Source organism: Aristolochia californica, unplaced genomic scaffold (genome assembly GCF_029961685.1).
Source record: "Aristolochia californica isolate CCGP_79_NKW_82.1479 unplaced genomic scaffold, dmAriCali1.0.hap1 SCAF_15, whole genome shotgun sequence".
Classification (NCBI taxonomy): Eukaryota; Viridiplantae; Streptophyta; class Magnoliopsida; order Piperales; family Aristolochiaceae; genus Aristolochia; species Aristolochia californica.
The window spans coordinates 5,120,312-5,264,490 of NW_027181826.1; the positions used below are offsets into that span (position 1 = coordinate 5,120,312).

Genomic DNA, 144,179 nt, shown 5'->3' on the forward strand with positions numbered 1-144,179 from the left:
TTGGTCCCTCGCCATGGATCTAGTAACTCAGCGAAATACTTTTTTAACTTAGGTAAATCGTATCCCCTGTTTTTGCCGTGAAATACCTTGTTTCGCCGTGAAGGGACCCTGTTTCGCCGTGACGGAAGAAGAGTTCTTCTTCCCGGACAGGGTTCGATTCTCTTCCTTCGTCTTCCGTTTTCGGTTCCGTGAATGAAGCAAGCCTCTTGCCGTCACGATGAGCAGCAATTCCTCCGCCCTCGTCGCGGCTGAAGAAGGGGTTCACGCAACCCTTCTTCCTCCTTAGTTCCGTGAAACACCAGGTTTCTCTCCACCCCGTCAGGTAGAGATTTCCGATTCTCTTCCCTTCTCAACCTTCCCAACCCACTCACACAAGCTCTAACGCCGAAGGAAAGGTTCACGCCCAAAATCCCAGAAGTGGGAGCTCGAGGAGAACCTAGATTAACCTAATGTACTCTAGTTTAAGCTAAATCCGAACTTAGGTTTTATTTCTCCATTATTACCCCTTAAATAGGGTAATTAACATCAACATAGGTTAGGGTTAAAAAACCCAATTCTACCCCTACCTTTAAGCCTTATTACAAATCAATAAAATTCGAAATTAAAAGCAACATAAATAATAAAAGTAAAGTAGATGACTCAGTATTATTGAGTCCATAACATATTACTCCCAGATAATATAATGCCATCTACATAAGCCAAAAGTACCATAATTCCAAAGGACCTCTTCATCACAAACAAGAAGTTATGACAATTACTCCTCTAGAACCCCATCGATACTGTAACCTGGCTGAATTTTTCAAACCAAACACGTGGGCTCTACTTCAGTCCATAAATCGCCTTCTTGAGTCTGCATACTTTATGTGTTACCCCATGAGTAACATATCCTAGAGGTTACTCCATATATACCTCTTCTTCCAAATCACCATATAAGAAGACTTTTTGAATGACCAATTGACATAGGGATCACCCTTGATTCACTACAACTGAGAGCAAAATACATATAGACGACAAATGAGCAACAAGCGAAAAGTTTCAAATATATTAATACCAAAGGTTTGAGTATACCCCTTTCGCACTTTATACCCCTCAATATAACCGTCTGCATTATACTTGATAGTATAAACCCAGCGACAACCAACAACTTTGGCCCCAAATTTTTATGGAGTCAGATAAGGAACAAAAAAGAATCAAACTGAAATAACGGATGTCGTGTACTTTTACCTTTCCTGACACTCTTTTTGAGTGCAATAGGAAGATATAGATCATTACCTCTAGGATCTTGAGACGAAGTAGAGTCATGGTCGAGTGAGAGAGTTGGTGGTGATAATTTTTTCTGGAGTTTATATACTTGTAATGGTTTCTCGATAGTGACAGCTTGTGATGGTCCAATAGGCTCATCAACTGGTACCGGTTCAGGTGAGACAACATGATTAAAAGGTAAAAACACAAAGGAAAATAATGGTGCATCCTCAAAGAAAGTAACATTAGCATATACAAATATTTTTCTAGTGGATGAGCAAAAATATTTGTACCTCTTCTGGTACGAGAGTACCCTAAAAATATACACTTAACTTAGTTTTCAGGGAGATAACTTATCCTTGGACGACCTAGATACATGAGCAAAACAAACACAATCAAATATGCGGGGAGAAGTAGAAAATAATGGCACATATGGTAAAAGAATCTGCATAGGAATTTTTCTTCTAACACTGACGAGGGCATTTTATGAACCAAGGAATAAGTTGTAAGAACAACATCACCCAATAAGACTTGGGCACATGCATATGAATCATCATTGTCCTAGCTACTTCCAGTAAATGGTGATTCTTACGTTCAACGACGTCATTTTGATAAGGGGTAAAGACACACTATATCTGATGAATAATTTCTTGTTCTTGACAAAATAGCTAGAGTTTATGACTCATGAACTCGATGCTACTATCAGTATGCTAGATACTAAACAATGCAGCAAACTGATTTTTATTTCATTGAAGAAAAGTTTGAATATATCGAAGGCCTCATATTTTTCCTTAATAAGGTAAATCCAACTACACCTACTAAAATCATTGATAAAGGAAATAAAATACTTATGACCAAACTAACTAGTCACATGACAAGGACCCCAGACATCTAAGTGTACCATCTCAAAATAGATGGCTGGTTTTATGAGACGAGACTGGAAATGAAATTCTGTGATGTTTGCCCAATTGGCACCACTTGCATTGAAAAGAAGAACTCGAAGGAAGGTCTTGAAAGACTTGAGTCAATTTTACTGTAGACGGATGACTTAGCCGCAAGTACCACTGTAGAAGAGAATCTACAATATGTAATGACTGAATATTATAATGTTGATGGTTCTCCAGGTAGTATAGCCCATCTATCTCACAACAGGAACCAATCGTCTTCCTCATCGTTAGATCCTTAAAAACACAATGAGTAGGATAAACCGTGAGAGAACAATTGACTTGACTAGCTGACTAACTGACAACAAATTTAGAGGAAACTTGGGAATAAAAAGAGCTGATTGAGGAGACAAAAAGGAAGCAAGAGTAACATTTCCTACTCCTTGAACAAGAGAGGTAGAACTATCTGCAAGATTAACATGTTTGACAACTCTTTTAAATCGCAAAACAATGACAACATACCTGACATGTGTTTAGAGGTTCCTTAATCAAGAACCCGGGATGGTGTCGAGTAAACATAATAAGTTTTCATACTTGAGTCAACATTGGTAGAACTAGGAACTGGGATGGAAGCATGACCTATAGATGCCAAGGTCGAGCCAACAGAGATCTGGACTATGCCCTGAGCAATTTCTTATTGTTGTTGTATCAATTGTTGCATTTCATCTGGAGCACTTGGTGTAACCGACATAGAAGAATCTAAACTCCCACTTCCACTATCAGGAGTTATAGAATTAGCCCATTCAGGCTTCCCAAACTTTACCCAATATTTGTCAGAATAATGGTTATTTCTACCACAATGAACACACTTCTTTTCTGATTTACCATCACCACATCCTCTATCTCTACCTCCAGAGGAATCTGTAGGGGCAGATGTAGTATTGGAAGCTTTAAGAGCAGTGCCTTCCATTATCTTAACTCCTTTACTTGTTCCAGGTACAATAGCCTTCTCAACCCTCATAATCCAATTAAAAGTTGTAGAGAGAATAGGAATTCATCTGAAGCTAACACCTAGGCTTTAATTAGCATCTAATTCAGCACCTTAACCATCTAGTTTTTTTGCAACAACTAGTTGATTTTGTTGTTTTCTCAACTCATTCTCATCCATAGTAAACAAATGATATACATTGACCTCCTGCCATATGCCAAGAAATGCACTATAATATTCTGTAACAGTCCGATTTCCTCTTTTCAACCCAAAAAAGTTAGTATACAACTCATAAACTCTCTCTTGCATATAAAGATTCTAGAGATAGTCACATAGCTTTTGCTATCTCACAATTCATCACTTGATTTCTAAGAGTAGAATCAATACTATTGGCAACCTAGGTCAAAACTAGATTGTCCTTTGCCTCCCAATTATCATCTGGAGGCACGGGGGGATCATCTCATATAAATTTTAACTTCTTTCTACCCTTAAGATATATTTTGACTGACTTGGCCCAATTAAGATAATTAGACCCAACTTCAACTTTTTTGAAGTAATCATGATGGTATCTTTTTCACCAAACCCAAAATTTTCTCTAACCGGGGTATACAATTCTCCTATCTCATCCATATTTTTTATATATGATCACACAATAACCAATTTAAGCTTCCATACAATTTTTCGATTTATCACCAAGGTGGGCCCCACTCACAAAATTAGGGTTAGAGAGTAGAAATAGGATATGCGCACTTCAACAATCCAAGAATCAACAATTCATAGCTATTTCAACCAATATCATGCAAAAGTAGTAGCAATTAGGGCTGACAAATTGATGATGCAAGCATCCAACATTGGATTGGGTGGTGTAGATCTCAAAAAAACAATTAGAGCAATCAAAATGTAGAGAATCCTTCAATAATTCATAAAAAAATAGTAACCCTAAGGTTATGGCAGAGAAAGGGAGAAAAAAACTTAACTTTGATGAATTAGCATAAAAAACCTGTAGTTTTTTTTCTTCCAGCAGGTTGTCCTCTTAAAAAATGGCAAGAATCTGCAGTAGAGTGCTCCTAACAACGATCTATTGCTCTAATACTATGTAAAAATCAAGATTTGGTTGAAGGAAGAGGAGAAAATTTAAAAAAAAGGACAAAAATAGAAAAGGAGCTTTCTAAAGAAACCGAATGGTATCCTTGGGAACTGTGTATGAATTCTCAGACTCCTTAAATAAGTGTTTTGAGTTATAAATTATAAAAATACCCTTATATAATTAATAAACATTAATATCCTTATATCTCCCTAACTACACATCCTATGTACATGAAGATTTAACCACTAATATAATTTAATATGCGGAAAAATATTATATAAATAAAATTAACCACTGAAATGGTAAAATAACAAAAATACACCTGGAGGGTAAAATGACCAAAAAACCCTTGAATGGAGTAATTTCCCTGAAACGGATATCTTTCTCAAAGCTTTCTCCCGTCTACTAAAGCAATGTGATCAGCTATATGTTATGCATCTTCAAAGGGTCTGACAATCGAGAGATCCATTAACAAAAAATCCATGTACATGACTGATTGGGTGTGTATAATAGATTTCAAACATGTAATTAACCATTCGGTAGGAATTGCAAAGGTTCATTGACGAGATCAACCTCATTGTTCATATCGACAGTACAGTTATTGGTTAAAGAAAAAACTGTACTCATATAGGAAAAGAAAATTTGCCCTATTCCCCAACCCAATAGTGCTTTCTTTTGTAGAGAAAAGGAAAAGTAGAAGAATTTCTCAGTAAACCCAACCTTTCATTCCAATTATCCCCACAATAAGTTCTTCTGTTACTAAATAATCCATCCGTTCATCTCTCAACAGTTTTTTTTTATTGAACTGGCTTAGTACATGTTCTAAATTCCATGATGCAATTTCATCCTTCCATTGGATCTTATTGAAGAAATTATCACACATGAAAAAATGAATAAAAAAATCTTGAGTTTATTAGTTGAAAAAAAGGGTTATTAACATGGATAGTCATTTTAACTTGAATTTTAAGCCATTTATAACGGTTATGAACGTTTCGAGCCATTTCCAGCCAAAAGATCATCTACAAATCATTTTGAACTATCTTTCCATAATAGTGTAAAACCAACAACTAGTAGTTGTACAATTTGTTCCTCCTTGTTTGGTTTGCTGGTGGGTGGTGATGCAAGATGTTTCAACCAAGCTTGGTGCTTGATGACATATAAAGAAGACATTTACAGAGGGACAAAATTTAATGGAAGTGTCAGTTAAGAAACTAAAGGCTATGGGCATCAAGTTTCTCTTAAGCCATCTATTCTAAAGTAATCCTTCTTTTAAATGTCTAAAACATTTTCTAATCCCAGCCGCAATTTCTTGGTTTCTACCCAACCCTTTTGCCCACTTTTCCCTGCTTTAATCTTACTTTTTTACTTCTCTACTGTCTCTTTGGATTGTAATTCTCCTTCAGAGAAAGAGGAGGAAGATGACAAATGAGACACCAAATACACCAGACAGTAAATGACAGATGAAATGATTGAAATTTATTCATTCAAAGCAATGTCTAATAAACAAGAAAGACAACATGTTCCCTGTTCGGTGAATCCATTAAAGAGGCATTTGACAATTGAACTAATGCCAACTCCACCCATCATTCTCATCCATCTTAGGTTTGATTTTTGAGGATAATTGTAGCAGAATTTAGAACCGTAGTGAGGTGGAAAGCACTCTTAAAAAGCCAAAGGCGGGTAAAAAGAAGTAAACTAGTGTTGTTTCACCTAAACTGATGTGATATGACTCCCATTGTTTTCTTTATAGGAAACCTAACCTACCCAAACTATAGGCAATGGCTGGTCTTTTGTTTGTTTTACTGTATGGCTTGAGACACAAGGGAAAAGTGATGATCTCCATTCAATTCAAATGCTCCTCTCTCTGGGCTCTCCCTCCCTTCATGTTTAAATCCACAAGGGATAAGGAAAAGTGTCCTATTCCTACCCTCTCCCTCATTTACTAAATTTGCCTGACTGCCCTTGGAAGGAGTTAAGGTGCTTTTGATAAGTTTGAAATAGAAAAATATCATTTGGGACTGGGTAAAAACCACCATGAACATGATGAACATTTTTCCAATGAAAAAAAGTCGAAGGATGTGAACTAAAAGCCAATCTCAGTAGGCAAGGTTTATGATGACTTTAACTTTAAGGAGTTTGGATTTTCTGAGTCTATAGCTAGTCCTAACGGTCAATGAACCGTCTCATAGTGCGAATGTGTCTTATTCTCCCTCTCCGAAGACAAGGAAAGCAAACTGATCTCAATAATGGAAGTTTTAAGAGTTGTGCAGTTTAGTTGTAAATGAAGTAAGAATCAGGCATCAGTATATAAACTACCGACCGCCAATTATCTATAAAGCATTATATTAGCGATTTAACTCAGTTGGGATTGCAAAAGGTTAAGTCGTTACCCATTTTGTATTAGTACAAGAATTTGAGATGGGTTGGCAAGTATATTATACAAGAGGGTTTTTTTTAGGTTTTAAAAAAGGATGTTGATGTGGTGATACATTGGATAGATTAAATGTCCCTATAATCTAATTAGGTTTTGGTGATTAGAGGGGATGACTGAACATTGGATTTGCCAGTCTTATACAATTTGGTGCCAAGCACTGGTTATTCATCCGGAAAGAAGAAGAAAATTGGAACTTCTCTCAAGTCTTACCAAACTTCTACCTGTGAAAACTTATACATTACTTGATTTGTTGCAATTCCTTTGCCCGATAACAGGGCTTAACGAATTCAAATTACAAGAAACCTGGTTAACGAATCCTTTGCCAGAAATGATTGGGAGACGATTTGTAGGACCCTAGCGAGTCCCCTTCGTTTCTCCTATTTATAATCTATTAATCTTCACCATGCGCCGCTTGGTCTTGCCGTCTCCCACCGTCAAACTCCCCGTTTCTTCCTTCTTCGTCCTCCTCTTAAAACCCTAAACGGTGTAGCACTGCCTGCTCGGTTGAGGTAAGAATCTGGGGGTGGTCATGGAAGGGGGAAGGAAGTCTAGGAGCAGGAAGAACAAACAGAGGGTGTCCTATGATTTGCTGCCGTGTGATGCACCTTCTTGCTTCTTCTGCACCATGAAAGAATCTGACCCATCTTTGAGGAGAGCCCGGATTGCGAAGTGCTTTCAGGAGATGCCCCGTAGGGACGAGGAGGAACATGTTCTGGTGTTGAGTGGATTGTGGAACATCGCCATGACCCAGCCGGATGATCCCGAGTTTCCCACTCTGGGTATATTTGGATGCATGGGTAAGCTGATTCTGAGAGGTGTTAACGACAAAGATTGGATTGGTAGAGATCAGAACGTGTATATTCCTTACTATGCTGCACATATCATTGGTTCCTATACCATAAACAAGGTGGAGTTCGCCGAGAAGGCGGTGGAGGCCGGCGTAGTTCCGCCGCTGATGGAGCTTTTAAGAGGAAAATTGAGCTGGGTCGAGCAGCGAGTTGCAGTTCGAGCACTCAGCCATCTGGCGAGTTACGACCCAACGATGAGATCGATGTTCGAATATGAGAAGGAGATTGTAGAATTGTGTACGCAGTTGGCCACGACATGCCTAAATGTGGTTTACAGTAGGTTCGTAGGTGTCAGGGATCCGAAGAAGAGATTGAAGTATCAGTGCGATCTGCTGACCAGAGGGCTGGGAGGAGCGGAGATGGAGAACAGGAAGGCGGAGGAATGGGCCAGCCAGCTCCAATGCTGGTCCCTCTATACACTCAACTGCTTCGCTTCAAAAGAGAGGTCCTTAAATTTGATTTGCAGAGAAGGGTTTCTGAAGGATTTGTGTAAGATGTGGGGAGGGCTGATAAACGATACTTCTCCAGCTGGAGTCGGCCTTTTGAGGATTCTTTGTTACAGTAAAGAAGGGAGGAAATGTGTTGCAGACTGTAAGGAAGTTGTAAGGAGTCTCTGCAACCTCTCCAGGTCTTCCGATGATTGGCAATACGTGGGCATTGATTCCCTTCTTCTCCTCATACAAGACCCAGTTGCCAGGTTCAAGGTAATGGAGCTTGCTGCCGCGGTTCTTGCAGATCTGGTGGAGCTTAGAGACCTCAGAGGGAGAAAAAATATAGGAGATGCGATAACTAGAGCTCTTCTGCTAGATTACACTGACAGAAAATCTAAGTCTAAAATGTGCAAAGAAGTGGAAGAAGCATTGGAGGTGGTGAGGGATATCAAGGTTGGAAGGAGGAAAAAAGAGAAGGAAATGTCCAAGCAAGATTTACAGGAAAGGAGGGTGTTGGTATGCTTCAAGAAACAGAAAGGAAACGAGAGGTTCTGGTGCGGAGACGTGGAAGTAGCAGTGGTGTACTACTCTGAAGCTCTGGATTTGTGTCCCCTGAAGATGACAAAGGAGAGAATTGTCCTGTACAGCAATAGAGCCCAGTGTCATTTGTTTCTCAAAGATGCCGCGGCAGCCATAAGCGACACCACTCGAGCTCTCTGTCTATCCAGTCCGCCGAATTCTCACGAGAAGAGCCTGTGGAGAAGATCGCAAGCGTATGATATGATGGGGTTGGCGAAGGAGAGCTTGATGGACTGCATTATGTTTGTTAATGGGCGATTTTTGTCGAAGGGGATGAAGCAAATTAAAGTGCCTTACTACGCGGCTCGAATGCTCAATAAACAGATGAACGCTACTTGGCTTTTTGCAGCGGCGTTGTCCCAGAAATCATCCGGCAAAGAGATTGAAGATGAGAACAATGAAAGCTGTACTAGAACAGAAAAAGAGATGGCAATGGCGATGAAGAAGACGGCCAGTAAGTTCCCAAACTCGCCATGAATCCTCCATTTTCGTCTCTAATATAATACCCTTAAACTTTTTCAATTCAATCAACTCAAAGAAACCCAGAAATGTAACTTCTCAGAAGATCAAATTCATATCCCAAAGACTAATCAAACTTCTACTAAATCGGCATTCCTATGCCTATAATTTTCAAATTCAACCATCGCTTAAAAGTGTCAAACTTTTGCTCAACTTTTTCAAGTGAATTTAGGCTAACATGAGGCCATATCCAATGACTGAGTTAGTGGAAGCCCATGCAGATTTCAAAACCGCCTCTTCTTTCTCACTGTATTCTATTGTTTTGCAAACCTTTCAGGCTTCTGCTCCGTTCTCGAAGAGTTCTCGTCCAGTAAAGGGAAGAGAAGAGCGGAGACCCCCAGCAGGAGAAAGAATTAAACCAGGCGTTCTTCAGCCATAAAAACAACAGGGCAAACATCGACATGCCGCAGTCACGATATTCAAACTGGGCAAAGGATGAGGAGGATGGTATTTTAAAATCTTCCGTACCCCATTACTCATTGCAAGTGCGCTTCCATGTAAAAATTTTGATATTGGAAAGAAGAACAGATTTCGGGGGAATTTGATTCGATTCTTTAACGGGGGTGTTTTGTGGAAATCGTGGATTATGTTCTGGCAGGCCAGGCAGAAGAGAAGCCTCTCCTTAAAAGCTTGGCAGGACCACCTATATGTATTCTCTTAAGTGAACAAAAGGCTGTAATCTTCAAAAGGGATGGTGGAAAAGCTTAAACTACAGTCGAAAAGTAAGCGGGGTTTCGTACTGTTTCCTCGCTAGAACCCTGAGCTTCTTACTATGCTTGGAAAGCCACAAATAGTTTGTTTTTTCTTCCACTTGGGTCTTCTCTATTTAGGGAGACTGATAATATATTGCTCAGATCGCCCACCAAGAAATGCACCTTTCCTGTACCAGTACACGTTTCAGTGGACTGTAGAGTTCCAGACGCTGAGAAGAAAGACAGCTGGGGGAAGGTGAGAGTGAAAAATCATGGAATTAGATTGTCCAGATCTTCTCTACTTATCCCTTTAATTTTTTTACGTTTGTTGGTAGTTGATTACGTGTTTGTTACCTTTCTCTTTGTTTTGGTCCAAGTTATGGGTAAGAGGTCCCCCTTACCAATGAACTGGGTTCTTGAGAAAGCCTTTTGTGTCAGCATTACCCAAAGCAATCTCAAAAGTTCAAAATGACAAAGGTTTGGATCTTTATATTGTTCGATTTATACACTGATGTTTTTTTAACTTTTTCTTTCACTTGGCCAAGTGAGGATGGGACAACTTTCTATTTTTCTTTCTTCTTCTTTTCTTCTTCTTCTTCTTCTTCTCTTCTTCATCTTTGGGGGTAATTTTTGGCCTCTATCATTCTACCTCTCGTGAGTATCAACCTTGTCCTCAAGGTTGAAAGTCGAAGAATCATAAAAGGAATCACCCTTGATTGATCAATCACGCTTTATATTTATTGCTTGTGCACTTTATGGTAAATCAATCATTAGTAGATAGTGATTGATCATTCCAGTGCCAGTTTACTAAGTGTGATTTCATAGCATGATTAATTTCGATCCTAAGTGATTCTAACATGTTTAAAACTTAGATATACATCGGTGAAACATGTTATGAATGCAAGTTGTCCTAAAAGGCCAAAAACTTCTATCATACCTTAAGTTTGAAGAGTTGGGCTGCTCTCTTACATAGATTGAGTTCTTGAGATTATATGGACTTCTTAAACTCTAATCTTCAATTCTTCACTTCTTCTGTTGTGGCTGCTTCTTCAAAATGACTTTGACAAACATGTGAAGCTTGAGGTCTTGAGATACTTTTTGTCAACTCTTTACATAGACCTTAATTTTTGTGTCTCTTGAAGAAAATGCATCTGAAATGTTAAACTTATAATTGTTAGATCAATTAATTTTTGTTATCATCAAAATCTAGATGAGAGTCAACTATCGGTCAACATAGGTGCACTTGGTCCTGCTACCATGATAATGAACTTTTATATATCTTACTTGTACTTCTAAATGAGTACCACCAATTGCAACCTCATAAACACAAAAATATCACTAATATTTAGGATTTCTCTTCATGTAAACTGAGATTTCATCAAATGATAAATCAAGTTTGATATTTTTTTGTGACCATGATACAATTGCCATAATACAATATAGAGATGATGTCTTATCGTCTCTCTAGACTGTTGAAACCATCATGGGACTACCCTATTTCTTTTATTATGGGAGATTACTATTGTGAAAAAGGTAATTGTTTTCTTAGCCAATAGGCCCCTAGTGTCTTTCAACGAACCTCTATGCTTAAATATTTTTAAAAACTTATATAAACATTTCAATGAACTTGCAAGATATCAATGCATGTTGCCTAGTGCCCCTTCAATTTTCGTAGTGCATGGTAACTACAATGCCCAGTTTGCCTCGGGTGTTGGAAAACGCAACTGAGCCCCACCTCGCCATGCTTGCACCGAGGTTGATTTCTCAATGTCATCTTTGCACCATAGCCCCACCTCGAAACCCCATTCTGACCCTAGCCCACAATAGCCCACCATCACCTTGCCCTACCTCGTGTCATGTAGTTGTAAACACTTAAAATCATATATAAGATAAGAAAATAATAAGATAAAAATATTCAATTAAAATGACTACCTTGCTATCACTCCATCAAAACCTTTTGTAACTTGGAAAAATGCTAACATTTAAAAATAATTACATTATTACCAATAAAAGTATGTCATTAATCCAAAAAGATTTTTTTGTCAAATCAAGTAGTTCATCTGACAAATCATATAGTTCTAATTTTCAACCAGATATATAATGTTGAAGTTTGCAAGAGAGTATTGGGAGATATAGGGTTCACAAAATTTTCTCCCCTTTTTATAACTTAAGCAATAATTAAAAATTAAATTCATGTCCCCACGACCCATAAACTCTAGGAATCTATTTACTATAAGAAAAATATTTTCCAAGAAATTTAAAAACTAAATTAACTCAAGATAATCACTTCTAATATTCTCCCTCAAGTTGGAACATATAGCTTTAGTGTGTCACAAAATATCTTAGAGATTCCCACTCTGATCATAAGAAAAAAAAATCAAAAATTGATCTTCAACACAAGATCCTAAGAATCTATGTCTTGTCATTGCATTTTGGGTTCTATATGGCCTTTGGATTTTAAACTTACTCCTGTCAGATAATTCTTATACTTAACTACATCAACACTTGTACTATTCTCTTTTACTCACTCAAGCTGGAGAATAGTTGTCAATAGTTCCTGTCTTGAACATAATAGAAATTCTATTGACATTCATATTCTTCAATGTCCCCTTAAATAGCTGACCACCCTGAGATCTCCAAAAAGATAAAATAGGCATAAAAAATATTAGTGAAGAGAACGACTCTAACAACCCTAATTGGAGGGCAGAATCCAAGGAAAAAGGTAGAAGAAATATGGGTTACACATAAAAAATCAAAATCAACTGTATCAAATATAAATACTAATTGCTAAGTAGAAAAGCCAGTCACTCAAGGATGACAATAGAAAATTCTTTAAGAAGAAAATATCTATATATAGTAAAATAAGAAGACCAACACAATTAAAAGGATTGACATGATCAATTATTAAAACATGAGCAATTTTCACAAGGTAAAGTTCGAACCACATACACTAGTTATTAACAAAAATAGGGAGTTCTAAAATAAAATAAAATGAATTGATCTATTGAAAGAGACAAAGTCGACCTTCCAACATTGAGATGGCATGGGTGATAGTTAGAAACACGATTACCCAAAAGAACATATAAAACTTATGGGAAAACAATAAGAAACATCAATAACAGAAGCACCACAATAAAAAAACCATTAAAACTTATAAAAATTGACCACATAACCAATTGAATATTGACCGTGCAATTGACTAAAAATCAACCACCAATTTGGAAGATTTGACCAACACACCACAAAATTGATCAGATTGCACCGCTACTTCAAAGTCCTTTGTCTACATGACTGCCTAAAACACAAATCATCTTTGTTGTTTTATTTGCTAAAGTGCCTCACTCTCTTCTCCTATTAGATTAAGGTCTCAAGATCCTTCTTTAACCCTAATTTTGACGATAACAAATCAAGAAAATTAATCATGGTATGTAAGTTTAAATTTTTGAGAATTCAAAAGGTAATTTTTGTTGGATTTAGGATCACTTTTCCAATATTCCGAGCAAGAGAAGAGAGAAAGAAGAAGAAGAAAAGGGGAAGAAAGCTCTCAAGTAGAGTGAAGAGAAGAAGAGAAGAAAGATGTGCACCATGCAAACAGAGAGAGATTTACTCAAGAAAGAATTGTAGAACTTGATTAATTCCGAATTACAACACTTCTATTTATAGTAGAAGAAGTGATAGAGTCCATATACAATTAACCTTTAAGTCTCCTAATTACATTCCAACTCTAACTCTCTAAGATAAGTCTATCAAGAAAAGATAACACAATCTACTAGTGGTCTAATATAACTTGAATTGTAACTCTTCTTCAATCACGTGGACATAAGAGAGGAGGCTGACTCATGGTCTTATCTTTGTGGGTCCCACATGATCTTCCAGCTCATATTGATAAGATATCAGCTCGTGGTATCTTTGTGGGTCCCACATGATCTTCCAGCTCATATTGATAAGATATCAGCTCGTGGTATCTTTGTGGGTCCCACATGATCTTCCAGCTCATATTGATAAGATACCAACTCGTGGTATCTTTGTGGGTCCCACTTGATCTCCATGTCTTCGAACTTATTCCAACTTGTGCCTCTTATCTCTTAACTCGTGCTAGCTTGGGTGAGGACTCTTCTTGGCATCCCACGTCCTCATGGTGGGTCCCACCAACTCGTGAACCATGGTGGGTCCCACATTGTAACATTTTCCCTCAATCTGGGGATGAGAAAATATCATAGATGCCCAACTTGCTACAGATGGTAGACATAATCTTGTGAGTGACCGGCTTGGTGAGAGTATCTGCAACTTGACTTTGTGATGATATATGCTTTAGAGATAAAAGACCCGCTTGGAACTTTTCTCGTATAAAATGGCAGTCCACTTCAATATGCTTTGTTCTTTCATAGAAGACTGGATTCGATGTAATGTGTATTGCTATTTGATTATCACAAAGTAGATCCAACTGATCTTCTTTGTAAAATCCCAATGTAGTGAGAAGAGATCTTATCCATAGGAGTTCACTAACAATGTGTGTCATGGCTTGTATTCTGCTTCTGCACTAGATCGTGCTACTATATTTTGCTTCTTGCTTCTCCACGTAACCAAATTCTCTCCATCCATCATACAAAATCCCGAAGTAGATTTCCTGTCATCCGGGGATCCTGCTTAGCCTACATCTGAGAATCCTTCGATGTTGAAGTGACCATGATTTTTATAGAGAAACCCTTTAAGATATCGTAATATCCTTTCAAGTGTTCACCAATGACTAAGTTATGGTTTGTGCATGTATTGACTCACTACACTTACTGCATATGATATATTCGACCTTGTTACACACAAATAAATAAGTCTTCCCACTAGTCTCTGATATTTTTCGATATCTACATCTTCTCCAGTACCTGCATATAATTTTGTATTTGAGTACATAGGAGTGTCTACTGGTTTGTATCCTAGCAATCATGTCTCCTCGAGTAGATCAAGGGTATAATTCTTTTAGGATAGCACAATCCCATGTCTGGATTGTAATACTTTAATACCCAGAAAATATTTGAGTAGTCCAATATCCTTTGTCTTGAATTCAACATATATTTTTTCTTTTATTTCCTAGATTCCCTCAGAGTCACTCCCAGTTAATATGATATCATCAACATATACTACCAAAATTACCTTACATCTAGATGTGTTTTTAATAAAACTGAGTGATCTTCAGAGTATCTGTAAAATCCTGCCAGTATGAGGGTTTGACTAAATTTCTCAAACCATGCATGAGGGGACTATTTTAGACGATACAATGATTATTTTAGTTGACGTACTGACTCCCCCTCAACCACATACTCAGGTGGTTGTTGCATATAAATTTTTTCTCCGATGTTCCCATTTAGAAAGACATTTTTCACATCAAGTTGATATACCTGCCAAAGATAATAACACACGTACCGAGTTTATTTTTGCCACTAGAGAGAAGGTTTCTTCATAATCAATTCCATAACATTGTGTATAGCCTTTAGCCATGAGTGAGCCTTCAGCCCATCCGGATTGTGTTTCATAGTAAACACCCATATGCAACCGATGAGTTTCTTATTTGATGGAAGTAGGACTAGAGCTCATGTCTGATTTTCATAAAGTGTCAGCATTTCTTCATCCATTGTTGTCTTCCACCTTGGATGTTTGAGAGCGTCCTGCTAGGACTGTGGTACAGATGTAGAAGAAATAGTAGAGTGAGATTGATAACATGTAGGGACATACGATGATGAGACACAAAATTTGATATGGGATGAGATAAAGAGAGTATGGTGCATGATCCGGGTTCTTTTCTTTGTACAATAGGATGAGTATCATATTGTGGGCCAAAAACAACTAGAGAAGATGGTACCTTAGTGGGATCCGCAAACTCAATAGGTGTGGTGTTAGCCAGTGTTTCTGGGGGTTGAGAAGTTTCCAAAGCATGGGGCACAATCGGTTGAGGAGAACCAGGTACTGAAGATAAACCTGGAGGAACATTATCAGAATAGTATGGAGAGTCTTAAAAAATTGTGACATCCCTGGACACAAGTAAACACTGAAGAGTGGGATTATAACAAATATAACCCATTTGTGTACGAGAGTATCCTACAAAGATACACTTGATAGATTTAGGATCAAGTTTACTGTGTTTTGGGGATGAAATATGGACAAAACACCCGAAGACTTTCAAGGGCAGTGAAAACGGATCATCGTTTGGTAACAATATAGAGTAAGGAGATTTATTACCAAGAATGGAAGATGGTAGACAATTTATAAGAAAGCATGTGGTAAGGACTGCATGAGGCCAATAAAAGTATGAAATTTTTATGGCATATAATAAACCTCGAGCTACCACAAGAATATGACAATTTTTTCATTCGGCTACACCATTTTTTTGAGGAGTATAAGCACATGATGTTTGATGGATAATGCCATTTTCTTAATAAAAAGAGTCAAGGTCTTTGGAAATGTATTCTTTGGCACTATCAGACTGAAGTTTTTTTTTTTTTTTGGACCAAATTGAGTGAGTACCATAGCATGAAAAGATTTAAAAATCAATGGTATATCACAACGCTCCTTAAATAGAAACAACCAAGTGGTACAAGTGAAGTCGTCAATAAATATAATAAAATACCTGATTTGAGAAATATTTGAGAAGCTCAAGGGTCCCCAAACATCGGTATGAATTAATGAAAATGGAGTAATACTTTTGACTTCTGGATGAGGTGAGTATGTACTCCTTTGATGTTAACTCAGTTGACAAACTTCACAATTAAACTCTAACCTGACTTTAAGAGTAAGAAACATATAATGAAGAGAATGTGCAGATGGATGTCCCAACCGGTTTTGTCATAGCCTTGTCTCATTTTCACTGGTGGAAATGGTATTTATTTTTGGCACATCTAGGTAGTATAGCCCCCCTTGTTCATGGCCACCACCAATCAACTACTTCATTATAAGATCCTGAAAGACACACGAAGTGGGTGAGAAGGTGATAGAGCAATTAAAATACTTTGTCAGCTGACTAACAGATAACAAATTCAAAGGGAAGGTAGGAACAAATAGAATATCAGTGAGCGGAAGTGATGGTGTAATGGAAGTGGATCATTTCTCTTGAACCATGGTTTGAGAACCGTCAACTATGGTAACAAACTTATGTGAAAGACACGAAGATACAAAATGTAATAAATGTTTGTTACCTGTAAGATGCTCGAAGGTTTCTGAATCAATTATCCAAGATGAAGATGAGGTAGATAACATAACTGAAGCAGTGGTGGCAGTGGTATTTAATGAGAAACTTTGAGAAGAACCCATCATTTTCTGAAATAACTCATATTCTTCATCAATAAAATTTTGCTTTTAAGTTGATTTTGTGGGTTGATCCTCCTTTGTATCACCTACTAAGGCTTGATTAGCCTTTGTTATGTCTGAGTTGTCGTTGGCATTATACCATATTTCTCCATAGTGACCATTTTTTCCACAGTAACTTCCTTCCTCGTAATAGCATGAATTAATAGTGTGGCCATATCTCCCACAATGAATGCATTTTTTCCATATTTTTTCCATGCTTTTGATTAGCCAACTAATCACAATGGTATCATTTTTTATCCATTTGTTATAAAAAATATCTTCTTCATCAATAAGTGGTCCACGGTTGGTGAGATGACCAGTAGGTCCTTTGTTATAAGAAACCCCAGAACCAATGTGGACCAATTCATAAAATTTGATACCCTTCATAAAGGTATTGTGGTAATTCTGAGTATACCACTTTGCTACTCATATTATCTTTAGCCATAATAGGCACTTCAATGAAAATAATTCTCCAAAAAAATTCTAATCAAAATATCCTAGTAGTATTCTTCAAACAACTTGGTGCATGGAGAACCTTAACATTGACGCTAAATTATTATTCTGATTTTTTTCCTTAATAAATCCCACTCATAAGAGGCTCAATATCAATCTTCTACATCAGGGGACTCTTGTTCCCACAAATTTTTTTTTTCAACAACCGGATCATGGACTGGTCTCGATTAACAGAAATTCCAAACAGACAAAACTATTTTGGTAGCTTCTTCTAGATCGAGAGGCATTCATACCCACAATCTCATAAGATGAAAAAAATCCACATACTCATATTTAAATCATCTTATAAATTCAGAAACCAGTAACATGAAGTAATAAAAAAATTAAGAACTTATCTCACGGTTTGTGATTTTTCCTCACAAAGAGCCTTCTATGAGTGGTGTTGATAATATCTTCTTAGAGCATTCCTTTTGACGTGGGGATCTTAAATTTAATGCTCTAATACCATGTTGTATTTAGGATCCTGTTTCTAATATTCCGACCAAGAGAAGAGAGAAAGAAGAAGAAGAAAAGAGGAAGAAAACTCTCGGGTAGAGAGAAGAGAAGAAGAGAAGAAAGGTGTGAGCCAAGCAAAGAGAGAGAGATTTACTCTAGAAAGAATTGTAGAAATTGATTAATTCCCAATTAAAACACCTCTATTTATAGTAGAAAAAATGATAAAGTCCATATACAATTAACCTTTAAGTCTCCTAATTATATTCCAACTCTTAACTCTCTAAGATAAGTCTATCAAGAAAAGATAACACACTCTACTAGAGGTCTACTATAACTTGAACTCTAACTTTTCTCCAATAACGTAGACATAAGAGAGGAGGCTGGCTCATGGTCTTATCTTTGTGGGCTCCACATGATCTTCCGGCTCATATTGATAAGATTACCTTTTCGTTGTATCTCTGTGGGTCCCACTTGATCTTCAAGTCTTCTAACTTATTCCAGTTTGTGTCTCTTATCTCTTAACTCATGCTAGCTTGGGTGAGGACTCTTCTTGGCATCCCACATCCTCATGGTGGGTCCCACCAGCTCGTGAACCATAGTGGGTTCCACATTGTAACAATTTTTTAACAAAGAGAAATAAAGTTGATTAGACAAAACTACTTTAGGACTGAGCTTTGTTACTGGAATGAAGATTATCGAATGATTACACTTGTGAAGTAGTCAAATAGATTAAAAAAAATGCAGTCAATTGGTAGAAACATAAGTTTTTTTTGGAATTTTCTTCAGTCAACTTTAAAACTGTTGGTTACATTCACAAATCGTCTTTGAAAAGTAATTGACCACACCAAAAGCTGTTGACATCATATAAAATAGAGTGCTTCAAAATTTCAAAGAAATCAACCACATGGCATGCAATTGACTTCTCCAATTAAAAGGAAATCAACGTCAGTTGACTAATATAATAGTCGACTACAAGTGGCAAAAATTTCAAATCTTTCAATCTTGTGACCTTTGATACAGACTATGTAGGTCTTTGAAATTGGTAAACGGCCTTCCATTGTAATCAACAACAAAACTCAAATGTTTTACAATTTTTTCATATTTTTTAAGCATGGTTTTAAATAATTTTTTAAATGACAAAATATATCTTTGAGGATAACAACTAGCTTTCTGAACATTGGGAAAACATCTATTTAAATTATTTTGTGTCCTAAAGAGAAGCTTAACAAATTGGTACAATGATTTTGGATATTCACAAGTTCCCCTACATAATTTGAACTCCATCGCCTCTTCAAAGCTTGCAAAAGAAAGTCTAAGTCTAATTTGATTTGTCTTTGTTGAGTTTTTGTAAAAGAGAAATACTTTACTAACTTGTTTTAATTTGAGTACAATGAATCTCTATTTATAATAGAGGAAATAAGTAGAATTAAATTACAATTAAACTATCCATGTCAAACACTAAAAGATAAGCCCTAAAATAATTAAATAATTGAACATAAATAGAAGACTAACATAACTAAAACACCTTTAATTAAGACTCTTTTGTGAGATCTCCTTCCATGAAACTTGTCATAGACTCTACCATATTAATTCTAGTTTTTTGAGACTTCTTGTTATTAGAGTCATGTTAGACTCTTCCATACTTGCTCTTCAACACTCCCTATCAAGTTGAAAATTATAATTTCAGCTTGCAATAAAATTATTATTGGTCTTCAATCTTCGTTGGCTAAAAATCATTTTATAGATGTAAAATCTTTATCTTTTGTTCTCCCCCTTTCTTGAACATTTTGGTCACGTAAAAATTACCACAACATGTGAAATAAAGTACCTCTTTTTTGTATTTCTTATTTTACTTCTCCCCCTAAAGTTGGGGATAAAAAAGACACAAAAACCTAACTTGGAGAAAACACAATATGGGAGAAGAAAAATACTCCTAGCCATACGACAAAGCTCTATAGACCAGTCAAAATAGTCATAATCTAAAACACATTCTGCCCAATTTTAAATGTGGAAAAATAGCCCAACTATAAGGCACAAGAAATAGACTACTCACTTTTTAAGGATAACTCAAATACAAATCACCACTTAGGTGAAAAACAAAAAGACTTAACTCAAGTTGGATGTTGAGCACACTCCTATACTTTAAGATAGTGGGTCTAGGCATTGCTCCGAAGTGATGAAAACACAATATGATACACTAGAAAAATACTAAAGGAAAACAACTTTAACCAGAAGGAGGCAACTATGCACCACTCATACTTCCAAACGAACCTAGAATATGACATTCCTCTTTTCGTTTTTAGAAAAAAAAATCAGGGAGACTATAACAATAAAACTATAAACAAAACAAACAAGTTGGACTCAGTATGACCTCAAATAAATTTTTTGGGGGTGACCATAATTTTTAGAGATGAAAATGTGGAAGATACACTCCTAAGTAACAAAAAACGTAAAATTTGAAAGCAACAACGAAGCAGAATATTGCATACCTTGATCGAGTACATGTTAAGTCTAACCAAAACTCTCTGATTAGAAGAGAAACTTGGCTTAAAAAAAAGGATTCTAGGAGACAAGGAAATTCATTTTACGTCAATGCACTGAGAGATCATAGGAGAGAGAAAGGAAAATGAGAGCTTTTCGATAGAACTGACCTTTGGTATGTTTGATATTGATCTCTCTCAAAATATAACTCAGAATCACAAAAGGTTTGTTGGTTAAGAAACTAGACTCAAAGAGTTTTAATTTGATATCCAATTTAACATAAAGATATTTGTTCACTTGATTTGCTTCATTTTATAGCATGACTATTACCGACTTCAATAAAAATATCTCCTTCCATATTGATCCGATTGACATGAAAGTTGATCTTTATGAAGCTAGGCTTAGATATATTTAATTCAAGTATAATATTTCTTCATAAAACATAATTATTTTGTGAGAAAGAATCTGATAGATTTTGAACTTTGCACTCTTGTCGAATGAGTACTTTTTTCTTTGCCCAACATGAGCATTGACTCTTTCGATATTGATATCTCACTCTAGAAAATTCAGATTGAGAATTACTTTGATGATTTAGGAAATAGACTTATAGATATTTCTTTGATATCTAATTATCCATATATATTCTCATTCTTGATAGCATAAAATGCCTCGAAAGATAAATCTTTCTGCTACTACTTGAACCTCTCTTGGAGTCTGACCTTTGCCGCTTCAAATATCGATTTCTCTTTTGAGAAAACTCCAATCACCAAATTTACATTTGTCCCAATTACACCCAAAGTCAAATAATAAAAGATAAGTCCTAGAAAAATTAAACAACTGAACATAAATAAAAAACTAACATAACTAAAACTCCTTTAACTGAGGGTCTTTGTGAGACCTCCTTCTAGGAGACTCGACTTAAACTCCATCATATTAATTATGGCTTTATGTGACTTCTTGTTTTGAGAGTCATGTAAGACTCTTCTATACCTACTCTTCAACACTTCTCCTCAAACTAGAGTTTATAACTTCATCTTGCAATGAAAAGGATTTTTAGTCTTCAATTTTCATCAACTAATTTTTTTCATAGATGTAAAATCTTCATCTTATGTTCTCCCCCTTTCTTGAATATTTGATCACATAAAAATTACAACATGTGGAACAAAATACCTCTTTATTGTACTTCTTCTTCTACTTCTCACCCCCCCCCCCCTCGATTTGGGGATGAAAAAGACAGAGAGACCTAGACCACAATATAGGAGAAAAAAATTACTCCTAGTCGTATAACAAAGCTCCATACACTAGTCAAAATGGTCATAGACTCAAACACACTCCACTCACTTTCAAAGGCAGAACAATGGCCCAATTATAGGTCACAAGAAAGAGACTACCCACTTTTTAAGGTAGCTCAAACATAAATTGAGTGAAGAACAAAAAGATTTAACTCAAACTAAATGTTTGGCACACTCCTATTCTTATAGGTAGTGGGTCTAAGCATTACTCCAAAGCGATAAAAACACTAGATGATAAACTGAAGAAATACTAGTGGAAAATATATTTAACTAAAAGGAGGCAACTATGTAACACTCATACTTCTAAATGAACCTAGAGTGTGACCTTCTTCTTCTTTTTTAAGAAAAAAATAGGGGAGATTGTAACAGTAGAGTTTTAATCTTAACAAACAAGTTGGACCAAATATGACTTTGAAGAAATTTCTGGGGGGTGAGCATAATTTTTGGAGATGACAATGTGGAGGATACACAACTATGTAACAAAAACGTAAAACCTAAAAAAAGATCAAAGCAAGATATTGAATATTGTTAAGCACCTAGCCAATACTACCCAAAAGACCGGCCTGTCAGGAGCTAAAGATGTAGGTACTTAACCCAGGACCATAACATCACTCCCACACTTGCGAGAGCCGATGTCCACGACGACACTCTTGCGACGGCCTACTTGAGCGATGACCCACTCTAGTGATGTCCCGTTGGTGTTGGAACACACTCAGATCACTCCTTCCACTTATAGCGGTGGCCCATAGGTGCGGGAACACACTCTGGTTGCCCCCTCCGCAAAGTGCTCCCTCCGGGATTCGAACTCGCGATGTAGCGCTAGCTCTAATATCAAATGTTAAACACCTAGCCAATACTACCCAAAAGACCAGCTTGTCAGGAGCGGAAAACATAGGTACTTAACCCAAGACCATAACATCACACTCACGCTCGCGAGAGCCGACGTCCGCGGTGGCCCACTTGCGACGGCCTACTCTAGCGACGACCCATGGTGCGGGAACACACTCAAGTCGCCCCTTCCGTAGATAGCGGTGGCCTATTGGTGCGGGAAGTACACTTTGGTCGCCCCTTCCGCTAGGTCGCCACCTCCGCAGTCACCCCCTCCGAGATTCGAACTCACGACGTAGTGCTAGTTCTGATACCAAATGTTATGCACCTAGCCAATACTACCCAAAAGATCGACCTGTTAGGAGCGGAAGACATAGGTACATAACCCAGGACCATAACAAATACCTTGAACGAGCACCTCATGAAGTGATTAAGTCTAACCAAAACTCTTTGATTAGGAGAAAATTTTGGCTAAAAAAATTAGAATTCTTGGAGAAAACGAAACTCAATTTACGTAATTCCATGGAGAGATAATAGGAGAGAAAAAAAATGAAAAAAGAGAATTTTTTTACAGAATAGACCTATGGTACTTCAGATATTGATATATCTCAAAATATATGTCAAAATCACAAACTGATTATTAGTCAAGAAACTAGACTCAAAGAGCTTTAATTTAATAATCAATTTAACATAAATATTCTTGAATTTTTTAGCACCACTTGATTTTCTTTATTTTGTAGCATGACCCTTGCCAACTTCAATGTGAATATCTCCTTCCGTATAGATCGGATTGACATGAAATTTGATCTTTATGAAGCTTGGCTTTGATATCTTTCATGCAAGTGTAATGTTTCTTAATAGATTGTACTTTTTTGTGATAAAGAATATGATAAATTTCAGACTCAGTACTATTACTGAATGAGTACCCTTTCTTCTTTAGATTACTTGACCATTGATTCTTCTAATATTAATATATCCCTCCAAAAAAATCAGATTGAGAATTGGTTTGATGAGTTAGAAAATAGACTTACAAATCTTTCTTTTGACATACAGTTCTCCATATAAATTCTCGTTCTTAATGGCCTAAAATGCCTCAAAAGATAAAGTTTTCTGTAGCTACTCATACCTTACTTTTCTACTACAAATATCGATTTCTCTTTGTTAAAAACTTTGATTGCTAAATTAATTTTTGAGTTAAAAAGTAAACTCAAATATCTTTGCGTCAATATATAATTTTGTAATACAAAAACCTCATTATGGAGGTGGAAATGCCTAAAACATCATAGATATTGGGACAAAAAAGGAAGAGAAAATGTAAACATTAAAATCAAAGAAAAAATGTAATTCAAAAAAATTTCTTAAAAAAAAATGTTATAAAAACTAACTCAATGAATCGGTCGATCAATTTCAATCAGATTAATCGCCAGTTGAATTGGAATGATATCATTTTGATATCATAAAAAAAACATTTAAACAAATTAATCAAGAGGGGCAAAGACCCCCTTTCTAGTGGCAACAAGGGAGAACAAGGTTCATCCTCTATGATGTGTCAAGATTATTTGCAACGATTATCCAAGTTGGTTTTGTGATAAATTTTGCAACAAATTAGAAACCTGTAATTTTTTAAGTGTCATGGATTGTCCAATCGCAACCTAACCGCTTCTTATTTGAGCGAATTAGAGATAAATCCGTGCGGACATACATTAGCCGTTGGATCGGAGGGCGGTGGGCTCGGTCTTGTGATCCGATGGATGGTAAGTTCAGAAGATATAAGATTAGGGTTTTATCCAAATGGTCGGGGCTATATAAAAGCGAAGAGGCCGACTTTCCCGTCTGCGGGTGCAGTTGGGGTGCCCTCCCTTATTCTCTCTTTCATTTGCTGTGTTCTTGCATAGGATCTCTCTTGTCTATCGCCCTCTCCTCGCTACCTCTATATCCCAACTAAAAAACACAAAAATTCGAATATCTGAAAACCAAAATACCACAACAATTTTGTCTGTCTTTCTGTCTGTCTGTCTGTCTATCTATCAGAGTCGGATACCCTATTCGTAGTTTCTTTGATTGTCTTCCCTAGGGTTTCAGTTCTTGTAATAACAAGAGGAGAGTGAAGAAAAAGAAAAACAGAAAAAGAAATTTAGGGTAAGGGGTGTCTGGGATGGCGACGCAGGTTCAAGTACAGCCGCAGACTACGCTTCCGGCCGGAGGTGGAACGGCGGCGCCGGCTGTCGGTGGCTCTGGCAACAGCCAGTTCGGTACGACTTCCCTCTACGTGGGAGATTTGGAAGGGAACGTCACGGATTCGCAGCTTTATGATCTGTTCAGCCAGCTTGGACAGGTCGTCTCTGTCCGTGTGTGTGTGGATCTCAGCACTCGCCGCTCTTTGGGTTACGCTTATGTTAACTACAACAATCCTCAAGATGGTAGTGACTCTTTCCATTGTTTTAGATTGTGCGTGATTATGTTGGCCCTATTTTATTATCTGTGGTTAAACTTTAGGGGCTTCTTTGAGTAGTGCTCTAGTTGAAAGTTTATAGTGCTTCAACGTACGTGACTTACTCTAATGAACTTGTACACAGCTTTTCGAGCTTCTGTTGGGCTAACTTATATTTTCTTCAACAGTATTTTGCATTGATGTATTTGTAACTTCATTTATTTTCGATTGATAATGTTGTGCTTAATTCTTCTCTATGTTATGGAGGGATCTTCCTTGTGTGTTTTTTTAACTTATAAAGGGGTTAGCAACTCTACTCTGTTCTTTGGATGAAAATATTGGAAATATTCCGCAAAATTATGCAATAATTGGAAAGGATTTGATGTGCCATGGTTGGTGTATTAAAGGCATCTAGAACTTTCTGGTATTTTGTTCCTTACTCATGAAGCTATTACATCAAATATGGTGTATGCACTAGTGTAGTTTTATGCATCAGCTGGCTTGAAGTTAATCTTTAGAAGACCAATTTATTAAGAAACTTTACAACCATCAATTGAAAGATTCTTCATCTTGGTTTCCTTGTCCTCTAAAAGACACTGCAACTTGGTTTTGTTATTGTCTAAAAGGCCCTGCATCTTGATTGCCTTGTCCTGAGATGGAAGTTGTTGGTGGTAGGAATAGACACTACCACTGTTACTGCGATCATTAACTTGAAGATCTTCTGTCTTTTTTATGAGGCATTTTGAGGAAATGATCACCTGGTAATATTTCCTTCAGTTACTTCACTTTTTCAGGATATATTAATTGTTAGTGTTTTATTTTAAATTTTGATTACACACTCGCACTACACCCTTTTATACTGGTGTGACTTGAGCCAAGACCTCATATTAGAATACCCCTTCTTCCCATCATGGTTTTGCAACATAGGATTGGACCCAACTTGGTGGCTCCAAATCCTGAGGCAGATCAGGTCGATCCTCATTACTGAGTTGCCTATAGAATTTCTACTGGACGATTTGTGATGAAATATTATTAAAAAATTAAGTTGGTTACCTGTTAGTGAAGGAGGGAAATGAAGGTTTTATCTGTCAACGAAGGGTGGTGGAGGACTGCCGACAGAAAGACAATTAAGTCTGTAGGAGATCTTGGGATGGCGGCGTAGGAGGAAATCTTGGGCAGTTTTATAGTTCCACCATTGCGATGGTTTTATATTGGGGAGCGATCTGCATGACAAGTTGGGTGTGCGAACTATGACTCACCCCGGCTCTGGTCCCAACCTGCCCGCTTCTTGTAATCCAGGGTAGGTTGGATATTTGGGGCAATTCTCCCCCAAGGAACCTACCCGTCTACCCTGAAATCCGGTTCGATTTGCATGCAAAACCATGTTCCTTATGTGGGCATTGAAAAGAAGGCCTAATCCAAAATTAATCTTTACTATTTAACACAAGTAAACAAGTGAATCTGGTAGCCACATAGTTTTTTTTTTTTTTTTTTTAAGTAAACGTTTTCCATTCTGAAGTTTGAACCAGAGTTGGCTCAGAGCCAGTCCCTATAAAGGGTCAGATCTTATTTAGATTTGTTTGAGTATATAAGTATGATACAATCACGTGCCATGAAAATGAAAAAAATGAAATCTCAACTATGGTGCTTTATCCTTTTAACTAACTGATTTGGATGTCTGTTACCGAATTTGCTGCACCTTCTGACATTCTCGAGCGGTGTCATCCTTGAGAATAGATGAACATTCTGTCATCCTTGAGCATAATGAACATTCTGTCATCCTTGAGCATAGATGAACATTCTGTCATCTTTGAGCATACATGAACATTCTGTCATCCTTGCCTTTCTTCTGGGGTTTGGTTCACAGTGACCTGGTTCATAACTGGTTCAAGCATTCAACTATGACTTCTGAAAAGAGAAATTAAGCCCTTCTATGTCAATTAAATTACTGGATGTAATTAGACTCTTAGTGCATATGAAATTAATACCGAAACTCTACAGCACTGATGGTCTATTACCTATTTTCAGTGCACCTGGGTAATATGCATGACATAATCGTTCTAGCAGATGTTATTATTTTTGCCTTTATTTATTGGTTGTAATTTCTTTATCTTTTTATAATAGCTTTCTTGAACACATGATATACCTTTGGCTCTTACATGTATTTTTACTTTCTTCTATAATAATCTGATTCTGCTTTCATGATAAATGCATTTGATGAAAGTTTTTAACTGTACCTAGAAGGGGTCAGTTAATGTTTATCTCTCTTGGTTTTCAATATGAAATGTGTTCTCAATAGCACGACAAGTATGTATGTGCCTTGACAGAATCCTTTGTACTGATACTATTGCTAATAACATCCTTCATATACTTGTTTGACCTCCCATCCTATTAAACACCTCCCTTTCCTGGTCTTCTTGAGTTTCCATTACTATTCTGCATGCTTGGATACCTAAAACAATTTTGAATTTTTACTGTCGGGTATAATTTGTATGGCAGCTGCAAGGGCACTTGAAGTGCTGAACTTCACCCCTCTTAATGCGAAGCCTATTCGCATTATGTACTCTCACCGTGACCCTAGCATCAGAAAAAGTGGGACTGCCAATATTTTCATCAAGGTTTACCTACTCTTTCTCTATCAATCCCTCTCTGTCTTTCTTCTTTTTAGTTATTTCTTTAGTCTTTAACAGCCCATCACAGTCTCAAAATAATAATGATACTACTACTACTACTACTACTACCACTACTACTACTACTACTACTAATAATAATAATAATAATAATCTCAATTTTCTGTCTGACAAATTCTTGATCTACCTATTCTTACAGAATTTGGACAAAGCAATTGACAACAAAGCGCTTCATGACACGTTTTCTGCATTTGGTAACATTCTATCTTGTAAGATTGCTACAGATCCCTCTGGTCAGTCTAAGGGTTATGGATTTGTTCAGTTTGACAATGAGGAGTCTGCCCAGATTGCCATAGACAAGCTTAATGGGATGCTCCTGAATGATAAGCAAGTTTTTGTTGGTCCATTCGTTCGTAAACAGGAGCGAGAGACTTCTGCAAACAAGACAAAATTTAATAATGTTTATGTCAAGAATCTGTCAGAATCAACTACTGATGACGATTTGAAGAAAATATTTGGCGAGTATGGAAACATTACAAGTGCTGTAGTAATGAGAGAAGGAGATGGGAAATCCAAATGTTTTGGATTTGTTAACTTTGAGAATGCAGAAGATGCTGCTCTAGCTGTTGAGGAGCTTAATGGGAAAAAAATTGATGACAAAGAGTGGTATGTTGGGAAGGCCCAGAAGAAATCAGAAAGGGAGATGGAATTGAAGGGACGGTTTGAGCAGAATAATAAGGAAACTGTAGACAAGTACCAAGGGGTGAACCTGTACTTGAAGAACCTGGATGACAGCATAGATGATGAGAAGCTGAAAGAATTGTTTTCTGAGTTTGGTATAATTACTTCATGCAAGGTGCAGAGTCTTCCAGCTTTAGTTGTATCAGATGGGCTGGAATATATAACATACCATAATTTTTACAGTGATTAATTTTGACAGGTTATGCGGGATCCAAGTGGCATAAGTCGCGGTTCGGGCTTTGTTGCTTTCTCGACTCCTGAGGAAGCATCTCGAGCAGTAAGTTAGCTATTTCTGTGCAATTAGTTGCTTTCTCATACTTAAGACATTCAGAGTTCCCTTTCTCATCAACTTAAAGTGACTGTACAGCTGGCAGAAATGAATGGGAAAATTGTTGTCAACAAGCCACTATATGTGGCACTTGCACAGCGTAAAGAAGATAGGAGAGCTAGATTGCAGGTAACTTCCATTAACTAGTCTCTGTTTTTTTTTATGTGACAAACGAGTTTCCTAAATGTCATTTCCCATATTCTTCAATCATTAAAATTTTGGTCTTTTCTTCTTTGGCAGTTAAAAATTGTGATTGCATGAACTCTAGTCTATTGTATTAGTTGCTGGTTTTGAAGTGGTGTAATTTTCTCTATCAATTCCATTTTCTTGCAAAAATGCTAATTGACAGGATATATATCTTCTTTATCTCATTAATTTCTTTAGAGCTATTTCTGTGCTTATTTGTACCTTTATCATTTGACTAGGCACAATTCTTCCAAATGAGGCCAGTTGCAATGCCACCTACAGTTGCTGCTCGTGTTCCATTTTATCCCCCGGGTGCTCCAGGTTTGGGACAGCAACTATTTTATGGCCAAGGTCCTCCCGCCCTCATCCCCACTCAGGTAAAGCTTTTTCAAATTTATGAAGATCTTGGTAGGCTGCTCGGCTGTGATTTCTGTATTACAGTGACTATAATATCCACAGATTTTGTTAATGTTTTAATGATTTAAAAACTGATGTTTGTTTATGGTGTTTCTACCACTCTGCTCCATTTGTTTCTTGTGATCTTGTTTAAGCATTCTGGGAATCTTCTCCACTTGATGTATTTTTCTTGCATCATTTATCTACTTCATTGGTCTCTTTTTTTGGTTAATTATGTTGTTTAGAGTATCCAAGTCTTAACTCCTTGCCAGCTTAAAATTGCTATTTCATTTTATGCTTCTTAAGCATATAATTTTGAACAGTTCTAGAAATGTCTTATCTGGCTGGATCCACTTTGGTATATGCATTCTCAAGTTTATAAACTTCTAGAAGTATTTTTAGAAAGATCATGGATGGTTCTATTAATTGCTTATGCAGTCCTGAAAGTTTAGGTATAGAAATTATATCCAAGTTGTTGGCTTGCAAAAGTTGTTGTTCGATATATATGGTTATTAATTCATTTCAGTAGCCTTGCTAGAAGTGGATGAGACATGCTTTTAATAGAGTCAACAATGCCAGATGCGCATACATGTGAATGAAATAAAATTCTTAAAAAAAAGGAATGAAGTAAACTGTACAAATATCCTCGTAGTTTCTATATTGGTTCCTGTATTTGGGTTTCGAAATAATGCTGCTCTGTTGGCTTCTTACATGGTAATTAACTCTCTCTCACTTTGACAGCCTGGGTTTGGTTACCAGCAACAACTTGTGCCTGGGATGAGACCTGGTGGGGCTCCAATGCCAAATTTCCTCGTGCCAATGGTCCAACAAGGTCAGCAAGGCCAACGCCCTGGGAGGCGTGCTGGTGGAGGACCTGTGCAGCAAAACCAGCAACCTATCCCACTCATGCAGCAACAGGTGTGCTGTTTTAAATTAGGAGACCACAAGGAGACCACACAATATGTTTGTCTGGAATGACTGACAATTATGCCCTGCATGTCATCCATTAAAGTTTTATGATACATTCATGTTATCCACTTTGATACTTGTGATTCTCCTTTGGTTCTGAATATACTATATGTTCTTTAGCAGCCTATGGTGCCAAGGGGAAGAGTCTTTCGCTTTCCACATGGGCGGAACATGTCCGATGTCCCCATGCCTGCTGGTGGCATGCTTTCTGTTCCATATGACATGGGGGGTGTGCCATTACGTGAAGCACCCATTTCACAGTCCGTCCCAATTGGTGCTTTGGCTTCAGCTCTTGCTAATGCCTCTCCAGATCAGCAGAGAACTGTGAGTGGATGAAGATCCTTGCTTCTCTCAACTTGTCATGTAGTTGACTGCCAGGGTTCATGACCCTAATAAACTATTTCCTGATGTGAGCTTGTGCAGATGCTGGGAGAAAGTCTCTACCCACTGGTGGAGCAGATTGAACATGATGCTGCAGCTAAAGTGACGGGTATGCTACTAGAAATGGATCAAACAGAGGTTTTGCACCTCTTGGAATCGCCAGAGGCTTTGAAGGCAAAAGTGGCAGAAGCCATGGAGGTCCTGAGGAACGTTGCTCTGCAGCAGCAGCAGCAGCAGCAAGGGGTTGCTCCCTCTGATCAATTGGCAGGTCTATCGCTGAGTGATAATCTTGTTTCTTGAGTGTGCAACTGGCAACTCTGATCAACATATCTAGGTGCTCTCGCTTATTGTTTCCTGTTTTGGAGTTTTTTAGTTCTGTGAACCATTGTAGTTTGGATTTGATTGATTGAGACAAATTATGGTGATAGTTTGTGTGGCTTGCGGTTAGTCACAGTTCCTACTGAGGGGTTCTTATACAGGAATGATTGGAACGAGTTTATTTTGATGTTGGATGTTAAATGATATCATGTCAGCTTGTTTACTCTGTTGCGCCAATCTTTCGTTGGTTGGTTGGTTGCATCAAGTGTTTAAAAGCAAGTGGACGGGAAGCTCTTATAATAAAAGAAAATTAGACTTAAATTGATTGGGTTTTATGTGCGAGCTGGTAAATTATTCAATAGATAGGCAAGTGAGAATGCATGTGGTGGATTTTATCGTTGGATGTACAGGTTGAAAAGTTGATCTTACTATTGGATTTTTTTTTTTTTTAAAACTAATATTACAATCAATCTATACGTCAAAATTTACAAAGATAAAGCTACATTTTCAAGACATTTAAATTATGTATTTGGAAATACTTAGGTAGATTTTTCTTTTAAAAAAATAATTCCTTGCTCATGTTCTGTTCATATGGCAATGATTGTACTTGAAGAAAATTTGAAGGGATAATAAAATAAAACAAATCTGTCTTCTCATTTGGTTGTTAAGATGTATTCGAATTCATGTTAGATGAGCACATCTGAAACAATAAAAATAAATAAAAAATGAAGATAATCATGTGCTTATAATTTGTCGTTATCAATGCTTACATTACAGTCGCTCATTGAATCATTATCTCTCAGACTTTTTTCTCAATCTCATCAGTCATCCTGCATTCATGTATTACTCTCGAAGACAAAGAAAACTTGTGAGTATTCCTATGTTTTTCATGCGGATTAATAAGGATTTTGCATTAACAGGGTTGTTCCAATATCATCATCATCATCTTTCTTCGTCTAAATAGACTGTAAAACTCCATCAAAACGACTCATTTTTTGTCTCCTTTGTTTTTCAATCTTTGCCCATCTGTACATGCCTTCGGAAACATCAGAAGCTAGAGTATCCAGTTCTCTTTGTTGAAGTAGCACACACCCGTTTTCGAAGAAAAAACTCAAATTTGAGCCAAAGCTTGATTTCTAGTATGAAACACGTTACTCTTATCTTAAATCAAAATTACTTTTCTCTGTCTGGCATTATGTTTAGTTCTTCAAGACTGAATGATTGCTGTCCCCTTCTCTGTCATTTCAAGAGTTTTTGCTCATAGCTGTTACCAGTTCGAATGCACACACCATGAAAGTTACAGAACCAACTTCACTCATATGTTATGAAAGTTTAAATTACTTGAGCAAACGCTTGTTTTTCATATTTAATCAAACTTGTAGACAATACTAGTAGTAATTTTTCATTCAAATTTAAGCCAAGATTATTTTTTTTTCTCTTATTTTTCTGAGTTAATGCTTTGTATTTCAGTGATTCTGCAACTACCAGTGTTTCTCCTACCTCCCCTGCACAGTGAAGACTAGGCCACACAAGAAAAAAAGCAGAACCACTTTATCACAAGCCAAATGCCTTCCACTTTAACCATTGATCAGTGCCAAAATTGCAAGTCCAAAGCTCAAAAACTAGAAAAGAAAAAAGGCTACTCACTGCAAATCTCTTTATGATCGATATCTTGGTGTATGGGACCTCACTGCCTAAAAAACCAAACAAAGCACAGTAGCCCACTAGAAACTGAAGCTTTGTTAATAGGAAAGAAACAAAACAAGAGCATGATTGTAATCATTCTGTTGAGGGATGATAAATTGATAATCCATAGTAAAGTTGGGTAATGTGGGATGATTCAATAGGTGAAGGGTTTACTGATTGAATTGGTTAAAGCCACCCCACAGCAGAAAAGCTTGGATGGAATGGTGAGAGACAAGTGCATAGCCCAAAAGTTTTGACTTCTTTCTTAGGAACTCAACTATGATAGATGATACGAAAGAATCATCTTTTCTATGTCTTCTTCCCCTAATCTAAAAGTATCCCAGAATTAGTGGGTGTCATCAGTCTTGTCTAATGAAAATTTTAAAAACTGTGAAGCTTTAGGAGAAGTGAAAGTGAGTAACAGAGGGAATGTCACTTGCTAATACTGGAGAAAAAGCATTTCTAGAAGCTAACCTTTATTATGCCTTCAAAACATTGGTTTTTTTACAAAGAAAGCTTCTACAGATTTACATTACTGATGTACAGATGAGTGACCCTGAAAAAAGGGAATATTTCCTATCACTGCTCCTTACAAAGATGAAGAGGGTTTCTTCAAAGATGACAAATCCACTTCTGATCCAAAATAAAGATCATTATTTATTATACTGAATAGATGACTTCCAGCTTCATCTTCATCCACAAAGTGGGAAACCCTAAAAAAGAGATCAATTATTATCATTTTCATCTCTTTAACCATTTCTGATCAGAATTTGTAAGCTCCTTGGAAAGGAACGTTAGTTATTTGATTAAGAGTATTGAAATCTTAGACCTGTTCTAAGCAAAAGCTAAAATTCGTTATCTTTGAACACATGGGAACTCGTGGAATTTTCTGAGTAAAATATAAAAAACTCAAGAAACCTAACATCCCTCGGATCAAAAGTGCTAATTTTATATTTTTCATGAGAGTTATGGTAAGTTTATCTATTATGCTTTGAAACTTGTATAATTCGAATTAAGTAGAGGATTAAATGATTAGATCGGCTCCATCTCAGACACAACAAGTTTGAAACTACTTAAATGGATGATCCTGTTTCTTTTTTTCTTTTTTTATGGTAGACGCGTCTTGGAAAATCTCAGAGAGGCTTTAGCTTATTATATTTTTTTCATAATGGAATTATGGCTGTGTACCGTTACATAATAGCCGTTATAAGATAACTATATGACATCATAAACCTCTAAATCTGTCAAGCAAATCTTCATTTCATGTGGGAACCTAGTCCGCATTGCTAGCTGTGATCTTGTCTGATTTTCTTCTTGACTTTTTTCAATCCGCATATTGTGAAAGGGAGAAGACAAAATCCTTTTCTTCGAGAGCAAATATAAGGAACACCCATTCACATTCTGTGCCGCTTTTTTCAATTTCAGGAGCTGTATATGGCTCCAGAAACTTTTTTAATTGAAGAATATGGATGGCAAGAGCTGCAGAAATAAAGTTTGTTCTTGACATGAACTGAAGTTACAGAGAGATCATTCAGCTGTTAATGCTCGGATTCAGCCTCTGAAGATGCTTCTCCTACTACCATTCCATCTAAAAGCTTCATTTTGAAAAATTAAATTATACAAGGAAAGCGAAAGGAGACCAAATAAAGAATCCAATGCATGGAATTCATCGTGCCTTTTATATAAAGCTCCGGCATTGGGAAAGAGCCACATTGAACTTGATAGTCAAGGAGAGAGAGAGGGAACAGCCTCTACCTTTCTCTCTCTTCTTGAACTGTAAGAAGCTGTAAGAAGTGACAGAGGGGCCTGCTCATCTTCCTTCTGGATGCAAAGGGAAAAGCTCAAGAGTCTTATCTCCCTCATGATGATCTGCAGTGTTGAATCCATCGCATAATCTGCTCTCTTCTTCAAAGCTTTGAACGCTCCAACTCCTGCATTTTCTCTTGTAGTAACTTTCTTCTTCCTTCACTACTCCATCCTATGAAACATAAAAAACAAGGCCAAGTCTTGAGCTCATCCATTTGGAGAAATTTAACCAGTGAGAATCAGTGAAACAATTATAAGTACATCACTTACTTCAGGCTCTTTAGGCATAATGCCAACCGACAGAGTTCGTGTGAGGCAGCTGCGCTTCTGCTTCTGCCTCTCCCTTGCTTTGTGATTCTGAAACCAATAGAAGACATTCTTCCCTTCAATCTTCCCATACTTGCTGAGCTGCACAGTAATTTGCTCAATCTGTTGCGCGTTCGGCGTTCGCATGCCGCTGCGGTATAGCATCTCAAGGATCCCAATCTGCTCCTGGGTAGGGTTCCATCTCGTGCCCCCGGACTGCACTTCAGCCTGTGTTTTCACAAGGTAACTTAATTGCCGAACTCTTCAAAATTCATTCAAAAACTCAGCAAATAATGCTACTTTCTTGAACAAAAATAAGCTTCTATAATCATGGAAAGAGCAGAGACTGTGCTCAGTGGCGTTCTTTGTAATATTGGAAGAACTATTATTTCAAAATATCAAGGACGCCCAAACCTACTGCACCTGTAATAGTGCTAATTGTGCAATACAGCTCAAAAGTCCACCATTAAAGTTGATCATAGTAAGCCTTGTCACTCTCTGAATTTATAAAATAAACACCATACTATTGTTTTAACTTATCATATCCTAATACATTGGTAGGAAATTGTAATTCACGCAGAGTCTACCTGAGAAGCAGTAGCTTCTTTTCTGTCACAAGCACCACCCGAGGCGCTCCGCGGTCCACTCTCAGGCTTGATGAAGCTCTTGAGATCCAAAGCGGCAACGGTGTGACCATTGCTGCCGAGTTTTGGAGCAAGAGGACGGAGACGCTTGCAGCCGAGCGAAAGAGACGGCTCGTGCTCCCAAAGGTCTACTCTTGCAAACTGGTGCACCTTCATGGCTACCTTACCATGAGGAGGAGGAAGAAGGTTAGGTTTGGAAGATGGTAAGTGAAGGTGCATTAGTGGTGTATATATAGGCAGTGTGTTAGGGAGGAAGACGAGGGTGGGAGGGAAAACTCTCTCTCCGTCGCTCTCTCTCGCTCTCTCTGTCAGTCGCTGTTTCTCTTACTACCCAAGTCCTTCCTAGCGTGCACAAAAGAGACCAAATGATGAGGTTCGGTTGACTTAAGGAGGTAAAAAAAGAAAAAGAGATTTTGGGGTTGAATTGGATGACACGAACAAAAATATTCTCATGTTGGGGTGTCATATCAGTCGCATCTCTTGCTTTCATGATAAGGCGTTCTTGCTTTTTCGGTGGCCTCTCTCTTTCCTTTTCCCCCCTCTAAAGCCAAGTGAAGCCAATGACTAAAGATTCCTACCCCAATCCCTATGCCTGCAAATGCATGAGTTGTGACTGTAATCCAATCCTCCAAACAGGCCTATGTGTGGATCATTTCCAAGATTTTCTCTCCTGAATGCCGTCTCTTTTCTTTCTTATTTTGTTTTTCCTCACTCTCTTTCTTGCAGCAAAGAGAGAGAGCGGAGAGAATGAGGGACCCATCTCTGATTTTTTTAAGTTTTTTGGAGCATAAACCAGGCCTATGTGTGGATCATTTCCAAGATTTTCTCTTCTGAATGCCGTCTCTTTTCTTTCTTATTGTGTGTTCTTCTTCCTCACTCTCTTTCTCGCAGCAAAGAGGGGGGAGAGGAGAGAATGAGGAGGGACCCATCTCTTCTTTTTTAAAATTTTTGGAACCTAAACTATGTAAAAAAGAAGAAGAAGGTTATCTCGTTAGAATAAAATCATTTAAAGTGCTTATCTAAAACATCATTATATTCTTCCTAATTCCCTTTTTATGCAGCCAGTTCCTCATTAGACCCATTAATATAACTTCATCAACTGCTTCAATGGGAGATGATTATATCATTTTCTTCTCCTCTCTCTCTTTTTTTCTTCTCTTTGTTAGATTTGATCTGATCTCTTGACGAATACTGGCAAGATTAACAAGGGTTTTAATGAAGGATTCAGAAAAGAATGCATTGACAGTGATCTTTTGGGGTAGAAGGAGCAAAACAGAAAATGTCCCGGCAAGATCTGCATCCTTTCAAAAGCAAATCCACTATTCCAATTAGGTGGAGTCTTACCGAATGACAGATTATCAAGTCTGCAAATCACAGCGTTTTACCACCTTTCACCACTTCATCAATTATTACTGCAAAAATAGTATGAGCTAATCAACTTTGCAGTACTTCCATTTTCTCCTCCGCAGACCAAGTCAAATTTACTACGAGGAAGACTTCATCTTACCCTACAAATAAGACGATACGCAGTAGAGATTATATACCAGTAGAACCTTTCTGAAACTCCATATCGGCCACTTCAATATCTGTTCTTAGGAGTTGAATAACTCGATTGTGGGTGTTCTGGATCGAAATACTCTCAACAACCAAGATTGCTTAAAAGATGAAAGCTGTAGGAATCTCTAAAACGTGATGATGGTGGTTCAAGGAAAGAACATATCACCAAATGCAAAGGGTGTTTAACCAGGATAATTGACGGGGTGAAGATAATGAAAAATAAGATTTTTTTTTTTTTTTTTACCACAAATGGTCTGGTCAAAGTGAAAAGGGGTTGGGGAATGAGAGTGGAGGCCAGACAGTGGAAGAAGCGGTGGGAACTCATGATTAAGCATCCCAACACCATCATGTGCACGTGTAGGTGGACCAGACCCCTTTGGTGATGCTTAGTGTTGGTGTGTTGCTCCTTTTCAAGGAGAAACAAAGACCACACGGGCTGGAAGGAAGAAGAAGATGAAAGAAAAGAAAGGAGGAAAGAAAGGGGGATACTGAGTCCAGTATTTTCTGGGCTTTTAGGATCCCAAAGGAGAACTGTTGTTAAAGGAGGGACTGGGGAAGCAATTGAGTGTTGTGATGAGTGCCCTAACCGTACTACACACGTAGGGTAATGGGTCCCAGATGGAGAATTTTGTGAAAGAAACATTCAGGTTTGACCAATCCATTTCTGAAATCTAGTCGTCTTCCTCTGCCTTTGGCTGCAAATGGTTGCTTTCTAATTCCTGGCAGACCACTTCAGAGAAGCCAATGACTGGCATGTCTTATGTCTTTTCCTACGTTTTAGATTTTATTCATTTATCTGTTTGAGGTCGGCTCCACCAGCAATCTTACATCCACTACTGGAAAACCTTCTCTTTGCAAGATCTATCTATCTCTGTAGAGACTGCATTTGCAAGATCCAAAATGAAAAATAATAGATTCATAAACTGAATTTGCATCGAGTAAACAAGCTGCTTCATATTAAAGATACTAGATTCATAAACTGCCTCATACTAACCTCAGGAATCCCTTTCTCCATATGGCATTCATAGGGGTTCTTCCATGTCTAATAGATAAGAATACTTATCTAAATTGGCATCAGCAGAGTTACATAAGCCTGAAATTAGTCAAGGGATTTAACATCTTTGCTATCTTTTCGACTGATGATACAAACCCTAATTACCTTTCTTTTGTACTATTTCAAATATTTTAGTTTTTTTTTTTTAAAAACCTGAAAAGGTGAAAAGATCTAAGTTCAACCAAGTTTGACCGCCAGTTGATCTAGATTATGCTATATTTAAAGATAATTATTTTAAAATTTGATCACGAAACTTTTCTCTTAATTGCTGTTTTGCATCTCTATACTTTCTAAGACGGGGGACTGCTACCCACCATTGACAGCAAGCATGAGCTCCTCCCTATTGGTGTCGAATGAATAAATATGGTACCAAGGCAGGTTTCATAGGGAACCCGCCCTTCCCTACGTATATTTTCTGCACGGGACAAGTACGGGGTGAACCCCAAATCCTTGCATGGGTTCAGAGCAAGGACGAGTTTTTCCATTTCCACTATGCAAAACATCCACCTTCATATAATATATGTCATACATTTTTAATGATTAAAATAGTTATATAACTAAATACATTTTTAATACTATTGAAGAGAAGATATGAAAGACTCTTACATGACTCTCATATATAGTCAAAATTAATATGGTGGAGTTTTACAGGAGTCTCACATAAGGAGGTTTCACAGAAAAGTTTCAGTTTAAAGGTGTTTTAGTTATGTTAGTCTTCTATTTATGTTGAGTTATTTAAATATACTAGGTATTGTCTTTAAGTGTAATTAAGACAAGGGTACTTTAATTATAATTGGACTCTATTACTTTTCTTTATTATAAATAGGGGTTCATGTACTCATATTACAACAAGTCAATGAAGTTTTTCTCTTTTCTAGAAATTCAACATGGTATCGGAATAGGTTCTATGAGCTGACTCAGTCAACCCACAGAGATAATGTGATCTTTTTCTGATCTATCATCTCTAGTAGTTTAGGTTCGTGTTCTATTTTTTTTCTCTTTCTATCCATGTACCCATTGTTTTCTTGGTGTTTGCAACTCCATATTGATTTTTTATGTTGAAAATTATATATTGACGAAAATATATTCGAGTCTACTTTCTAGCACAAAAATAGATTTAGGAAATCGAAGTTTTCTACAAAAATAAATTAATATTTGAAATAACAAAAGTCAGACCGCAAGAGAGCTTTGAGTAGTAGCTAAAAACTTCAACATTCAAGTAATCTTATACCTTCAAGAACGAGACTTTAAAGGGAAAATTATATATCCAAAGAAATATATGTAAGTTTATTTTCTTACCTATTTAACCAATTTTCAATCTGAGTTTTCTAAAGAGAGATATTGATCATGTAAGAGTCAATGGTCACGCTAGCTACAGAATAAAGAGTATTTAGTTTTGTTAGATTATATATTCTAAAATCTATCAAATTATTTATCTTAAAATAAGAATATTTTATGAAGAGAAGTTATACTTTAATGAAAGATATTGAAATCTAGTTTCAAAAGGAGAAAATTTCATGTCAATCTGATCTATATTTAAGGAGATATTCACATTGGAGTTGTCAAGGGTCAAGATATAGAATGAAGGTAATGAAGAAGTCAAAAGATTCAAGAAAGAATATTTTTATGTCAAATTAGATATTATCATAAGTATCAAAGGTCGGTTTTGCCGAAAATCTTTTATTTTTCTCTATTATCTCTACAGGCATTGACTTGATTTGTGTTTCCTGTTTCTTCTAAAATCCGAGTTTTTTAGCCAAATTTGTCTTCTAATCAAAGAGGTTTGGTCCAACTTAATCACTTTATGATATGTTCATTCAAGATATACATTATCTTGCATCAATGTTGTTTTCAAGTTTTTTTTTTACTTGGTTGTGTATCTTCTCCACATAGTTAACTCTAAAAAATTATAATCACCCTCATAAAATTATAGTTGGTCAAGTTTATTAAGTTCTACCATTATAATCTCCCCTAATTTTTCCGAAAAAAAAAGGTATATTGCATAATCGCCTCCTTCTGGTTAAAATTGTTTTCTTCATTTTATCATATTTTGTTTTTATCGCTTTTTTGGCAAATCAATTAAATTTTATACTTTCTCCAAATCTTTTACCCATGTTACTGAATAAAGGAATGAATTTGATTGAAATCAATTCAATTGACAGATCCAAATTGAGTTTTATAACACTGGATGGATTTTGTAGTTTATGGGTGCCTTTTTGTTTCAACTCCTTTGCCATCCTCTACATTCCGTTAAATTACACTCACCCCCACGTAACTTTCTTCCTTAGAAAAAAAAATACAGTTTGGAAATGGCTGCTTCCATTTGATCCCCACTGACTTCTGTCAAAAGTCGTATATGGTAATTCCAAACGCAGCACTTTACTGACTCGTGAGCCGAGCCTCAAAGGACTTTCCGACACCCATCCCAAGCAATCCAATTGGTATGAAAATTGAGCCAGACATTCAGGGGTTTCTTTTATGCATCTTCAGGCCCTCCCTATGTATTCTCCACTCCTTTTGAATCTCACCATTTCTTCTTTCCTCTATCCCCTCTTCTTTTCTGGTTTCTCATCTACTTTAATGGATGAAGACCCAAGAAGAGGAACATGTAAAGAACAGACTTTCTTTGGAGATCGATCATCGTTCTTTTATTCCCCAAAGAATGAGCTGCTAAGATTCAATTCTGTTTGCCCTGAAGAAGCAGACACTTGTTTTCCATCCCAAAATAAGGACAAGAAAAACAGAAGACAAAACAGGCCATCTGTTCAGAGTACAGAATTTTGGTTCCTCTACAACTAAAGAATTCTCACTAGTCCCAGCAGGAACCAAGTATTGAAGGATAAATACGAATAGTTTTATCAGAAGAAAAATCAACAACAGAAAAGGCCTATCTCAACCTAACCAATATATACACCCATCCGGGGCTTGATCGCCTCAGAATTTTCTCCCTACATTCTGAAGTCCAAGACACAGACATTGTTGTTGGAAAAGGACGCCGCAATTTTGTCACCTTCTTTGTTCCAGCAAACTTCAAAAATACCACCACTTCCTCGGTATGTCTTCACAACCTTAAAATCTTTCATTGACCAGATATGGATGCTCTTATCTAGTGAACCACTTGCCAGATACTCCCCATTCGGGCTAAATGCAAGAGAATATACCGGCATTCTGGATGTCCGCCACAAAATTGTACAAGTTAGTTTCAAAGATCTAAGTAAATTCTGCTCATAGAGTAGGCCACATTGTCCTCAATAAAATTAAAACATTGACAAGGTATAGAAGCACCTGTGACTGTTCAAGCTGTAGAGCAGGTGCCCCAGCTCCACATCCCATAGCTTGATTTTCGAGTCAAATGATGCACTGGAAAGGTGTCAAAAGTTCCAGTACACCAGGTACTTGGACCCATTAAATTGAAAATACTGAAAAACTTAAAATGAAAGGCTTGGCAACTAGTCCCTACCTGGCTAGCACTAACGGTTGGTTTGGATTGGCTGTGGATGGGCCAGTAGGGCTCCATCTAATAGTGTATATTTCCTGCAGCAAATTCACTACCACGTTCAGTAATCCACATAGAGCAATAATGAAAAACCAATAACATAGCGAAGATAAGGAATGACCTTGGTATGTCCCTTCAAATCATGCACACATTTGTCCTGCTTCATACTCCAAATCTGGTACGCATTGAATAGATTATCAATATTATAATATGACGACATTAAAATGTGTAGCATCAAAATGGAAGGTTCAATTGGTACTCACGACAACAGATATTTCGGTCCAGTATGTAGTTTAATATAAATCATGGTGTAACCTGCAAAAGTGGAAACCACATTTTAGCACCATATTCATGGTAGCAACTGATTGAAAACATGTAGCTGTAGAAACTTTATATATACTTTCCAATCTCCAGTTGGAAATTGCAGCATTTTTACAGCTACGATCTTTCTCAGACAGATGTTCCACTGAATGCAGGCTAAAATGTCATGATTTTACTTTCAATTTATAAGGTCTCCACTTTGCATGTTAATCCAGATTTCCCAAAAAAACACATTAGATACCATTAATGAATAAGAATAAAGTGTGTGTACTGCATGATCAACTAGTTACAAGCTAATGGTACAACCCCCTGCTCGCATGAGACAACATGTTCTCTACACCCTTTTAAAAACCATGAAAACTATAAAGATACCCTTCCCTATTTCAATCAGTTCACTTGAACCAAGACAGAAAAACAAAAAGAATCCGTAAGTTAGCAACTAGACCTTCCTAACATGGACAATAGGAGACACATTTTCAGTATCAAGCTGGTCATTTGGCAATTGAATGCACATAATTCTGGTTTTGGTTTTAAATGTTGGGCTTGTTGTACGATTCCCTTATCAAATGCACAGGTTCACATTTTAAATGTGAGGACCTATAGAAGTTAACATAATGATTTTAATTGTTTTGATTTTTCTAGGAAGGTTAGTCTATACATGCTGTTCTGTAATCAGAAACCTTTTGTTTTCATGCAATAGTCCCATTACAGTAGCAGGTATGACAACGATATGGAAATATAAAAAATATAAGAAAACCACCAGAAAACATGTGCTAAGCAGTGTGAGAAGAAATTTTCAACCTTTGCGGTTTGATCATCAGAACAAGAGGCCAACAACAAACCCCTTGGGTCCCATTTGATAGCATTAACTTCACCCTGGAAAAAATATAAACATTGCTTTTAGTCAAACATAAAAGAATCAAGAAATCTTAGAAAGAAACTTCCAAAGCAATTCATCGGCTTAATTATAACATCTTTTCTGAACATTGATACAGAAGGATAACAACATGAAGTTGAAAAGCTGCAACTTTTTCAAGTGACCAAGGAAAATAAAGAGGAAAAGAAACAAGAAGAGTTATCATCATATCTTATCAGGATTGCAGCCACCACTACCACCACACTAAAACCTCTTTATCTCAGCTATGTCAACTTAGCCAAAAAGGAAGATCAGTAATAGAAAATGTTGCCGTAAAGCGACATGACGAACATAACCATAGGGAGAGGAAGCTATGCTCATCAAAAGAAGACTGATTATAAAGGCATTAGCTGAGTCATTTGCTATTTCCATTTTGAACATCGAAGGGCATCACCAGACCAATACAGCTTTATGTCAGCTTTGTTGCCTTCGGCAAAAAGGAAGAAGATAGTAATACAAAACATGCAGCTAAACCGCATTATGAACATAACCATATGGGAGAGGAGAGTGATCACTAAGGCATTGGTCTAGTTATTTGCTACTTCATTTGTGCACATCTATAAAATGTTCAAGCAGCTAGAATAGGTCTTCAATTTCTCTGAGATTCACTAAACCACCAAAATTCTGCACCTTGTTCCCTTTCCCTAGTCTGTGAAATGAACCCAAGATGCAATCATCAATAATAGAAAATCAACTTCTTTGCATCATTGATCCCTAGATGACCAACGGGTAAGGTTCTAAATTTGAAATATGGGCCAGTCTGCTATTAATCAGGCATTTAGCACTAATGATCATTGAGCCAGAAAGCTGTGCGACCTTTGAATCAGTAGTTGAGGACCAACATATGTTCTGTATCACCATTCAGTTCTCATATTCAGGTCGTTACTAATGTTCAGAATCTCAGAATCACCAAGTCACAGGAATCATGAATTCCTACCTAAATGTTTTAAGTAATTAATCCATAGTTCAGTTTCTATCAATAGGCACGCTATAGAACCGAGTTCCTACCTAAATGTTTAATTAACTGAGTTCAGTTTCTATGAATAGGCAAAATAGGCAATGGAATAGAACCTTATTTTTTGAAATGAGGAAACTCTAACCAGCCAACCCAATCACTACATTTTCTGTCTTGTGCTCATAAATCCAACTATTCTGTCAACAAGTGGTTCTGGTGGTTTGTAAAGCCAATTTATAAAAATGCAATTCTGAAAATTAATTACCATAGTTTCCTTCTAAGATGTGTAAGTGCTTCAAATCTTGAAAGAAATATATGCATCAAACACAACAGGTAGGGTAAAAGGTGAACTAAGTCTGTAATAAACAGTGAAATATAGGACAATGGATCTCACAAAATAATGTCTGATTGTACCAACCTCGTGCCCAGAAAAAGTCTTAATAGGACGGTTCTCTCCAATCTTGCAGACATATATCTTATGGTCAGTAGAACAGGTTGCAAAAGAAACATTGTTTCTCCAGTCAACATCTAGTGTTGGTGCTGAAGAAAAGGTACAGGTAGCAGGAAAAGAAAATAAGTAAACCTGATATTAACAGAAAAGAAATCATTCTATGACCAGAGAGAAAGTTATACCTGAATGAAACTCAAATTGTTGCTTCGATTCACCTGTTTTCACATCCCATACTATTGCAGTTTTATCCACGCTCCCACTCAGAAGAAAATCACCTTTCTTGTTCCATTTCAGAGAGAAAACAGGTCCTTTATGTTTGCTTAAAGTATTCCTTAGTATTCCTGATCAGAAGCATACCGACATGGACTTATATGTATGAGACAACCAGGGGAAACACATCACAGAATAAGTAATTTGAGGGACATTTTGCGAGCAATATCTTCTATCTAGGGGGTAAGTAGACAATGTAGAGCTCTACATACGAAAATAACAAAGAAATCTTCAAGCTACCCCCCAATCTTGATTCCATCAAAGAAAATGAAAATAAACCAGTAGATAGGTGTCTTTTCAACACAAACCAGGGGTCAGTTGGCAACAGAACATGCAAAAAGTGCAGGTAGAAGTTTCCAGAGAAAAAGTCTTCATGCTGTATTCTACTTTTTGCCAGAGAAAGAATGAATATGAATTGAGGAAAGAAGAGAATGTCCATGGATAAAAATCCAGTTTTATTCATTTCACACACACACAAAAATAAAAAACTCTGTTTTACTTCTTGTTATCTGTCTTACATTTTGAGTGTGAGAGGAGTCTTATGTGAAATAGTTAAATATGTCTCAAGGTGATTTAGAGAAAAAGAGCGTAGTGCACAAGATGAGTTGTTTGTACTTCTGCTGCTTCCCCTTTTCCAAGACATTTCTCAAAAGTGATTGGACCCACAGATGCTGGTCCAGAAGATGAATAAATATCAGTGTTCACCAGATATCTGTTAAATAAATTAGCTTGCATACACTTTTTAAGTTCTTATTCATGACTATAGTTTTTGTTATATTTAACAAATTCATGGTTTATAGTAATACACATATGGGACTCATAGATGCCAACTCAAACCTTATCAGGTGCTTTTCCCAAAAAAAGAAAAAGAAAAAGAAAGAAAAACAACATTTCTGATGCAATCTCTGCTTCTTCATCAAACCACTCAAATTTCAACTTTATGTGGTGACAAAAAAAAAAATATTGCTCTAATTCATGCCAAAAAATCACTAGACCTCAACTTCTATCCAAACTGTCGCCTTTCTAGAAACCTACTGAATGTGCACCAGTTCCTCATTGCCTGATAATTCAGTTAGATCCCGAACACCATCCCCATGGACCCACTCCCACAAAACAAGCTATAATTTGTTTGTAATCTGATCAGAGTAATTTATCTTTTTTCCAAAAAAATAGTAAATTCAATTGTGATAGGCAAATATGGATTGAACTCACAAAATTTGATGAGAACAGAACTTACCATCTTTACTCCATATCCTTGCCTGTCCATCATAAGATCCAGTCGCAAGTAGTGTCCCTTCACCCTGTAACACCACAGATATTAGAGCAAAAAAAGACACAAAGATGGCACCTGGTGACATTTAGAAAGGGGACTTAAGACAAAACTCATTCATAATCATTTCTAACTTGATATACTGAGCCAATGGCTCAGTTAACTGACAGGTCCATTTTCCAGGTACAGTTTCCACTTTACAGAGTCAAAGACTCACCAGAAGATGTTCAAACATCGACCAAACTCTTATACAACATAACCAGAAGCTTTGATCATGTTATTGTTGAACTCACATTCCAGTCAAGAGTAGTAACATCTTTGCTTTTCTCACTTGCAGTGCCCTCATAATGTTTCAAAACCAGTGCTTTTGGAGGTTCATTCTGCATGCCAGAGCTACAAGGTCCATCTAGAATTGTCCAAATTCGAGCCGTAGAATCCCCAGATCTTCAAGATGGAAAACAAAAATACGAAATAGATAATCCGAAGAGATATAAACCATTTAGCTGAGGAATAAAAAAAAATGCAGCAACATCAGAAGCGGTAATTACATTGTAAAAGTACTAACAACTACTGTGATACCCAAAAAAATTCCCATTGTAAAACACTAACGTCAAATATGGTTATTATATAACCTCAACAGATAATATTAAACTGAAGGACCACCAACAATTTTGTAAAACCAGCACATAAAATAGAATTTTTTTTCAAAACTATACTGAAGATTCACTGGCCATTTGGTAAAACTAGCTCATCAAGTAGAAGATCTATCTATAAAAATCAAGACTTCACAACTATAAAATATAAGACATTACAGCAAAGACTGCAACAGTTCTATCATGTAAGCCTATCATCTTCCTATTGAAAGAAGAAATCAAATAAGACAAGAAAGAAGAGAGAAAGGGAGGGAGAGAATCAAAGTGTGTTGAATGGCACCCAATAGGAGCCGAGTTCCATCCCCTCTTCCTTTTATTTCTCTTAAGTGACTTGAAGTCTAATTACATAAACTATCCCTTGAGACATAAACCTCTATGACTCACTATCCACACATCCAATAACATTAAATCTGAACTATAGACTTCTCAGGCTAAACCAACCTTGCTGACACTTTTACAGACTTATAGAGAGAATGTAAAATGCCTAAAATAGCCCTACTTGACATTTAATACCCCCCTCAAGCTGGAGCATATAAATCTAGAAGCCCCAGCCTGTTATAAAATATCCCAAACTCACATTTACTCAAAGCTTTCATACAGGGTAACAACTTTGTCCATTATAAACTTATCATACTAAACCAATCTTGCTGACACTATTACAGACTTATGCAAATAATATGAAATGACTAAAATACCCCTGCTTGATATTTCACTCCCACCTTCAAGGTGGATCATTTATGTCTAGAAGCCCCAACTTGTTACAAAATATTCCAACTCACGTTCACCCATCTTGGGTAAAGATGTCTCCAAGTTGGTCACCAGACTGAACATAAGGGGTAACAATTTTCTCCCTCATTATAGCATCTCAGATGAAGTGGCAATCAACCTCTATGTTTGCAATGAAAATTGTCAGGTTATCACAGTATATGGTCATAGATTTTGCAACATATAAGTTCATGATAGAATCCAACTTTGTAATAAGAGTAGTACGACACATAGGTTAATTTATAACATGTAAGGAGAGAGATAAAAGTGTCAATTTTGAAAAGTTAGGAGGGAAAAATTGGAAATTCAAGGGGGGCCAGCCTCCAAGGGTATTTTTGTCATTTTCTAATTCAAAAAGTCAATCAAAGAATAGTCCTAATTTGGAAAGTCATGTTTAGGGTAAATTTAGTTTCCTTTTAGGAATATCTTAGTTTCCTATTTTTTATGTAGTTTCTATTTGATGTAATTTCTAAAGTTAGAAAAGTCATAAGAGTCCTAGTCAAGGTGTTATTTAAGTCATATTCAAACGAAGAGTTTCTTATTTATTTTTCTTGTCTCTCTCTCTCTCTCTCTCCCCTTCTCGGAGTTCAACCTTATTCCTTGAAAGAAGTTTTAACATGTTTGGAAGAATCTGCCTCTTCTAAACAACCTAGTTCTCTCAACGAATTACAACGAGAGATCAAAGAAATCAAGTAAGAACTAAAACAATTAAAATCCTTATATAAAAGGCTTGAAAAACAATTAGGTAAAAAACTTGATGAAACTTTTCTTAATCAAATCGCTAAGGTCACTCATCAAAAGTGGAATACTAAAATCAACTTGGCGATTGATCAAGATTATGTCATACTAAATTTGACAGCTTTAATTGATAGTGGAGCAGATTTAAACTGCATCCAAGAAGGGTTAATTCCAACCCAATACTTTGAGAAAACAACTCAAACATTAGCCAATGCTAATGGTCAAAAAATGAAAATTAAATATAAACTTAATAATGCTTCTATTTGCACTAATGATCAGTGCATAACAACCAATTTCTTATTGGTTAAAAATATGAGTCAACAGGTCATATTAGGAGCCCCATTCCTGGAAAAAATAATGCCTATCAAAGGCATTGATAACCAAGGAATTCTTGGTGAAATCAATCACAAACCAATTCATTTCTCTTTCAAATCTCCACCAAAAGTAAGTTTTATTAATGAGATTGCAGAATTGAGTCAACAGGTCATATTAGGAGCCCCATTCCTGGAAAAAATAATGCCTATCAAAGGCATTGATAACCAAGGAATTCTTGGTGAAATCAATCACAAACCAATTCATTTCTCTTTCAAATCTCCACCAAAAGTAAGTTTTATTAATGAGATTGCAGAATTGAGAAATCAAATGAATCTCCTTTATAAGGAAATATTGTTCTTAAACATAGAACAACAACTAGAATCTCCATGAATCAAAGAGAAAATTAATTCTCTACACACAATTGTAGTGATATTCCCTACAACCTTTTGGGATAGGAATAACTATATTGTTTCTTTACTCTACATTGAACGGTTCAATGAAAGAACCATACCGACTAAAGCACGACCTAGTCAAATGAAACATGCACATTTAGATTATGCAAAAAAGAAATCCAAAATATATTGGACAAAAAATTAATCAGAAAATCCTACTCCCCATGGAGTTGTACTGCATTTTATGTCGATAAAAATGCAGAAAAGGAAAGAGGTGTTTCTCGCCTAGTGGTTAATTATAAACCACTCAATGATTTTTTAAAATGGATAAGATATCCAATTCCTAATAAAAAAGATTTGTTGGATAGATTATTTTCAGCAAAAATCTTTTCAAAATTCGATCTTAAATCTGGATATTGGCAAATTCAAATCGCAGAATAGGATACGTATAAAATTGCTTTTACTGTTCCTTTTAGACATTTTGAATGGAATGTCATGCCATTTGGTTTGAAGAATGCCCCTTCAGAATTCCTGAATATCACGAATGATATTTTCTCCAATTATTCTGAATTTACAATTGTTTATATTGATGATATTTTAGTTATTCAGAGTCAATTGATGCTCATTTTAAGCATTTAAATGTTTTCAAACATGTTATTAGAAAACATTGGTTAGTAATTTCTGCCCTCAAAATGAAACTTTTTCAGACCTCAATTAGATTTTAGGGTCATAATATTCACAAGGAAAAAATCATCCCAATTGACAGGAGCATTGAATTTGCTTCCAAATTTCCAGATGAAATCCAGGAGAAAACCCTACTCCAACGATTCCTTGGAAGTCTTAATTATATTGTAGATTATTATCCCAATATTGCTCAAGATTCTACAATCCTATATAACAGACTTAGAAAGAAACCTGAGCCTTGGACTGATAAACACTCCAAAGCAGTTCAATTAATCAAATCCAAAGTTAGACAACTTCCATGTCTTAACTTAGCCAATCCTTCATATCCGTAGATTGTCGAAACTGATGCCTCCCACAAAGGTTATGGTGGCATTTTAAAACAAATTAATCCAGTTAGTAAAAAGAAGAACTTGTTTGTTTTACTTCTGGAACTTGGAAGAATGCACAAATAAATTACTCTACAATCAAACAAGAAACTCTTGCAATTATTAAATGCATCTCCAAATTTCAAGATGATTTATTGAATAAAAAATTCTTGCTTAGAGTAGATTGTTCTGCAGCAAAATCATTTCTCAAAAAGGATGTAAAAAATCTTGCATCCAAACAAATCTTTGCAAGAGGGCAAGCGGAATTAGCGCCTTTGATTTTGATATTGAACATATCAAGGGAGAATTAAACTCCTTACCTGATTTCTTAACCCATGAATTTTTGCAGGGTAATTTAAATCCGATTTGAAAACTCCTGGACCCTGTTGGAAGCTTTCAACTCTTCCATCCCGGTCTGGTGGGAAGAACTGAATCATCACTCAAATCCTGGTTGGAATCTTGCCCTTAAATTAAAAGCTCTGAAGTTGAAGATTCGATCGTGGTCTATGTCCTACCGCGCTTCTTGGAAGGATTTAGTTCGTCGCCGTATATTGGAGCTCGATCTACTCGAAGAACAAAGGTCCATTTCTTCCCTTGAGTTAAATCTTAGATGTCAATTAAATTTTGAGCTCTCTTGTCTGCTTTGTTGCGAAACTATCCATTGGAAACAACGGGCAAGATTCCGTTGGATGGCCGAGGGGGATGAAAATACGAAGTTTTTCAATGCTATAGCCTCGGCTAGGAGGAGGGTTAACCGTATCACTTCCCTCTGTCATGGAGACCAAGTGATTACAGATAGCCCCTCCATCTCTAACATCTTTGTGAAGTTTTTCTCAGAGTTGTATTCCGAAGAGCGTTTCAACCGATTGAAGTTGCCTCAACTCGACTACTCGAGGATCTCCTTGTTTGAGGCAACAGATCTGGAAAAGCTCTTCAGGAATGAAGAAATTGAACTGGCAGTGATGAGGCTCCCGAAGGACAAAGCGCCTGGACCGGACGGGTTTAATGGTGAGTTTTATCATAAGTTTTGGGATACCATTAAACCGGAAGTTTACGAATTTGTCCGAAATTTCCACCAAGTCGGCATCACTCACAAGGCAGTTGGAGCTTTTTTTATTACCCTAATCCCAAAAAAAACTGCTGCCACTCTTCCCCAAGATTTTAGACCTATCAACCTCACCACAAGCTACTATAAAATCATTGCCCGTTATCTAGTTAACCGCCTCCGGCCCCACCTCTACAAAATTATTAGCCCCTGCCAAAGTGCACATTTATCAAAGAGAAACATTCTAGACTCTGCCATGGCTGCCCATGAGCTTCTTGACACCTTCAAAAAATCGAGCAGACCAAGATTCGTTCTTAAAATTGATTTTGAGAAGGCCTTTGACCGATTAAACTTGAAACTAATTGATTACTTGTTCGATAGAATGGGTTTCAGGACGCGGTGAAAATTTTGGATGTGAAGCTGTATCTCCTCCCCATATTTTTTTGTTTTAGTAAATGGGACTCCTTGCGGTTATTTCAAAGCCACGAGAGGAATAAGACAAGGGGACCCTCTGTCCTCTTTCCTATTCACTCTCTTGGGGGAGCATCTTGCTTCTATGGTCAAATTTGCCAAAAGAACCGGCTGGCTCAATCCTATCTCAACAGATTTTGGCCAAGATATTCTTTACTGCAATATGCTGATGATACTATTTTTTTCAGAGCAAGGCTTCTTCTCTCAAATCTCGCACTTGAAAGCCTTGCTAAATCTTTTTGAGTTGTCCTCTGGACAAAAGGTAAGTTGGGCTAAATCTTCCATTTTGGGTTTTAATATTAACCCCTGGTTCTCAGCTCCATTGCAAATTATCTGGGCTGTATAGTTGATTCCTCTTCGGGTACTTATTTGGGTCTCCCTTTATCCTCTGCCTTGCCCTCAAAATCTGCTTGGCACCTAGTCATTGAGCGGCTGGAAGGTAGGCTCTCTTCCTGGAAAGGGAAATTCTTGTCTAAAGCTAGTAAACTCAATCTGATCAAGTCCTATTTACATGGTATTCCATCTTACTTTTTATCCCTGTACCGCTGTCCTGTCAACAAGAGAATCGAGTTTCTAAAAAGAAGATTTTTATGAGGGCAAAATGGGGAAAACAATAGTCTTGTAAAATGGGTTGACGTATGTAAGCCTTTTGCTGAGGGTGGTCTTGGGATTCGTGACACTGCAACCACAAACTCAGCTCTACTTCTGAAGTGGCTCTGGAAATTCAATATGTTCCCGTCTCTGATCTGGCAAAATATAGTGGCCGGTAAAGGAAACAAATTCTCCGGATGGTGGACTAAAGGAGGAAGGTATAACAGGCTATCTCCTATTTGGAAAAAAATAGCTGCCTTGCTTCCTGTTTTCAAAAAATCCGTCAAGTGCTATATTGGATCTGGTAGTAGGACAAAATTCTGGACGGATTGGTGGATTGGCTAGGCTAGCCTAAACTTTAGTTTTTGTCAAATCTTCTCTCTCTTGCAAGGAACAATGGGGATTATATTTCAGCGGTCAGGTAGAACTCTTGTAACTAGAACCTAAATCTCCGTAGAGCTTTAACAGAAACAGAAACTCTTGAAGTTGCTGATCTTATTACGAAATTATCTGCGGTTCGTGTCAGAAATGCTCCTGATACTGATATGGACTCCTTGTCCCAAAGGTACGTTCTCTACCTCAACTGCATATAAAACTCTTCTCACCCCCTGCTCAATCCGGTCACTTATCTGCAATTGTGTGGACCTTACACGCCCCTCCAAGAGAAAAATTCTTTATTTGGACGGTTTGCCAAAATAAAATATTGACATCGGACATGTTAATGTGCCGTGGAACTCAGGTCGCTGATCCTATGTGCCCGTTCTACTTTGTCTCCACTGAAACTGCGGATCATATACTATTGTTGTGTAATTATGCTCACTCGGTGTGGACTACTCTCATCAGCAAAATTGGCCTACTATACTGCTCTTCTCAAAACCTCACAGAAACTATTCATACAATCACAAAGGCGAATCTCCCAAAACTTGGAAAGCTTTTAATCTCTTACTGCGTTGGTCACATCATCTGGGCCCTTTGGAAAGAGCGAAGTAATCGAAGGTTTAATCAAAAATCTATTCCTGATAATATTCTTAGCAATCATGTTATTGGGCAAGTTACATCTTGGATTCGTATGAGAAAAGGATTTAAAAACCTTGAAGGAACTTACGAGAAAATTGGAATCTGGTTGCAAAAATGTCTTATCCCCCACGACCTCCAATAATGAAGACATGGTCTCTCCCCCCCCCCCGGCCGGATACTTTAAACTAAATTTTGACGGAAGTGCATTGGGTTGTCCGGGACCAGCTGGCTATGGTGGGGTTATTCACGATGATAAAGGGAATCTCCTCCTTTCTTTTTCTGGACCTATTGGGATTTCAGACTCCACTACGGCAAAGTTATCAGGATTATTTAATGGCCTCCAACTGTTCCATCAAAGGATAGTAGGACCGTTATATGTTGAAGATGATTCTCAAGTCATTATCAGTTGGGGTACTAAGAAATGTAAACCGCCTTGGCATCACTGGAATCTTTTTGATGATGTATGTATATGAACTTCTCAATTACAATGTATATGGAATCATATTCCTAGATCCGCTAATCACTTAGCGGATGATCAGGCTAAATTGCCTTGGCGTCACTGGAATCTTTTTGATGACGTATGTATTTTAACTTCTCAATTACAATGTATATGGAATCATATTCCTAGATCCGCTAATCACTTAGCGGATGATCAGGCTAAATCAGGTGTTTTTTCTCCAACATCTTGTTGTGGAGGAAGGTCCTGTTTAGTTAGGTTTGTATCTCTCTCTCTTAATAATATATTTCACACTTTTCCTCAAAAAAAAAAAAAAGTTTATGGTTTTGTAAAACCATGTCTATTCATTTTTTGAAAACTTAACATACAGTCTTTTGTAAAAAGGGCAAGTGTCAAACCACTCAAGACAATTTGAATTTCTGCCTCTTTTTCATACACAACTTTTCTGTTTTTAAAACTGTCACGTCTTCTAAAAGAAGAAAAGATTAAAATCTCCATATAATTTACACGTCACTCTAGTTATTTACCCTCCAACTTCTAGAAATCAATAACAAAATTCTTTAAAACTTATATGTCTTTTGCTTAAAGTACGAATGAAAGGCATTAGATCTCAGGGCACATTACCAGACCCAGACCCAGCCCCAGCTAGACAGCATTTTTTCTCCAAGATCTCAACCCCAACTCACGGGGTTGAAAATTCCTTATCCCTCCCCACTTTAAGCAGCACAGGTTCCTGGTTAACAAGTCTTGGCTATCATACCTACTCCAGACTCCTCTATGTATACACATGCATGTATGCAGAGACATATACATGCAGACAAGAAAAAAGGCCTTAAGAATTCATTGGTAACATTTAAAAGTATAAAATTTCATTTCAAATTTCTTTTTTGAAAAGTTGATTGAATTAAATTATAACTAATATTTAAGGTTAAAAATGTATAGAACAAATGTGCATCTCATTCGAGGAAGGCTGAACAGAAGGATAAAGACAGGAAAGAATGTACTAACCCAGATGCACAGACAAAAACCTGAAGAAAACCAAAATGGCATAGTACAAAGGAATGACAATTACTGAAATTTTTTAATCAGAAAGAAATACCCAGAATCCACAGACCTCAGAAGTATGCCCTTCCAAAATTGTTACATAAGAACTAGGGATCTCGTTTGTCAAAGATGGAGAGCTTGTAGCTATATTCATTGGTTCAGGCCCTATCAAAGTGGTCAAACAGATGTAACTGACAGAGAAGAGAGTATTACTAAGAAACAATTGAAAAAAAAACAGAAAATAGATTTTATCTGTTCTAGTGAACATATTGATTATTGAGTTGATCTACCAGATCTGATCATACAGTATCCTACTGAGATAATAAAAAGATCAAGATGCTCTCATTGGCCAAATAACATGACCTTTATACATGCGTCAAATATCCCACGACCTAAAATGACTAGCAAAGAAGTACACTTTCATTGTAGCCATTTGGAAGGCCAAAAGTAAAGAACTTTAGTTTGGAAAACATTACCTCCAAAAATTCCAGTCTCCTCTTCTTTAACTTGAGCCTTGTCCTCCTGCTCTTTATTGAAATCCTGATCAATATGTTCCTCCTTTTCCTTTTCCTTTTCCTTTTCACTCTGCTTTTCTTTTTCTCGCTCTCTATCCTTTTCTATCCTCTCCCTATCCTTTTCAGCTTCTTTCTCCTTCTCCTGCCGATCTTTCTCCCTTTCACGTGCACGTTCTCTTTCATGGTCCTTCTCAGCTTCTTTATCCTTCCCCTTATCCTTTGCTTTCTCCTTTTCCTTCTCTTCTTCTTTTTGGAGACTTTCCTTTTTCTCTTTTATAATTTGACGCAGTTCATAGACATCTTTTGTAATGAGATCCAAAGGTTGTATGAATGCAAATTCATCATCAACATCTGTTTCACTCTGCCAAGCTTAAATCAAGCACCAATCAGGATAAGATATCTTCTATAAGGTACAAAGGTTTCTTCCACTTAGATTGAGATAGGAAAGGAGGGGGGAGAGAAAGCAAAGAAGGAGATTTTTCTTGCACAGGCATTGGAATAAATGTGAAGTTTCTTAACTAACCCAATAGACTGAAAAGTAGGGTGAATGTTATCATATATCAAGGAAGTATCGCTCACATTGCTCAAATTAGCTTCTAGCTCTAGATATTGAAGTCCCTTCTGCACAAACGTAACGAGAGCACCTGGTGGAACTAAGTTGCCGTCAATAGGACTTTTGTTAATCCCTGCTTCATATCCTAAAGTAAATGCTGAATGTGTGAAACCTGCAACTTTAATAAATCAGAGAAAGAACACCAAATAAACTAAGAAACATACTATCAAACTCAAAGCAGTATCAATAGATGCAACTCACAATCATAACTTCTTGGTAGCAATCAACTTAATATGAAACATTGCAACAGACACCAGATCTTTTTTTTTTTTTTTTTCTTTTCCACTGCATAGAATGCCAAAACTTTCAACCAGCTACACACCTGTTTAATTTATTTTTGTGCAACAAAAACAAAGGCAGCCAAATACATGAAGAAAGTAAAATAACGAAAACCAAAGCAGCCAAGAGAATATAAAAGAAATTTAGAACATAAAAAACCACTAAATTTAGTCATTTTCAAGTTTCTAAACACAAAAGCTCGCTTAGAAATAACATGAAAGGTCTAATGCCTATTCTCAAAGCTCTACAGAGACCCTCTTTAACTGCAACCAAACTGCTATGAAAGGTATACTTGCAATAATGGCTGTTGAGAATATTAATTTCAAAGTAAAGGATTATGTCACCCACCATCTCTTGCTCAAAATTTTCTAACTTTTTACCTCTAAATACACTTTAACACATAAAAACCATGCTTTAAAAGAGGCCTATGCAGGTATATACCTCAAGGCACACAAACAAGATGTAGATTCTTTCACCTTCTATAGCTTCATAAGATAATATTAGTCATAAACCCTGGTTGCACCTGGGAATCGACTCCATATGACAACAATCACCTTTTTCTGAAGTTATAGTTAGACGGAAGTGAATTAGCTGTGTTCACCGATGTAAGTTTTTACATTGTTTTATTACTGTTTGGTGGTTGTAAGAGAGACAGCTAAAGTAGGGCATTTCAATCCTTTTCCCTTGTAAACAGGTTAGGGGTCGATCTTTCCCCTAACCAGACGGTTCTCTCCAACGATTTCTCCTCCTCTCTATCCTTCTTTCTCACTTTCATCTTCCAAAATACTTTTTTTTATTGTTTTACATGGTATCAGAGCTATCGATTTGATTAAAGTGGGTTTTCATGCCAGAATCCTGTTCTCCTCAAATGGTCAAGCTCTCCAAGAAAAGGATTCTTACAAAATTGTGCCTTTTTTTTTATTACTGCCATAACCCTTAGGTTTAATGGTTACTACTGTCAATTGAACAGCTTTATGGGATACTTGTGCCCTAGAGGGTTGTTAGGGTTCTTTTACCCTATTCTTGCCAGCGCATATCACAAAAGCAGTGTGCCTGCCTGTGTCATCAACATCGAGGAAGACATCAGCCCTTATTACCTACTTTGGATGCTGTTCTTCGTGGATTACTGGAGTGTAATGGTGGCATCTATCAATTGCCGCCTAATTGCCCTAATTATTATGTAGTGTATAGGACCCACATTACCTGCAAAGTAGTGGAATTTTTTCAGGATCGATTTAGCGGACCCCTCATCATTGAAGGAGACTCTAAAGTTGTAATTGGTTGATGTTCCTCCTCCTCAGATCCCCGTGGCTATATTAGGATGTTTTCTTGGAAATTTCTGATATTGTATCTTCCATTTATTGTGATTGGTCTCATGTTTCTAGATCATCTAACTCTGCATCTGACTCTTGTGCTAAATTGGGAGCCTCCCTGCAACCTCTTGTTGTAAGGACTCCATGAGAATGACTCTAGGTTAACGTGGAAGAAGAAGGAGAGAAGAGAAAGAAGAGGGAAAAAGGAGAAGGACGTTAGAGAGGAGAGTTTGGATTAAGTGAAGGAGAGAATGCGTCAAGGGAGAGGAGAGGGTGGCTGGACGATTTCTCAAAAAGAAGAGAAGGCTGGAATGCCTTGCCTTTTAGCCAATGCTCTTATTTATAGTGTTACAAAGCCCTTAGGGTTACAACTCAATAGATTAAAAGACAAACTAAGACAATGTATTTACATCTTCATGCCATCCTTATGGAACATACCATAAATAACCACTTTGCCACTCCTTTCACGTGTGGGCTTCTAACCTTGAGCTTGTAGGCTTCAGCCCATCTTCCAACACTCCCCCTCAAGCTAGAGGAGAAAATACATCATAATACTCAGTTTGCCACCTATATAAGATAGAATTTTGGATGTAACCAGTTTGGTGAGGATATTAGCTAATTGCTCTTGAGATGAAACATACTTGAGAGTAATTATTCCTGCTTGAAACTTCTCCCGTATAAAATGACAAACCACTTCAATATGTTTAGTTCTTTCATGGAAGACTGGATTGGACGTAATGTGAATAGCTACTTGATTATCACAATGTAGGCTCATAGAGCCTCCTTTATAAAATCCCAATTCGGTAAGAAGAGTCCTAACTTCTACATGGTATAAGAGCATGGAGGTTAGGATCCCTATTCAAGTAATTATGTCATCCATTCAAGAAGTTGTTTATAGAAGGAGTTCTGCCATGGAGATATAGGTAAAATCTGATTTTTTTTTTCTTATTCTCTCTTTATGGTTTCAATTTTATTTCTTTCCATCTTCTTGAATTCTTGATTAACGTCAAGTCAGGATAATCTTCATAAACATTGTGAAGATCTATCTTTTATGACTAGGATGTTGTAGTTTTGATCATCTTGTAGCAAAATTACATGATTGATCAAAGGTCATTGTTTTTTGTTTGTTATTTGGATTCAGTTACCTTTATGTAACGGGAATCAAACATTGTTGATATGAGATTCCAGCATATGTTGTTGTCAATCCTATAATCTAATGTTACTCATGCGAGTGTGTGATGTTGTTGGATGACCGTTATATGTTTGATGAAATTCCAGAACTCACTTATCCCTATTATTTTTTGCGTTTGAACTTCAGCAATTGAATCTTTTTTTGTGTTAAAGTATTCCCATGAGTTGGAATTTATTTTGCCAAGAAATTGCTCTTGGTTGGCCAAGAAATGCTTTATCTAAAGTTGCTCTTGGTTTTGTGGTTGAGTTTGGATTAAGAATAAGAGTTGCATCTTTTCTTCTTTCTATTGTTTTGATAAATATAAGAGAAGTTGAGTAGTGGTTGGTTCTTGCTATCACTTGACAAAAGCACCAACTTTTCCATGATTTGGTGCTTATTCTCGTGAAAATATTCTCTACTTATTTTTGGTGGCTAATTTGGTCTACGGGTGCTTCAAATTACGTTGTGTAATTGTTATTTGAGCCCCTTTGACAATTGACCTCACTAGTTGATTTGTGTCAACATGGAGAATGGACATATGAGTAATAAGAGTGACATACTCCGAATTACTACAATTCCATTAAGAGGTCTTTCCAATTACCTCAGGTGGTCACAATCGGTACGGAGGGTTCTCATTACTCGTGACCTTCTCAGTCATGTTATCAAAATCCCTTCTCCGATTGATAAAGAAGATGAAGTCTATCGTAAATGGGTAAAAAACGATAACATGGTTATTAATTGGCTTATTATAACCGCATGGAAGAACATGTCGCTAACAATGTGGTCGACATGGAAACTTCCAAGGATATTTGGGACACATGTGCTAAACTCTATTCCAATATCGCCTCCTTGCAAAGAATATATGATGTTTTCCAAAGTATGCTGGCTACCAAACAAGGAGATAATATTCATGAGTTTTTGGCCTGGTTTCGTGGCCTTCTCTAAGAATGGAAAATTGCTCAACCATCCTCTACCGACATTGTTGTTCAAGAAAAATAATGCGAGGCCCTAGCAGCGGCTATTTGCCTTACCAATATTAAGTTGTATCTAGAAGTGGCTAAGACTCAGATTCTTAGTTCCTCTACCCTTCCCTCTTTTGATGACATCATTGCTACATTGTTACAGATTCCTGATCCATCTCCTCCTTCTCCGATTGATGCTCCAATTAGCTATGTTCTTTAGTAATCGGGGTACATCATCCCCATTTCGATGACACGGCTAAAAAACAAGAGGAGGCCGCAATAGAGGTGGTCGAACATTTGCCACACACAATTTTCCCACATGTCTTTGATATTTGCCAGTGTCACGTCTTCTCCAGTTGTGGCACACAATTTTTGGTCTACAGCCCTTCATTCCTATTTCTTCAAGAAGATCCAAGACGTATTTTCTTTGAGACAATACTATTCCATGGTTTAACTAAAGGACTTCTATACCAAGAAAATATTTGAGCTTAACCCAAATCTTTAGTCTTGAACTCTTGACATATCATATTTTTCACTTCTTGTATACTATGAGCATCATTCCCAATCAAGATAATATCATCAACATACACAACCAATAATATCTTCCCTTTGATAGTATCTTTAATATATACTGAGTGATCAACCGAGTACCTATGAAAGCCAAATCATAGAAGCGCTTGACTGAATTTATCAAACCAGGCCTGAAGGGACTGTTTAAGCCCATATAAAGATTTCTTTAACCGGCATACGGACTCCTCCTCAACCACATATCCTGGTGGTTAAACCATATAAATTTTTTCATGTATATCACCATTTAAAAATGCATTTTTTACATCGAGCTGATATATACTGGCCAGGATGAGTTAGCAGCAATAGAGAGGATGATACGTACCGAGTTTAGTTTTGCAACCGGAGAGAAAGTCTCTTCATAATCTATCCCATAGCATTGAGTATAACCTTTTGCAACCGACCCCTCTGGGTTGTGTTTCACTAAAAAGACCCATGTTTGATTTTGATATAATGCATGCATTTCTTAATCCATAGCCGCCTTTCATCCAGAATGTATCAGGGCCTCCTGGTAGGATTGCGGTATGGAAACAGAAATAAGAGAAGCAAGAAACTGAACACACTCAGAAGATAAGCGATGAGAAGACATAAAATTGGCAATTGGATGAGACGTAGAACAAGAACGGGTCAGACCCGTTCGACCACCTCTATTGCGGTCTCCTCTTGTATTTCGGCCGCGTCCTCTAAATGGGTATGATGTACCCCGATTACCAGAGAACATAGCTGATGGAGCATCAATCGGCGAAGAAGGAGATGGATCAAGAATCTGTAACAATGTAGCATTGATGTCATCACAAGAGGGAAGGGCAGAGGAACTAAGAATCTGAATCTTAGCCACGTCTAGATACGGCTTAATATTGGATGAAGTGGAATATGTAGAGACCATGCAAAGGAAGCTGGATGAGCTGGTTGATGTGCTTGGGGAGAGATCATGAAGTGATAGGCAAAAGCAGTAGAGAACGTACCTTGCCTGCATGGCGTCCAGATTAGTGTGTCTGGTGAGTTTTTTATTCTAACTGTAGAGAGATTTGCGACTAGATCTGTAGCTTCCAAAGCTTCATCATCAGTTAAGGCTCGTCTAAGATCTAAGTTCCATTTGCCAAAGGTTAGTCGTTGCTCAGCACATCCTGAACTCTTGACAGTCGATAAATGCATCCATAACTATCTATGAAACTGCTTGAGCCAGCCCACCAGTCGGTCCAGAACTTAGTTCGACTTCCAGAACCAATATAGCATTTGACCACAGATTTAAAGACAGGAAGGAGTTGGGCAATTTTCTTCCATACAGGCGATAATTTGTAAAGTCTCCCGTCGTCAAGCCACCACCCAATGCCTTTCTCAAATTTGGCTTCAACCATTTTCCACCATAACAGAGTAGGTTGCACATTAAATTTCCATATCCACTTCAATAGTAAGGCCGAGTTGGTAGTTGCAATATCCCGAATCACGAGACCACCCATCATGATGGGTTTACAAACGTCATCCCATTTCACAAGACTACTTTCTTTCCCCATTTGGCCCATCCCATAAAAATCTCCTTTTTAGGAGTTCTATTCTATTTTGAATAGAGGCAGGACAATGGTACAATGAGAGAAAATAAGAGGGTATACCATGTAAACAGGATAATGAGAACCAACTTACCAGCTTTGGATAGAAATCTGCCTTTCCATGATGCAAGACGGCCTTCGAGGCGTTCAATGACAGGGAACCATTCACTTTTTGTTGGCAGAGCCAGGGTCAGAGGCAGACCCAAATAGGTGCCCGGAAGTGACGCCATACGGAGGCCAATGATAGAAGTTTTTTCCCAGCTTACCTTTTGACCAGTAGTTAATTCGAAAATGTTCAACACGGCTTTCATGTGAGAAACTAATCACATAGACCTTCTCCAAAAAGGATTGTGTCATCAACATACTGTAAGATCGGGATATCTTGGTTCTGGTCTTCAGAGATAGGACTAAGCCAACCCGATCGTTTAGCTAATCGGATCATAGAGACAAGGTACTCGTCAATCAGAGTAAATATGAAAGGGGATAAAGGATCACCTTGTCTAATCCCCCTAGATGCTTTGAAGAAACTGCACGGCTTTCCATTAACGAGTACAGAATAAGATGTGGTAGAAATACAACTTCTCATCCAAAATATTCCTATCACGGATGAAAGCACTTTGACAAGGATTAATAACCTTCAGTGAGGCTAATGGGTCAAAAATCCTAGGGCAATTCAATATTTGACTTTTTTGGGATAAGAGCAATGAAAGATGCACCGATTCCTCCATGGGTAATACCGACTTCGTGGAAATTGTGGATGAGAGCGTACACATCCTTTTTTATCAGATCCCAAAAACAATGGTAAAACTCACCGTTAAAGCCATCTGGTCCAGGAGCTTTAACTTTTGGAAGGCCAAGGGCAGCCAAATCAATTTCTTCAGTAGTGAATGGTTTTTCCAAATTTGTAGCGTTGTCAGAAGAGATTCACTGGAAATCGAGATGCGGGAAGCTTAGGTCTGTTGTAACATTCTTCCGTATACAAGTCTGAAAAATACTATTCGTTATCACTTGGTCTCCAAGAAAGAGAGAAGTGATACGATTAGTCCTCCTCCTGGCCGAAGCGATGGAATGAAAGAACTTTGTGTTCCCATTTCCATCGGCCATCCAATGGAATCTAGCACGTTGTTTCCAAAGGACCGATTCTAAACGAAGTAAATTAAAATACTCCATATTTAATTGATTTCTAACAAGTAAATCAGGAGGAGAGATTACCTTTGTTCTTCAAGTAAATCCAGCTCAGATATGCGGTGACGAATCAAGTTTTTCCGGGAAGCAGCAGCAACACGGTGATTTCTTGCCCATAATCAGATCTTTGCCTTGAGCGCTTTGAGTTTTAGAGGAAGAGCCCAACCCGGGTTGGGATGAGTCTCTTGCTCGAGCCACCAGTTTTTCAGGGAAGGAGTGAAGGACTCAATAAGTATCCATGCATTTTCGAAACGGAAGAGGGATGAGTCTCCTGCTCAAGCCACCAGTTTTTGAGGGAAGGAGTGAAGGACTCAATAAGTGTCCAAGCAGCAGCAACACGGTGATTTCTTGCCCATAATCAGATCTTTGCCTTGAGCGCTTTGAGTTTTAGAGGAAGAGCCCAACCCGGGTTGGGATGAGTCTCTTGCTCGAGCCACCAGTTTTTCAGGGAAGGAGTGAAGGACTCAATAAGTATCCATGCATTTTCAAAACTGAAGAGGGATGAGTCTCCTGCTCAAGCCACCAGTTTTTGAGGGAAGGAGTGAAGGACTCAATAAGTGTCCATGCATTTTCGAAACGGAAGGGGATCGTCCCCAAGCAGATGGACGAGTATTAATTTAAATAGGCCAGTGATCGGATCCAATTTTGTTTTGAACTTGGCCGAAAATGTTAGGGAAAAGTTGTCCCCATTCGTTGTTAGCAAAAAAAGGGTCCAACTTTGAGAGCCCCTGTTTCACGGGGGGTCTGACAATTGGTCCAAGTGAATTTTTTCCCAGAGAGGGGAATCTCTGAGAGCCCCTGTTTCAAGGACTTAGACGAGCCTAAACTCCTTTAGGCTGGCAGAAATTCTAAGTCTCATGTGGCCTGCTTTCAGTCCTTCGAAAACAGTACAACCTCTTTCCCTAAATCGTCGTCACAATGCTCCTTCCCTCTCAAGTCGAACAACAGTATTAAAACAAAGGAAACCAAGATTAGAGGGGGAGAATACCTTGTATTGATGACTGAAACCACAATGCTGGCCGTCCAAGGTGGAGGACCAGAGTCTCTCAACAATTCTCTCTCTCACGTGCTATACAAGCTTTCTCTACAAGATGGTGAATGAATTTACAAGGGTCGAATGCCTTGGTATTTGACCCCCCTGGATCTCTCCCTTCCATCCAATGAGAAGAGAACCTCTCCCCATTCAAATCCCTTGATTTACTCCTCTTGGACTCAATCTTGTATGTGGACGTCCTAGGTGTCTCCATTCATGTGCCCACTCAAATCAACACTCAAATCACACTTAAAATGAGTCCTAGTTGGCATAGGGGACGTGTGGGAGTGGCCAAAGAAGAATTTCCCCAGAAATGGCATCCTCCTAGATTTTGCCACTTTGCATGCGCACGCACACGCACGTTGCAGAACCAGCATGGCAACCCCAACTACGTTGGGCGCCCGCGCTGTTGCTTCATGCGCTTGCGTGCACATAGCTTCCGCACCGTGCGTGCAACCCCTTACGCCAATGCGCCCTTTGCCCAGGCCGTGCGTGCGTGCATTCTGCTTGTTGTGCGCGCATCTGTTGTGGTTACGGTTTCTGTCTCGGCTAGCTGTTGGGGTCGTTGTGCATCTGCTTGGCAAGCTTAAGTATGTCTTCTTCCTCTGCAGCTCATGCCGAGCCGGCCATATGCGTGCACCCCTCTGGGTCGTGCCATTGTACTTGGCCTTGGCCATCGCTGCTGTTGTTGTGCACTGGACTTGCACAGTCTAGCTACACCATGGCTTCATCCTCTGTCTCATACTCCCACCTCCATAAGGCAAACGCCCTCGTCTGCGTCCCTTGGTGATAGTCGGCCACCTCCTTCTCGAACGGCCACAACTACGCAACGTCTTGCCATGTTGCCTCGCTTTACAGTTGACCCTGCCACTTGACCAAGTATTGCGTCCTCCGGGGCTTACCCTTTTGCGCTCCTCTCGGTCTATAATAATATACATTACTTTGTTTACAAAAGTAGTTGATACATCAATTGGTGCCATTGGGTCAACTATTCTCTCCGGGTCTGGGTCTTCAAAATAAGGTTTAAGGTTCTATACATGAAAAACATTGTGGAACTTAAACCTTTTCGGCAGCTACAATTTGTAGGCTAGGTTGCCCACAAGTTCAATGATACATCAATTGATACATCAATTGGTGCCATTGGGTCAACTATTCTCTCCGGGTCTAGGTCTTCAAAATAAGGTTTAAGGTTCTATACATGAAAAACATTGTGGAACTTAAACCTTTTCGGCAGCTACAATTTGTAGGCTAGGTTGCCCACAAGTTCAATGATAGGAAAGGGGCCTTCATAATTCTTCAAAAGACCTTTGTTCTTGCTTCTTAGGTGATGCAATTGTTCAGGTCTTAGTTTCAGAAGGACATGGTCACCTACCTTGAAAGAAGACACCCTCCTCTTCAAATTAGCATACTTCTCCATTTTTTTAGCTACCTTGTGTAGGACCCATGCCAATTCTATTTTGTCTTTCCATCTCCTCGCCAGTTGATGGGCTGCTGGACTCTTCCGTGAGGTATCTGGAATGAGTCCCATAGGCGCTAAGGGTTGTTGTCCTGTTGCTAACTCAAAAGGACTATGCCCTGTGGATTCGGATTTCTGCAAGTTGTATGAGAACTGGGCCATGTCCAACAAGTCTGGCCAATTCTTTTGATTAGCTGCAACATAGATGCGCAAATATTGCTCCAACAAAGCGTTTATGCGCTCAGTTTGGCAGTCATTCTGAGGATGAAAACTAGTGGAAAAATTAAGAGTAGTTCCCATAACTCGTTCCATATGATCGTTGTGGGCACACCCCAGTGCTTCACCACCTATGCCATGAATGCTCGAGCAGCCTCCGCCGCTGTATAATACACTTGGCACTGCTACGAATGTTCCGTACTTCGTAAAACGATCCACCACTACCATGATAGACCCTAGCCCGTCTTTCTTGCGCAAACCAGAAATGAAGACCATTGAAATAGACTCCCACGGCCGTTTTGGAATGGGCAAAGGCTGTGTAACAAGCCTCTGGGCTTTCTTTGTTCGATCTTATCCTGTTGACAGATAAGACATGTGCGCACAAATTCCTCCCTCCACATCGCTCTCTAAGTCTGGCCAGAGAGCAAGGCCAATGTCCTTCTTTGACTTGGATGTCCTGCCCACAAAGAATCATGGCATTCCCTCAAGAGGTCACCTTTGGCATAAAGTCTGTTACCTTTGGTCTTGAGCAGTCCGTCCTCAAGCCAAAATTGTCTTGTTTCGCCTAATGCAGTGGCCTGGGCATCTTGGCGAAAACCAATGCGAATTCTGTCAAGAATGGTGGCACTGACCTGGGTTATGGCCAAAAGAGCCTGCAAACGAAACAACATCCGTTTCGGTTGCAAAAACCCCACTGTAAGTGTTTTTCGTGTTGCGCGTGAAGGGCCTGCCGCATCGCAAGTTGGGGCTGCCGAGCGCTGTTCGCATAGCGCCATGCGCGCCTCTGCCTCTTCCGCGTGCACGGGTTCCGTTTTTGTGCGCGTTCAGGCAATGCTTTCTGGTGTCGTGCGCTGCATGTGCGCCAATACCCTTTTGCCCTTCTCTCCATCAAAAGGCGTAGTAGAACCTGTCTTTCTGCTTAAGGCATCTGCAGCAGCAACATTGGCTTTCGCCTCGTACATCATCTCAAAGTCAAACTCGGCCAATAAGTCTGGCCACCGAGCTTGCTTCGGGATTTTTCTGCGTCAAGAAGTAGCTAGAACCAACATTATCAGTTTTTACAATAAACTTGGAGGCTGCCTCCAAGTACGTAAACAATATACTACAGCAGTATATCATTGATGGCAAAATTTGAGGCATCCGTGTGCACCTCAAATGGCTTGGAGTCAGCAAGTTTTAGCACTGGTTCAGCCATCATGGAGTCTTTGAGTCACTGAAAGGACTGTTGGTATCTTTCCGTCCAATGCCAAGAATAGTCCTTGAGAAGGTCAATCAAGGGGGCGGCAAGTGCTGAAAACCCCTTGATGAATCTCCTGTAATTAGCAAGAGTGGGAGTTGGCCAATCCCTTATGGCCTCGACCTTTTTTGCTGTCCATCCAAATCCGTCCTCCCCCTATCCAGGACACTTCTTGCAGCCCAAATGAACACTTCTCTTTCTTTTCATACAGCTAGTTCTTTCTTAAAATACGAAACACCTTGTGAAGGTGCTCTTTGTGCTCCTCCAAGTCTTAGTTGTACACCACTATATCATCTAAGTATACAACTACAAAATAGTCCAAGTACTCGGAAAATACCTCGTTCATAAGAGTGAAGAAAGTGGCAGTTGCATTGGTCAAGCTGAGAGGCATAACCATGAACTCATAGGCCCCATACCTGGTCACACAGGTCGTCTTCCCCTTGCCTCCCTTAATCGATGCATAGCCTCATGCTTCCATCCTTCTTTGTTTGAAACAAAACAGGAGCTCCATAGGGTGCCTTACTTGGTTTGATGAACCTAGCGTCCAGCAATTCACTGAGTTGTTTGCGCAATTCATCCAACTCCTTGGGTGTTTTGGCTGGCTTCTTTGCTCCTTGGTCCAACCCTCTCTCCTAGGTGGCAATCGGGCAGGAAGTTGTTCCGGCATGACGTCCTTAAACTCATGCAAAATCGTTTGAATCTACTTGGGGGTGGGGGTGGACTCCACTTGTTCAACAGCACAAAGAGATGTTATGATAGACCCCACAATAGTATTACCTATTTAGAAGGAGTAAACAGAAGGATAATTAGAGGGTGATTAATGGGTCGGGGGCATTTTGGGCATTTTGGGAATTTGAGAAGGCTAGTGGTTTCGGGAGGGAATTTAGAGGGGGAGTCAAGGGAGAGGAAGGGGCGTCGTTTCGTCTACAGAGCTGGTCTCTCGAATACCAGTGGTTATCTTGCTGATTTTAGTGGAGTTCGATTGGGATTTCGATTTCAAAGTTTCCTTTTTTGTGGCCATCGCTTTCACCATCTGGGATTACAGTTATCAGAGTAGTTTGGCGTGATCGGGAGGTTATCGTCTGCTCGAGGTTGGGTTTGCCGAGCTATCAAGGAATCACCGTCTACTCGAGGAGGTTATTTATTTTGATTTCAGCAGCGAAGGTTCGTGATTTATTTCTCTTTGGCTTAAAACTCTTTATTCTGGTTATCGGGGTGTATCATTTGGTATCAGAGCGGGCTCCCACTTCGCGACTTCGAATCCCGAAGGAGGCAACCTAGCGAAGGGGGCGACCTAGAGGCCAGATTAAAATTACTAGTAGGTCGTAGGAACTTAACCCAGGTCCAACTAGTGTTGCTAGAGTGGGCAGCCGTGATCGTTGTCTCGCGAAGGTGGGGTGTGATGTTATGGTCTTGGGTTAAGTACCTATGTCTTCCGCTCCTAACAAACCGATCTTTTGGGTAGTATTGGCTAGGTGCTTAACATTTGGCTGGGTTCGCATCTGGAGCTCAGCAGTAAAAAAGGAATTTCTATTTTTCGATTTTGGTGGCATCAAAGCTTACTGAATCGCAAGATATCAAAGGTTTCGGGAGCGTCGTCTGCTCGAAGAAGGTGGGTTCTGTTACGATTTCGGCAGTAAGGATATCGGAAGCGTCGTCAGCCGGGAGTCGAGGGGAGTTTCGACTTCGACGATTGGTAGCGAAGTAAAAAAAAAAAAAAAAAAATCCTCATGGCTACTACCAGAATGGAGTCGAGGGTGGATTCGGTGGAAGGAATTGTTAGCGCAATAAGGGAGGAGGTGAGTTTGATGAAGGAAGAAGTCCGGAAGATTCCAGCCATGGAACAAGGGTTGACAGCGCTGATAGGGCGTGTTGAGCAACACCTGCATACCCAAGAGGAGCTCAACTGAAATCTGAATGCTCAGAGTAGGACGGCGAGATAGGGGCTAGACTCGACAGTGGGCGATAACTCGATCCAGAGAGGTATCGGACATGGAAGAGACAGTGGCGAGGCTGATCGGAATAGGCAGAGCCGATATGAAGACCCAGATGACTGAATTTATAGAGTTGAATGCTATTTCTCGCTGAACTGGGTATCTCACGGTGAAAAACTAGAAGCCACAGTAGTATGTCTTGAAGGGCATTAAAATGGTTCAAGTACAAAAATAATAGGAGAGAGATCATGAATTGGGAAAAATTTCAGTCCTTATTGCTAAAACTGTTCCGAAGTTCCGAAGACGGCTCTCCTAATGAGAAATTTCTGGCATTGAAGAAGGCGATTTGAGGATTTGTGTCCACATTGGAAGACATTCCAAAAAAGGTGTTGGAGTCCAACTTTGTATTGGCTTTAAGTCCGAAATTCGGGCCGAGGTGAGGGTGTTGGAGCCACATGGGTTGGGAAGGACCATGGAGTTGGCACAAAAGTTGGAAGAAAAAAATAAAGTTATTAAGCAGACTCGGTTTGGGCTGGGTACTCCAAAACCAGCGGTGGATCACGTCCATGGCAGAATCGACGAAACGTGGGGTGGAGAAGAGGACGCCATTCAGGAAACTCACGGAAGCCGAAATCCAATATCGGAGAGAGTGGGGTTTGTGCTACCGTTGTGATGAAAAATTCTTAGCTGGGCATGATGTAAAAACAAGGACCTACAAGTGCTAATTTTACAAGAGCTGGAAGAAGTTATGTAGGATAGCAACGATGGCAAGGGTGAACAGCAGGAGGACGGGGTTAGCGCGGCTGCTCAAAGTGGAGGTGTCGTTGAATTCGGTAGTGGGATTAACAAAGACTATCAAGATTGCGGGAAGCATCGGAGAACAACCAGTCGTCGTACCCATAATTTTATTTCCACCACAGTGGTCAAGAAACTGCACTTGCCGCAACGTTCAATTGGGTACAGGTGCGGCACTGCCCAGGGAAGGAATAGAGATAGTGAAGGATATTTTGCCTTTGGAATTGGGAAGCACTGATGTGATTTTAGGGGTACAATGGTTGGAAACCTTAGGAGGCACATATACGAACTGGAAAACACATGTTATAAAGTTCAAATTGGGTAATGAGACGGTGGTGTTACAAAGAGATCCCTCCTTGCACAAAACTTTGGTTTCACTTAAGGCGATGATGCGAACTATCAAGCATGAGGGACATGGGGTTCTTGTGGAGTTGGGTTGTACCACAGTGGCAGTGTCACCACCGAGGGAGGATACGACAGCGATGGTGAAGAAAGTTTTGACAGAGTTCGGAGATGTTTTTGCCATGCCCCAAGAGTTACCACCACAAAGGGCAAAGGAGCATGCCATAACTTTGAAAGAGGGAGCTTCACCGGTGAGTGTTCGCCCATATCGGTACCCCCAAATACAAAAAGATGAAATAGAACAGTTGGTGGGAGAAATGTTGGCTGTTGGAATCATACAGCCTAGCACTAGCCCTTTTTCAAGCCCCGTGCAAGAAGAAAGATGGAAGCTGGAGATTTTGTGTGGACTATCGAGCCCTTAACAAGGAGACGATTCTGGATAAGTTTCCCATTCCAGTGATCGATGAGTTGTTAGATGAGCTTCAAGGAGCCCAAGTTTTTTCGAAGTCAGGATATCAGAGGTTATCTTGCTGATTTTAGTGGAGTTCAATTGGGATTTCGATTTCGGAGTTTCCTTTTTTGTGGCTATCGCTTTCACCGTTTGGGATTACTGTCATCGGAGTAGTTTGGCGTGATCGGGGGAGGTTATCGTCTGTGCGAGGTTGGGTTTGCCGAGCTATCGAGGAATCACCGTCTTCTCGAGGAGGTTATTTATTTTGATTTCAGCAGCGAAGGTTCGTGATTTATTTCTCTTTGGCTTGAAACTCTTTCTTCTAGTTATCAGGGTGTATCATGTTACAAGGACCCCTTTCATCCATAATCCCCACCAAACCCAAATACGGTACAATAAAAGCCTTACAAACTGAAAAGAATTCCATTAAAATCGTCCATGGGGACAATAGTAAAGTTTAGAGAGCCAACCCACTTGCCTATCACAACAGGGACGTCCTTGGCAACTCCTTGGACCTCACGAGCCGCAGAATTAACAGCTTTCATCTTGCTGCCATCCTTCTCCCCTCGAAGCCTTAGGCGCGCCTAGCTTCCTCTTCAGATAGAAAGTTGTGAGTGGCGCCAGTATCCACCATTGCCTTCACTAGGCGTCCAACAGCAAGTGTTAAGCTAATAAAAAGAAGTTCTCTAAGAGATCTTACCGAAAGTGGAGGGTCTCACTCTCCCCTTGAACGAACAGCATTCAGCAATGTTATAGAGCCCATTCTAGGCTCGGTTCCACCATCCCCAAGTTCGGTTTAAGCAGCATTGAGGAGATGCTTCTTTGGGCAGTCCCATCACAAATGAAGCACCGAACCTTCTTCTTTGCTTTGTCCGTCTTCTTCTTCTCTTCTGGCTTGGCCTTGGCCTCTCCAGAAAGAATTGTCTTCGTAGCTCTCTCTTGAAGTCGTCCCAAGTTTGGACAGGTTCTTCTCCCCCTTGCTCATCTCCCGTACGCCTCCTCCACCAAAGAATTGCATCATCGGAAAGGAACATGGCAGCATTATTAACCTTCGTTTGATCATCGGTGAGCTTGCTAGCATGGAAGTATTGCTCCACTTGCCATAGAAAATTATCTATGACCTTTGGTCTCTCTTTCCGGTGAAAGACTTTGCTTGTACATGAACAACCCCTCTATTTGCCAAGGCTTGTTCGCACAAGGAGAGTCTTGCACGCAGCTCCCCAAAGAGGTCTTTGACGTCTTCCTCAAATCCTCTCAGCCAATTCGGAGTTCGTACAAAGATTTTCAACGCTGCCCAAACGATGCTCAAGAGTTGTAAAACGAAAGTTAACGTCACTTACTTGTTCTTCGCCTCTTGAAGCATTTTCTCCACTTGTGGAAGTCATTGATTGCAACGTACGCTCTGATACCAGTTTGTCACGGGCTTAGATGAGCCTAAACTCCTTTAGGCTGGCGGAAATTCTAAGCCGCATGTGGTCTGCTTTCAGTCCTTCGAAAACAGTACAGCCTCCTTCCCTAAATCGTCGTCACAATGCTCCTTCCCTCCCAAGTCGAACAGCAGTATAAAAACAAAGGAAACCAAGAGGATTAGAGGGGGAGAATACCTTGTATTGATGACTGAAACCAGGGGACGTGCTCTCTACAATTCTCTCCCTCACGTGCTATACAAGCTTTCTCTACAAGATGGTGAATGAATTTACAAGGGTCGAAGAATTTCCCCCGAAATGGCAACCTCCCAGATTTTGCCACTTTGTATTGATGCACTGGCACGCGCGCATTGCAGAACCAGCATGGCAACCCCAATTGCGCTAGGTGCCTGCGCTTGCGCGCACATAGCTTTTGCGCCGCGCGCGCAACCCCTTACACCAATGCGCCCGCATGCGCATTTGTTGTGGTTACGGTTTCTGTCTCGGCCGGCTGCTAGTGTCGTTGCGCGTCTTGCTGCTTGGCCATCCGTTTGGCAAGCTCAAGTATGTCTTCTTCCTCTGCAGCTGATGCCGGGCCGGCCATATGCGTGCGTCCCTTTGGGCCGTGCCATTGCACTTGGCCTTAGCTGTCGTTGTTGTTGTTGTGCACTGGACTTGCACAGTCTTCGTCCTTGGTGTCAAGCCACACCATGGCTTCATCCTCCGTCTCATCCAGGCTACTAATGACATCGAAAAAAAGCTCTCATGATGGACGAGGTTCTGGTGGCGGGAGGGCTTTTATCTGAGCAAAGGAGAATAGCATTGAAGTCTCCAGCCAGTAGCCAGGGCAGGGTTGTAGATGCCAGCTAACGCCCATGATGTTCCAAGGGAGTGATCATGGAAGCGCAGGCCGATTGAAAAATGGCCCAACATAGTGAGAGTGGCGTCAACTGCTTTTGGGTCCCAGATGACAACTATGCCACCAGAGTACCCAATTGCATCGACATTAGCCCATAATTCACTGGCAACAGAGTAGTCAAAAAGATTGCAGCTTTGTTTCAACAAGAATTACTATTTTTGGCTTACATTCAAAAAGTGTTGCTTTGACCAAGGGCTCGCTTAGAATAAGAACAGAGTCCTCTGACATTCCAGGACAACACGATCATTAAGTACGTGAGGGGGGGGGGGGGGGGGGGGGGGGGGGGGGGGGGTGTATTCTGCGTCGTCTCGCGAGCTTCCAGGTAGTAGGAGCAGAAGATTGTTGCGAGCTCCGTCATTTCAAAAAAGTCTTCAGGGGGGTAGTCTTGTTCTTGTTAGAAGAAACTTGAGTAGGTCATCCCGCTAATTGGCTTGAGGTAACATGGTTGGGATTGGGTTAGAGGTTGGTGGAAGTGGAAATTCAGACCAAAGAGGGGATTTCGGTGGGGAGGACTGGAGGGGAATTTTTTTTTTTTTTTTTTGGGGGGGGGGGGGTCTTTGGCTTTCCCTTTCTTCCTTTTTCTGGAATACGTGTAGGTGTAGGGGGTTATGGAAGATCAGCTTCACGTTGGGGGGTGATGGCAGGGGATTTGTTTTTGGAACTTGAGGCTTCCATGGTGGCTATGGTGTGGTTTGAGTATCCGAAGGGGAGTGGGCAAAGGATGGAGGGGAGTGATATTTTTAGGAAATGAATTCGTTGCCTACAAACATTTGGGAGGATTTGAGCTTTTCTTGGTGCTGGCGGTGTTGAGTTCCATGGAAATTCCAAAACTCAGGCAAATTTTGTTGTCTACCAGTCTTCAAATTTGCATTTCTCATTGTCTTTACTCTTTTTCTCGGGTTGATTCTGACACCTCTGGTGAAGAACATCTCTGACGTTTTTTTCTCCTCTGGGAAAAGCTTGTCAGTTTACAAATCTTCCTCGAGCCCCATCCAGTCCCTCCCCTCCATCACTCGTCTTTTCGACTCCCAAAAAGCTCACCTTCTTTTCTAATCCCACCTGGAACTTCGGTCCAACAAATGACTTCCCAACCATTTTAAATATCCGCTCCCCCTCCATCCTTTGCCTCATCTGGGAAAAGCTTGTCAGTTTACAAATCTTCCTCGAGCCCCATCCAGTCCCTCCCCTCCATCACTCGTCTTTTCGACTCCCAAAAAGCTCACCTTCTTTTGTAATCCCACCTGGAACTTCGGTCCAACAAATGACTTCCCAACCATTTTAAATATCCGCTCCCCCTCCATCCTTTGCCTCATCCCCCTTCGGATACTCAAAACACACCCCGCCACCATGGAAGCCTCTTCCAAAACCAAACCCCTTGCCACCACCCCCCAACGGGAGACTGAAAAAAGGTCTTCCATAACCCCCTACACCTACACTTATTCCAGAAGAAGAAAGGGAAAGCCAAAGCCACCTCCCCCCCCCCCCCCCCCCACCCCCCCCCCCCCCCCCCCCCACACACACACAAAATCCCCCTCCAATCCTCCCCACGGTAATCCCTCCTCTTTGGTTTGAACTTCCTCCAGTCCTCCCCTCGGAAATTCCTCCTCTTTGGTCTGACCTTCTACCAACCTTAACCTCAACCCCAACCCCCAATCCCAACCATTCTATTCCTACTACCTGGAAGCTTGCGAGACGGCGCAGAATATCACCCTCGGAAATTCCTCCTCTTTGGTCTGACCTTCCACCAACCTTAACCTCAACCCCAACCCCCAATCCCAACCATGCTCCCTCAAGCCAATCAACGGGATGACCTACTCTAGTTTCTGCTAGAACAAGAACAAGACTTCCCACCTGAAAACTTTTCCGAAATGATGGAGCTGGCAATAATCTTCTATTCCTACTACCTGGAAGCTTGCGAGACGGCGCAGAATATCACCCTCGAAAATTCCTCCTCTTTGGTCTGACCTTCCACCAACCTTAACCTCAACCCCAACCCCAACCCCAACCCCCAACCCCCAATCCCAACCATGCTCCCTCAAGCCAATCAACGGGATGACCTACTCCAGTTTCTGCTAGAACAAGAACAAGACTTCCCACCTGAAGACTTTTCCGAAATGACGGAGCTGGCAATAATCTTCTATTCCTACTACCTGGAAGCTTGCGAGACGGCGCAGAATATCACCCCCACCCCCCACCCCCCACGTCCTAAGCTGTCCTGGAATGTCAAAGGACTCTGTTCCCAGTCTAAGCGAGTCCTAGTCAAAGCAGCTCTTTTTGAACGTAAGCCAAAAATAGTAATTCTTTGTTGAAACAAAGCTGCAATCTTTTGACTACTCTAATGTCGATGCGATTGGGCACTCTGGTGGCATCGTTGTCATCAGGGACCCAAAAGCAGTTGACGCCACTCTCACTGTGCCGGGTCATTTCTCAATCGATTGGGCACTCTCACCCTTGGAACCTCATGGTGTTAGCTGGCATCTATGGCCCTACTTGACACCGCGATTGGGCCTCCTTCTGGGAGGAAGTTTTCCAACTCATTCAATTATGGGACCTGCCCTGGCTACTGGCCAGAGACTTCAATGCTATTCTCCTCTGCTCATATATAAAAGCCCTCCCGCCACCAGAACCTCGTCCATCATGAGAGCTTTCTCCGATTTCATTAGCAGCCTGGGCTCTCAGAGATTCCCCTCGGGGAAAAAATTCACTTGGACCAATTGCCAGAGCTATCTAAACTATCTAAAAATTGGACAACCTAAGCCTAACCTTTTTCTTACCTATGCTCAATAGGCTCAATAGGATCTGTAGGAAAAGGATGGAAAGCATTGATCTCCTACAACACACCCCACATCTCTATAAAATACTTAGTCAGTGTCTTGTGACCACAAGTCATACTACAGTACTTTGTATAAGAATCAAAAACCCTAGACAAGTTACTTTCTTGAGAGAGGATAGACTCTAGGGTAAACCATATCTCCTTTGAGGTGGTTCAACCCATAACCTGGTTACTCAACCATGGCTCCATACCATTCACTAACCAAGTCATGAGTTGACTATCTCATGCCTCTCAATCATCATTCATAAGGTAAGGAGGATTCTCTTGAAGATACTTCAATTTTCTTTTAGCATTTAAAAATATCTTAATGGACAAGGACAAATTCAGATAATTTCTCCATTCAGTCTAACAGATGTAATCTGAATGGTGTTAGAATCCATTGAGTCTAAACCATCTAACACCTTAGGGGGAGTAACAATCTCACCTATATGTGCCATGGTTACTTCTAAAAACGCCAATCCACCAACATGCACAGCTCTAAACAAGCCATCAATAACTATAGCTAAACCCCCTTCACAGCCGGAAAAAAAAACCTGCACAGACTTCTATGGGCCCACACCAGCACACTTCCAGCAAACACAATGAGAACAATAAGAAGAAAAACACACTCAGCAATCACCATAAACTCAATTATCAACTCTGGTAGCCTGTGCAAGCACAACCTGCAGACTTGTGAGGGTGACGCAGGCACAGGCCTGGTCCACCCCTCACTTCAACTAGAAATCAACCCTCTAGGGTACAACCATACATAACTATTGTTCAAACAGAAGCACAAGCCATTAAACCTTAGGTTATGGCACACAAAAAAGAAACATCTGAACTTTAAGTGCAATCAGCAAAGGATAAATTGAAAGGAACCTCCCAAACACACACTCAGAAGATAGGGAGCAACAGCCAGCTTCTCCCTTAAGGATCGCAATGCTCTAATTACATGTAAAATCCTGTGCTTGAAGGATGAGAAAGAGGGAAAGAGAGGAGAGATTTGGAGAAGAAAGAGGGAAGGACAGAGAGAGAGAGAGAGAGAACTGCATGAAAGAGAGCAATCTCGATACCTCTCCCAGGATCCCATATCTGGTTTTTTTATTAATCATTAAAACACATACTATCAAAAGAACAAAAATGCCCTCAATAGGCAGCCAGAAAATACATGAAATTACTCCTTTAACCTTATAATTTAACTTCCTATCAATAGACACTTCCCAGCACAAACATATACTTCAGAAATGACTAAAATATCCTCAAACTGTAACAATATCTAATGTTGGGGCCTCCCCATTGTGGAAAAGAATTTTCTAGGGAAAAAAGGTGGGCAATGCAGTATTCACTTTAGAGGGAAATCAGTCTCTTTGGTTAAATTCTGGATGGACTGTTGGCTGGGGGAGAATTCTTTAGCTGAATTAGCTAGGGGACAACTTGGTTGGGACCTTCAGCTTAAACAGAAACTAAGGGATAATGAAATCATTGAAGCCAGCACTCTCATAAATGTGCTGGAGGGCCAACACATAAGAAGATTGGAAGGATAAAATCATTAGGAAAAGGAAGCCCGACGGAATCTTCTCTGTTGCCTTCTGTTACAAGTGGAGAAACAATACTGATCACTCTGTTGGAGATGCTGCTCACATGGTCTAGAAGTTGTTGGGAGAGTGCCAAAAAAATCATCCTAACATATGACAATCTGCAGTAGCATGGAACTTTGATCATCAACTCCCTCTTTAGGCTCTGTGGAGACAAGGAGGAAGCATTTGACCACCGATGACTGGAATCACAGTTTGCAGCTCCTCAACTTGTGCATATGCCTGCCCAACACTTTCACCAATCCGATACTTCAGTGCTCTGTCCTCCAGAAATCCCCCTCCCTCTTGGGAAGCTGTTGTGTCATGCAGTGTTTGCCACTGTCCACTGATGCATATGGAACACAAGGAAACAACAGAGTTCCCGAAGCTAAAGTCAAGCCCATTATGCAGGTTATTGAAAAAACTTGCTCAATGAAGGTTACACACATATACAGATGATTCAAAAGAGATTTAGTGGCGATTACCAGTAAACTGGAGAGAAATTTAGTGTACAAAACACAGAGAAGCAAAAACAGAGTATGATAACCAGTCTGATGTGCTCTGACATTGTCAAAAAGACCACAAGCCCCAATTAATACAATGCAAACAAATATGACAAAAGCTAATTCAGTTGGGGAGGCAATGAGGGCATGGCCGTATCTGCCCATAAAATTGGAGGTTATCAGGTTATTCTCAGTCAAAGCACAAACTGCCAAGCCCATATATTGTACAAGTTTTTCGAAGCAATTAAAAAGCACAAACATAAGCACTAGAAAGCTCAAATTCATCCTAATCATGGTGCAAGGGCTGCACTAAAGTTTTTTTTTTTTAATATATGGCATTCGAATAAAAATAATAAAAGACCAGAGGTACGGATTGCACTATATTAAGTGATGGCTTATGAACACATTAGTTCCATTCCACGACAAACACCATAAACGGTATAAACAGCATCCAGTTTGAAGACTTTCTTTGTTTTTTTTTCAAGAATGAAAAAAAAGGTTTCTACCAAAAGTAGCAACTATTTTTTATGAATCAACAAAGAATGTCTATTTCTACATAATTACAAAAACATGCATTTATTCACGCACAAACCCCAAGCGAAAGAAGCGGCACAGGTATTCCAGCTCTACCACGGGTCATTCATAAGCAAAGACAAATGACTGACACCGACAGTTAACAAATACACCGAGCAACAGAAGAAGGACATATCTGCATGCTCATGCTGGAACATAACTGAAACCTAAGACTGAAGAGAACAACGGCGAAAGGAGAAGCTTCAAGTGGAAACAAACCGGATTCATGGAGGTAACGGAAAACGAGGAAATTCAACTCCGTCGAAGTGATAGACGCCATGACCAAGAGACCCAAGTCGAAGAGAAATATGAGCTTGACCTTCAACAAAATCTCATCCTTCCCTCGCCTTCCCCTTATTCGCCTGCGTTAAACCCGACAGAAGCTCTTTTCCTGGTCGTTCTTGCCCTCCACGCCTGTGTCGGATATACGCTCCAGCGCCTTGGCGGTCGCTTCAGCCGAATCGGGATTCGGGCCTGTAATATGCAATGCGAGTGGCCAGGTGTAGGCAGTAATATCCTGCCACGCGTATCTGCCCGTTAGCGGTTGTATTCACGTGAATACCTAACGGCTAGTTAATCCCATATCCAGTTTTTAGCAATTTCAAAATAATTATATAATACAATAATTTTAGAACATAAATTTGAAATATTTATAGTTATTAAAAAAAATTATTACACATTATAAAATTTTGACTACATCATAAGATCAATGTCTAGTCACTAACCTGCATAAATTATCAGGTTTAATCTTAAATTACCAGGTTTAATCTAACTCAAGTCAATTAGGTATGGATTTTTTTGAGCTAGGATGACATCTAAATTATGTCATTTTAAAAATTAATGAAAAATAATACTTAGGAGAAATATTTCAATTCTACGACTCAGTCTTAATATGAATTAAGAAAAAAATTACAATCATGTCCATGTGTACGAGAGCCCATCCACAACCACAAGGACATCCACGTGCATGTAGAGGTAAGCCTACTGCTAGTGAAGATGGTAGAGGTAAGCCTACTGCTAGTGAAGATGGTGGAGAAGATGAAGGTGGAGATGGAGATGGAGATGGAGTTGGTGGAACCAGAGCACCGACCAATCCTTCATCCAGCATAGCTCTCTGTAGGCTGAGAGATCATGTGTTGGTGGAGATAACTTAAGTGTAGGTGGTAGCACCTCAACATAAAATGGAGGAAAAAGTATCTCCCAATGACAAAGCCAAATCTAGATGTAGTGTCATGTGATGAGTATGGTATGTTAGGTCCTACATCATGTGAGTCACCATATGGTTGTGAATGTTAGCATGTCTTACACGAACGACTCTGTAGCAAAAATAACAAACATATCTTCCTTTGAATATATCTATAAGTGATACCACCTACCTACATGTAATTTGTAAATACCACTGCATATAAGCACATAAAGGGGGCTTGATCAGTGATAGTTGCGGTGGCAAAAATATCTCTCTCGTGTCACTGATCCCATTGTTGAATGAAATCAACTTGATAGAATCTCAAATTCACATGGGATCTTCCTAATGGCGTTATGTATGTTTCACATCTACATGTAAATGTTGCTCCAACGCAAACTATAAAAGTACTTGATCTAGAACATGCATCTCCACACTATTGAAGTATACCAATGGGACCCTAGAGAGCCATTATGAAGGGTTTCAAGCAATGTTCCAAACACTTTTCTCATTCCAAACTCTTGTATTCGATCACCCTAAGTCTCTTTGCCCCCAATTGATTTCTCAAATCTCATCCATCCAAAGCCATAAAAAATAGAAAAGCTCAATCTTTTCCATCTTTTTGAAATCTCCCATTTCGTATTTGACACCCAATACCGTCAAAATCATGGTTAGGACAAAGAGGATTGCAAGGAAGCATGCACCTCCAAGTGAAGAGGAACAATGCAATGAAATTCCCAACTAGTGGTAGGAATTAGATGCCCTAATTTCAAACTAACGAGAGTAATAATAATAATAATGGAAGAAGAAAAATAAACACAAAAAAATACAGCAAGATTTATACAAGTTCGCCTCAAGGTGAGACTACGCCATGCCTTCTGCCGCAGCAGTAATCCACTATGAAGATGAAATAGTTTATAAGAGAGACCACACACACTTACAAGTGTTATTTTCTCTAATCTCTCTCATTCGCAATTGATGCTTCTCAAATGAATAATGATAGTCAAAGTGATAAAACCCTAACAACAGTGCCCTCATATATAAAGAGAAAATTAGGACAACTAAATTACAAGTGTGAAATCCCTAAACCACCCTTAATGACACAACGGTCAATATATCCCCTCCAAATGGTAAGGTGTTAATTAGGTTCCACAACTTAACAATTAGAGGGACCACTTTTTGTCAAGAAAGCCGAATGAGGAAGTTTTGAAGTCTTTTTTCAATAATGAGCATTTTAGAGCATCTAGGCCCAAGTGGCTTATCATGCAAATTAACACACAAAAAATTCACACACCATAATATTTGACACCAAATATTTTATTATTGATGTTCCCCTATTGATATTCATCGCCCAAAACCTCGTCTTTGAGAAATTCCACTAATCAAATTCTACTAGTTGGAATTTACATAAAAGAGATTTTGGCTCTCTTTAAACCACGTGTATGTTGAAATACATGATTTACAAAACAATCTCCCCAACAGATTGACTAGATTCTAGCTCTAGCAAGACCTTTTTTATCTAGATTCAACCAGGTTCTAGATGAACCTATCTCAAAACAAAAATACAAAACAAGTAAAAACTTACACCCTTATCAATTGGAGAAAAACCTTTTCCTTTGAGAAATCCAAGCCTCCAGCCTTTGAAGCACCATGAAAGATTTTGGAGCTTGTCTAAGATGTTTGAAATGGAGATGGTAAGAGAAAAGATAAAGGATTTTTTCAGAGTTTTGGCTCACTCTTTCTCAAAAATTCACTTTATGAAGATTTGCAAGGAATTGAGAGTAAATGCCTTTGGATATACCAATAAAGGTTCATTAACTTCTCAATGAGAGTTTTGGTGGGGGTATTTATAAATTCCCTTAAGCCAAACTAGCCTTTTTGCCCATTTACAAAATGTTGAGTTTACATAGATCGATCAGTGTAAAGTGGATGATCGATCAATCATGAGTAACAACTATTTTTCTATCAAAAAATGACTTATTGGTGGATGGTATGATCGATCAATATCTTTTCATTGGGTTTGATATTTTAAGTTGACACATACATGGTATGATCGATCAATCAGAATTCCCTTAGGCAATATATTGCAAGTATGATTAATCAATGATTTTGTTATGATCGATCTTTCTTTATGTCTCAGACTGACAACATTCTATATGATTGATCAATCTCAGAGATTGATCAATCAATCAACAAGAAGTTGTTGTGCCTGGACTGTATTGATCGATCAATCCAAATGGGCTGATCAATCATGCTTTATAGTACAAATTGGCCATGTTCTAGAAGATTGATCAATCGAACTTGGTTGATTGAGCATGTTTTATATTTTTGGCCTATGCACTTCTGGTTGATTGATCATTCTAGTGCCAAATCATCTTATAGACTTTCAAAGCATGAGAATTTATTACCATAAGTGATTCTAACATGTATGAAATGTATGCATTTTGTGTAAACATGTTTGAATGCAAAATATGTCATAAAGCTCCAAATTTGCATTGTACCTCAAGTTTTGGAAGGAGGTGACTGCTCTCTTACATAAACTAAGTTTTTTTTTTATTTTTCTTAGTGATTTCCAAAAATTTTAAGTCTTTAATTTTTCTTCATCTTCTGAGGGTGCTTCTTCAAGATTTCTTGACTTTCCAAAAGGTTTGTGGTCTTTGAGAAGCTTTTATCGATTCAATACTTTAGACCTTGAAATTGATATTTCTTAAAGGAAAAGCAAATGAAATACTAGATTTATAATTTTCAACTCTATTAACTTTTTTTATCATCAAAATCAAGAAGGGAGTCAACACTCGGTCAACAATCTCCCCCTTTTTATGATAATAAAATCTAATGTTGAAAAATTAAGAATTATAAAATTCCTAAGGTGGGAGTAAAGTCAAATGTGCAAATTTGGGAAATGGCTTCCCCTTAATCTATGGATATCTCATTTTATATTTTATGTTTTAATTTATAATTTTTAGTGTGCTGAATGGGTCTATTTCTTTGTCTCCCCTTTTTGTCATACTCAAAAGATATATCAATATATATATATATAAGCATGAGTAGCAAAAAGTGGCTCAAAGGCCTTTTCACATATGATTTCAAATTTACAAAAGGTGTATACAAATGCTCAAATATAAATACGAGTATAATATAAGCATAAGTAAATACATAAGGGAGACAAGTAAGCAAAAAGATAATGGTCGAATGATAACTAGGATGGTCGTTTCCTTTTACACCCATTGACCTCGCCATTTAGTGAACCTGAACTTTCCAACTACCTAGCATTAGTTCCATCAAGATTATATTTTAATGTAAAAACCTATTGAAACCCAATACATTTTGTAAGAGGAAGACGTGATAATTCACAAGTATGAGTATGGTACATGACTTGTGTCTTCTCTTCTATGGCAGCTCAAACATCATTAGAAGAAAGTCTCAAAGAAGAGCCACGTACATAAGATTTAGCAACATCAAGCTATGCTTCAAGTTGACAAGACAAATGGCACAAAACAATGTATTCTCTTTGTTTCTTTTGAGTTGCAATAATTGTTGAATATGGTTGAGCAACCTTTTATTCTTGTAGAAAACTTTTGAATCTAGGAAAGTACTCATGAAGATTGTCACCTTGCTTTATCATATACATATCTTGAAAAATATCATAAATCTTTGCAAGATTGTCTTGAGTATATTACAATTTAAAACAAGTCTTTCAAACATCTTTGATATTCAAGAGAACAAAATTGTTAGCAATTGGTTCTTTCATACTATTTATCAATTAGCTTATAACTAAAGTATCTTCATTTAGCCACTTTTGATAGGAAGGATAATTTTTTCTGACCAATGATTTTGTTAAGTGTCCAACAAGGTCTCTTGTAATAAAAAAATGTTGGCAATTTGTGACCATAATGAGTAATTACTTAAAGCCCTTAAGTAGAATATGTAGTAGTGATTCTCAAAAAAACATATTTGCTAAAATCAACATATACAAGGGAAGACTTATTTGAAATTTTTGCCATATTTAACCAACCACAAAGAAAACTTTCTAACACTCAAGAGAATGAAGAACTAACACAACTATACTATCAAGTTGTAAGAGAAACAACAACTTAAGATAATAAAAACGCCGGAGAAGATGATTTTGAATTCATGAATTAGAGACTAGGACCCATTGTATTCGGATGACGTGCATGGCATGTATGAAACTAACGGGGGTAGGAGCATGGTTGGAAGAGATAAATCAACTAGGTTTGTCCAAGAAATCTAAGTCAAATAGTGGGATTTAAACAACTAAGATTAGAAAGTCTCATGCAACAATTAACACTAAACCCTAACTTAGGATTTCATGATATAAAAGAGTAAATTAAAACTTAAATACAAATACTCTAGAACCAGCCTCAAAGAGGAGTTTTTGACACCATGTAAGGGATTTTTGAATAAAAACAACATTTGGAATGCATACAAGCTAATTAAACAAAAATTCATTTCAAACCTCAAATATGTATCAAAAACCAATTTTTTATAGGGAATTAAATCCCTGGTTAGTCAACTGGGTTTTGACTAGTTAGTGGGTAATTGATTATTTATTAGACCACCCAGTGGAAGTATGCGGTCTGGTTGAATCTAGTTCAATTGCCAATCAGTATGTGACAACACTTGTAAACAACCTTGCTTATAATTTGTAATAGGATAATTTGGATGAGTTATAACAACTTTGCTTAAATTATTTGAATGAGACAAACAAAAGTCTATGATAAAGTGGTTAATTGTGTAAGTCTAACAATCCTAAGTCACCTAAGCTTTTCACACTAAGCTCGTCCATCCTGACTGCTATTTTTATCTCTCTATGTAGTACAACTTGATGATAGGTAAAAAGTGAAATTTCTATCATTTCCTTGAAAAGAATGATAATAACATGTCAACCTAAGACATCTTGGTATTTTCTAGGGGTGGCATCGAGTTGAGCCAAACTCGAACATGCATATATTCAAGCTAGGCTTTATTTAAATATTTTGAACTCAAGCTCGAGCCGAGCCTAGCCTTGAGCCTAAAATTGTAATCGAGCTCGAGCCCAAGAATTTTAACCGAGTTCAAGCTCGAGTTCGAGTCGGGTTCGAACTCCAACCTACATTTAAAACTTCACATAAAATATATATCAAATAAACTATACATAAAATTATGCATAAATTTTAATTAAAATTGGGCATGACCTCTACATAAAACTGGGCATGACCTCTATACATAAACCCTACATAAATTTGTCTATACGCTCTACATAAAATTATTCATAAACACCTCATAATAATATGCATAAACTTTATTCAATAATCAAACACACAAATTTAAATAAAATATCAATATCAAATTTACATTCTTGGACCTATCGAATTTCCTAACTCATCCATCACACCTCCAACAAGCTCGATGATTCCCATATTTCCATAGATAGCAGAATATATGAAAATTCATCTGAAAATGGTAACAATGAATTAATTGTTCAAAAATCTCAATGGGCACTTGATGGGGTTTCTAGTGTGAGGTTATGTTCAAGTTTCACTGAGGTTCAACATTCAAAAGAAAATGTTCAAATAGCTCAATGGCTTCAATACGTGTGGCATGTTGAGCCACAAAGCTTTATTGCCTAAAGAATCTAACCACCTGAATCTAGTTAATAGAAAACCTCAGAGGATTCAAGTGATCTTTATAGTGTTCTTCCACTATAACCATCCATTGTAACATGTGACAAACAACTAGAAGCAAACATTGGATAACAATCAACAAATACTCACCTACTAGGAATTCTTCTATAGGTAAGGAAATCACATGAGTAACAACAAAAATTCATTTGTTTCAAATGTTAGGATTTTATTTTGTTTTTATTACTATTTTATGTTTTATCTAATATTTTGGAAAGGTCGAGGAGGGGGGGGGGGGGGGGGGGGGGGGGAGGGGGATGCCCTGCTGGACAAACCAAAATAATCGCCACCCTCCAAGACTCAATTGAAAGCCAAATCTGCATCTTGACATGATATCCAAGGCACAATACCATTTCCACAACCTAATTGTTCAAAAACTCTACTAAAAGAAATTATCATGCCACTAGAACAACGGTTTCACAGATCTCACCTTCTCAGCATAATGAAGGCACTCTAGAGAAGTCTTTTGGCTCTGAGCATCCATTTGGCTGACTGGATTCCTACGTGCACCAAACTGATTTGACATCACTGTATTGCTTTATTAAACTTACCCTGAAAATAAGATTTCAAAATCAAAATTCATAAAAGTTAACACATAGAGAAAGGTGAATAGCTGAAATATTCATAAATGTTGTTCTTTAAAACATAATAGTTTAGTCGTGTGGTGATCTGAGACACAATTACAATGAGATTAATGGTGAATCTGAGAGCATAAAAGTTAGAAAGAAATCAATAAAAGAAAGTTTAGAAGATGAGCATATAATATGTTATTAAAATATAATACATAGATCAATGAACTAAAGTATAGTCACATAATCCTACCTAAAACCAGAAATCATTTTTAGCCCAAACTATTGTACAGGACATGGATCTATATATAATCATACCTTCATTGATTAATTGGTAAAGAGAAACTACATCACCGACAACATAGAATGCTCTGCCACTGCCCTTCAGATTGTGTGAATGATAACAAATCGTACTAATAAAAAAACTATCTACCGATTAACTATATACAAAAGGAAACCCAGCTTCCAATAATTCAACATTGGTACCTTCATCATAACGAAACCAATGTCAGGATTTTCTTCCCAGGATTCATATAGCTTCTTCAACCGAGCACCCTAAATCATTTCCCTGAATAATTAATTCCCAATATGAGAAAATAAAAAAGAAACATAAGAAATGAAAATAGAAAGAAGAGATAAAAGTATGCAAAATATACTTGCCATAACAGTAGTGAGAGCATTTAGAGCAAAGGGCCTATTGAGAATTGTAGTTCTCGAAGTAGCTTTACCTTCGACTAATACTTGAAATAAGGAAAATACAATCAAGAGACATAGAGGGGGGGAGTCAAGTTGACGTTTGACTAATACCTGAAATGAGGAAAATACGATCAAGAGACATAGAGGGGGGGGAGTCAACTTGACACAGGAGATGAACTTCAGCCGCATTACTCAATTTATCTCCTGACGTCGTTAGCAAAGCACTAGACTTCAAGTCATCTAGATGACTAAGATGAATCTGAACATCATCTCCACGTTTTAAGTTATGGAATCTAGTTTCCGCCCCTTTTTGCCAATCATCCAGATGAAGTAAATGCCGGGGTTTGAACCCTCAACGTTTTTTTCCCTCTCTCTCCCACACTCCCTCTCTTGGTCTCTACTCATTTTTTATTTTTTCGCCCTCTCTCCAGCACCCCTTCTCTCATCTCTCTGCGGCCCCCGAGCTCTCCGCTCCCTCGCTTCTCTCCACTATCTCTCTCCGGTCTCCATCTTTTCGGCCTCTGTCTCTCTGTGGCCTCCCTACAGAACCAGGGAGAGATGATGAAAAAGAGGATTTGTATTGAGCCCCTATACAGGGATTCGCAATTGCTTCACACGGGTATTGAGGGACGAAGGCCTTGTTGCTTTGTGGAGAGGAAACCAGGCGAATGTTATACGTTATTTTCCTACATAGTTAGTGTTTAATTTTTGTAACTCTCGTTTGTATGCATTTCCTTGTATGTCGTTCTGTTTACTTGTTCTCGAGCAATGATTATTTTTACTAAGAATGAATTGAGCGTCAAACATATAATTCCTTTTGCAATCCTGTATTTCTCACATGAACGAGCCAACACTTGTGCAAGTCATTGGGCAACATCTCTACCGTTTGCAAAGTTGCAAGTATCCTCTTAATTCCTCAATTCAAATAATCTTGCTGTATAGTATGAAGTTGCAATCCTTCCTGCTGTTGATGTCTTTACTAAGTTAAAGTAGCACAAAACTCAATGTCAACTTCAGTAAGTTGCCTTGCAAGTCAGGCTGGCCCCATTTTGAGAAAATTGCAACAGATATATAACATAATGGAGTTCTCACTTTTATGTATACTTCCATATTGAGGGACGTGTCTCAGAATAACGAAAGAAAAAACTAGAATTGGATCCATTAAAAAACAATCAGGAGTAGGAAATAAATGAGAAAACAATGAAGAGTAGGATAAAAATGAGAAAACAGATGAGTCATTTAAGATGGTTTCTGAATGACCAAAGGAGGATTAATAGTTCTATAGTGAGGAGATTACTATCATTTTGATTGAGAGCTTACAGGAATAGAGGAATGCTGGGAATGATTTGGGTGGAAGAGGTGAGGAAAGACTTGGGAGAAGGGTAGCTTGATGATGTAGTAGAATGGAGAATGAGGTATTGTCTGGCTGTTTCATACATACATGGTATATGATGATGATGGAAACATTGACTATCTGGCAACTTCTAACTAGATTCGAAATGGTAAAGTACCTATCTTTCACCTGTTAGACAAGATTGGAGAAATGTCATTTGATAATGGGACTGTCAAAACTGATATACTTGAGGAAACAATTATGATAGCAAATTCAGATTTGAATTTCTGACAAACTGTCAGTTCAAATTCTGGACATAGGTGTATGTATAATTTTGTATCTTTTCTGCTATTCTTTGAATTATATTAAAGTTGAGAGGGAATCAATCTTTCTCTGGTGGAGTGCTTGTTAAATGTCAAATGGGAGTTAAGATTATTTTATCTATTAAGTTGATTCCTCCTTTGTGGTGTTTCCAAAGGTGCCAAAATTTAAATTTAACGCAACACAACTAGATATGCCAACTAAACCTTCATACACTTCAATGTACTTGATTACTAATTTAAATTTCTTTAGGCATCATGAATGCCATTGGAATGCAAAATCGTGAACAAGTTTGTTCTGTTCTTTTGCAAATTGTTGTTGGTCCTGGGACTTGCCTTGAACTGATCTTATTAAAAGCTTGATTATGATAAATATTTATCTAAAAATTTCACCTTACTACTTGCCTGCATCACAATTAGACTGCTAAGGTTGTTTGTCCCCTCAAGCACCTCATTTGCTCTCATTTGTAGGCTTCATTAGCATTCGTCGATTTTAAAGTAAAAAATGTTTACAAGCAACTTGCTTTCGTTTCTATAGGAAAATTTCTTTGCCAGTTTTGCATTACGATGGAGTGTTACAACATTTTCTGGAATATGTTCATATCCATTCGATACCCTTCGGAGAAGAATGATGCTTACTTCTGGCCAACCATGCAAATATCAAATCGCGTATCATGCCCTCCAGGAAATTGTTTCCCGTGAAGGTTTGACTGCATTGTTTAGAGGAATTACTGTAAACATACTATCAGGGATGGTTGGTGCTGGAGTCTTGGTAAGATATGATCAGTTGCATCGCATTGCTTCCGGATATAGCTAGGGTTTTGATCAATCCCTCAGAGGTTTGAAATGACAAGAGTGAAGTTCCTTGTCTGCAAATCTGTTTCTAAATTGCTTCCTGCAAACTGAGGGTGGGCTATAAGGCATTGAGCCCTCTGTATACATAAGCCTTCACTGGCTCCTGTCAAATGTAAATATGGCTTTGTACTTTAATTGTTACATGAAGTAAAATTTGATGCATTTATTTTATGGTCACACTGGTTTGGAATTCGTCTTCCATGCTATTTCCTTTTTGTGTGTTATGAGTTGACTATCAAAGGAAACTTTTAACTAACAATTTGTTATTCTGAAAGTAGAGTTGGGCGAAGAAAGCTCCCAAATAAGCATGACTGGTGTCCCCTTTGGTTCCCTCAGGTTTTCTAGTTGCTTTTAGTTACTTGCTTTGGATAAGAGTCTCCAAGCTATTTGCATTGCGATATTAAAATTTGGAGTTAGAGGACTATATAGGGGATTTGGGGTTTCAATTACTGGAATCACCATTTATAGGGGACTATAAACAGTAATCATTAACTAATATAATATATAATTCAATTTATTAGTATATTAATATATTTAAATTATACATTAAATTAGTTATTCATGTATTTATAATGTTTGTTTTACCTAATTTAATGTTTAAGTATTATAGTTTAATTAAGTATACTATTACAAGTTACTAATTCTCTTATTTTCATATTTTTCCCATTTGGGGGCACTAACACTGGAAACTGTTTTCCAATGCACATGAACTCGTCCACACTAACACCTAGTTTAAAGAAGAAGTTCATGTAGATGAATGAAATGAAGATGAAGATGAACTTCAAATTTTTATGTTTGTTGACTAACCCTCTAGAGTCTTGCTTAAGGTCAATTAAGAACACTGAAAAGGTTGGCTTTTTAGTAGCTGTCTTGATTTTTTAGATCATCGTTTATGGTGCTATTTGAAATGGCCGAAAGATTTCTCAAATGAGGAAGAAAAGGAGGACAAGAAGATTGTCATGTCAGCAAACGTCTACAGTTTTGCATTACTTCTCACTTTTCTTTGTATCTCCTTGCTTAGGTTTTGGAGAATACACTCCTGCAGTGAACAAAACATTTGTTTCATAATTAAAGATATTATGATATTCTAGCTTAATGGTTTTCACAAGCACATATTGTCAAACAAGTGGTCAGTACTATAACAAATACATCTATCATTATGCAATCAACAAGGGTTGCTTATTTATTTGAGAAAAAATGAGTGTACAACATAACTTACATAAATAGCAGTGCCTAATAAAAAAATAAAAAAATAACAAAAAAATTGAGAGAATGTAAAAGGAAACCGGAAACAAAGTCTACTGTTTGAAAATCAAGATGAAAATCCAATGGAGGATGGTTTGTTTGCCAACTCTCAATGAAATTTACAACAAACGACGATGCTCCAGTAGGCGATTATAGGAAGAAATAAAAAGGAACCGAGCGAGGGAGGAGGGGGGAGAATACCTATAACCGAAGAAGGCACTCATGATCATCCTACTAGCTTTGGCCTCTCAGTCCTTGTAATTCCTGGAGATGGAGAGGTTTCGGCATTCGCCTTTCCTCCTTCGGTCCCGACATAGAGAGGTTTTGGCGGTCCCCTTTCCTCCTTCGGTCCCAAGTCTCGACTCCTCATCCTGGGTTTAAGTAAATAAGCTGGTTCACGAGCTCACGAATTGAACCGAGCTTCATCCGAGTTCGACTTGTTTACTTAAACGAGTTGGAAACCAAATCTCGAATTCAATTCAAGATCAAGTTTATTCGAACCAAACCGTACCGAACTTGAGCTACTAGCAAACTGAGTCGGTTCAATGCCACCCATATTGGTAACATATAATTAGAAAAAAAACTTTCTAAAAATACTAGGGGCTCGTTTGAGTTGCCAATCGATGTTGGAACCAAGTGATCCATATGAATTTGGAAGGGTTCATCCCTTGAATACCTTCTCCATGAGCAGGATGAGAGCGATGTTAGCAACGGAGGCATCAATTCTCAAGGCTGGCAGAAAATCACATACCCCAAGCGCCAGTGGAAGAATATCTAGTCTATTGTAGATCCTGATCATGACGGGATCTGGACTAATGGAGCTGTCGATAAGCCTAATGTTTTTCGGTCCTTGGAGCAATAAACCGAGGAGCGTTGTCACCAAGTCCTAGAAGCACCGAAGGCTGCTGAGAAGGCTGATATTGTTTCTAGACCCAAGCCTGCTCCCGCATTCAACGAGGACATCGATGCTGAAATTGCGCTTTCTAATGGTGCTAATGAAGCTGAGACAACGAAGACAGAAACGAAGAAGCCTAAGAAACCTAAGGTTACTGTCACTGTAGTTGCATCTAAGATTGACACGTTTGATCTCGCTGATTATCTTATGGAAGTTTCTAGCTCATATGAGGGGAATCAGAATATGCAATTGATGAGGTTTGCTACATCTCTAAAGTTGTTTACAAGACCTCGACTAATTGGATCAGCCAACGTTTTGTTGAAGCCCATGTGGAAGTGCGTCTGTCTTTGTGGGCTGACATGTGGACCGCATTAAATAAAAGTTCAAGGCGGTTTTTATCGGATGTAGTTTGATTTGGACCACACTAGACTAGACAAGACTTTACCTGGACCAGATTCGAACCGGACACAACTCAGACCAAGACTCAACCCGAACTAGATTCAAACCAAATTCGAGTTGGACCAGACCAGACCAGACAAGACTCGACCTGGACCAGACTAGACTCGACCTGGACCAGATTCAAACTAGACTCAAACCAAGACTTGACCTAGACCAGATTTGGACCAAACTCGACTCGGACCAAACTTAGACCAAGACTCGACCCAGACTAGATTCGGACCAGACTCGAGTTGGACCAATCTCAGACCAAACCAGACCAAAAAAGAATCGACTTGGACTAGACTCAACCCATACCAGATTCGAACTGGGCTCAAGTCGGACCAGACTCAGACTTATCCCAAGTTGTTGAGATGTATGTCTCTGACAAAGACAAGTTGGGGTATTTGAACGATGATCGCATTCGGTCTCCTCTCTTCGTGGTCAAGTTGACCATGAGAATGATTAAAGCTTTTGAGCAAAGCTTCAGCCCGACCCAGACCGTCGACAGTACTACTATGTATATTGATGGCAATGACACCTCCCAGGCGTATGATCTTTGGCGACATGTGACACTGGTGATTATCTTGAAAAATTCTACTACAATCTCAAAGGCCCCTGACATGAAATAGACTTCCGTCGACTGAACTCGATGGAGAGCTCAAGAAGAGCGAATATATGGCCTAGACCATATCCAACCATGGAGAAAAACCTTTAAAGCCAAAAAAATTCTATTTCGTTTGTTAAATCTGAAGACTAATTGACAAACAGACTTACAAAAGTAGTATACAGGAAGAACTTCTACAACTCACTTAGCAAATTGGGCATCCGAGATCTATACGCACCAACTTGAGGGGGACTATTGGCGTGAGATTCTCCAGAGGAGGACTTCTTCCAAATCCGTAAAAACAGAGCACCAACTTTGGAGATGATCCAAGCTACCATAATTAAATCTAACTATAATTTTAGTATATAAATAAGGATGTATGTAGATGAAATGTATTGAATAAAAAGAAAGATTTTAACGAAAGTCTATAGGAGACACTCTAAACTTCCCTCAAGGTCAGATTTTTTGAAACTTGAACCCGGTTCAAATTCTAACCCGATTTTTTTTGGAAAAAACCTAAAACCTAACCCTGCTTAAATCACCCTTCCCACGACCCCGTCCTCATAAATCCGACCTATCCCTGCCTTACTCCTGTAAACTTACTTAAACTAAACCCATCCTTGCCTCATCCCGGCAAACCTGATTGTTCCAGGTCCTTCCCTATTATGTTGGGTGGGTTTGGCCTTTGTCGTATTCTTGCCCACGTGAATCTCGAATGTAACCCAAGGAATTTGGTGGCCCACGTGAATTGATCATTGAGTGTAATGCAGACTTAAAAAATATGATTGATTTTCATCATCTTTTGGCTTCGTCTGTACAGAAGATCCAATAAAATCAGAAGCATCAAAGGAAGAAGGGAAGGAGCTTGTTTACTCGGACAAAAGAATGAAAGTCGGACTGGTTATTCTGCCAATGCCGGATAGGGGTCATCTCGCGTCAACCGTCGAGTTTGCAAAGCGCATTAATCAGCACAACCAATTTTCCATTACCATCCTCAACATGGCTCCTCCTTTTCCAAGCTTTTCCTCCCTTCCCGCCTCCTATTACGAATCCATCTCCTCCTCTGGCCTTGACATCCACTTTCATGACCTCCCCCAGGTGGAGCCGCCGGGTGATCCCTCTTCCGAGGCCTTCATCTCGCTCTACATTGCTAGCCACGCCACCCATGTCAGGAACTCGATTCTCAGGCTTCAGTCATCCGTCCGAGTGGCGGCTCTCGTGGTGGATCTCTTCGCTACTACTATGACGGAGGTAGGCAACGAACTGGGTATCCCTACTTACCTGTTCTTCACCTGCGGAGCCGCCTTGCTTGCGCTAATGCTTCATATCCCTAACCTGGATTTGGAGATAAAATCAGAGTTCGAAGACTTGAAGGAGGACGTTGAGGTCCCCGGGCTAGGTCGGGTACCGCCTCTCGTCATGCCTTCGCCGCTGATGAACAAGAAAGATGAAGGGTACTGGTGGTTTGTGGAACATAGCCGGAGGTTTAGGTATATGAAAGGCTTAATAGTTAACACCTACCTGGAGCTGGAGTCAGCGGCGCTCGAAGCCGTTGGCGAAGGCCGGTGCTTGCCCGACTATCCCACCCCGCCAGTCTTCTCGGTGGGTCCTGTCCTCGTGCTGGAAGAGAAAGACCATTCCCATCCCTGCATCGAATGGCTTGACACGCAGCCTCCGCAGTCCGTCGTCTTCCTATGCTTCGGGAGCATGGGCGACCTGCCAGAGCCACAGGTGAAGGAGATAGCTCTAGGAATCGAACGATCGGGGCACCGGTTCCTTTGTTGTATCAGGGTACGTCGCTCCGACGAGCCTGCCCCCTCGTCCGCGTCCGACTTGGACGACGTCCTGCCGGATGGGTTCGTAGAGCGAACAAAGGGGAATGGCTTGGTGTGGCCGCGGTGGGCGCCTCAGACAGCCATTCTGTCGCACGGGGCAGTTGGTGGATTCGTCTCCCACTGCGGGTGGAACTCTTGCCTGGAGAGCCTCTGGTTCGGGGTACCGATGCTGGCCTGGCCGCTGGACGCCGAGCAGAGGCTGAACGGGTTCGAGTTGGTGAATAAAGTAGGGACGGCTTTGGAGCTGCAGTTGGATTACAAGGATGGAGGGATAGTTGATGCGACCGAGGTTGAGCGAGGCGTAAGGCTTATGATGGAGGATCCTGACAAGGGGAAAAGAGCAAGAGAGAAGGCCATGGAGATGAGAGCTGCGAGCCGCGCAGCGGTTGAGGAAGGTGGGTCGTCGTTTGATGAATTGAGGCGCCTGACTGAACAGCTTCTCTCGCCCATGGAGGACTATGAAGTTCTATATCCCGATTGACGCATGCCCTGCAACAGATGCCTTGGAAGCAAATTCACAACCAGTTAAGGGAGTTTAATGCGGTAACGATCCATTGTCTGAGAATGCATCTGAACAAAGGAATCCCACTTTTAGAAAGCTGTAAGGATTCTGCGAGACCCAGAATCTGAATAAACTGTGAATGCAGAAGGAACGGGAAACTCATATTTGGAAGCATTCCCGTGGAAGTAATTTGAAAAATTACACTGAGAATGTTTTATATTTCTCTTCAGAGGCAGAACCATTCAATAACGATGGACAGTGATGCTCTACCTCGCCGTTGTTCTTATCCTTCTCTTGGTTAGTTTTGTTAGTGCGGTATGAGTCCACAACGGAAGACAATGCAAACTTTGTCTACTCAGAAATGCCATTCCCTTAGGAAGACAATGCAAGGGGAGACAAAAACAAAGAGAAAACAAGAACATATAGAGCACCGATAGATAACATTAGAACGATTGCTAATTAAATTAGTAAAATATAATTGACATTATTTTCTTGTCTATGGTATGAAAATTAATAAATTACATAGGGAGGGCTGAGAAGAGGGGAGCCCTTGCCCTTACCCTTTCCCTTGATTACACAGAACTCATTATGAGAAGAACATTAAGGAGAAGGGAAGACTCCCCCACTCTACTACTCTATCATGATTGACCGCCACCCTTCCACATATACATGGCTAGAAGGGGTCAATAATGCCTTTCTCTTGGGTATCAAGCAACTCCCCCATTTATTTTTTGGGCAACCCACTTTTCTCCAATGACAAAGAGTCAAATGCATCATTTATGAGATGCTACTAAGAGAAAGTAAGACCCAACTTCACATGGTATTAGAACAGGTGTCCAACGTGAGCCTCCTCACAAATCGTCTATGTATAAGACCCATAGAGGAGGGCCTATACATAAGGGAGTGTTAAAGAATAATCTCACATAGTTTAGTGAGTATAAAGGTTTTGGGTTTATTAATTGGGAAAAAGACTTTTTAACTTGGCTAGTCATTTTGAGATGGACCTTGGATCCAACTTCATACCAATAGCCTATGTAGCCAAATATATGCACACACTTTTTAATTGTTTGATTGCTAGTCAAAATCACTTTTTTTTTTATAATGTCCCATTATACAAAATAATAACAAGCTTTGCCAAAAGTTAGAAATGAAATTATATAATATTAAAGAAAATATAAAAAATATTTTAAGGAATATGTTAGGTGACAAAGTACCCTAAATGTTTAGAGTGAGGAAGATATACCAAAGGTTAATAAAGCTCTGTCTTTAATATCTAAAACTTGAAATCGCTTATAGGCAAGCTACGATTGATTTCCTTCCAAGATGACATGCTGTAAAGTTATCGATAGTAATTACCTGCAAAAAAAAGTATGTGAAGCAATTTAAAAAATAGTTCACTTCCTCTCAAGCAATGTTTCTTGACTCGGAGTTGGGGCCCCACTTAGACATATGAAAATCCAAGTCAGATTGACTGAGTTGAATCGGGACTTGTTGATATGGTGATTGGTCTCAAGGTGAATTAGAAGGGATTTGGTTGGAACAAAAGAGTTGAGTCCCTCCCCATTACTCAATTTTCCCAATTCAATGTTGGATCTTACTCACTTGAGTTGCGAGTCAATTCAGCAAGTCATAAAAATATGCTCTCAAGTGGCAATGCTCTATAACTGCTTAACATCAAATTGAAAACATTCTCTAAGAATTGATAACATGAATCCCCATAAGACAATTGTACTTTTACCAACTCCATTGGAGGCAAAGTCAAGGCCCTAATTAAAGGCTCGAAGAGTTATAAAAATATGCTCTCAAGTGGCAATGCTCTATAACTGCTTAACATCAAATTGAAAACATTCTCTAAGAATTGATAACATGAATCCCCATAAGACAATTGTACTTTTACCAACTCCATTGGAGGCAAAGTCAAGGCCCTAATTAAAGGCTCGAAGAGTTATATTGAGATTCAATCCCCTAATTATAGAAGCTATCATCATAAATTAGGTTCCAAAGAAGTGAATACCCTCTCCCCCCCCCCCCCCCCCCCCCTCCTCTTGGAGTTTCCTTCCTTCGCATTATTGAGAAGATAGAGGACATTAGTTCTCTCTTGACTGTCACCTTGTTTAACAAACCTTATTTGGGTTGTTTTCTAGTTCGCCGGTAGGGCAAGGACCTCCCATCAGTGCTTTATTCTTGGAGCATATTTTTGAATGACTAGTTTTTCATCTTTCTACTTTGTTTGGTATCATTTAGGGCATAAAGGATAAAAAAAATTTCTATATGTACATTAAATAAAAACTTATTTGTGTAGTTTAATACATTATATAAAAAATATCTCATAAAAATTTGCAAAATTATGTCTGATAAATTAAATATTATAAAGTATAATTTTGTTTTATACAAATATATGTTGTGTTATAATATAAAATTTTATATAATTATCGTAAATATCATAGTAAAAAACTGTATTTCTTATATTAAAGAATATATACTATATCATGAAATTTATAATTATATTATGTTCAATATAAAATTGATAGTTTGAGTGATATTATAAATTAATATTATGTTATGATTTTATTTTTGTTTAACTATTAACATTAATATTATACTACTTTTATAATTTTTAAATAAAATTAATAATTAACTCTAAATGAGCATTCGTATCGATATTTTGACTTGTTTGTGGTGTTAATAGTTAAACAAGGGATTGGAAGGACATCTCCTAACATGAGACCAAGTACAAAAAAGGTTTAGGATGAGGTCTCGCATCCGAAGGAAAGAGTGCCAAAACTACCAAGGTAATTTCTTCCTACTCAGCCACCAAAACTGTCCAAAAAGCAAAGCCAACCAGTTATATACGCCTGAATGGAATCAACTAGAGTGCACCAAACAGAAGCGGTTTGTCTATAGCAGTAATGGTTTCTTTCCAACCAAATACCCCAAGGCATACAGTCCAAAACAGTCTTAGAGAATGTAAATGAGATGACAAGAGGAAGTGCAGAGGGGAAGAGGGAAAAATAAAGTGCTAGAGAGAGAATGAGTGAAAGAAAGAACGAAAATGGAGGAGAGAGAGGTAGAGTCAAAGAGAGAATAGATAGGGGAGGAGGGAGTTGTAGAGAGGAAATGTAGAGAGGGAGGCATGAAGATAATTAGATGGAAATGCAAAGTGGGAGAGAGGGAGAGATAAAGTGAGTTAACAAGATGGAATACAAACTAGAAAGTTAACTTAAAGATGGAAGAGAGAGAGAAAGAGAGAACAAGATGGGGAGAGGAAAGAGGATTCTTTTATACTATTATGTTATAAGAGATTAGTTGAACTCCATGATGAAACTGCATTAAGAAGTTGATTTAATGGATAGTAGATAGGTAGAGAGGGAGTGAGAATGATATAGAGACAATAAGAGAACTAATAATTCTCACTTTGATATGGATCTTTAAACCTAGATTTCATATTGCTGACATTTGGAAACTAGAATTTGGGTGTCAAACAAGACATAAATAAAGACATAAGGAAAAATTGAATCCAAGAAATTTGATTACAACAACCACTTATGATGGGAGAAAATATATAGGACATAACTTTGATCTATTGTTGCTTAAAAAATCTCAAACATGATGAGCCTAAATCAATTGTGTATCCTTTTAAAATATATCATGTTTTATTATGATAAATTTAAATTTCAACAAGTTGCTCACCACATGATATTATCTGGGTGGAACTCTTTACAGTTTTATTTTATAAGAGTTACTTGTACAAATTTTTTATGTTGAACTAGTACTAAGAAGTTAATTTAAAGACTAAGGAAAAGGGGAGAGAGATAAAGATACACCTAATGAGATGACGAGAGGGAGCTACAAATTGGAAGAGAGAGGGAGAGATAAATTGAAAGAGAGAGAAGAAGAGATAAAGAAAGGAAGAGAGAGTGAGAAACAAATAGGAGGAAGGGAAGGACGAATGGTGGGAGGTAACAAGAAGGAGATGTAGAGAGGAAGAAAGAAGGGGAGAGGAGAAGGTGGAATGAAAAGAAAATGAGATGATAAGAGAAGCATAGAAAGGAAGAGAGAGGGAGAGATAAAGTACGAGGGAGGGAAGGAGGTAGTGAGAGCAAATGAGATAACAAGATGGAGGTATAGAGAGAAAGAGAGAAAGAGAGATAAAGTGCAACGGAGAAGGGAGAGAAAATGAGATAACAAAATAGAGATGTGGAGAGGAAGAGAGAGGGACATATTGTGTAAGAGAGAAAAGATAAAGTGAAAGGGAAATAGGGAAGAGGAGAGACAGGGAGACAGAAGGAGGAGGAAAATGCAAAGAGAGAGAGAGAGAGAGGAAATGCATAGAGAGACATAAAAATGCATAGGGAGAGAGGGGAAGATCGTGAGATGCAGATGCAGAGTGGAGAGAGAGGAAGAGAAATTGCAAGAGAGACTAAGGGTTTGTTTGGAACCCATAGAAAAGAAAAGAAAATAAGAATTTGACCATTATTATTCTAAAAAATAGTTAGTGAAAATAAGATAATAATCAAATTCTCCTTTTCACTAACTATTTTTGGGAATAATAACGGTCAAATTCTCGTTTTCTTTTCCATGAGGTTCCAAACAGACCCTAATAAAGCGAGTGAAAGAAAAAAATGAGAAGATCATGATATGAAAATGCAGATTAGAAGGGAGAGGAAGAGATAAGGTGAAAGAGAAAAGTAGTGTGTGGGAAAGAAAGAGCAGAAAGGGGGTGGAGAGAGATGTAGAAAGAGGGAAACAAGGACAAAGAGCGAGAGAGGAAGATGATGAGGAGTTGTAACAGTGGAGGAGAGAGGAAGAGATAAAGTGAGTGAAAGAAAGACTTGGAAGGGCAAAAGAGAGATGCATAGAGAAAGAGATGGAAATGCAACGAGAAAGAGGAAGAGAGAGTTCAAATAGGGGGAGAAAGAGAGAGAGATAAAGAGAGAGAAAGTGAAATCTAGATTTGGGTTTCATGTTGCCAGTATTTGGAAATTGAAATTTGGATGTCAAAGAATACATAAACAAAGATTAAAGGAAAATTTGAATCCAATATATTTGATCACAACAACCACTTATGATGGAATAAAACATACAGAACACAAGTTTGATCCCTCGTAGGCTAAAAAATCTCACATATGATGAACTTGAATAAATTGTACATCCTTACAAAACAATACATACTCTTGTGTTCTAATAAATTTATATTTCAACAGTTGGCTCACCACATGATATGATTTAGCATAACTTTACGATTTTATTTTATAAGAGTTGTTTGTAGAAAAATTCATGTTGGACTTGAGTTAATTTAAAAACAAAGGGAGGAGAGAGCAATTGAGATGACAAGAGAGATGTAGAGTGAAAAAAGAGAAGGAAAGTCAAAGTGCAAGAGAGATAGTGTGAATGAAAAAGAGAATGAGAAGCGGAGGAAGATGTAGATGGGGAGCAGAGAGAAGAGATAGACAACACAAATGTGATAACTAGATGGCAATGCATGGAAGAAAATAGGAGAGATAAAGCACAAGAAGGGAAGATGGGAACAAAGGAGAGCAAATGAGATTACAAGATGGAGATGCACATAGCAAGAGACGAAGATATAAAGTACAAGAGAGAAAAATATAGTCTTAAGTGAAAAAGAGAATGTGAAAGGGAGGGAGAAGTAGAGAGGAAGGAAGATCTTGAGATGGAGTTGAAGAGTGGAAAATAGGGGGCACGAAAGAGTGAGAGAGAGATTGACAAAATGAGTGAAAGGGAGAATGGGAAGGGGAAGAGGGAGACGTAGAGAGGAAGAGGAAAATGCAAAGAGAGGGGAAGATCATGAGAGAGAAAATGCAAATAGAGGAAAATGCAAACTCTTAGACAGGTAGCCATGTTTCATTAAAATAGTACAACAAAAAAACTAGAATGGTTGCATGACATAATGATTTTATCACAAAAAGTGATACTATGAACCCTACCAATCTTGGTTTAGTGAGACTAGGTCATGATCAACCTATACCCTATCACATGTAGCTCGACGAATCCTTTTTATTGTGTTAATTAGTGTTTTTTATACTTATATTATGCTCATATTTTTTTATTCTTTGTCATCTTAATTATTGATTATTTATATTTATAAATGTATATTACATAAGTTAAATAGGTGTGCTCTACCAAACTGCATTTTGCATGACTGATCATGTCACAAATATGAATGGTCATGTTGTATGCTAGAAAGAAAAATTAAGTTTTATGCATGATGATAACTTGGTTATGGAGTTTTGCAAGTCTAAAAATATTTTAATGCACCGATTAAACATGGTTTTGAAAAATCAAATGCCTTAAATCTCCAATGCTCTTGTGTACCTTAAAATCAAACTTTGGTGGATGTCCTTATACATAGCTAGAGTTCTTGAGATATTTCTAGACAACTTAGACTCTAGTCTTCATGTCTTCAATCTTTGCTTGTGGGTGCCTCTTTAAGATAATTTGACATGTCGTAAAACTTGAGGTATTGTCTTGAGTTTGCCATTTCATTATACAGACCTTAATGTTGAATCCCTTGAAGGAATTTCATCTAAGATGTTTGATTTAAAAATATTAGTACAAATTATTGAAAAAGCATCAGTGGCATGTCCTACAATTAAGTAGATGAATGAAACAATTTGTAATTATAAATTATTTTAAAGTTCATTTTTCTTTATCATGTACTAGGGTTTCTAAACCTCAAACTATAAATAGGAAATAAAGGGCAGATGTGCTTATACACAAGCTTCCCATCAAGCATTTTATTCACTTCTCTCAAACTCGTGCACTTCATACTCCACATCTTCTCTTCATTTGCTCCTTTTCTCAGACTCTTCTCTTCTCCTTCCTCTCTCTTCCTCTAATCCTTTGAAAGCATAAAACCCTAGAATCTAACATAGTACCAAAGCAGGAATTCTAGGGTTTTATTATGTTGCTATAAAGTTAAAAAATTAAGCATGGAAGGAGGTGCCCCTTAAAGTCTACAAGTAGCCATTGAAGAAAACAAGTGCTAGGATTTTTTTCCAACAAGTAACCTCAATCAAGTCCAGATTTTCATGTCCTCTTTCTATTGTATTTCAAGTTCATTAAGTTCATTAGCCATTCTAGGGTAGCCATTTGTTGAAGAGAAAATATGAAAGCCTCTTACATGACTCTCATAATAAGAAGTCTTACAAAACCAAAATTATTATGGAAGAAGGTCTCACAGGAGAGTTTCAGTTTAAAGGTGTTTTAGTTATGTTAGTCTTCTATTTATGCTGAGTTTTTTGTTGGAAGATAAGGCGCAAGCCCACACGACCAAAGAAGGCCCACAAGATGGTCCCAAGCCCTTAAGAAATAGGACCCACCATGATTACCATGAGCTGACATCCTTATCACATAAGTTGGAAGATCAAAAAGAACTCACAAAGACATCTTTATCTTATGGTCACGTCCTAGAAGAGTTCTAGTTTGAGTTATGTTTGTATTTTATCTATATTGAATTATTTAATTATGCTAGTTATCTTTAAGTGTTAAAGTTTGGGTGTCATTGGGACAAAGGTAGTTTTATTGTAATTGGACTCCACTACCTTCCTCTATTATAAATAAAGGTTCATGTACTCTGATTATAATAAGTTTTATGAAGTCAATGAAGTATTTCTCTTTTCTATAAATTCAACATGGTATCAGAGCAGGTTTTGTGAGTTGACTTGGTCAACCCACGGAGGTAATGGGATCCTTTTCTCTAAACCCTAAACCCTAAGTTTAGGTTCATTTTTTTTTTCAGTCCCTACACCCGTTGCATTTTTCACCTCTATACTGAGCTTTTCATATTTAAAATTTTATATTGACGGAAATCTATTTGAGTCTAATTTCCAATAAAAAATGATTTTTTTTCCAATCGGAGTTATCTACAGAGAGATATCAATATTTGAATGAGCGAAGGTCAGATTGCAAAAAAGTTTCGAGCAACATCAGAAAGCATCAGATTCTGAGGTATTTTATTCTATAAAAAATAGACTTTATATGGAGAAATATATATCAAAAGAAATATATTTAAGTCTATTATTTTACCTATCCAACCAATTTTTATCTGAGTTATCTACAAAGAGTAATTGATATTGGAAGTAGCAAAGGTCCGATTGAAAAAGAGGTTCGAGTAGCAGCAAAACTCTTCAACTTCCGAGGTATTTTTTGCTATCAATAAAGAGACTTTATATGGAGAAGTATATATAAAAAGAAATATATGTAAGTCTATTTTATTACCTATTCAACCAATTCTTGGTATGATTTTTTTATAAGGAGATATTGATCTTGGAAGAGTCAATGGTCATGCCGAAAAAAAAAGGAGAACAATGCTTAGTTCGGCCAGATAACAAAGACTGAAATATATCAGATTATTTATCTTCTAATAATTATATTTTATGAAGTTAATTTATAATTGGATGAAATTTATTTAATTCTATTTTCAGACGAAGAAAATTTCATGTCAATCTGATCAATATTTAAAGATATATTCGCATTGGAAGAATCAAAGGTCATGCTGGTATTCTGTTGCATTGAAAAATCCGAATTTAAGCCCATTGTTTTGCGTCACTTTTTGAGTTGATATATCAGGAAAATATCTCACTTCTCCTTGGTTTAAGGGCTTATCTACACATCTCTATTATTTGGGCTTATGGGCACATCTATGATATTTGGTTTAAGCTGGGATCATTGCCATTACCTCCCAGTTTGAAGGGGACAAGTAGAAGAAGTACAAGAAAGAGGTATTTTATTCCATATGTTATGGATAAATTTATGTGAACAAAATATTCAAGAAAGGGGGTGCATAAAAGATGAAGCTTATACATCTAAAAAAAAATATTTATATCGGATTATGATTATTTCATGGGTCCTTCTACAAGGTTTATTATTTTAGTTTGTGTTATGTGTGTTGGAAGATGGTCGTGGTACATTACAGTTGTTGTTATTATGTCTCTTTGGATGAGACATTATTATTGAAGAAGAGGTGGCCTCGGTATCTTTCCTCATACGATTATTTATTTGTCCCCATAAAAAATACAAAAATTCCAACAGTTGGGATTCCATGACGGAGAAACTTAATACCCCGTCAAAAATATAAAAAATGTCAATGGTTTGGATTCCATGACGGAGGAACTTAATACCCCATAAAAAATATCAAGTGTCAATGGTTGGGATTTCATGACTGAGGAACTTAATACCCCATCAAAAATATCAAGTGTCAATGGTTGGGATTCTATTATGAAGGAACTTAATACCCTGTCAAAAATATCAAATGTCAACGGTTGGGACACCATGACGGAGGAACTTATTATTACATCAATGTTATACCCCCCTGAATTGGCCAACTAGGTCTCATAGAAGAGAGCACTAGCATGACGGGGAGTGTTGAAAGATTGGAAGAGTGCCATTTTATACAAAAAAATTATATACATCATTTGCAGCAAGCTAAGAGTTTTTGATATTCTCTCACCCCCAGTTTGAGGGGGAGTGTTGGAAGATAGAGCCCAAATCCACATGACAAAGGAAGGCCCACATATCTACAAGTATTATAAGATGGGCCATACCACCAAAGAAGGCCCACAAGATGGGCCCAAGCCCTTAAGAAGTAGGACCCACCATGATTACCATGAGCTGGCATCCTTATCACATAAGTTGGAAGATAAAAAAGGAGTCACAAAGGCATCTTTATCTTATGGTCACGTCTTAGAAGAGTTCTAATTTGAGTTATGTTTGTCTTTTATCTATATTGAGTTATTTAATTAGTATAGGACTTATGTTTAAGTGTTAGAGTTTGGGTGTAATTGGGACAAATGAAGTTTTATTGTAATTGGACTCTACTACATTCCTCTATTATAAATAGAGGTTCATGTACTCTCATTATAATAAGTTTTATGAAGTCAATAAAGTATTTCTCTTTTCCATAAATTCAACATTATTTAATTATGCTAGGACTTATCTTTAAGTGTTAGAGTCTGGGTGTAATTGGGACGAATGTAGTATAATTGTAATTAAATTCTACTACTTTCCTCTATTATAAATAGGGGTTCGTGTACTCTGATTACATGAAGTCAATAAAGTTTTTCTCTTTTACATAAATTCAACATGGTATTAGAGTAGGTTCTATGAGTTGAATCGATCAATCCACAAAGATAATGTGATCATTTTCTGATATATTATCTCTAGTAGTTTAGGTTCATATCTATTTTTTTTCTCTTTTCCTGTCCTTATACCCGTTATTTTCTTTGCGTTTTCAACTCGATAATGAGTTTTTCATATTACATATTATATACTAACGGAAATATATTTGAGTCTAATTTCTAAAGAAAAATGAATTTTTGCAACCAAAGTTTTCTACAAAGAGAAATCTATATTTGAAGCAGTAAAGGTCAGATTGCAAAAGAGGTTCGAGCAACAATAGAAACCTTCAACTTTCGAGATATTTTACACTATCAAGAACAAGACTTTATATGGAGAATTATATATCAACAGAAAGAATATAAGTTTATTTTCTTACCTGTTCAACCAATTCTAGATCTGAGTTTTTTATATGGAGATATTAATCTTAGAAGAGTCAATGGTTATGCAAGCAAAAGGGAAAAAAGTACTTAGTTCTGCAAGATTATACAAACTGAAATCTACTAGATTATTTATCTCAAAATATGTATATTTTATGAAGTAAAATTATACTTAGATGAAAAGTATTCAAGTCTAGTTTCAGAAGGAGAAAATTTCATGTCAATCTGATCTATATTTAAGGAAATATTCGCATTGGATGAATCAAAGGTCATGCAGATATCCTGTTGCATTGAAAAAACCGAATTTAAGCCATTTTTTTGTGTCACTTTTTGAGTAGCTGTTATTGATCAACAATATCAGGAAAATATCTCACTTATTTTTTCCCTCGGTTATATGTGTTGGGGTCTTGAGTTCTATACACATTTCTTCTTCGATTCAGCTATATTGGTATAATATCTTGGTTTGACTCGGTTCTCTACCTCCTGTTGAATTATTATCTTGGATTATTACTCGGTTCCAACATACTATTTTGTAATACTTTCTTATTTACTGATGGACTCGTTGCGGACTATTTCATGTGTCCTTATTACTCTTAAGGAGTTTCATTATTTACCAATTATTTACTACTATACTTCTGCAAATTTGGTACATGTTATTTGGGCATTGGCCCATTTCCGCTGCTGCTATTGTGTCTCTTTGGTTGAGACATTATGTCTGAAGAAGAATTCCTCGGTTGCTTGCCTTGGGTTCATTATTGATTGACTGTTGTCGGCATTAGTTCGTCTGATGCAAAATTTGAATTTCTTAGAAAAATAAAGCACATGGTAGCCTTAGCATCTCCTTTAATTGACAACCTTTCTCCTACCATCCTTTATTTGAACATACCTCTTTGGGCCAACATCTTGTGTGTTGCTTTAGTTGGTTTACATTTATACACACACACACACACACACACATATAGGTGCTTTTAAGTGGGGGTGGCATCTAGCCTAGCAAAAAATTGCCTATGTTCGAGCCGAGCTTGATTTAAATATTTTGAACTCGAGCTCGAGCCTAAAATTGTTATCGAGCTCAAGCCTAATAATTTTAACCGAGTTCAAGCCGAGCTCAAGCTTCAACATTCATTTAGAACTTTTCAAAAAATATATGTCTGGAGTTAGTACTCCAACATACATTTAAAACTTTTCAAAAAATACATGTCAAATAAATTGTATATAAAATTATACATAAATTTTACATAAAATTTGGGATGACCTCTACTTAAAATTGGGATTGACCTTGTTCAAGTTGAGCTTGATTTAAATATTTCGAACTCAAGCTCGAGCTCTAGCCGAGTTCGAGCTTAACCTACATTTAATACTCTATATAAAATATATGTCAAATAAATTATATATAAAAGTATGCATACATTTTAAAAAAAGAATGATAGGGGAGGTTCAGGATTGAATTTCAATAATGGATTAAAACACACCAATATTAATCTTTTTTACTCCAAAAGTTGTCTAGCTTGTTTAGTAATTTTTGAATCTGGCCATAAATTTACTATGGCCTCCTTAGTGCCCTTGGTTGAAAATTTATATTCTAGGAAAAATTAGAAATATTTTTCCTATGATACATATTTCCAAAAAAATCCTTTAAATAAAATCCTATTACTATTAGTGACTTATTAGAAAATTACAACAAATATTTTAAAATTTTCTTAGGAAAGTTAAATGGACCTCTTATTGCCTCTTCTAGGGAAATAAATAAAAATTAATAATCAATCTAATATATTACTATACTTATCGATAAATTTTTAATCAAATAAAATGTCAAACACAAAATTGCAATGAAAATTGCTTCATGCTAAAAGTATTACAGCATCAACTGTCAAATACTTATTCAAAAATTTTCTATACGGTTTTCTTGCCCATCTTGGCAAGAAAATCTTACTTATAAAATTTTATGATTTTCTTAATAAGAATTTTCAATTAGAAAAATGTTTAAAAAACACGAGACACTAATAGTCCCTAGAAACTTATTTCTACTAAAATGTATTTTCAATTTCTTCAAGAGCCATGTGGAAGGAGAGTTTAAGGAATTTTTTTCACTTTATGATCTCGCACGTGCAAAATCATCTGTTTGCTAGGGGGGGGGGGGGATGAGAATTATTCCTCCCCTGGTTTTGGTTTTTCGTCGAGACGATTCACAAGGAAGGGGGTTACGACATCGGTGAGGACTTGTCGGGGATGACGAAAGCGGCAATGACGAAAACAGAGGTGAAGGTGAGGGGAGGAAGAAATCGAACGAACAACTACAAAGGCGGCCGACGAGCAGCTGTCGACGACGACATATGCAGCAAAAATAGCGGATGGGAGGGGCTAGATGGTGATGAGGGGAGAAAGTTCCCGCCCCCCCCCCCCCCCCCCCCCCCCCCCCCCCCCCCACTCTCGCTCGTGCTCCCCCGCTCCCGGTTCCAACTCGACCCTTTAATGAGCCGTCGAGCCGAACCAGGATTCGGTTGAGCTTGGCTCGTTAATTTAAACGAGTCAATCCTGTATTTCGAGCCGATCTCGAACTCGGCTCGAAATCTAGGGATACCGAATCGACCCGAGCCGGCATTGAGCCGAGCTTAAGTCGCTCATGAGCCTGCTCGGTTCGAAGCCACCCATACTTTTAAGTCCATCAAGAATTTTTATATGTATTCGTGGGTCTTTTATCGTCATCTTGTGAATGACATACATTACTCACTTATCACCCATTTCTACCTTTGAGAGTCGGTGCCGGGTTGGAACACCGTGATGGAGGAGCTTATTACTACATCTATGTTATTTGGTACAAGTTGGGATCACTGTCATTACCTCCCAGTTTGAGAGGGAGAAGTAGAAGAGGAAGTATAAGAAAGAGGTATTTTATTCCATATGTTGTGGTAAGTTTTATGTGACCAAAATATTCAAGAAAAGGGGGAGCACAAAAGAAGAAGTTTTTGCATCTATGAAGAATTGTATTTGTCAAGAATTTTTTTTTCAGCAAAAGAAAATTGAAGACCAAAAATCCTTTTTATTGCAAACTAAAGTTATAAACTCCAGCTTGAGGGGGAGTGTTGAAGAGCAAATATGAAAGCATCTTACATGACTCTCATAATAAGAAGTCTTATAGAGCCAAAATTATTATGGAAGGAGGTCTCACCTAAGAGTTTAAGTTTAAAGGTGTTTTAGTTATGTTAGTCTTCTATTTATATTGAGTTATTTAATTATGTTAGGACTTATCTTTAAGTATTAGAGTTTGGGTATAATTGGGACAAAGGTAGTTTAATTGTAATTAGACTCTACTACTTCCCTCTATTATAAATAGGGGTTTATGTACTTAGATTAGATAAAGTCAATGGAGTTTTTTTCTTTTCCATAAATTCAACATCATTCTAGGCAAAATAATTTAACATGATCTGGCAAAATATCACTCAAAGAGGAAAAAGGAAAAATCTTGACTATATGAAAAAAACTATTAGAGAAGATAATTCAACTCTTTATATAGGTGCAAGAATAGTATGACCACTTAATTAGATGCACACCATTCACAATTAATGTGATTGATTGGCAAGAATAAAAAGCTTCTTCATATATGCTTTCCTTGTTTTTAGTAGCAAGGGAATTCTAATACCCTATTAAAGAAACATCTTTTTTAGTAGCAAGGGAATTCTATTTCTAGTTAAATAATGATTTTAGTTAGTTCTAATTGAAAACATTATTCTCAAAATTCTATTAGCTGCAAAAATTTTATTTGTACAATATTTTTTTTAAACAATAGAAATAGAATTCTAAAAGGGGCTACTCACTCTTCTTTACATGCAGGAGAGACTTACATATCTCCTTCTACCTCCTAAAAAACATTAGGGCAAGTTGCCTAAACATAAAGGAAATGGATGACCTCCTTCCATGTCCACCCTCACTCACTACCAATGAGCCCTAGTAGTAAGGGTTGTAAATGGATCATCATCGAATCTAAAACTGAAATTTTTGATAATATCAAAAGCCTGGATCCAAAAAAAAAAATCGGATATTTAACATGATATCCAACTCAATTTTGGATTGAAATCATAACAAGAGATTTAGATAGGTAAATATTTGAATCCAAAATTTATTCAAATTCTATAATTTTAAATAATATTTATATTTAATATTTTTAAATGAATAGAGAAAAAAGAAATGTGCAATAATATTGTAATCGTCGAGATAATACTCTTAATTATAGTCTTATATTTAAAATTTTATAAACAAGAATCCATCACACAACTCAGCTTGTAAAGATTAAAATGTTGAACTTTATTACTTTTATAAATTTATTTTTTATTAATATATTAATTATTAAAATTTAATAAAATAATGTACTAGCTTGTCATATGCGATCAGATTTAAATATTTAAGATCTAATTCTATTAATTTCAATGTGCATTTGTGACCGTTTAGATTGGATTTTTAATTTTTTTTTTTTATATATATCCGGATGAGATCAATCCATTAAATTGCGAATTGGATTAAGATTTAGGGGCACGAGTATAGGAGCGGTCGGTTCCTCCCCTACGTGATCATTTCTTCTGCTTGGCTCCGGCCTTCCTCTTCCATTGATTGCTGCTCCTCATTTTGGTCCTCTCTCCCATCTCTTTAAACCCTACTAGACCTGAAACTTTGTTGTCTAAGGTCCCTTAACCCTTCGACTGTAAAGTGACATGGTTCTGCGTGGTTCCTTTTCTCGATCCTTTCTCGCTGCTGCGAGAGCTGCCACCTCACGATCCTCTCCCGCTGTCCCCCGATTGCGCCCTCCGCACTTTGCTGGCCTTCGTCCGTCTCGCCGTTCCTTCACCTCACCCCCCAGGTTCATGCATAAAACTGTTGGAAATTATGCTTCTGAGAGAATAACACACCCTGAACATGTTTACATTGCTAAAAGGTGATTCAGTAACTTCGTTTTTTTCCCCATAGATTGTTTCGAGAGCTCGGCTCTGCGCAGTCGCTCCTCCCGTTGCACAGTGTCGTAGCTGGGCCCTGCCTAACTTGTCACCTCTCAGTCAACGCGCGGGCCTGTTGCGAGTTGTCTCAGGGTACCTTCTGCCGCACTTGTCCAGATCGCTAACGGTCTCTTTGTCAGTCCTGTCATTTTTAGGAGCTGAGATAAATGCTTGTTACTGCTTTATCTGAGATACACGTGCCTTTTTTTTTACCTATATGAATGCATTGGTCATAAGTTTTGCACAGATGTTTGAGTTTTTCCATATGATGATTAAGATATGATAAATTTATATTTGAGAAGCTTTTTTTTGGTTGGTAAGAAAGAGTTTGGGTTGGGATTTATAGGGAAAGGTGGAAAAGATGGGTGATGCCTGAGCCTCCGAACATGGTCGCCAGGATGGTGCTGCATATTTGAGAACTGTAGGTCCTTTTTCCTGAATTATTTGGAACTCAATTGCTGATTCAGTACTTCTAATACGTAGTTTCAGAAAGAATTTTCCAAACAACATTATAGGGAAAAATAGAATTGACTGCAGCATCTGATGATCCAAAGAATTTGATGTCTGGCTTACTTTATTCCTATTTCACTTGGTGTGCTTCCTCAAAACTTCGCGGGTTTTTTTTTCTTGTTAAATTTGGCATAATTTAATTTTTTGTAATCTCTATACATTGTTATGGGTCATGGGTTTATCCTATGGACGTGTTTAATGTTTGGCCATCATAGTTTATTCTATGAATATCTTTTGCACAAAAATGTTTAATCGTTATAATTCCTAGCAGTCATCTTTCATATCTTCTTGAAATTCTACTCTATTATCTGGGCTTTGCACCAATTGTTGACTTTATGTTTTGCTGATTCTTAAAAATTTCTCTTGATTTGGCCTTCTTGTCAACTATAATGTAACGGCAGTACTCTTCCCGCTTTGGAAACTATGTTGTGCTTGCGATTTGATTTATTTATTTTATCTGTTTAAAAATTTACTTTGGAAGCATCTAGTGGATTTGGTTTTTTTCTCAAAGGCCACATCTTCCTAGTTGAGGGTTGGGAGGGAAACGAGGGTCGGTGGGAGTTGTTGGTGATGGATTTTACTGTGAGGTATTGGGCTCAACTATGAACAGCATGTAGGTTGTATTGTGTTTGTTTAACCAACATTCAGAAATTATCCATGGACATGATTTCATTGCTAAGGTTTTTTTGGGTTCATATGTGACGTAATTATGCCTGCTGAAAAAATCTGTTCTTTTCCTTTATTGTCCTTTATTTGGTATGTATGTTATCATTTTAGACTTGTGAATGAAGTCCTTGGATTGTAGTTTTTACCATGACACAGGCTTCATGGGTGACATTTTGAAGAAGAATAACTTAGAGATATCCAAAGAAAGGGTAGAATGGGGGGAGGATGGGGGGTGAATGGGAGTTGTTGGTGATGGATTTTACTGTGAGGTATTGGACTCAACTATGAACAGCATGTAGGTTGTATTGTGTTTGTTTAACCAACATTCAGAAATTATCCATGGACATGATTTCATTGCTAAGGTTTTTTTGGGTTCATATGTGACGTAATTATGCCTGCTGAAATAAATCTGTTCTTTTCCTTTATTGTCCTCTATTTGGTATGTATGTCATCATTTTAGATTTGTGAATGAAGTCCTTGGATTGTAGTTTTTACCATGACACAGGCTTCATGGGTGACATCTTGAAGAAGAATAACTTAGAGATATCCAAAGAAAGGGTAGAATGGAGGAGGAAGAATTTTTGTAATTCATTCCAAAATTATTTTTTTGGGGCTTTGATGATGGTGATGATGATCTTTTAATGTTGTGTGACATCTTTTTCATGTCTGTTGCTTCCAACATTTAGATTTGTCATGATTTTTCTTCCAAATTATGTAGATCACTAAGAAACGACTTTTTATGTACATATAATAGATGAAATAATTTGGGTTGTCAGTTTGTGTTTTATATAGAACTTTGGATGTCTATAGAGAACTTTTGCTGTTTCGAGAATCGAATTTCTACCAACGTAAATGAGTTCACTTGTTTTCTTCTGTATCTCTTCAATAAGATCCACATTTCAAAAGTAAGAAGGATGTCCTGGTCTCGCATCCCTAAAGAAATGATAACAGTGAAATGAAAGTGTTGGGACACTCCTTGAGTCATGGTTCAAGAATGATGTTTATTCTCTGCAGTTTTAGTTTCCCTGTTTTGCTTGAATGTTGAAGCACAAATGCCGATTTTGGGTTCCCTGTGGGAAATTTCAGTGGAGAAAAGGTGCAAAAATAAAAGATTGTCCTCTCCATGAATATGCAGTATGAAGCTTGATTCCAGCTTGCAGTAATAGTTAACATCCAATTCTGTGAAAACTGGAGCAGTCATTGAAGCACTAGCCTGACCTGTTGGGACCAGTAAATGTTATTGTAAAATAATAGAGAAATATTTTTTTACAGTTTAAGATGGTTAAAATTTTGATAGGTAGATGTTGTCCACATTATGCAAAAACACAAGTTTGGCATGGTGATTGGGACTCTGTTTCCATATATTCTAGTTTCAAATCCTTGAGGCTTTCCTGTCAAATTTTGATTTAGGATTTTAAATTGTAAAACCAGGTGAGGTTTACTGGTAGAAGTGCATCAGGTACCCTGGATGGCCCATTTTTTTATTTGTTTCATCATTACGGTTATTGCTAAATTTTTAGTATTCTGTGCACTTTCCATTGGTTTTCTTATTCCTTTTCTTGCCAGGTTTTATTTCTGACTGTATTGAATTAAAGACATAGGACACTATTTTTTCTCTAAAGTTTGTAATTGAGTCACTTCTGAACACCCACTTGTTGAAAGGACTTTACTGGTAGCCTTCTCTTACTATGCATTTTGGACAAGTAAAAAGGAAATGTCTGTGGAGCATTTTATCGGTCTTTTGCTGTAATTTTGATACATATCAGATATTGGAAATCCTAATAATGCTATATAAATAGCCTACGGATATGGATATAGTCCTCGTATTGTCTGATCAGATTATCAGTTTTTTCTCTTTTTTTTTTAGAATGGGCGTGATATGGTACTGAACTAATGTTTCAGTGACATAATAAATCTCGGTTTATCGAGCAACATGTCAATTACTGCACAATCGCCATTGTTTTCTTGTTTGCCTACTCGAGACACTTCAGCTTTTATCTCTTTTAATTCTCTCTTGCACTATTTTCCTAAAGTTGTTTAACTTTTTTTCTTTGTTTTCGTCTTCTTCTTTATTTATTTATTTTTTTTAAATTTCTATATTTTGTTTGTAGGTACATGAGCAGCAGCAGAACTGGCCGAGCTGAGCAATTGTTGCAATTGATGTATCTGTGTAGGGTGACGATGGAGAGTTCCTGTAGGTACGTTTTGTTTATTTAACTTCGCTTAGTAGGAGAAACGAAAAACATATTTTTGTTTACTAGAAAAGAAAAAGATGAGAAATTAGTGAGGGTAAACATTTTGTGAGTTTTGTTACAAATCTGCCTTCTTAAAAGGTGCATCTGTTATTGCTTTCAATCCCCATTTCTCTCCTCTGCCTGTGTTTTTTTTGTCTCCTCTCCCAGAAATGGAGTCTCCGCCTCCCCTGTTACAGAGAGAAGATCCAACTATTTTCTTCTTTGTGACACAAATGAGAAGAATTGGGGGAAGGGCCCAACCTCTCCCAAAGCTTTCAATGCTATGGTTCAATCGATGACAGCATTTTAGTTGCACTGAAATATATAAACTTAAAATCAAGTTAAATCATGGGAGTAAGCTTCACAATAAATCTAGACCTGACCCAGATTTGATTTACTTGGTCTGGTGTTTATTTTTTTTGAAGATTTGAACATATTTCACATTAAGAAAAGCACTTTGAATTTGAATTTGACACTTTTAAAATCTATCTTGACAAGGCTGTAGATGTTCGGTCTGATGAGGAACAAACGTAGGTTTATTAACTCTTTTTTTTTTAATTTAATTTCTGTTGGTTAACCCGACTGAGTAATTCCATGTACAAAGTGATTTTGAAGTAAAAATTTATATACATAATCGAACACAGGAGATTTATAGTGGTTCTCAATTTTATATTGGATTACTAATCTACTTCCAATGTGTTTGCACTTTGGAATTCAAGTATAATGTTGTTCAACTTTAATTCACTATGCTACTGGATTAACCATAATAGTCAATTTGCAAAAGCTTACTTTCACATAAGAATACAATAGCAAACTAGGTTATCCAACTTAGACTTGCAAAGGGATTTTTCAACAGTGTATTTGTGCTAAGACCAGTCACAAAGGGATTTTACAATAGTTGTTCACTAGGTGCATCAGGTCTAAATGCATAGGATTTTTTGCACTACTAACCCACACAAGAACTTATGGTAAATACCAATAAACTAGGTTCAACATCCTTTCCTCTTCAGCCACATAAGCCTCTCTCAATCTTGAAAACATCTTGTTTTGCCAAAGCTTCACTCAATAATGCTAAAGTTACTTTGAAGTACCAACACAAACACAAGTATATAATTATATCAACCTTAAGTACTTATTAAATATAATAAGCTACTTAATAAGCCTTACTAAATTTCAAAGTTTAAAATTGGATTGCTTTTTCATATATGGGATGATACTTAAAATCATTCAATCAATTAGTGGTTCTACAATCTAAGTACACAAGTAATTTTTTGAACAACTTTTGAAAATTTTAAATTATGGGGGGATCTTTAGTTCAGACTTACTTGACTAAATGGTTTCAATTGATTTCAAAGTAAAACACATACAAGTATTTGAATTTTTGAAAAACAGCCCCAATAAGCAATAATTGATGAAAACAATTTATTTCAAAGTAAGAGCAGTTTTATCTAATTTAAATGATTTCAAAGTACATTCACAACAATACCCAAATATTTTCAATAATTTGTAAAAATCCTTCCAAATTGGAATGCTAGAATAACTGATATAATTTCAAAGTATGAGAGTAAAGATTCTAGCACAAGAAATGCTAAGTAAATAAAAATTTCAAAGTCTAAGCATGAAAATGCTTAACTCTTTGAGGTTTTTCTTTAATCAAAAGCCCAAAATTAATCTCCAAATAGATTTCAAAGTATAAGAGCCCCATGGAGTTGTCATGGAAGCTTTTGGTAATTGAACGAGATATTGTTTGGGGCGAAAATAATTTAAATAGATAAGTTAGTTACATTCAAAATTTGAATTGTTGAGCTTAAACGACCTTTTGTTAGTTTATAAAACCTGGTGAAATCTTGACTGAATATTTCAATAAAATACTTAAAATTTCATAATGAGTTATTAATTACATAAATAGGTCACTTGTAAATTTTGGAGAACTATCTTGCCCATATTGAAGCCTTTAATCTCATTAAGTAACTTTCCTAGCATGGATCATTCTGACGTTTGTGGATCAATTAATTGCTCTTAAACAAACACCTCCTCTTCTGGGTGTTTAACTTCTTTGGCTTGGTCTTTTAGACGATTTGTCAAACAAACGCTTCCCAAGCCTTTTCGCTTTTGTTTTCATTTGAATTACCTTTTTGACATGACCTTCTTTTCTTCTGTTCTTTTCAACCTCTTTTGGACTAGTTGTTTGAACATTTAGGTCTTCAACAGAAGATTTTTTTTCTCTCCTATTTGGTTCAATGAGGTTGTCGGTTTAGATAGATGGCTTGCTTGCTACTTGCTTGTGTTGAGCGTCCTTCTAGGCTATTTGGACATTGCCTCAAATTGAGACTTCCCTCTAGTTTTCCCTCTAGTTCGGTCGCATGGTGTGCTTGCTAGCATTAGTTGTTTCTTCCCATTTTCATTGGGTCAGTCAAATGATTTTTTTGCTGATCAAATGGGTATACTACCAAAAATTTACTTTTTAGAGTTTTTTCTACTGCTGGATATACTTAATACACATAATTAGCAACTTAAATGTTTATTATAATTAAATTTATCTCAACAAAATTTTTGAGATCAACAAAGGGTTCAACTCGATTCTAGGCAAAAACATCCGTAGATTTGTGCTGATAGTTTGAAATATGATGATCTTATTATATACATTTTACTTCTATTTTTTTTCTTAGAAATTTTCTCTCTATGTTTTAATAATTTGGTGTACTTTATGCCAACAATAAAAGCCACATACTATTATTTTATATTTATTACTATTTTATTTTCTCATTGTTATTTTTTAGTATAGCTTCAATACTTCATTCTTTTTGTAAAAAAAATTGTTTTAAAATATTTTTAAAACAAAGTAATATAAAACCCAAAACCAATTTGAATTTGACTCGAGTCCGTTGTTGATGAGTTTGAACATATTGTACCTTGTCGTAGGGGATCCTAATCTGAATCTAACCTGATGAACATTAATATAGACAAGGCGTAGAGATGGAAGGGTGGATTAAGGGGTAGTGTAATTTCTAATATACAAACTTTATGGATGAAGTTCTTAAAATTTTGCGGTGTCCAAAGCCACAAGATTGATTTTAATTTTTGAGAAGTTTACACGTCTTGCTGCATACAAGAATGATCATTCGTGGAATATTCTACGACTTCTCAGGGCCTTATTGCTTATACCTCATGTTGGGAGGACAAATTGTTGGGGATCAAACCGTCTATCAAAACATAGGCAATCAATCAACCCGAAGTAGAATAGCGGATCTTACACTATGCGAGATCGTAACGTAAAGTTTAAAGAGAGACAAAAAAAATTTTTACGTGGTTCAGCAATGTGCTGACTCCATGGGATCACACCAATGTCACTATCACTCAAGTGATTATAGGATGTATCAATGATGATGGAATGGCTAAGGGCATTCCCCTTTAAATAGCCTAAGAGTTATATTCAGTGTGAGATACCCAATTAGAAGACTTCCAAGTTTAGGATTCTTCCCAGAATATAACTCTTTCCTAGAATGGGTGGGGCCCACTATAAGTGGTCTTCACTTCAATAATCTCCCACTTGAAGACTACTTCGAACTCTATTCTTCAACATGTAACTTTCCCACTTGAAATATTTGTCTACAAGTTTTGCTATATGATTAATACTATCAGTTGTGTGATCTTCATCAGATTCCTAGTGTAAAAGGCTAATGGAAGTAGAGCAAAGACATAACTTTTTAATTGTCACTATCTTGGTGAACATGTCTGTTGGATTATCACTTGTGTGGATCTTTTCCAATAACAATGTCTTCTCCTTTACAAGCTCTTTGACAAAATTATATTTGACATTGATGTGCTTTGTCCTTTCATGGAACACACTATGCTTTGACATTCCAATAACACTCCTGTTGTCACAATACAATATGCAATTTTCTTGTCTCACAACTAGTTCCTTCAAGAAAGCTTTCAACCACAACATCATTTTGCAAGCTTCAACCACTGTAACGTATTCGGCCTCTAAAGAAGAATTTGTCATTGATTTTTGTTACTTAGACCATCAAGCTAGTACTACACTACCAATTGTAAACACAAACCCTATAATACTCCACATGTTTTCTAAGTTACCTCCATTGTCTGAATCCACATATCCAACCAACCTGATGTCGGAGTTTCCGCCAAAGGTCAAAGACATACCTAAAGAACTCATCGAGTATCTGAGTATCTACTTCCACTGCTTCCCAATGAGTCCATCTTGGATTTGCCATAAATCTGGCCACCTGACTGATTGCATACAAGATATCCAATCGTGTACTAGTGGCTGCATACATCAAAGATCCCACTACTGAAGCATATGGAACTATCCATCCATGCCTTTTCCTCTAAAGTTTTAGGAGACTACTCCTTGAGAGTTTGAAGCGAGACACCAAAGGTGTACCAATAGGTTTTGAGCCAAATATGTTGAACTTAATCTACACCTTCTTGATATAGTTTGTTTGTGACAACTTCAACACTCTCTCCTTCTTGTGCCTCGAAATTCTCACGCCAATGATCTGTTTGGATGTTCCAAAATCCGTCATAGCAAAATTTTGAGACAACTGCTTCTTAAGATTTTGAATTTCACTCATATTGGCTCCTGCAATAAGCATTTCATCAACATAAAACAACAAAATAATGTAAGAAGATGCTAACCTCTTGAAATAGCAACAATGGTATGAGTGATACTTGTAGAAGTCGATTTCCAACATAAAATTGTTGAACTTGTAGTACCACTATCTTGGAGTTTGTTTTAGGCCATACAAACTTTTCGATAGTCTACGCACTAAGTTCTTTGCCTTTCTCAACATAACCTTGGGGTTGGTGCATATAGATCTCCTCATCCAAATCACCATGTAGGAATGTTGTCTTCACATATAACTGCTCTAGATGAAGACCTTCCACTGCTATAAGGGACAACACCACCCTGATGGTTGCAATTCTGATTACAAGAGCAAAGATCTCTTTATAAATATTTTCATACTTCTACTCAAAGCCCTTGACAACCACTCTTGCTTTAAATCTTTGCTTCCATTGGATTCCAATTTCAACCTTAGATCCACTTGTTATGTAAGGCCTTTTTACTTTTGGGTTGTTCCACTAACTCCCAAGTGCGATTGGATGCCAACGACTCCATCTCATCATCCATGGCCCACTCCCACTCAATTGAAGTATCTATTATGCGTGCCTTTTCATAGCTTTCAGGTTAACCACCATCAATCAGCAACATATAATTGTGGCTAGGATAGAAATTTGGTGTCTCTTGTTGGTCTCAGAAGGATCATAAATTTCATTTGACTTTCTTTGTCTTGTACTCGTCCATCCAAGCGGTGTTTGCAGGGGAACCACTGGGTCATCTTCTCTCACACTATAAGAAATATCATGACTAGATTCACCAGTCTAGCTACTGCTTGTTTGACTATGTACATCAAGCTATGATTTTTTACCTGAAATGACTTTGTTGAATTTCTAGAAAAGAGAAAAAACTTCACTAACTTGTTGTTATTTGAGTCCAATGAACCTCTATTTATAATAGAAGAAATTAGTAAAATTCAATTACAATTAAACTACCCTTATCCCAGTTACACCCAAAGTCAAATACTTGTTAGAAAATATGATGTAATTAGAGTGTCATTAATATAATTAATTTATATTTCTTGTCTTTTCTTCACTCTTACTAGGGTAAAGGGTATAATTTTAATATTATACTTTGCTCACTTATAAATAGAGCTTAAAGGGGCTATTCGTCCTCCTCTTTTCTCCTTCTCCAAATTCGCCACTCTTCTTCTTCTCCTCTTAAACTTTCTCTCCACAACTCTTTTTCCTCTTCTCAACCTTTAATCCTCTTCTACTTTGATTAGACATCATGGAATCCTAAGTTTCAACATGGTATCGGAGCAAATAGCTTAAGATTCCAGTTTAAAGGAGACAATGATTGTTGTTGTGCTTCTCTTCCATTAAGGCTATGCTTAAGAACATGACTCACTTTATTTTATTTTTTATTTTGAAGATATATTTGAAGCAGAGTAAGGAACTCAGTTGAGTTTTGGGCAACAAAAGTGTTATCATTTTGTTCACACCAACGAGTAGCAGAAGACCGACAAAAGTTGCTGGGATTTTTTGGTGATAATGAACTTTTTCTGGTTTTATGTGATCTGAAGTAGAGTTCAAGTGGAGCTCTTTGGTTCTCAGACTCCGGCATTAGAACAGTGCCAGTAATGTCCTCATTGGAAAGCTTGGTTAAAAGCACACATTTCATTAGTTTCCGTTCATATACCATTAACGTTGGAGAACCTTTATTGTCAACCTTTTTTTTTATCCTTTGACCAGTTTTTGATCTTGTCCAACACTGGCAGATGGAATCATTCATTCAGATTAGAACTTCTAGTCTATGTTTCTTCATTTAGAAGAGTGTTGGTTTTGTATCTTGCTCTGTAATTTGGTATATAAAGTGGTATCCTCGTCAATCTCATCGGGTTGGAAGTTGTTGTCATCGGCGATAACTCACAAACTGGGAGGCTCTGCTGTCTCTGGTAATCGAAGTCGTAGTGCTTTGCTTGATCCATTGCCTCTCAAGTTGGCGTAACTTACTACTTCATTCCTTGGTAAATCACAAACTCTGCTTCTCTGGTAATCGTTTTGTTACTTGGTATCTAGCCCAATTAGTGTTTTACGTGATTGGCGTTGATAGCTATTGTTTTTGCATGTTTAAGATCATGAGATCTGATTTCTATCTTGAAGTAGTTTAACTAGCTAACTCGTGTTCGGTGTTATTCCATATTACCGCTGGTTTTATCTCAGTTGATTTATTTTTGGACGGAAACTCTATATGCTCGGTTGGCTATCTTATCTCCACATCGCATTCCTACTGGATCTTGCTCAGTGCTATTTCATCCAACCTAGCCATCATTCTGAGATTGATCGCATTCTTGTCATTCCCATCCATCCTGGTATCATGGAGCTTACTGGTCATCTGGTTATCTAAATGAAGCAATCACATGGATAATGGTATCACGGAATGGACGTCTTCTCTATTTTTCCCGTTGATCACAGGTTGACTAAGAACACCAGATTCTGATTGTTTTAGTTCTGGAACGTTGCTGGTTTTTGGATTTGCCACAATTATCATCGTAATTGGTTCTCGCTAGTTGTCTCTACGTTAGTTATGTTGTCTATCGTCACTCCGTCGATTGATTTCTGAGAGTGCTGAGCTGCTGTAGATTTCGTATCCTACTTATCTTGCCATGTTTCTGCCTATCCGGTTATGCAAGACGAAGACTAGGCTACTCTAGTTTTTTTACATTGCTGGTTTTTCCGTTGGGAAACTCTGGTTTTTCTTATTTTCGTGTCGTAAGCTCTGTTGGGTGTGAACTTCCGAGTTGTAACTTCTGAGAGATTCTATTCCACTGGGGTTAACCCAGGCCAACTCGGAACGAGTTGACTCGGCCATTTCAACCTAGTCTCTTCACTCAATCATTTAGTATCTTGACTCGACAAAACTTTGCCTTTTGACTCGGGGTCATCTCTCTTGACTGGGGATCACTTACCTTGGGTTATTCCCTTGGATTATTATTGATTAGTTGCACTACGATGAAGACTGTTTTTGCCAAATAATTTGCACTACTTCAACACATAAAGCGTATGATGGCTTATCTAGATAGCCATACCACCTCCAACAAGATATCTCCTATTACTACTACTCTATATCAAGTATGGTTTCAACTATATCCTCAGCTTGGATCATTGACTCTGGGGAACCAAGGTATGTGCGGGTGGGGTCCACATCTGCTACACCTACACTTCATCTAAAAAATGTCTTATTTGTTCATGATTTTCCATTAAATCTTTTATCTGTTATTTAACTCACAAGACAATTTAACTGTTCAAAAACTTTTTCTCTTACTTCTTGTATTTAATGATTTTCCATTAAATCTTTTATCCGTTATTTAACTCACAAGACAATTTAACTGTTCAAAAACTTTTTCTCCTACTTCTTGTATTTAATGATTTTCCATTAAATCTTTTATCCGTTATTTAACTCACAAGACAATTTAACTATTCAAAAACTTTTTCTCCTACTTCTTGTATTTAGGGGGGGGGGAGGAGGGGGTTGACCTAAATTCAGGCTTCCTTCTTTCAGTCCATTCCCCCCCTCCTAAATAGGGTTCATGACCACAAGGTTCAAGAGAAAATTACAATTTTGCCTCTCCATGACATTTAACTTGAAAAGTAAACTAAATGACTAAGTAACTGACTCAGCCCGCGCTTCTCTGCCTGACTCGGCCTTCTATTGGGTTCATAACAGCAGCAAGTCGGGGCTGAAATTGCGAATAGGGCTGGCGCTCGTCGAACATTTCGGAATTCCCGGCTCTGGATTGCGCCTCTAGAATTACCTGCCCGCTGATTTGAGGTCGGCTGATGAACAACAACAACTGTTCATCTTCCGGAATGGCGACCTTCCTTTCTGAATTTTTTTTATGCTTCTCGAATTCTAGCAACCTATCTTCCATGTTAATGGCAGACTGATGTAGCATTGCCGAAATTTCTTCGCCCAGTACTACACATATTTCATCTACGATCTACGAATCGCTCATTGTTTCAGCTCTGATACCACGTTGTTACAGTTAGGGGTGGCTTCAAACCGAGCCGGTTCGCGAGCCGGCTCGGTTCAACTCGGTACCGGCTTGGTTCGATTCGTCATTTATCGAGCTCGAGCACCGAAATCGGTTCGTTTACCTTAACGAGCCGAGCTCGACCGAAGCTAGGTTCGGTTCGTCGGCTCGCGAGCCGAGCTCGACCGAAGCTAGGTTCGGTTCGTCGGCTCGCGAGCCGAGCTCGACCGAAGCTAGGTTCGGTTCGTTGGCTCGCGAGCGATCCCCCCCCCCCCCCCCCCCCCCCCCCCCCCCCGTCACCGCCGACCCCTCCCATCGGTTGTTGTCGCCGCCTCTACCGCCGTCGTAGCTGTTTGCCGGCCGTCTATACCGCCGTCGCAGCTGCTCGCCGATCACCTCTGTGGCCGTCCGTTCGATTTCTTCCTCTCCTCGCCGTCGCCGCCGACTCCGTCGTGGCCGTCATCCCCGACAATAGGTCCTCCCCGGCGCCGTAACCCCCTTCCCTCTGCGTCGTCTCGGTGGAAAACTAGAATAGGGGAGAAATAATCTCCCCCTTCCCTCGCGAGAAGATGATCTCGCACGTGCGAGATCATAAAATAAAAAAATAAAAAAAACGTGCGAGATCATAAAATAAAAAAAATAAAAAAAACGTGCGAGATCATAAAATAAAAAAATAAAAAAAAACTTTTTCCTCTAGAAAAAATTAAAAATAAATTTTATAGAAATAATTTTCTATAAACTATTAGTGTCTCATGTTTTTTTAAACATTTTTCTAATTGAAATTTTTTATTAAAAATCATATAATTTTCTAAGTAAGATTTTTCGTACCAAGATGGGGTAGAAAACTGTATAGAAAATTTTTGAATAAGTATTTAACAGTTGATGCTGTAATACTTTTAGTATGAAGCAATTTTCATTGCAATTTTGTGTTTGATATTTTATTTAATTAAAAATTTATTGATAAGTATAATAATATATTAGATTGATTATTAATTTTTATTTATTTCCCTAGAAGAGACAAGAAAGGTCCATTTAACTTTCCTAAGAAAATTTTAAAATATTTCTTGTAATTTTCTAATAAGTCACTAATAGTAATAAGATTTTATTTAAAGTTTTTTTTGGGAATATGTATCATAGGAAAAATATTTTTAGTTTTTCCTAGAATATAAATTTTTATCTAGGGGCACTAAGGAGGCCATAATAAATTATGGCTAGATTCAAAAATTACAAAACAAGTTAGACAACAATTGGAGTAAAAAATATTAATATTGGTGCATTTTAATCCATTATTGAAATTCAATCCTGAACTTCCCCTATCATTATATTTTTTTAAAAATGTATGCATAATTTTATATATAATTTATTCAAAGCTACCCCTACGTACGAGATCATAAACAAGGAAAAAAAAATCTCTTTGTCCCTTCCTCATGGCTCTTAAATAAATTGAAAAGATATTTTAGTAGAAATACGTTTCTAGAGACTATTAGTGGTTTTTTCAATAAATATTGAAAAAACATTTTTAATAGAAATATAGGGACCATTAGTGCCTCATTTTTTTCAAAATATTTTTCTAATTATAAATTCTTTTTAAAAAATCATATAATTTTCTAAGTAAGATTTTCTTGCCAAGATGGGTTAGAAAATTTTTGAATAAGTATTTGACAGTTGATGATATAATACTTTGAGCATGAGGCAATTTTCATAGCAATTTTGTGTTTGACATTTGATGTGATTAAAAATTTATCGATAAGTATAATAATATATTAGATTAATTATTAATTATTATTTATTTCCTTAGAAAAGGCAATAAGAGGTCCATTTAACTTTCCTAAGAAAAATTTAAAATATTTTTTGTAATTTTCTAGTAAGTCTGTAATAGTAATAGGATTTTATTTAAATGATTTATAATTTTTATTTGGGTGATTGTACATTGATAGTGATATTTTATTTTATTTTGTTGTGTTTGATTATTGTATGAAGTTTATTTATAATGTTACGCAGTGTATGGAGTGTTTAGATTATTTTATGGTGTGTATAAACAATTTCATGAAGTGTTTATGGAATATATAGACAATTTTATGGAGTGTTTATGGAGTGTTTATGCAGTTATTATGTATATTGATTATGCCCAATTTTTAGTAGTGGTTATGCCTAATTTTATGTAAGTATTATATATATAGATTATGCTCAATTTTAAGTAGAGGTTATGCCCAATCTTATACACATATTATATATATAAGTTATGCCCAATTTTACGTAGAGGTCATGCCCAATTTTATGTAAAATGTATGCATAATTTTATATACATTTTATTCGATATATATTTTTTGAAAAGTTTTAAATGTATGTTGAGGCTCGAGCTCGGCTCGAACTCGTTGGGCTCGAGCTCGATAACAATTTTAGGCTCGAGACGAGGCTCGGCTCAAAATATTTAAATCAAGCTCAACTCGAACATAAGCAGGTTCGGGCTCGGCTCGATGCCACCCCTAGTTACAGTCCCTGGATCTAACACAGCGATTCGTACGGACGAAGAAAAGAAAATAAAAAATCAAGCCTAAGGGAAGCTTGAAAAACCCTTAGGCTCGTTTAGGAGAACTCCCCCCCCCCCCCCCCCCCCCCCCCCCAAATATTGTTCATGACCACAAGGTTTAAGAGAAAATTATAATTTTGCCCCTCCATGGAATTTAACTTGAAAAGCAAAAGGTTGACGAAAAATTATAATTTTGCCCCTCCATGGCATTTAACTTGAAAAGTAAACTAAATGACTAAGTAATTGACTCAACCAAAATAATTGACTTAGCCCACACGTCCATTTCTAGTCTCAATTGTGAAGATTGTCAAGTGAGTAAACACCAACAGAGTACCTATTCTTCTTGTGGTGAAACCAAGAGTGTTTCCCTATTTTCTTTAGTCCATACTAATATATGGGGCCCTATGAACTTCTCCAATGTTTTTCGGTCTAAGTATTTCATTACATATATGGATGACTTCTCTGGAGTTACATAATTGTTCCTATTAAAAGAAAGATCAAAAGTCTTACCTCTTTTTAAATCTTTTTGTGCCATGGTGTCTACTCAGTTCAATACTACCTTGAAAACTATTCGCTCCAATAATGCCAACAATATTTTTCTTTAGACTTCTAAATTTTTTGCTAAGACAACGACATCATTCACCAAACCTCCTGTGTCTATACACCACAGTAAAATAGTGTGGCTGAAAGAAAAAATAGTCACCTTCTTGAGGTTGCCCATGTTCTACTCCATCATATGCATGTGTCTCATTTCTACTAGCCCCATGCTCTTCTTATTGCATGTTATCTTATTAATAAGTTACCTTCTTCAATGTTTGGTCAACAAATACCTTATTCTTGTCGTTTTCCTGGTCATAAGCTATTCTCTCTTGGAGTTTTTGGATATAAGTGTTTTGTTCATAATACCACCATACATACTACTAAATTGGATACCAGAGCACTTAAATGTATTTTTTTGGGTACTCGTGTACTCAGAAAAGATATATTTGTTACAACCCATCTCTTTGGAATTATTTGTTTATATTGATGTCACATTTTTTTAGGATCAACCTTTTTAACCATCTACCGGTGCTTCACCTGGTTTCTCTGCATCCAAAGAGTTTCTTAAACCTATTGTGCCAATCGATGACCTTGCACCTCATGGCCGTATTGAAGTACCTGCTTCGCCCCCTGAAGCATTGGCCAACACTACACCTGTGGAGTCTCCAGATTTCTCTGAGGTAAGTTCTCCTTCCCCACCCCCTATTTTTGGTCCTTTATTTGATACCTAACCCATTGCTCTTCGAAAAGAACCTAGGACCTACACCCGACCTTCTACCTCTCACCCATTGCTCATTTTATTATATACCCTTCAATTGTCATCAACTTGTTGTTAGTTTCTTGCCTCCCTTTCTTCTGTTGTTATCCCTCAATCTTATCTGGAAGCCCTTCAGAATCCAGGGTGGAAAGCAGCCATGAATGATGGTAGCTCTTTACGAGAATCAAATGTGGCGTATTGTTTCCTTACCCTCTAGTAAGAAGCCGATTGGCTATACATTGCTCTTCACTGTCAAACAAAATCCGGATGGCACGATGGCCCGCCTTAAAGCCCAACTTGTGGCTAAAGGCTATATCCAATGTTATGACATTGATTATGGAGAAACTTTTTCCCCCATCACCAACCTCAACTCGGTGCATCTTTTATTATCTCTAGCTGCTAACTCTCGGTGGCCTATTTTCCTGCTAGATGTTAGAAATGCTTTCCTCTATGACGATATTAAGGAGAAATTTTATATGCAACAACCGTTCGGATATGTGCTTGAGGGGGCGTTGGTGTGCCACCTTACAAAATCATTATATGGTTTGAAATAATCTCCGCGGGCCTGATTTGACAAGTTTAATCAAGCAATGATTCAATTTGGGTTCACAAGGTGCTTTGTTATGTGGACGATATTATTCTAATGAGAAGTGATTCTGATAGCATTAGTCAAGTGAAAAATAAGATATGCAATGAATGCAAGATGAAAGACTTGGGACTTCTAAAGTATTTTCTTGGTATTGAGGTTCTTCAGTTCAAGCATGGTATTATCTTATCCCAGAGGAAATATGTTCTTGACTTGCTTGAACAAACAAGAATGATGTCATGTCGACCTGCTAACACCCCAATGGAGACAAATACAAAACTATGTGCTGATTTGGGAGAAGAAGTTGATGTTGGCATATAACAAAGGATAGTTGGCAAACTTATTTATCTCACTATGACTAGACCGAATATTTCTTTTACCGTCAGTGTGGTCAGTCAATATATGCATAAACCTCATATGTTTCATTTGCAGGCATTGGAGAGAATCCTCAAGTACTTCAAAAAGGCACCAGAGCAAGGGCTCTTATATAAGTGCCATGGTCATCTCAATATTGAAAGTTTTGCCGATGTGGATTGGGCTGAATCACCAGATGATAGAAAATTTATGTCATAATATTATACTAACTCTAGTTGGAGGCAATCTTGTTACTTGGAGGAGTAAAAAATAAAATGTGGTTGCAAGGTCCAGTGCAGAAGCATAATACAGAGCCATGGCACATGCGGTAAGTGAACTTTTATGGATGAAATCTCTTCTAACTGAATTGGGATTCCACAAATAAGGCCATATGAAACTCCAATATGATAATCAAGCAGCAATTCATATTGCCTCCAACCCAGTCTTTCATGAGAGAATAAAGCATATTGAGGTGGATTGTCACTTCGTGAGAGAAAAGTTGCATGCAGGGATTATAAGCCTTAAACATGTCTCAACTCATAGACTACTTTTTGATATGTTCACAAAGCCAATCAACTCCAAAATTCTCTCTATTGCATGTACCATGTTGGGGTTATATGATATGTTTTCACCACCAGCTTGAGGGGGAGTGTTAGAAGATATGATGTAATTTGGGTGTCATTGATGTAATTAATTTATGTTTCTTGTCTCTTCTTCACTCTTACTAGGGGGAAGGTTATAATTATAATATTATACTTTTATCACTCATAAAAGAGCTTAATGGGGATGGTTTGAACTAAGTCCATAACCCTATTCATCCTCCTCTTTTCTCCTTCTCCAAATTCGTCACTTTTCTTCTTCTCCTCCTAACCTTCTCTCCACAACTCTTCTTCCTCTTCTCAACCCTTAGTCTTCTTCTACTTTGATCATACATCATGAAATCCTAAATTTCTACAATATTTAAAGATAAGTCTTAGAACAATTAAAAAAATGAAACAAGTGAACATAAATAGAAGTCTAACACAACTAAAATACTTATAATTGAGACTCTTCTGCGAGACCTCCTTCCATCATACTCTTATTAGACTCCACCATATTAATTCTAACTCTGTGAAACTTCTTACTGCGAGAGTCGTGTAAGACTCTTCTAAACCTGCTCTTCTACAACCCCTCAAGCTGGAGTTTATTGCTTCAACTTGCAATGAAAATGATTCTTGATCTTCAATTTTCTTTTGTTGAAAAAAATTCTTCATAGATAATAAAACTTTATCTTTTGTGCTCCCGCTTTCTTGAGTATTTTTAGTCACATAAAAATTATCACAACATGTGAAAAAAATACCTCTTTCTTGCACTTCTTCTTCTACTTCTCCCCCTGAAGCTAGGGATAAAAAAGGCATATAGACCCAGCTTGGACAAAACACAATGTGGGAGAAGAAAATCACTTCTAGCCATATGATAAAGCTCCATACACCAGTTAAAACGGTCAATGTCTAAAACACACTCCACCCAATTCTAAACGCAAAACAAATGTCCAACTTTAGGGTTTAACAAAGAGACTAGTCACTTTTTAAGGGTAGGTCAAACACAAATCACCTCTTGGGTGAAGAAAAAAAACTTGACTCAAGTTGGATGTTGGACACACTCCTATACTTTTAGGTAGTGGGTCTAGGCATTACTCTGAAGTTATAAAAACGCAAGATGATAAACTGAAGAAATACTAGAGGAAGACAATTTTAACCAGAAGGAGGTGACTACGCAACACTCATACTTCTAAAGTACCTTTTTTTTTTTTTTTGCAAACTAGGGGATACTATAATGGTAGAACTTAATAAAATTGTCCAAGTATAAATTTTTTGGGGTGACCATAATTTTTTGTAGTTAACTATGCGGGATACACAACCAAGTAAGAAAAAGTCAAAACTTGAAAATGACATTGAAGCAAGATATTGCATCCCTTGAATGAGCACATGATAGAGTGATTAAGCCTAATTTTTTTTTATTAGAAGACAAATTTGGCTAAATAATTCAGATTTTAGGTGAAAAGGAAACTCAAATCACATCAATGCACAGAGAGATAATAAGAGAGAAAATAGTAAAAAATGAGAGATTTTCAGCGGAACTGGCCTCTTGATTGTTTTAAGCCTATAACTTAACCCTTGTCGATTCCAATGCCAATATCTCCTTAAATATAGATCGGATTGACATGAATTGTTCCCCTAATAAAGCTAAACTTTGATTTTTTATACAAGTATAAATTTTTTTCATAAAATATATTTATTTTGAGAGAAAGAATTTGATAGATTTCAAACTTTGCAATCTTTCTTCTTTGGCAAGCATGACCATTGACCCTTGCGAAATTGATATCTCCCTCTAGAAAACTTAAATTGAGAATTGGTTTTGTAAGGTATAAAATAGACTTATAGATCTTTCTTTTGACATATAAATATCCATACAAAGTCTCGTTCTTGATGGTTTAAAATTGCTCAAAAATTTAAGTTTTCCATTGCTGCTTGAACCCCTCTTGCAGTCTGACCTTTACTTCTTCAATATCGATTTCTCTTTGTATAAAATTCTAATTTCCAAAATTATTGTGGCGTTGGAAAGTAAACTCGAATATCTTTCCATCATAATTTGGAATATTAAAGTTTAGTTTGGAGGTCAAGCGACAAGAAACCAATAAGTATTGGGACAAAAAAGAAAGAAAGAAATATAAAATACGAACGTAAACTACAAGTGATAATAGACCATAAAATGATCACATTATCTCTGTAGGTTGACTGAGTAAACTTACAAAACCCACTTTGATACCATGATGAATTTATGGAAAAGAAAAAATTCACTAACTTGATATTATTTAAGTACAATGAGCCTCTATTTATAATTGAGGAAACTAATAGAATACTATTACAATAAAACTACATTTGTCCCAGTTACACCCAAAGTCAAATACTTAAAAATAAGTCCTAGAACAATTGAACATAAATAGAAGTCTAATATAACTAAGTCAACTTTAACTGAGACTCTTCTTAGTCTCCACCATATTAATTATGACTCTGTGAGACTTCTTACTATGAGAGTCATGTAAGACTCTTCCAAACCTGCTCTTCAACAATCTTCAACAGTCTTCAACCTCAAGTTCTACAAATTCAGGATTTACATTTTCTTTCCCCTTTTGGAGAACATGATGGTACTTGTAGAGTTTTGTCTCATGGAATACTACATCTACACTTCTAATCACCTTTTTGAGCACTAGGTCCACAGTCTATACCCAAAACTATCACCCCCATAACCAATGAAATAACACTTGTTGGATTTAGAATCCAACTTTTGCCTCTTTTTTTACTCAAAATGTACATATCTTACAGAATCAAACACCCATAATAGATCAACATGTACCTCTTTTTGAGTCCAAGCCTCCTCAAGCAGACCACTATCTAGGGCGTAAGAATGAGATTGTTTGATCATCTAAACGACCATGTCCACAATATAGATCCAGAATAATCGTGGCAGATCACAATGGAGTCTCATGCTCCTCTCTCATTTTGTTACAATGTGGGACCCACCATAGCCCCACAAGCTAGTGGGACCCACCATGAGCTCGAGACGTGTCAAAAAGAGTCCTCATAGAAAGTGGCTCTAGCTAAGAGATAATGAACATATGTTGGAATTAAATAGAAGATTTGAAGATCAAGTGGGACCCACAAAGATACTAAAGATCATGTGGGATCCACAAGATAAGACCAAGAGCTGGCTCTCTACCTTGATTCACGTCCTTAAATAAGGTGTTTGTAGTTGAGTTAAATTAGTCTCTTAAATAGATAATGTAATCTTATCATGATAGGCTTATCTTGGAGAGTTCTAGTTGGAATGTAATTAGGAATCCTAAAATTACTTGTACATGGACTCTATCACCTCCTCAACTATAAATAGTGATGATTGTAACTCAGAATTCATCAAGCAAGTTTTTTTTTTCTCGTGTGAAGTGTTAACTCTCTACTATCTTTTATTTTCCTTCTCTTCTTTCTCTACCCAAGAGCTCTTCTCTTCTTCCGTTTTCTTTCTCTCTCCCCTTGCTCGAGGTATTATTCATGGGATCCTAAATTCAACATGGTATCAGAGCTACCAATTTAGGATCCCCATTATGATCTAAGAAGATATGATTAAAAATTGCTCGTAGAAGGCTCCTTATGAAACAAGATTGAAGTTCAAGAGAAAAGCATTTATTTATGATATTATTAATTTTATGCTATTGGTTTTCGGTATAAAGAGGTGGTTTAGAGATGTCCTTATGCATGTTTTCATCTTATTAAATTATGAGAATATATGCATCTTTGATTATCTTTGATTAAAAGGATTATTAAGGCAGTTTCTATCGGTTTGCACAATACTTTGACCGAGACCAGTGCATATTGGATTTTTTTATAAATTTGTGCGAACAAGATTCCTGGATAAAGAAGGATGATGTTGAGCATTTTATGAGTCATTATCCATTAAAATTAATTACTTACCATTTATGTTAAGCACCTCCATTAACCGAGTTGGTTAAAACCTTCCACTTGGTCATATTTTGATTACTTGATAGGAGAACTATTTTATTTGATTTGTCCTACTATGGCTGAAGATAATATGAGTCCCAAGAGTGACATACTGAGAATCACCACTGTACCCTTACAAGGGGGGGGGGGGGGGGGGGTATCAAATTTTATGAACTAGTCCACATCGATTCGTCAGTTTCTTCACAAAGGACCTAGTTGGTCATCTCACCAACCGTGGACCACATATTGATGAATATAATATATTCTATACCAAATGGTTAAAGGATGATACATTGGTTATTAGTTGGCTTATCAATAGTATGGAAGAACATGTCTCCAATAATATCATTCATTTAGAGACAACTAAACAAATTTGGGAGACATGCTCCAAGTTGTATTCAAGCTCCGACAACTTACAAAGGTCATATGACATTTTACAACGGATACTTACCACCAAACAAGGAGACAATACACATGAATATTTGGCCCGTTTTCAAGGCTTTCTTCAAGAATGGAAACTTGCCCAACCAACCTCTACAGATATCTTTATCCAAGATAAATAGAAAGAGTTCTTGATAACTACCATATGCATTGCTAACATTAAACCGCATCCTAAAGTTGCTAAGAATCACCTTCTTAGCTCTTTTGCGGTTCTCACTTTGATGATGTATATGCTACACTTCTTCACATTCCAAACGTTTCTCCCTCTACTTTTGAAATGTCATCCGCTATGTACTCCGGTCATAAGGGAACACCATCTGACCAAGGCCGAGGCCGAGGCAGATTTTATAGAGGAGGAAGAGGAAGAGGTGGAAGGACTGGTTTTGACCGAACATATGGGAAGGAATGCACCCATTGTAAGGGATATGTCCACACTAGAGACACATGCTTTCACTTGAAAGACTGCTCTATTTGTGGTAGATTGGGCCACTCTCGCGAAAGATGTTATAAAACTAATGAGAATAGGGCTATCCAAGCTTTAGTGAGTGATACAAAGGTAGAGCAGTCTACCACAACAACTCCAAAGCGTACTTTTACTGATGAAGACTATGAACTATTCTAGAAAATGAAGACAATGATGGAGTCCTCCCCAAGTACTTCACCAACCGCTGCCACCACCGCTTCAGGTATGTTTTCTGCCTCCTCTTCATCCTGGATAATTGACTCAGGAGCCTCCGAGCATCTTACAGTTAACAAACATCTTTTATACTCAATTTCTCTATGTCTTTTATATAAATTTGTTACCATTGTTGATGGTTCACAAACTAAAGTTCAAGGGAAAGGATCCACTTCTGTTACACCATCACTTTCGCTCACTGATATCCCTTTGAATCTTTTATCGGTTAGTCAACTCACCAAACATTTTAATTGCTCTATCACTTTTTCACCCACCTCATGTGTGTTTCAGGATCTTACAATGAAGCGGGTGATTAGTGGAGGCCGTGAACAAGGGGGGCTCTACTACCTGGATGTGCCACAAATAAATATTGCATCCACCCGTGACACTATAACTAGGTTATGGCACAACTGGTTGGAACATCCGTCCACCCAATATCTTCATCATTTTTTCCCTAAAGCGAGGTCAGACCTTCATTGTGAAGCATGTCAAATGAGTAAACATCAGAGGTTTACATGCTCACCTTGTCTAGAAATTAAAAGTGTATCTCCTTTTTCATTAATCCATATTGATGTATAGGGACCCTTGAGTGTCTCCAACATTTCTCACGTGAAATATTTTATTACATTCATTGATGACTTCACTCATACCACTTGGTTATTTTTGTTTAAAGAGTGCTCTGAAATACCAATGATATTTAAATCTTTTCATGCAATGATACTCATTCAGTTTGGGTAGAAAATTAAAATCCTTCGGTCGAATAATGCCAAAGAATACACATCCAAAGATCTTGACTCGTTTTGTCAAGAAAATTACATTATTCATCAGACATCATGTACTTACACCTCTCAATAAAATGGTGTAGCTGAACGGAAGAACTGTCATATTCTTGAGGTAGCTCGCGGTTTACTATATGCCATGAAAGTTTCATATTTTTATTGGCCACATGCAGTTCTTACTGCATGTTTTCTTATAAACAGGTTACCCTCTTCCGTTCTTGGCAAAAAATCTTCATACTCTCTATTATTACCTGATGATGATCCTTTTTCACTACCTTTGAGAGTCTTCGGCTGTCAATGTTTTGTCCATATTTCTTCCCCAAAACACAGTAAACTTGATCCAAAATCTGTGAAGTGTATCTTCTTAGGATACTCTCACACACAAAAGGGTTATCTTTGCTATAATCCCTCTCTTCAGCGTTTATTTGTGTCTCGGGTTGTCACATTTTTTGAAGACTCTCCATATTATTTTGATAATGCTTCTCTAGGTTTATCTTTGGTACTAGGTTCTCCTCGACCGGTTGTGCCTCGTGTTGCAAAAACTACTCAGCCCCCCAAAACACTGGCTGACACCACACCTGCTGAGCTGTCAGATCCTACCGAGGTAAGTCCATCTTCTCCAATTATTTTTGGTCCAGAATATGATACTCGTCCTATTGTTGTTATGAAAGAGCCCAAATCATGTACCATGCCTTCTACTTCTCGTCCCATAACAAACCTTGTGTCTCATCATCGGCTATTTCCTCTGTACATGTACCATAATCCTATCAGGAGGCTCTCAACATCCAGGGTGGAAGGCGGCTATGGATGAAGAAATGCGTGCTCATTATGAAAATCAGACATGGGCTCTAATCCCCCATCCTTCAGATAAGAAACCCGTCGGTTGCAAATGGGTATTTACGGTGAAACACAATTTGGATGGGTCTGTGGCTCAGTTGAAAGCTCGTCTTGTTGTTAAAGGCTATACACAATGTTATGACATTGATTATGAAGAAACCTTGTCTCGAGTGGTTAAATTAAACTCAGTATATTTGTTATTATCTCTAGCAGCTAACGCTTCTCGGCAGGTCTATCAACTTGATGTAAACAATACTTTTCTGAAGGGGGATATAGAGGAGGACATTTATATGCAGCAACCACTTGGGTATGTGGTTGAGGGGGAGTCCGTATGTCGACTACAAAAATCTATTTATGGTCTCAAACAGTCGCCTCGTGCATGGTTTGATAATTTTAGCCAAGCATTCATTCGGGCCAGATTTCACAGATGCTTTGGACATCACTTTGTCTTTATTAAAGACACACTGAAGGACAAGGTAATTCTAGCGGTATATGTTGATGATATTATTATAACTGATAGTGATCCCGAGGGCATCCAAAAGACAAAAGAAAGGATATGTACTGAATTCAACACAAATGATCTCGGACTGCTCAAATATTTTTTGGGTATTGAAGTTCTACAATCCAGACATGGAATTATATTATCTTAAGGAAGTATGTCCTTGACCTAATGGAGGAGACCAAAATGCTGGGATGTAGACTAGCAGAAAATCCTATGGACTCGAATACAAAATTATGTACAGGTACTGCAGAAGAAGTAGATGTCGAAAAGTATCAAAGATTGGTGGGAAGGCTTATTTATCTCTGCATAACGAGGTCACATATTTCATATGCAGTCAGTGTGGTAAGTCAATATATGCACAAACTGCAACTCAGTCATTGGCAAAAACTAGAACAGATATTACGATATTTGAAAGGAGCACCAGGAAGAGGGCTCCTCTATAAAAATCATGGACACTTCAACATCGAAGGATTCTCAGATGCAGACTGGGCCGGATCCCTGGATGACAAAAAATCTACTTCGAGATATTGTACGATGGTTGGAGGAAACTTGGTTACATGGAGGAGCAAGAAACATAATGTCGTTGCAAGGTCTAGTGCAGAAGCAGAGTACAGAGCCATGGCACACACAGTCAGTGAACTCCTATGGATCAGATCTCTCCTAACTGAACTGGGTTTTTACAAAGAAGCTCCGATGAATCTATATTGCGACAATCAGGCTGCAATTCACATCACATAAAATCCAATTTTCCATGAGAGAACAAAGCATATAGAAATAGACCGCCACTTCATACGAGAAAAATTCACTGCCGGCATCTTATCTCTCCAGCATGTATCTTCACAGAACCAGGTTGCAGACATTCTCACCAAACTAGTCACTCACAAAATTTTGTCCAACATTTGCAGCAAGCTGGACATCTACGATGTTTTCTCACACCCAGCTTGAGGAGAAGTGTTACAATGTGGGACCCACCATGGCCCCACAAGCTGGTGGGACCCACCATGAGCTCGAGAGGTGTCAACAATAGTCCTCATACAAAGTGGCTCTAGCTAAGAGATAAGGAACATGTGCTGGAATTAAATAGAAGATTTGAAGATCAAGTGGGACCCACAAAAATACCATGAACTGGAGGATCATGTGGGACCCACAAGATAAGACCAAGAGTTGGCTCTCTAGCTTGATTCACGTCCTTAAAGAAGATGTTTGTAGTTGATTTAAATTAGTTTCTTAAATAGATAATGTAATCTTTTCATGATGGGCTTATCTTGGAAAGTTCTAGTTGGAATGTAATTAGGAGTCCTAAAATTACTTGTACATGGACTCTATCACCTCCTCAACTATAAATAGAGGTGATTATAACTCGGAATTCATCAAGTAAGCTTTTTATTTTTTTCTTCTCTCTCGTGTGAAGTGTTCTCTCTCTACTCTCTTTTATTTTCCTTCTCTTCTCTCTCTACTCGAGAGCTCTTATCTTTTTCCGTTTTTTCTCTCTCTCCCCTTGCTCGAGATATTATTCATGGGATCCTAAATTCAACACATTCCTGTATGGTTATGTTCATCCAGTCAGCAATACCATTTTGCCTTGGTTGTCTGGGTATAATAAGCAATCTTTGTATTCCAAGGTTGTCATAATAGGATTGAAATTCTCTTTCACAGTACTAACCACCATTATTAGGTTTCTGGCACTTTAAACTTCAGTCCTATCTCATTCTCAACAAGAGTTTTCCATTTGTTAAATAAAGAAAATACATTAGATTTATCTTTACAAAAATAAACTCATAACTTTCGTGTAGCATCATTAATAAAAGTAACATAATAATATGCACCTCATAGAGAAGAAACTTTGGATGGTGCACAAACATCAGTATGAACCAATTCAAGGCATTCCGATTTTCTGGTTGGGGCCGTCTTTGAAAATGTCACATTTTTCTATTTTTCCAATACAGTCTTCCCAGAACTCCAAATTGACATTCTTCAAGCCCAATAGCTTCCCCTTTGTCTGTAACACCTTCATACCCTTCACTAACATATGACCAAGGTGTTTATACCGCATCTGTGCATCTACTCCATTTGATGCTATTGAGATAGAACTTCTATTGCAATTGGCCAACATGTACAAATTACCAATTTTCTTCCCCTTAGATACAACCATAACTCCTTTGCTCATGTTCCAGCTATCACCCAAAAATTGTCCTGCTATACCGCTCATAGCCAATTGGCCAACAAATATAATGTTTTAGTTAGATGAGGTATGTGTTTGACATCTTTCAACATGAACATTGAACCATTCTCTTGCAATAGTCTAATATCACCCTTGCTAATAATTTCACATGCCATGTCATTCCCCAAATAAACTCTACCCAGATCCCTAGAAACCTAGTTTTCAAACTGATCCTTTCAAGTTATAGTATGAAACAAACCACTACTATCTACAATCCAAGAATCACATTTATTGTCTAATGACAAAATCATGCATTCCTCACTATCGATAACATTAACAGTGTCATTATTCTTTTTACCCCCTTGATTTTTACAGTCACGTTTGATGTGACCCTTTTGTCCACAGTTATAACATATAATGTTTATTTTCCCCTCCCTTAGACTTGGAACGTCCATTTTGGGGGCTCCCCTCTATTTCCAAATTTACCCTGTTGTGACCCTCGACCCTAGCATCCAAAGCTAGAGCTGAACCTAATGAGGATGCATTGCTTTTGTGCCGAGTTTCCTCAACCAACAACAAACAACATACCTCCTTCCATACAAACATCCCTATTGAGTGTGAGCTATGTATCGCTATCTTAAAAGATTCCCATTCAAACGGGAGTGACTTCAACAAGGTAATTGATTGAGTATCTTTATTGAATTTAACGTCCACAACCTTTAATTGATTCAGTAAATTATAGAAGGAATTCATGTGGGTAGACACACTATCATGTTCTCCCATCTTTAAATAAAAAATTGAGTGACAAGATTTACCGTATTTTTGGAAGAGGGGTTTGTATACCTCAACTCTAACTGATCGAAGCACTCCTTCGTAGTCTTTGCTTTCGTGATGTTTGAAGCGCTTGATGAGGAGATAGAAGTCGAACTGCCCCTTAATTCCTTCCTATCCAGATGCTTCCAATTTACATCTGACATTTCCTTTGGTTGCTCACCAAAAATAGGAAAGTGCAAATCCTTCTAGTAAAGGTAATATGCATTTGCCAAAATTCATTATTTTGGCTAGTAATCTTTTCAATTTTGAATCTTCTTTCATCTGACATGTCATCGATGACAAATTTTGGTGTCGTTCCGATTTCCAGTGACGGAACCGATGACCTCCTAGAGTCTCAACGACGTGCACAAAACCCGGTGATACACCTCTTAGCTCCTCTCCTGTCACATATGATCACATCCACGGTGTAGAACCCTTCTTCGATACTAATAGTTGGGGATCGAACCGACTACTAGAACATATGCAATCAACCTGCAACAAAATAGCGGATCTTGCACTATGTAAGATCGTAATGTAAAGTTTAAAAGAAACAAAAAAAAATATTTTTATATGGTTTAACAATGTGCCTACTTCACGGGATCACACTGGCTTCACTATCACTTAAGTGATTAAATGATGCATCAATCATGATAGAATGACCAGAGGCATTCCTCTTTAAATAGCCTTAAGTGTTATATTCAGTGTGAGATGATACTCAATTAAATGACTTCCCAGTTAAGACTCTTCCCATAATAGAACTACTGCCCAATTACAATTCTTTCCCACACTGGGATGTTTTCCTTAAAAAGCTATAGTACCCTTTTTCAAGCAATTTTAACCTTAAATTTTATAGTTTTATAATTAAAATTGTTTGAAAAAGGGTACTATAGTTTTTTAGTTAAAATTGCTTGAAAAACCTTTTTTTTTTTATATATTTGATGGTAAGCCACTCGATGGAAAACCATAGGCTCTCCGTTATACTTTTCCATCAAAAGATGAGTGCTGGGTGTTTACAACTGTCCACTTCTTCCTACTTAGGAGACAAATTCTCTTTGTACCAAGAAGTCTCCACATGCATTGGGGAACCAACTAGAATTTCCGCAACCAAAGCTGCTTGGAAGAGAGCAGAAAAGGTACCGAATTCTCCCCAACCAAAGCCCAAAAATTCATTCATTGGAAGGAACTTTGGCATCCAATGTCTCCTAAAAAGAGTTTCGCACGGCTTGGGCGATTGTGACCTTCTGGGTCATCAATTAATATGTCTGATTCCTTCGAGATATCCAGAACTGAATATCGTAAAGCTGTATGAATTCACGCTGTTGGAACAAAGCAAAAAAAGGGTTTCATTCAAGGAGCAAGTTTTATTGGTTGTGCTCATTGTACACAAGAACCGTTTCTGAGCTGAGAGCTTAATGGGTCTCTTTGTCATGTGGGTTCTGTATCAACATCCTGGGGGAACCAGATCCATAAGCAACAAGGAGTGACAAAGACGTTCAGTGTTTACATTATTCTTACACAAAACAGTGTCCCAGCACAAAGAAACTCCCAAGAATGTGTCAAAAGCAGCTTAACAGAGCCTCCACTTTGGAGATTCGTGGGTCTTATTTCCTTTTCCATTCTCTGTTCTTTAACTAAAAAACTAGGTACCCTGTAATTGATAAAGCAAAATGGCATATGAGAAGGAAAAGGTACTTTGATCTGGTAGGGTTCCCACTTCGACATTGGTCTGATCACTCTGGTCATCTATGACATTCAGTGGTTAGAATTGACGAAGACACGATCAAGATAAAAAACTTTAAAAAAGAAAATCTTATCTTCAGCAACCACAAGAAGCTGATATGGGTGTCAGCCAGTCCCAGTGGGAGTTTTAACTTAAAAACGAGAAATAAAGAAAAGAAAAACATATAAAAAGAAGAAGGGCTGAAGCTTTTGACCACATCAATCAAACACCACAAGAATTTTATCTCTCAGAGACTTAGCATCAAAGATTTGAATTATTCCAATTGGAGACAACAAAAACTAGTCCATTGTTGGGAACTGAGCTCCCTCTTGTCTTCTTCTTGGATTTATAACAGCCAGATTCTCAGAATAAGTACAAGTGGTTACAAATGCTCTTCCATTGTACATACACATTGCCCACTACTGCAGGATGGGCAGAAAAGACACAAGAAGCTCCACACATAGATATTGTTCATCTGCTCTTCATATTAAACTATAACACAAGTGAAAAACAATTCAAAAAGAAAAAAAAATAGAGCACCCACAGACACCTACCTTTTATCTCCATTATTGGTATTTCACAGTGGAACCCTAATTCACAACAATGTAAATTTCATAAAGAAGCATCTCCACTTCTCTTACCTGCAAAGAAGAAGCTTAGCATTCACAGATTCATTACAAGAAAAAGGGGGAAATTCCCCTTTCTGCTGACATATCTGAATATGTCCCTTCTGGTTCTTTCCTTTCTTCCACCTAATCCAGAAAGCAAGTTACCCAAGTTGTTTACTATTGAATGGAACAGAAAAGGAGACAGTCCACTGCAGTTTAAACTTAGTTACAATTTTAAACCTTTTGATTGTTGAAGGTATGGAAGGAGCCACGTAAAGTTGGTGACACTTTAATGGAGAAAAAGATGTGAAATATAGGATCCAAAGCCTGACAGGATGAACAGTGAAGATGACACAAGCATTGCCCCTCGAATACCAGGCATTGTTTTGCGGGACCCTTTCTAGATAGACAAGGAGATAGAAAACAAACTCCACTTCCATCTCTCTTCTGATACCTCTCCCACCCCCAATTTATTCTGTCTTCTCCATGGGCTCTCTTCCCCATTATAAGGCCGACCCCTTCCCCCATGTGAGCCTCTACCACAAAACAGTTCTTTGCTTCCGCTCTACTGTGATCATTTAAGGAACTCTGAGATGACAAATTTCGAATTGGAAGAATATGAATCAAGGGAGGAGCTACCAAGCAATAACAAGGCCAACGGATCAAAAACCATCTACGAGGAGGAGGGTTTCCAGGAGGAGGAAGGTGAAGGTAACTCCGAAGCCTGGCTGAACCTCAGCCTCGGAAGAAACGAGCCCGTTCAAGCTGGGATTTCTGATTCACATACGAAGCCCACTTCCAGTAAGGTCTTCTCCTGCAATTTCTGCATGAGGAAGTTCTTCAGTTCCCAAGCATTGGGCGGGCATCAGAACGCCCATAAAAGGGAGAGAGGCATCGCGAGGAGGTCTCAGTCGCACAGGATGATGATGCTTGAAATGGGCTCGATCAACGTGCCTCTGATCCGTTCCTTGAGGGTTCAGCCACACTCTCTGGTACATAAGCCGCGGAAAGCAGATACGGGAACGCGGATGGTAGCAAGATTTGACAATCCCACTAACGGATTTGGGATGGCCTGGACGCCGTTCATGCTTGAAGAGGTCAGGGATATGATGTGGCCCGGAAGCTTTCATGTGGAACTGTCGACCCCTGAGCAGGAGTTGGCTAAACTTGACTTGAATCTCCGACTTTGATGCTTGAATAATCATTCCATACAGTTACTATCTGCCCATTTGTCTCTCGCTTGCTCTCCTCTTCTTCCATTCTCTTTTCTTCTGCTTCTCTGTTTCTTTCAGACGTATAATTCCATAAACAGTAGAAGCTAACTGATTCAGAGAAATCGAAGAAAAGTTACGAGAGGTTGAAAATCGGGACTAATTTTCACAACGGAATTACAACGAACTACACCCAATTGTTTTCTTTTTCTTTTTCTTGTGATGATTATAATCCAATTAAACATGACAAATCAGCCGTACTGGACGAGACAGGATCACTTACAGACGGTCGGAGAGGGATAACGTCCCTACTAAAAATTCCAACCGCGTTATGAAGTGAAACCCTTACGAGAAGGATAACGTCCAAACGTTAGACGGCCATGTGGATTCAATCTGGTAATTCTAGTAATGAAACACATCACACAGGGCGGGAAAAAAGCTTTTCCTAGCCTGAGGGTCCTGATTCCTGTGAAGACAATAAACAGGAGGGAAAGGAGCCCTTTAAGACTTCTTCCTAGGAAGCAAAATTTTTCTACATGACCTTTGATGTGTAAGATATTCTTTGACACAGTTCAAAATTTTAAAGTAAAAATCATATGTTGATAGCTATGGTATCGTTTATGCTCCTTGTACATTTTTTGACAAGTAAAATAATTTGATACAACATCATCATCAAACTTATTCAAAATTGCAAAATTACATATGAGCTACATTATGTAATTCATTAGAGATTGTAACAAAGGAATTGGGTAATTATCCAATTAATCTAGCTACTATCTAGCTTTTCATTTTTTCCCTTGTAGCTACAGATGTACCCGAGTTAATATCGCAGCCCAGGTAAATTTTTTTATATTTATGGATGATTACATGTGAGTTACATGGTTATATTTGATTAAAGATAGAGCTGAAGTATTTTCTATTTTCACCACCTTTTGTGCTTTGGTGGAAAATTAGTTCAAAAATAGGGTAAAAATCTTTCTGTCCGATAACGCGAAAGAATATTTTTCCTCTTCCTTTTAATTTTTTTGTAAACGTGTGTTTATACACCATGACAAAATGGTGTCTCAAAAAAAAAATCGACATCTTATAGAGGTTGGCTTATTATGTTGTCTATGAATGTTCATCAGTTTTATTGGCCTTATGCAGTCTTCACTCCATGTTTTTTTATTAATCATATGCCATCGAGTGTGCTACAAGGTGCCACTCCCTTACCAAAATTGTCTCCTGATTTGGTCGTTTTTCCTTTGACACCTAGGGTATTTGGGTGCACCTCCTTTGTTAATCACTTAGGGTTTCCCCAAAGTAATTTTTTTTCGTGGGCTGTCAAGTGCATCTTCTTGGGGTATTCAAAAACCCAAAAGGGTTATATGTGTTATTCCCTTTCCTTGAAGAAGATATTTATCTCAACCGATGTTTCCTTTTTTGAGCACCAACCCTATTTTTCAACTAGCTCTCCTCCTAGTTTTACACCGTTTGCAAGGATGCCCAAGCCGCTTATTCCAATGGATTATGATTTTCAGACTGAGTACCAACTAACCGAGGATCTTCGCTCTTCACCCGTTGCTCGATCACTTGAGAGTCTTCTGATGATCTCGAGGTTTGTTCTCTCCTTCCTCTCTACTAGTTTATGGTGCACCTTATGACACTTGGTCTATTGCTCTTCACAAAGAGCCTCACTCCACTGTTGTTAGACCTCCATCTACTTTACATTTTATCTCTCGTTATGTTTCTACTCATCATTTGTCTCAAAATTGTGTTTTTTTTTTTTTTTTGTAGTATCCTCGTCCGCCATTCCTACTTGTTATGAGGAGGCTCTACTTTATCTGAGGTGGAAATGTGCCACAGATGAAGAAATACAGGCTATGTACAATAATTCCACTTAGAATTTGGTTCCCCTTCCACTTGGAAAGAAGGTAGTTGGATGCCAATGGGTTTTCTCACTTAAGTATAATCCATATGGCTCTGTTGCTCAGAACAAGGCTTAGTTGGTTGTTAAAGGTTATACACATTCTTATGGTATTGATTATGATGAAACTTTTTCACCCATTGCCAAATTGAACTCTATTAGGGTTCTCATCTCTCTAATAACCAATTTTAAATAAGAGCTACATCAGTTATATGTCAAGAATGCTTTCTTGAATGGTACTCTCTCTAAAGAAGACTACATGTGCCAAGCACAAGGCTATGTGGTTGAGGGGGAGCAAGTATGTTGACTAAATAAGGCAATCTATGGGTTGAAACAGTTTGCTCGGGCTTGGTTTGATAAAGTTATCACTGTGGTTACAAAACTCGGGTTTAAGAGGTGTGAAAGTAATTACTCAATGTTCACCAAAAACACCACTAAGGGAAAACATCCTTATGGTTGTATAAGTGGATGACATTGTTATTACGAGCAGTGATCTTAGTAGCATTCAACAGGTTAAGCGGAACCTAAACAAGGAGTTCCAAACCAAGGACCTCAAGCTTTTCAAGTACTTCCTAGAGATTGAAGTTCTTTAGTCTAGGCATGGTATAATTCTATCATAGAGAAAGTATGTACTTGATTTGTAGAAGGAAACCGGAATGTTTGGATGTAAGCTAGCTGATACACCCATGGAATCTAATGTTAAGCTACATGGTGGAACTGGGAGTGATGTTGATGTTTGTTGGTTTCAACAGTTAGTTGGAAGCTAATCTATCTCATAATCATGAGACCAGATATATCCTATTTAGTGTTATCAGTCAATATATTCATCAACCTCAACAATCGCCTTGGGAAGCATTGGAAATAATCCATCAATACTTAAGGAAGAGTCTAGGACAAAGATTGCTATACAATGTCGTGGCCACACCGAATTTGAAGGTTTTGCTGATGCAAATTGGGTCAGGTCTCCTAACGATAGGAAATCTACCTCTGGTTATTGCATGACTATTAGAGGCAATCTAGTCACTTGGAGGAACAAGAAACAAAATGTAGTGGCAAGATCAATTGTTGAGGTTGAATATCGGGCTATGACACTAGAAATGAACGAGTTGTTATGGCTAAAATCATTCATGACTGAACTAGGATTCTAGATAACCAAGCCCATGCAACTTTATTGCGACAATCAGGTAGTTACCTATATTGCAACCAATCCATTATGTCATGAAAGGACCAAGCATATTGAGATAGATTGTCACTTCACTCTGGAAACAATCCAAGCCAAATTAATATATATGCAGTATATACCTTCGAGAAATCAATTGGCAGACAAGTCACTCATGGATACACACCAAGCTGGGAATATTGATGTTATTTCATCAACTTGACGAGGGATGTCAAAGATATTCAAGTGGTATGTCATTTAATTAAGAGAGTGGGTGTTATAAGTTGTAATTAGATATAAGATGAGGGTAATTTTTTATTTGCTTATGTACTAGGGCATTCAATCCCCACCTATTTAAGTAACATAGTGAGGGAGAGGAGGCTCATTTGAGTTCTTCTCTAAACCCTAATTTTTTACTCTTCAATGTCATATGGTTACGTCCACTCTTGTAGGTGGTAGCTTTCCGCACCTAACCATGAAGAACATTCAATTGAGGGAGAGAAAGGAAGATGAAGAATTTGCATTCTTTAAAGAATTTTCAACTTAAAGTACTTAAGACAAAGGAAGATTGAAAACCAAAAATATTTTCTTTGTAAGTTGAAGTTACAAACTCTAGTTTGAGGGGGGAGTATTAGAGAAACAAATGTGAATGAATATTACATAACTCTCATGGTAAAGAAGTCTCTAACTTACGAATTAATATGATGGAGTATTATTTGAGTCTCATCGAATGAAATGTCCTAA

At 37.9% G+C, this 144,179-nt stretch overlaps 7 protein-coding genes across 12 annotated transcripts; 5 read left to right on the forward strand and 2 right to left on the reverse strand.

Moving 5' to 3' along the window:
* The first annotated feature begins 7,197 nt into the window (after window positions 1-7,197).
* On the forward strand, window positions 7,198-9,369 carry LOC137951132 (uncharacterized). Its single transcript, XM_068797732.1, has 2 exons — window positions 7,198-8,947; window positions 9,290-9,369. The coding sequence occupies exons 1-2, from the start codon at window positions 7,261-7,263 to the stop codon at window positions 9,367-9,369; spliced, it is 1,767 nt and encodes a 588-aa protein (XP_068653833.1). The 5' UTR covers window positions 7,198-7,260.
* A 15,044-nt stretch (window positions 9,370-24,413) lies between these two features.
* LOC137951076 (polyadenylate-binding protein 2-like) lies at window positions 24,414-31,191 on the forward strand. Of its 2 annotated transcripts, none has more exons than XM_068797644.1 (9): window positions 24,414-25,008; window positions 27,519-27,637; window positions 27,849-28,505; window positions 28,590-28,667; window positions 28,758-28,847; window positions 29,144-29,281; window positions 30,042-30,218; window positions 30,390-30,593; window positions 30,693-31,191. In XM_068797644.1, exons 1-9 carry the CDS (start codon window positions 24,744-24,746, stop codon window positions 30,948-30,950), a joined length of 1,986 nt encoding a protein of 661 aa, XP_068653745.1. In that variant the 5' UTR covers window positions 24,414-24,743; the 3' UTR covers window positions 30,951-31,191. The 2 variants fall into 2 exon arrangements, with proteins under 2 accessions (XP_068653745.1, XP_068653747.1); XM_068797646.1 differs by having other exon boundaries at window positions 30,393-30,593.
* Window positions 31,192-34,159: 2,968 nt separating this feature from the next.
* LOC137951425 (WUSCHEL-related homeobox 4-like) lies at window positions 34,160-35,566 on the reverse strand. The gene is made up of 3 exons (XM_068798074.1): window positions 35,354-35,566; window positions 34,722-34,994; window positions 34,160-34,632 (listed from the first exon to the last, which is right to left on the reverse strand). The coding sequence occupies exons 1-3, from the start codon at window positions 35,564-35,566 to the stop codon at window positions 34,465-34,467; spliced, it is 654 nt and encodes a 217-aa protein (XP_068654175.1). The 3' UTR covers window positions 34,160-34,464.
* A 5,106-nt stretch (window positions 35,567-40,672) lies between these two features.
* LOC137951133 (WD40 repeat-containing protein HOS15-like) lies at window positions 40,673-78,075 on the reverse strand. The gene is made up of 14 exons (XM_068797733.1): window positions 77,860-78,075; window positions 55,332-55,477; window positions 54,714-55,113; window positions 54,308-54,402; window positions 54,202-54,221; window positions 45,994-46,144; window positions 45,668-45,731; window positions 44,343-44,501; window positions 44,128-44,249; window positions 42,640-42,714; window positions 41,639-41,692; window positions 41,482-41,555; window positions 41,307-41,381; window positions 40,673-41,189 (listed from the first exon to the last, which is right to left on the reverse strand). The coding sequence occupies exons 1-14, from the start codon at window positions 77,918-77,920 to the stop codon at window positions 40,970-40,972; spliced, it is 1,716 nt and encodes a 571-aa protein (XP_068653834.1). The 5' UTR covers window positions 77,921-78,075; the 3' UTR covers window positions 40,673-40,969.
* Window positions 78,076-92,284: 14,209 nt separating this feature from the next.
* LOC137951856 (malvidin galactosylase UGT88C3-like) lies at window positions 92,285-93,970 on the forward strand. Its single transcript, XM_068798809.1, has one exon. The coding sequence runs from the start codon at window positions 92,345-92,347 to the stop codon at window positions 93,773-93,775; it is 1,431 nt and encodes a 476-aa protein (XP_068654910.1). The 5' UTR covers window positions 92,285-92,344; the 3' UTR covers window positions 93,776-93,970.
* Window positions 93,971-108,904: 14,934 nt separating this feature from the next.
* Window positions 108,905-132,045, forward strand: LOC137952277 (uncharacterized). Of its 5 annotated transcripts, none has more exons than XR_011112210.1 (5): window positions 108,905-109,162; window positions 109,270-109,388; window positions 110,611-110,740; window positions 112,583-112,669; window positions 132,031-132,045. XR_011112210.1 is itself a non-coding variant. In XM_068799396.1 (3 exons), exons 1-3 carry the CDS (start codon window positions 109,017-109,019, stop codon window positions 112,588-112,590), a joined length of 273 nt encoding a protein of 90 aa, XP_068655497.1. In that variant the 5' UTR covers window positions 108,905-109,016; the 3' UTR covers window positions 112,591-112,826. The 5 variants fall into 5 exon arrangements, 1 of the variants encoding a protein (XP_068655497.1); XR_011112209.1 differs by lacking the exon at window positions 132,031-132,045 and adding an exon at window positions 112,874-113,198; XR_011112211.1 differs by lacking the exons at window positions 110,611-110,740; window positions 132,031-132,045 and adding an exon at window positions 109,642-109,716 and having other exon boundaries at window positions 112,583-112,826.
* Window positions 132,046-139,511: 7,466 nt separating this feature from the next.
* LOC137952288 (zinc finger protein 4-like) lies at window positions 139,512-140,560 on the forward strand. Its single transcript, XM_068799408.1, has one exon. It carries the CDS (start codon window positions 139,753-139,755, stop codon window positions 140,347-140,349), a length of 597 nt encoding a protein of 198 aa, XP_068655509.1. The 5' UTR covers window positions 139,512-139,752; the 3' UTR covers window positions 140,350-140,560.
* Window positions 140,561-144,179: the final 3,619 nt, after the last annotated feature.

Excerpts from the sequence above, each read along its gene's own strand:
- LOC137951856 (XM_068798809.1), top strand. The coding sequence starts at position 92,345 with ATGAAAGTCGGACTGGTTATTCTGCCAATGCCGGATAGGGGTCATCTC.
- LOC137951076 (XM_068797644.1), top strand. The coding sequence starts at position 24,744 with ATGGCGACGCAGGTTCAAGTACAGCCGCAGACTACGCTTCCGGCCGGA. Across the intron at positions 27,638-27,848 it reads CTGCCAATATTTTCATCAAG|AATTTGGACAAAGCAATTGA; the intron begins GTTTACCTACTC and ends CTATTCTTACAG. Across the intron at positions 30,219-30,389 it reads TCCCACTCATGCAGCAACAG|CAGCCTATGGTGCCAAGGGG; the intron begins GTGTGCTGTTTT and ends TATGTTCTTTAG.
- LOC137951425 (XM_068798074.1), bottom strand. The coding sequence starts at position 35,566 with ATGAAGGTGCACCAGTTTGCAAGAGTAGACCTTTGGGAGCACGAGCCG. Across the intron at positions 34,995-35,353 it reads AAGAAGCTACTGCTTCTCAG|GCTGAAGTGCAGTCCGGGGG; the intron begins GTAGACTCTGCG and ends GTGAAAACACAG. Across the intron at positions 34,633-34,721 it reads AAGAGCCTGAAGTAAGTGAT|GATGGAGTAGTGAAGGAAGA; the intron begins GTACTTATAATT and ends TATGTTTCATAG.
- LOC137952288 (XM_068799408.1), top strand. The coding sequence starts at position 139,753 with ATGACAAATTTCGAATTGGAAGAATATGAATCAAGGGAGGAGCTACCA.
- LOC137951133 (XM_068797733.1), bottom strand. The coding sequence starts at position 77,920 with ATGGCGTCTATCACTTCGACGGAGTTGAATTTCCTCGTTTTCCGTTAC. Across the intron at positions 55,478-77,859 it reads CCGTTACCTCCATGAATCCG|GTTTCACACATTCAGCATTT; the intron begins GTTTGTTTCCAC and ends TTAAAGTTGCAG. Across the intron at positions 41,693-42,639 it reads CTGATGATCAAACCGCAAAG|ATTTGGAGTATGAAGCAGGA; the intron begins GTTGAAAATTTC and ends AATGCGTACCAG.
- LOC137952277 (XM_068799396.1), top strand. The coding sequence starts at position 109,017 with ATGGTTCTGCGTGGTTCCTTTTCTCGATCCTTTCTCGCTGCTGCGAGA. Across the intron at positions 109,163-109,269 it reads TCCTTCACCTCACCCCCCAG|ATTGTTTCGAGAGCTCGGCT; the intron begins GTTCATGCATAA and ends TTTTCCCCATAG.
- LOC137951132 (XM_068797732.1), top strand. The coding sequence starts at position 7,261 with ATGAAAGAATCTGACCCATCTTTGAGGAGAGCCCGGATTGCGAAGTGC. Across the intron at positions 8,948-9,289 it reads GGCGATGAAGAAGACGGCCA|GCTTCTGCTCCGTTCTCGAA; the intron begins GTAAGTTCCCAA and ends CAAACCTTTCAG.